We start from the raw sequence: 144,179 nt of genomic DNA, 5'->3' as shown, positions 1-144,179 counted from the left end.
TGAATTCAGCTGGTTAATTAATAACTTCACCTTGGGGCATGGCTGTCTTCCCACTTCAGGACTTGCTGTATGTTTCCAGGGTTAAAAACAGGATACTATGAACAACCTTGACTCTTGGAAGGAACTAGGGACTGCATACTCTACTCATGTGGCCAGGGGATGTAGCAGTAAACAGCAGAAAATAATTCCAGTTCTCAGATGCTTAGGTTCTCCAAGGTGGAAGGGGAACAGCTCTGCCTTGCTCCAGGACTCACGGGGACACAGACACAGGGAGGTGATCTCCATGACAAAAGGACCAGAGCAAGGAACTGGTACAGCTTGTGTTTGGTCTGTTCAGATAATTACTCTTGGGACCACCTGGTGGAACCTGCCTTGGTGGGAAGGGCTGGTAATGGCTTTGAGAGCAGCCCATACTAAGTGAGAGGAGTCTCTCACCATGGCTTTGTCTTTTTTCCCCATCTAGATGGAGCACAGTGCTCTTGTCCACAAGATAGAGGGGCCAGTTGGGTTTTCCAGCACTGGACAGAAGTCCTGAGCCATTCAGCTGCTCTTTCCAGGCGGGGAAGGGGTTGGATGTGCTGTTACTTGTGCTTGGCCTGTAATTGGAGAAAATCTATAACACTTACCTCTTCAACTCCTCCAGGGAAACATGGTCATATTCCACTGACATGGTGCTGACCACTCTCAGGCTGAGGCCTGTTGTTTCAAAAGAGGTTCCTATGGCAGGACTTTGGCAACTCCAGTCTGTAACTATTGCTGACAAACCCAGTAATTTATTAGAAATGACCTTCCTAAGACAAAACTTCTCAGTCCAGCAGCACCACCACTATCCCTTTCAGCAGATTAGAACCTGATCAGTCGGTCACTGAGGGGCATATTCAGTGATTGCCTTGGGGACAGGTACTTTTGTTGCCAAAAAATGGCCCAAGCGAAAATAGAATTTCCTCTTCTGCTGCAGAGGTGCATGTCTAATCCCTCATGGTGCTGCTTTCCAGGAGCATCTTTTCCTGACAAGTGACTGCAGCACAGAAACACAAACCAGGGTTTAAACTTGAACACTGCTGAATATGACTGTGAGACTTTTACTCTTGTCTTAAGCAGATCTGGCTCACCTGCCACATCAGAGCCCTGCTTTACCACCTGTATCATCTGCTGCATCCAGAACTTCAGCATTTTTCATCTCTGAGAGCAGGCAGAAGAGGCCCTGGATCCCAGCCACTTTCTTCAGGAGCTCTGAGTGGGAAACTGGGTCGAAGAATGTCATTGCTTGATGTGGCAGCTGTGGAGATGGGATTATGAAGAGGATCAGACATTCACAAAATTCACAAAACCCCTCTAACTCTGCTCCTTCATCCCATAAAAGCTGGATTGTCAGGTAGAGTAAGAGATTTGCAAAACTCTGTGGAGGTTGTATTAAGGACCTTTTAAGGATGATAAAGGTGAGGCACAAAAACAAGAACCCATGCAGATATGCTGTGAGATGGGGCTTTTTGCTCCACCAGTCGCTCCTCCTGCCATTATTGGCATCTCTGATGACAGGAAGATCGTGACGCATGAAAGGACCTCAGAATGTGGTTCCGTGGGGCTTCCAAAGACCACAGCACTCATCTCTCCTTGTTCCCACTTTGTTGCCTCTACCACTGGTCTGTGCTGCCTTTTGACATCTACATGTGTAAGGACAGGACCTCCCTGTCCCATGGAGAGCCACAGCCCCTGCTAGTGTCACTCCACCAAACATGTTTACTCCTCCACTGATCTTATCCCTTACTTCGAGTCTCTAAGTCTCCCTCCTAGGCTAGATGTATGGAAGCATGTCACCCACATGGTGGGTTGTTAGACCCGCAAGAGGCTAGACTTTTATTTAAATTTTGTGTTTAAAGTCTAGTTCTACCCACTAGCCTAAGACTTTCTTTCTTTGGCATTCCTGCATTTCTAGCTGTACATCTAGCACACATGAAAGATATTTTTCTTTTATGTCATTTGCAATGCTGAAGATTTTGCATAGGGATCAAAAATTTGGCACCACTGCTTCAGATTTTGTGAGATTCAGAAGTTTATTAACTAAACTCTGTTTTTACCGAAGGGCAGATGTGTTTGTTAGGGCTGTTATACTATTACCACAAAACTGTTTTGAAAACATTTTCAAAGGTTTCCTGTAGGGAGGAAGAAATATATTGTCTCCATTAGGGATTTCAGCCAGACCAGTTTCTTTAATCCTCTTACAGCGTAACTAGGATTTTGTGATTAGGAGCAACCAGAATCTTTAAATGATAGTGTTCCAAGGAGCAATATTTTAATTTGCCTTTCTTAAAAGAGCCAACTTCCATGTTTGAAAGAAGGCCTAAAGCTCCAGCTGGAGAGAATTTGCAGTGGATGCATAAAACAAAGCACCAGTTACTTCTATGATGATGACTTGGAATGATCCTTCCCTAGGCTGGGGCACATTTATGCCAGCCAAGGATCTGACAGAGGATTCACACAGCCCCAAATCCTCAGCCTCCTAGGTTAGACCTTGGAAAGCTCATATGTGGCTAATTGTTGCTGACTTCCACCTAGACTGCTCACTAAAAAAGCCCAAAGCATGGCTAATGTTTTTAATGGTTTATCTGCCAGGGTATCCAAGTGGAAAAAAGGTGGAAGGGATGGGGCTTCTCATGGATTTTTCACAACAATCAGCCATTTTTTCTGGGAAGACTGAAAAGGCATCACATACACCTGAACAGCTGAATGGCAGCAAGTCTCAGTGTAATGGATGGAGTGCATGAGGTTGAGCCCTCTGTCCAGGCTGCAGCCAAGCCTCCAAATCCTTTAGAGCGACTTTGGCTCACATGATGATTTTCTGGATAGCTTCAAATGCACCTCCCATCTGTCATGCTACTGGAAAAAAGGGGGAAAGATTTTCCTTTTCACCTGAAACAGAGGATTGGTCGGACGTACCATACCTTCACTGTCCACTTTTGCTTTTTATCATGAGCAAGATGTCAATGCCTGTTCAGATCCAGAGGAACTGTATGTAGCTCCAGTGTTAAGGCAGTAACTTGAGAATTGCAACATGAGAGATGGTTTCCAGGACTAGGGTTTTAGGGAAAATACTATAAGCTACATTAATGATAAATAATTTAGAAACTGCACTGGAGTCAAGAGGGCTGGATGCTGTGGAACTAAATGCATCAGGTTACTTCCTACCAACAAGGCATAAACTTTAGACACAGAAGTCAAATGCCAACAGGTGCTAAATGCCAGCTAACAGAACAAGAGAAAGAAAAATTCTCCTAAAGGGAGCAGCTGGAAAAAAATAACAGTAAATGTATCAAAATTGGAGTGGAGGCACATCTGAGAATCGGAGCAAATCCTTCCAAAGCTGTGCATGCTCCCCAGACTCTGCCTGTCACTCATTCAGGCTACCAATGGACATGGCTTAAGTTTAGAAGACTGACTGGGCCATGCATACAAGATACAGCTAGCTCAGTGATCGACTGGAGGATACAGAACTTGGCAGTTTTCTAGACAGTAGGAAACTCACTTGGGTGAACAAAAATACTGCTGAGATTTGCATGAGTTCACTGAAATTCGCTTGACCAGAAAACCTTTAGTATAGGTGACCAAACCTCCAAACTTCCTGCAAACAAAAGTACATTTTATTTTGGAGGAGAAACGGTTCTAGGTGTTCCAGTTTTTGGCCTTGAAAGGATGTGTCAACTGTAAATAAATTTCCACCTAGCTGAAACATTGCTTAAAGTTTCAGGAGGCAGCTCACTTTGCTTGACCAAAAATTCTTTGCCTATAATATGCCCAGAACACTCATCCGGTAATTTTGAATAGAAATTAGTGCTGATAGACTCAAAAATAATACGTTAAATATTTTTTCAGTACCTGGCAGATTTTGCCTCGCCTCTGCTCAGAGGGAGGCCAGCCATGCAAATTTATTTGAAAACTTACATTTTTTCTCCACCACTTCATAGTTCTGTGTATGCCATGGGTGAGGAAGTGCTGCCTCTCTTGATGTTTTTCCTGGAAACCTTATCCTCTACAGTCAAAGTAACCGCAGATGCTCTGTTAAAAGGGGATTAGGAATGCACCCTGAAATACAATAAGCACACAAAAATTCATGATTGTGAACCATTGCTTCTGTTGTTTTTGGAATTCCATTGGAATTGGCTTGGCTGGAGTTTGAGTGGGTTTGTTGTGGGTCCTTGCAAAGATTTTTGAACCCTCTTGAGTTCCAGTCATTGCTTAAATGATCACTGATGGCCCATCCAAGTATGTACTGAGAGAGGGTTTTTCTTTTTCTTTTTTCTTTTTTTTTTTTTTTGAGATAGTGTTATTGAAAAGCAAAATTTCCTAGAAAGATTCTGTTTTCCTCCAACAGTTTAGGTTTTTTCTTCAAATCAGAGAAGCAATTGACTTCTGTAATAAAATGTTAAAACATACCTGATCTAGCAAAGCACTTTCTAACAAATTTTAAAACTGTTTTTCCTAGGAAGGAAGTTTGGATTCTGCATGCTGTTAATTCTAGATACTCTTGAAAAAATAGCTCTTAATTTTTTTGTTGCCTTGGTTTTTTGATGCATACTGGAATGCATACTTCTTTGTATTGTTGGTTCAGTACTGTTCATTTATGTGCCAAGTCCTACTGGCTTGTCTCACTGAAGTCCAATGACAGACACTGTGCCCCTCTTCTTAAGTTTTTATTCCCCTGTTCCCAATTGCCTTGGTCAAATACAATTTTTCTTGAATGAAATAATTTGAACACAAAAACACTGATAAGAAAAACACATACACACACATACAAAATTTGCAGGTATTTTGTTTCCACTTTCTCAGCATTTTTCAGCAGTTTGAGAAAAAACAGTATTTTTTTCAAAAATAGAATTCTCCACAGATTTTGTTCATAGGTTTTTCTGATTCCTCTTCTTACCTGTGCAGCACTGCCAAACTTTGTTGGAAGCACTTAGGCTGTGAATTGGGGAAAGTCCCTGCCAAAGGTTCTACGCGGTGAAAGCTGTGGGCTTGGACAGGAGTTCAAAGTTCTGTTTTGTTGTGTTACTTACACACAGTGAGCTAGACATTCAGGTTTCAGCAGTTAATTCCCCTTTGGATCTAATTAAGGTTCACCATTTAATTTCTCAAAAACAAATAAGTTCTCCCAGGGGAAAAAAAAAACAATAATGGCATTCATTTACCTCTCCAGTCTCATGAGGGATTTTTCCTGTTAAGCGGGAGGCCTGCTGGATCTCAGTGTGAAATGCATACTAAGGTAGCTTATTTCACTGATAGGTATTGTGCCTATCGTGCTTGTATTTTTTCTATTATAAAAGGTTGAGGAAAGACTTAGAAATATCTTCACTTCTCACTGTTTTACAGGCAAGGCATTGTAGTGAAAATGCTCTGGTCTATGCATTGGTTTACAGCATCTCTAAGATCTCACAAGATGCTTGTGAGATGGAGCAGGTGACCCGCCACCACAGTCCACCTCGGTTTCTCTGGGACCAGTCTGCATAATTGCAGGGGGGTTTTATAGCAGCCGTAAGACTCAAGCCCCATCCGCTCTGAATGTCGTGAGTACCTGTGCATTTAAGACATGCAGCAGGTTATCGAAGAGATGCCCAATTTGGTGCAAAGGCATTTTATGGCTGTTGAACTGCCTACGAGATTTCAGCCTTTGGAGACCACTCTAACCATGCTAAGCAATCAGAGAAAGAGGATGTTACAAAGACTGATGCAACTTAGCAACAGGAAATCCATTATGTTACATTCATGTAAGTTAATGATTCCCTAGTGCTGTAGTCAGCACAAAATCTTCTGGAGCCTCAGCAAACATTCATGTCCATTTACAGACAGAGCTCCTCTGATTTTTTTTCCGTTCACAAGCAGAGCTCCTCTGTTTTTCTTTCCGTTCCCTTTTGCGAGAGGACTCACCATCCCACCTGACTCAAATCTTTGCTTCTTCAGGATAAATCGTCACATAGATTCTGGGCAGCTGTTGCCTGGATGCCTCAGCTGTCTGAAAGTTACAGTAGATGTGCAGCTCTGATGCAAGGGCCTGCTTCAACCATCTGAAATGCCCCAGAAGTCTTACTTCAATGAAGAGGCTCACAAATACATGGAAAGGAGGACTCTGGTTGGGAAGCTTTTATGTCAACCCAGCAGAAACCTGGCAGTTGCCTTCTGACCAGGACAAAAGCTGGCCAATAAGAGCTGAGGTTGGGCTTGTTTGCCTGGGATGACCCTTCCTCAGATAATGTTTCTCCATCTTTACTAATCCAAAAGTCCCAGTGCAGCAAGGTCTATTGCACAGAGCAGACCTCAGATCTGATTAATGGAATGCATATCCCGTTCATGCTCTTTTTTATTTATGGGAGAAAAACAGCCACAAATTAATTTCTGAAGCACAACTGCTTAAGTTTTGCTCCTCAATGAAAAACATTTTTCAGGCTCTATGTATGTTTGGAATTAGTTCTCAGAATGAATGGGAAGAGTTACTTCTCTGGGAAATAATAAAGATTATGGCTTACAGGTTACAAATCTTTAGGAGGCAGCAAGTGAAAAAAAGAAAGAATTTCTACTCATGCAAAAATATACTGATCTGGATTAACTCCTTCAGTTTCAAAAGGAAATTAATATGAAGTGGAAAACTGAATCTCATGCTATGGCTTGCAGGAGCAATTTATTTGAATTTGTGTGTAAAATTGTAGACGTGAATCTAGGAAGTGTCTTGCTAGACTCTTTCTGGAAGCATCTCTGTCACAGTGGCTCAGTCACTGCTTGGAAGCTGAGAAGCTTCATTCATCTTTGTTCGGGTGCGTGAACAGACTTAAGGTCTCCTGGAGGTTGTCTGAGTGAAGAAATGTGTGGCCTGACTTTCCCTACAAAGATTGTTCCTGCTTTTCTCTTCCTGTCTGATCCAGTTAGTCAAGCATTGACTGTATGAGGTAAGAACGAGTTGTTTCAGTTCAGTAAATTGTTTTTTTCTTTTTCTTTGTCCTGAAAATGTCACTTTTAATGGAGACTGGTTTTTGTTTTCCACATCAAAACTGGAAAACTTCAGTTAAAATGCAAATCCTCCAAGAGAGAAAAAATTACTTCCCAGCTCTTGTGTTTTTTTGACAGCAGAAATCTAGTATTCAGTGTTCTCTGTGCTAGCAGGGAAGTCACCAAACCTACTTGTGCTGCGATCAGTGGAGCTATGCTGCCAGATACGCTACAAATCCAGCCAGATAAGTTAACACGAGGTTCCCACTGATGCCAGGGGCTGCAGTAAACACATCAGGGCAAGATCTCAGAGGTCAGTATTTGATGGTGCCCTGCACAGAGATAATGTGAAGCAGGACTGTGACTGCCACCACAGCTGCTGTCCCAAGGTTCAGTAGTAGGACTGTTTTTCATGGAAAAAAAGCTGCAGAATGATTTCATTATGTGAGGTCTGAGGTCCCAAAGATGATGATGCAATTCCTTAATTCCAAAATTCCTCCTTGTGCAGGCTGCAGTGACGATGAAGGGAATCAGTGTATCTTCCCAATCATTTTGTTATAGATCTTATCTTGCCACAAGATGACCAGTCCTTTTGAGCTCAGTAGATGATTTTTCACCCTGGTCATCGTGACTGGATTTGTGTTACTGATTTAGTTTTCCAGGGATTTAATGGCTCCTGAATGAAATAGTCAGGGAGATCTTTAACATCTGGGTTTTTAAAATCATTATTATTATACACTAGTTTCACAATTAAATCTTTTGCTAACTTAAAATGGTATAAAACATGGAGAAATCAAAAATCCTATTCTGTTTTATCTTTCAGTTACAAGCAGTGTTTATCACTTTTGATGGCTGCCTTGTTCACCTCGTGACTTCAAAGGTCTGTCTAGGACCAGGACCTAAAATGACTCCTTGGGAAAAGATGCAGGATTAGTGAAGCGCCATCTTCACAGTTCCACTAAAGATACTAGGAAAAAATTTCCAGTCTGAGACCCTCTATAAACCGGCCCAAACTCTAACAGTTGAATGCCCCAACTCAGAAATCCACAAAGGAACACATGAAAGAATCCTTTAAATAGAAACAAAACAAATGAATCATGCCTGTATCTCGATGAAATGCTGTTTGCTATGTATCAATGACAACTACAAGCACAAGTCTTCCTCCTTTTGGTGCATTTTCAATAAAAATATAACAGTGTGCTCAGGGTAACTGCATGCTGTAGAGTGAGAGAAGAGAGGAATCAAACGCAGTAAAAGAAAAGAAGCTATGGTTAACAATGGAGCATTTAGAGAAAAAAGAAAGAAGGAAGGCAGATGGCATGAATATTAGTGCAAGAAAATGACTAATACTCTGAGAATTTCCCAGAGTACTTCTGACTGGTTTTGGCTTGCTTCTATAATTAATTTATGGAAAGCACCTAAATTGGGAATAAACACAATCTCACAAATCCCTTCTAATCTCTGCCTGTATTTTCAAAATGATACCCTGAAGGTATAGTTTCTTACGATGATTAAACTGTTTTCTCTTTAAGAATTAAAAAGGACTTTTTTTATACGATTGCACAGAGCATTAGTGGTCAGGACTGAATTCAGAACTATTTTAGATGCAATCTGTTGTTGTAAATGCCTGGATGGGGGCATTTACCCACTAGACTTCTGGATGCTAAATATGCCAATATTTTCGTCTTGGATTCTTGTATTTTGAAGTAAAACATGACCCAGTGTGCTCTCAGCCACCAATGGCTCAGCATAAATTTGGAAACTTAATTTAAAAGAAAAAATATACTTTTCATTAAATTGCTGCTTCTCCTTGACAACAAAAGCAAGCATGTTCTTGGGAGATTGCAGAACTTGCTCCCTCAGGTGGGACGTGCGGAAAGCACTCAGGGAAGTTGTGCAGCAGGAGCAATTGGAGATCTTGAATGTGCACTCAATTCCTGTTCTCTGGATATATGCTAAAGTTGTGCCAAGCTGTTCAGCAGAAGCCTGCAAAATAGTAAGTTTGACTCTGTATTTGGCCATTGCTGGCACATCTGGCTCCTTTTGGTCCTCACAGGGAGTTATCTGATTCCTTCAGCCGGCTGCCTGTGAAGATGCAGCCGCTGACAGAGCCATATGTTTCCCCGGGGAGGGGTGAAGCAGGGAAGGGGCAGATGAACACAGAAACTCCCTGGGATGCTTTCTATTGACTCTGGTGGGCTGAGGATCCCTTGGGACAGCTATGCACAGCTTGCCACATGGTCCACAGGGAGATTCACTACAGGTAGGCCTACAAAGAACAGTGAGGATCCGTAAGTCCTCCCTGAGAGAGAGACGCAGAGCTCGACTCAACACACAGGGCAGTGGAAAGGCTGGCAGAGGAGTGTAGGGGACCAGGTTTCAGGAGACAGATTTCCGCCTATCTCCTCAGTCCTTTTGCACCCACACAGCTGGCACCCACAAAAATTGATGACCTCGGTAGGGTTAGAGAAGCTGGAGGGGAAACACTGTGTGCTAGAAGAGATCTGTCTGGCAGAGACACCAGGGAGCATCAGCACAGCCTTTTGCACCGGTGACCACTGATAGTACATCCCTACTGCCCAGAGAAGCAGAAAAAGTAGAAGCAGCCACCAATTTCCTACGCTAATCTGTACGGCTGTCCCCAGCCTGTTCCTTTTTCCAGGGTGCAGTAGTGTCACAAGCTTTGCATCCGGCCACAACACTTCATGCTGAAAGCTGCTGTTGTGTCTCTAATGCTAGCCATAAGCCCCAAATGGGTGATATCTGCCTTTATGGGTACAGTCCATAAGTGATAGCATTGGCCAAATAAAAGAGGATGTGCCAGTGAAGTTCTTTTAATATTTATGGCTGCAGACCTGCGAGAACATGGGTGCTCAGAGAGGGAAACAGTCTTTTATTATATGGCTTATCAAGGTTCAATATGGAAATCAGAGTAAGAATTACCCAGGGCACAACTCATCCCTTCTTTGATTTAGCCTTTGCAGTTCAGTCATGCATAGGAGAAACTTTCTCCTTGTTTGTTCCAGCAGCATCTCCTGTAATGGCTAATGGGAAAATATTACAGCAGTGAAAAATTCTCTCACCCTCATAAACACAATGACAAAGCTAAGTGATCCATCTGCAGTGTTAGCAGGGCACTGGGCAGCATGTCTCAGATGAACGCTTCCCACTTTGCTGGCTGTTTGCATGTGCTTTATGAGGTTCAGCAGTAATTCAGCCAACTGCCAGACAGACGACAAGTGAACAAGATTGGTAAATGACACCATCACACTGACTGTCACTGATCTCCTCAAAGTGCTTGCGATGGGGCAGAGAGGGGTGGGACCTCTCCTTTCACAATGGAGTGGTCAAAAGCCTGGTCTGAACTGTGACTATTTTCGGGAATTCCCAGGAGCCGGTTGGGATGCAACACCTCTTTGTCCTGGCGTTGACGCTGGATATCCCATTGTGCATTGGGTTCTGGTGCCCACTGGTAAGCTTGACCTCCAGTTTTGAAAAAAAGTGAAAGCCTGCTATGAACATGTGAAAGCCAGGGTATTCCTTAAATGTTACAATTTGCGCCTGAAGATGCACTTGTTCTTAAAAAGTCCAAACCAGGCTATTTACTTCAAGCTGAGCAATTTCTTTGATTGTTGTACATATTTTGTTTTGCTTAATTATTTTCTAAACATAGAATCATTGGGTTCTAAGATACTTTTTCCATTGTTTGGGGGAAAACAAGAGAGAATGAAATCACTGCCATCTTTGTTTTCAGAATATTCCTGCAGTAACTAAAACGCTTTGAAAGGCATTCTGTTCCCACAATTAATAAATGGTTTTGAATGTTTTGCACCATTAATTACACTACTAGTTAAAGATATATTTTTATAATATGCATATTAATTCACCTGCTTACTCTAACAAACAGTTAAATGAATAGTTAGATATGTATTATAGACATTATTGCATAATACTTAACTTGGTAGAGAGAATTATTTGGTAGAGAGAGACTTTCTCAGAAATTCTCTTCTAGGGAATAGATGTTTGTGTATACAGTATTTTACTGACTTGAGGAACCACACTGTATCAGGTCTGTTAAGGTCATGGTGCACAACAAAGCTGTGTTTAATGATCTTGTCTTGTGAAGCTCTACAGCAACAATGGCACTTTCATAGTGTACTACAGCTAAAGAGACAGAACTTCTGCACTATCACATATTTCCCAGTAACCTTCTTCCTCTAGCTCCCACAGTGACTCTCCTGCCAAAAGCAGTCACAAATCAGATATCCAGGCTTATAAACAAGGCAAAAGTAAGAAGAATGACCTCATGATTTTTCCGTCTTTCTCATATATACCTAGATGCCATCTCCTGTGATATGACCTTGAGCTGGTTGCACCTGCTTTGGGGGAAAACATAACTAGCAGCTCCTTATTACTGAATTTGTACTTTAATAAACACAAAATAATGACTTGGAGAAAGCTACATATTTAACTGAAAGACATGTAGACCTTCTTGGTGAGCAGCTTAAACAGAGAAACTCGAAAGGCATATCTCCTGTGCAACCCTATGGTGCACTGTGTCTTTGCAGGCAGACTCCTTTCTGCCCATCTCCTTTTCTAGCAGGTCTCCTTCTAGCTGTTTCTTTTGCTGCACACACTGCAGACTTGGGAGCTTGAATGTAGCAGAATGCTCAAAACAAATTCTGTCTCCTCACCACAGCTTTCAATCAGACCAGAATATACAGACAGAGCAAACCATGAACCAACTGTTCTCATCACTGACCATGCCTTGCTCATCTTCTCAGGCCCCTGTGGCTGGAATAATCCTTCTCCTACAACATGGAAGGAGGTAGCTGGCATAAGGACTCCAGTCTTTCAAGATGCTGCTTGTTTTGTTAGACAACAAAATTTTAAGGAAGAGCCACATTCTTTATAGCATCTGCCAAGACATGACTCAGCTGGCTCTTGAACAATATAGGACAGCCCGTGGCTAGTCAGTCTGACCCGTTCCTGGTTTCCTGATGTCATGTGGCTAAGAGTTACTACAATCAGGAGCTGAAAATACTAGATTGTTACTTATTCCCGAAAGGACATCTGTTAAGCATAGGCCTTGACTGCCACCTTCTCTCAGGGAGCTTTGAGTTGTACAGGCTGGGTTATGGCTGAATTTTCAATTTAGATGTGGCTGTGCTTCTAACGGTGGATCTGACTGCAATCCTTTCAGAAACAATGCACTTTTTTACTGTATTGTACCAGATTGTACACCAAAACCATTGTTTCCAACATCTCTGGCTGAATTGTAAAACTATAATACAAATGACATTGAGGAGTTCCTGGAGTTAAATTTTAATATCAACTCAGTGCCCTTTCAATGACATTTCGTACATTTAAATTGGACATGATCCCTTTGGGAACAGTAACTTTATTCACGGAGATTATGTCTAATTAGAATATAAAAACACCACTAAAAATTTGCTGTTTTTCCCTTCCAGAAGCTCTGGAGTTCAATCTTCACAACTGATTGGGCTTTGGTGGATTAAATTAGGAAGAAGAAGAAGAAGAAACTTTCACTGAGCAATGCCAAAGTACACTGTAGAAATCTGTGTGCTTACAGCTACCCACCCCACACCTTCAATTTGGCTTCTCAGCATGCTGGGTATGACATGCAAATAAGAGCGCCACACAGACCCCATCACTGTGAAGATGTCTGCTGCATTCCTTGAGTGTGGCTCTGAATACTGAAAAATGAGGAGAACAAAGTTGAAGGACAGCAACTCAAAACAGGACCTGTTGACCTGCAGCAAGAGTTCTGTGACAATCCTGGACTTGCACAGGGCACGGTTACACTTGTATAAGTAGCTTGTTAAATTAGTTTATCTCAGCTCTGAATCCAGGCTCAATTTTGTATCTTGTTTTCCTGTAGCAGTCGCATTTTGTTTTTACTGGAGCTACTGAGAAAATGATGATTCTCTTATGGTAACTCTTAAGGTCTTGGAATTTGTTCTTGTTGTTTGTGGTAGGACCTTGGAAAAATTAAGTTGAGTCTGCATGTCTTTCAGGAAGTTTTATGGGATTGAACAGATCTCTGTTGGCTTCTGGGCAGCAATATTTTCTGAATTTAGTTCAGCTATTCAGTGAGTTTTCCCTCTTTTCTGTGCAGGATCTGACATAGATTTATTTCCCGATTTCTATTTTTGTGTTTCCTGTTGAAAAGATCATGGTGAGGTGGTTGAGGCTCTTTGATTGGACAGTGCAAATTCCTGTGCTGGGACGTAGTTTTCTTAGAGTTATCATCTAATCTGCAACTTGTCAAGGAGTGAAGCACCACTGGGCAGAACAACCTGCATACTGGAGAAGAGAATGCTCTGTGAATATTCGTCTGTGAAATGAGTGACAACAAGGACAGCTTTTTGTAGTCCTAATGACTTTTTTCTGACGGACATTCATTTGACTGTGGACCTCACGCTTTGCTGAAGAGAGTGGAGTTAGTCTCTTTCCCTAAGGAAAGTAGACTTATGAAGTCATGTTCTTCATCTGTAAATATCTCTGCTCATCTGTTACTCCCAATTAGCACTTATCAAGTCTGTTGTCTAGTTTTAACCAAATGGCCAAAGCCCCCAAATCTCAGAACTGAGTTCTTCTGATTTCTATGAAATTGGCAAATAGTTTGGACAGGATGGTTTTTCCTTACCTCTGAGGAAAAGGCAGAGAGCTGAATGTATTCTTTATTTTAATGGTAATAGTCGCTCTTTTCACAGTATTGCTGAGCTGAAGATTGAAAGACCATGTAAAAATATCCTCAGCTGGATTTTACTAAAATACTCTCACAGCCCACTGTGAATGACTAAATGTCAGTGCTTTAGTCATGCAGTTATCATGTAACAGGGACACTTGCAACACAACCAACACCAACAGGGTGATGGTGCACAAGTACACTTGGATGGCATAGGTGTTTGTGCTGAGGAGGATGCTGAGCAGAAAGCTGTGAATTTTGTAATAGAGTCTATAAGAAATACTCCTTTTTTTTTTCAGGGAATCTGTTCCAATAGGTCAGCAGCATGAAGGAATTTTGCCCCTTTAAGTACAAACCTCTATTCTTCTTGTAATTTCCTACGTCTTGCTAGACAGCGTACATACTACCTCCTGTTGGAGCTGCAATAGGTGCAAACAGCTGAAGATAGTTGGTTTGCGGGTGAGATCTGTAAACAAGAAAAAGTTCAGCTCCCATCTGGAGATGTGAATAAAATAGTCAGAGTTTTAAAACCCTCATTGAAGTGCCCAGGGAGCATAAAGGAACATCTCACACACTGGTTGAAGCTGCATGGAAAAAAAAAAGCAGGTCCTGGTGAAGACTTGGAGTAACTAGTTACTCAGGTAGGCCATTTTAAGAAGACTGTATTAGTACATGGGGGTTTTGCTTAACCCTCCCTGACCATGAGGTCATACCCTTCAGCTTAGCTCGGATGATAAAAAGCACTGAATCTGTTGTGTGCTTTCACAAAGCTGTAGCCTCATCTCTGAGACAGGATAAACTGTTTGGCCTTTGGACAAGATTATTTCTATTCAGAACAGGATTGTTATCACTTAATTGAAAATAATTATCCAATGCAAATTGGCTTCAAATTGGCAGGCTGAGTTGAAAAGACAGAACATTTCCAAGCTGTCCTAAAGAGAGCTGAGCGAAGCCGAAGACGTGTGTAATGGCTGACTGAAAGGCTAAGACTATCCATGGGGGTGAAGACACAAGGGAAGGGATCGGGGTGAGTATTTTGACGCAGCTAAGGCGACGGACAGCACGCTCCTTGAGAGAACGGAGCATCACGGCACCTCTTAATGCAGTGCCCGGATCGCTTTTCAGCAGCGAGCGTTAAGCTGAAGAGAGCAGCTTGACGGTGTATGCAGCAGCCATGGCACACCAAGGGGGAAGTTCTCCTAGGTGTTCTCCTGCTCCAGACCGACAAGAAGCAGCAGCAGCACGCAGCAGGGTCCCCTTCGTTTCAGCGCTCCATGAGACTTCAGCATCGGCTTGCCCTCAGCTCAGCCACTGATGCAGCCTAGCTGTGCCTCATGCCCCTGTGACCATTCACCTCACAGTGCTCAGAGGACAGTATTAGCACTTAGGGGCAGGGCCAGCCACGTGGAGCCAAGTGCCCCCGGGCCAGGTGATCTGTGCCCATCACAGTGTTTTGTGCCATTCCATTTTTTTTTTTTGGGGGGGGGGGGGGAGTGAAGATCCTTATGGGGCTGCTTTATCACGGGGGCCCATCTGGTTGCTCTGGGCAGTTGAAATGCTTGCACTCCCCACTGGGCACGCAAGGGTTGAGGGTGGTGGTGTTGAAGCAGCAGAATCTCAGTGCTCACTTGTGCCTGGCTTGGCCTTTTAATGCAGCTGTTCTCCCTGCCAGCCCATACATGGGGACAGCCTCTCCTTCCCCTGGGATATTCTACTATGAGGCAGTTAAAACAACAACAACCTCAAATCTCTCCTTCTTTTCAGGCACCTGGTCTCCAACAGTAAGAGACAGAAGTCTGAGACGGCAGCACTGAGATGTGAGCACTGTGAAACAGTGCTGCTGGGAGATAGAGAGAATGAAGACTCTCCTCTCCAGCTGCACCACCAGAAGGACAAAGAGAGCAAGTGTGGAGCATAACAGCTTTGATGCCTCACCTTAAATCCAGTGGACACTGTAAGTCTGGATCTACTACTTAGCTGTCAAGACCTAATAGATGTGCAACCCCCCCGTAGGAATAATGGCACTGGGAATTGCTTCTCTGAAGAGAAGTCTGTTTTGAAATGAAACACAGAAGCTATTAAACATCTAGTACTCAGTCCTGGAAAGTTTGCACCTCTGCGCCGCTTGTACCGGGGATTACTTCATGCAAAAGATGCAGCTCTGCTTGTGCAGTTGGTTGTCTTAGCTCCACTCGTGTCAAATGGAAGGAGATACCTGATGTCACAGAGACTGGTGGGCTGGGCCCAGTATGTGGAAATCCTTGCAGAACCGGGCAGGAGCGTGGTCTCTGATACTCTGAGACATTTAAGCATTGATTAGGCTTGTGCTTTTCATTGGACCTGTTTTCCTTGTTAGTCATAAGCAACTCATCATGCAAAACGTCATGTGTATCAGCATGTTCTTTCCAGAAAAAACTCTGAATGGAAAAGAAGATCCCTATCTGCATCTGTAAGATCTCCCCCTGCCACATCTGCCAGTCTTCCTGGGATGTCTGCTGCAACTCTACTCTTTTATGCATATAAATATACTGAGGAAGAGTTAAGTGGAAAACAGTGCAGTATGTACTGGAGCTGGAAGCTCACAACATATGGTCTTTCTGAACGAGGGAACGGTGGAAAGAGAGAAACTAGATTCTTTCTCGGTCCTGCTCACCAACATGAGCTTTCATCCCAGTTAAGAAAAGATGCCTTGAAAAATCCATGCAACAGATCCTGCAGTTGCCCTAGGGCAGACAAGGGTTTCAGAAGATGAAAAGAAAGGTCCTGAGTGGAACTCTGTGTCAACATAATACCGCGGGTATCAACGTGTCTGTGCTGCCTGCCTCCCAAGGACTTGGCCCCTAGATTCATTTGCCCCTCTGATCATTGTGTCTTTGGTGTTTTCTCCTTTCCCTTTCTCTTCTTCTTTTCTGCCTGACTGGATTTGGATTAAACAAGACCTTCCGGAATGTATACTCTGCCAATGCACAAATACTCTAGAGAATTCTGACTTTCCACAATATTTTAAAATGATTTTACTAGATTGGTACAAGGTTAATTAAAAAAAAAAAAAAAGAAGAAGTTTAAATGTAGTTTCATCAGAAGTGTAAAATGCTTCTGCAGGAGTCTCTGTCAGGACTTTTAAGAGATAGTGTACTTTACCTGGGAAAGCACAATTAGACACAGTCAAATATTGTCCTGGTTAAAGACTATTAATTTTCCTTACATTTGTCATGAATTAATTTTTTCTGGCTGTATCAACAGTGTTTCCTTTATAAATACAACTGGCTCCTCTACACTGAAAAATTAAATTTGCTTTGATAATGAACTGAGGTGCTAATAATCATTTTGCAATGCAAAAAAGTGCAATTACTGGCTATCATACCATGCAGTGTCACAGTCAGCTGTAACTGTCTGAAAGTCTGCTTCTATATCAGTGAACATATTCAAATGTTACTCAGTCATAAAAAAATAGCTGGAAGAGCTGTGCTGTGTCTTGGGCCTGCATGTGCTCAGCTGGTGCAGTCTGCTTCTTCCCCCACTCATGAACTATGGATGAAGTCTGGCTGGACTAGGCAACTGTGTTGCAGTTTAAATAAGTTGGATTGAGTGGGGTCTTATTTTTCCAAGCTTGCCAGGTTATGTGGCCACAGGGTTCTTCTGCACCACGGAAGGTGGAGGCTTACCTAATCACTTTTTTTTGTTGTTTTTTTTTTTTTTTTTTTTTTTTCATCTTTGCAGTGTGTTTGCTCTTACCACAAGCTGTCAATGAGTCACGGTTCCAGTAACACATTCTACCCAGCAAGCTGCTGTTCTCCTGATCAACATCTCAGTATAGCAACATCTTAGGAGCAGACTCCTTTGCAAGTGTTGGGCTTTCCTACCATCGCCCTTTTATGACTAGATGCCTTGACGAGCAGATGAACTGTTTGTTCTGTTATGCTCTATTAACAGGAGCTGAACAGCTGCTGATGCAGCTGTTGCTGTTGCTGTTGAATTCCTGTTCCTTCAAAAGGTTTGGAAAAACTATGCCAAAACTGTGAGGCTTTCTTTCCCTCTCCAGGGTATCTTCATCTGTGGCAGAGGCAATTAGCAGAAGGGACATGTTAACACCCAACATCTGTCTCCTTGGTTCAATCTTCAGAATAGACTGAGGGTGGAAACAGGATTGGCCTTATTTCGGAAGCTATGGCTCTTCTGGGACCCTCTGGTTCTACGATACCTTTAATTGTCACAACACGTGTTAGGCATTACTTTAAATACTTCTGTTTTTCTCTCAGATGTGCAGAAGATAGATAGAAAAGCAGAGGATCTCAGCATTTGAAGTGGGAGATCATGAGGAGGGATGCACAACATGAGGTTTAGGTGGTGCCTCCTAACTTCACCCGAGGCAGTTCTACTAATGTTAATCTCAAATTTTAAAAAAGCCCTGCATGTGTGTGTACATTTTAAAATATACTTTACTATTATTTTATAGCTTCGTGTTGGCTTTGTTCTTTTGTTGAAAATATATCACTAAAGGAAAAATTAAAAGACAAAATGAAAAACTATGGTGCATAGAAAATTCACTTCAGAGGTTTGAACAGAAACCTCTTAACACACAAGCTAGGAGGAGGAGGATAAAGCTTTGCTTAGCCTGAATTTTCCATGTAGCAGGGTTCTTGGAGCTTATGCTCTCTCTAGACCCTAAAGAATGGAATAAAAGTGTATCTCTGTGGGATCTAGTGATTAGGAAGGCATAATGATGGAGACTGGGTTTTATGTTGATGTTAGTCCTGCTTAAACATTGGTTTGGAAACTATAATCAATGAAAGCTTAGCTTGGAGCAATCCACAGAGCAGCCTCATCAATGCAGGTGGTTTTCTTCACTCATTCTTAGTTAGATAGAGGGGTGGGTTTTTTTTGCTCTTAAGAACTCTGTGGCCAAAAAAAAAAAAAAAAAAAAAAAAAGTGAAAAGGTGGAAAATGGTCCCAAAGCAACATAGCTTGTTGCTCTTCTGCTGTGCTCTGGAATGAAATGGTCATTTTAGCTCCAGAGGAAAAGATACAGTCCAACATCAGAAGACACGTACCACCTATGCTCTTAGAAGTATGGCTCTGATACCAACAGATAGCTTCCCTGAATAGATTTTGCCTCGATCTGCTTCTAGAGCACAGAGCAACTTTTTCTACACTCCTGCCAGTTTGCCACCCTAGTCACAAAGCAAGGAATGATTCCTCTTATCCTTTCTTCTGCAGACTATTTAGTGTTGAAAGCCAACAAGCCCATCCTTGTTAGCTCAGGCTGTCTAGCTGCCATAGCTTTTTCCCACTCAGTAACATCTGCCAAGACAGACAACCTGCAGCAATAAAAGTGTACTTGAGCCTAAACCACACTTTTATGTTTATAATAAACACAGTAGGAGTATCTAAACTTCCTTCTGCAAGTAAAGACTGAGCAGCTAACTTACTAATGGCTATTGGAAGAACATGAAGATAGGTGGTGGGTTCAGCAGAGACTAAAAGTTATACTTTTTTGCAAGTGAGAGAAGGAGTTGCTGCCATAAAATGAAGAGAACTGTTAATTGGAAAAACTGGTAGTAGGATTTCTACAGAGGGAAGCCAATGGCGTTCTGCTAGTCATGTTTAATGAAGAAGATCCAAGTCAGTAAGTTCCACTGCAAAGCGCAGCAAATCCCGGTAAAGCTATGCAAATTACTCACAGAAAGAGACTACTTTCTGGCAAATATCAAAAGCTTAAAGTTTCATTTGTTTGCTAAGCTTGGAGAGCCAGAGATGCAGCTGCAGCCACTTGCCAGAGAGCAGGGGGATTGTTTTAGGGATCACTGCTGTCACGTCTGCTTTCTCTTCCCAGCTCTGCAACACAGGTATGTCATTTAGTCTGTCCAAGTCTTGGCTCCACACCAATGAAACAGGATGATAATTCCTCCCTCCTCTGTCCACTGGATCGTAAATTCTCAGCGTCTCTCTGCACAGCATCTGGCCCACCAGAGCTCTAACACACTTCGGCGGCAGTCTCTGCCCTGGGTATGAGTGAGACACGTCTGGCTGCTGTGGTATCTAAGATTCTGCTGATGTTAAGGGGAGCTCAGGAGCCAAAGACTTACTAGAAGGGCTCCCTGGGACAAATGAGATGTCAGTTTGGAGAGCCATGACATGCATGACAGGGCCAGGACTACATAGCACCGCTCCATGGTAGTACAAGCACGGCCACCTCTGATGGACGCAGTACAGCCTATGTTAGACCAGCACGGAGCCCAGTACCTATAGAGCCCTCTAACAGGAGAGGCCTTGAATTCGGACTCTACTTTCAAAAAGCATACAGTTCATGCCTAGTCCTTCCCTGGTGACACAGCTTGAGGCCCGCATAGAAGGTATCACAGCATATCCCCTGCTCTGCCTTTTTGGTTTCAGACTTCTGCTGATGTGTTGTACATGGGAATCCCACGGAGGAAGGCAGCAACAACGGGACAGGCACAAGCAGCCTTTGTTAGGACACAGGAAGAGGCAACTGCAGTCATCTTAATCGGTGGTCAGTGCTCAGAGCAGCTCGGTACAGTATAGCATTATATATACAATATATATTCATTCCATCTCCAACCTTGCTGTGTAGTGGCTGCAGCAATGATAGACTGAATCACTGAATCCCCTCTTCTCCCCTCTTCACTCTTGGGATAACTGCCCCCATTACTAAACAAGTCTCTGACCTTTTGATCCACCCATCTTATCTCCTCCACATAGTCTGGGCTGTGCTACAGCCCTTTATTTATTCACGCAGTGTAGGTTCCCTCATGCTGCTTCACCAATGCACATCAACTGTGACCTTGAGACACTATCCTCTCCTGGGACAAGCATGTTTTTCAGTCCCAGGCATCTCTGGAGTAAAGACTGACAGCTCTTTGAAGGAAAAAAAATAGCAGGTGGGAGGAATGACAGGCTGAGGTACGTTTAATAGCATAAAACGGAGCTTAGTGAAACTGTCTTAGCCTGCAAGTAATCTGGTCTAGAACAGGATTTTATTGCAGGGCTTTCTTTTAATTAGTAGCTAATGTGATTATATTTTTGCTGGTAGAAAGTGTATCTATCTGCCCCATTTGACATTTTCCTATTCATCCAATGCAGAAACATGCTCAACTTTACTATTTTTGCAGTTATTTCTGCAATACTCATTTGTTGCTGGAGAGAAAATGTGTTTGCAGTTATAGGAGAAACTACCAGTGACACATTTCTGATGCTGAATGCAACCAGTTTTAGTCTCAGGTACCAGAAGCGTCTTCAGGTTTCTGTTGAGTAGAGCCCAACACTATTGTCAAGGAGGGCTAAGCACATCCACCAGAAATGCTTGATATCGGTTCTCCAGGAACTGAGCAGGTGACTTCCTGACTTGTCCATGTACAGTTTAAGATTTGGGGGGCACAGACTACTCATGTCTGTGTGTAGATAGCTTCCAACAGAGTGTGAGTCCTTCTCCTAGGCTAGGACTCTGGAAACATGGATTCTGCTACAGCTCTGCTGACAAAAGGCAAATCCTTTTTGTCTCACTGCACTGTTTTCCCCATGTGTCAGAAGGTTCAAGCACTCTGTGTGAGGGAAGGTTTTCAAGCTGCAATTCAATATCGTGGTTATCCTATGCAGGGCACCGAGTCATGGACACTCAAGCACCGTCCCACCATGGGAAATGATAGTCTAGTATCTCTGTGGGACCTAAGTAAGTGGCCTGGTTCTACTACTAATTGCAGCAGTGCCTGGCCATGTGACATACTCACCTATTTTCTGCACAACCGCAGAGCAGGACATTGCTGTTCACATAGAAGGGACAGCAGGACAAATATTCTCAGACAGACCACAGAAGAGAAGGACCTCAGTAGTCGATTCACCCCATCTGCTTGCTCAGCTATCTTCGTTGTCTTTGGCAGATGTTTGTTCAACTGTTTTCCTTTAAAACTGGCATAAACAGTTATCATGCCTTCTTCAGACAACTCACTGTAGTTCTCTGGCATCTTTATCATTTTAAAGACTTTTGTCTCAGTGTCTTATCTACACCTTTCTTACCACAATTTAAGCTTCTGCCTGCTTGTCCTACTTACCTCATATTAAAAACAGCCCTTTCTGTCACAGCTTATTTAGCATCTGCTTTTCCCTAGAAAAAAACCCTGGCTTATTCCTTTCAGTCTTTAATTGCTAGATGCATTGTTTGGACCCTCTGATTCTTCTCCAAATTCTCTTTTGGGCTCATATAGTAGATTTTCTCTGTCTTGAAGTGCAATGCCTGAGATAGGTCAGTATTTGAGCTGAGATCTTACCTGCAATGACCCAAGTGGATTCGTGCTTAGTACTCCTTTTCATCTGTTCATGTAGCATGTGCTTCTTTTACCATTGTAAATCTAACTCATATTCAGCTTGCAAACTTTACTGCAGAGCTATGTTCCAGCCAGGCCTTCACTTGATATTTTGCACAAAAAAGTTCTTTCATTCAGCTCCCATCTGTTTCCACATCTTGCTTTTTCCTATTTTTCTCTTCCCATGATTCCAAGTATCCTGCTTTCTCTCTGTGCTTTTACCCAGTCTTGCAAACAGAAGCAAAAGATATCCATCAGAGCAAAAGCCAGGTTAGGTATATTTGAGACAGGACAGCTGAAGCAGTCAGAGGGGAAAGCCAGAGATACTTCTTTCAGAAACACATAATCTGGTGCTTGCAATATTCACCACAAGTGACAGACAGGCCATATTCTACAGGCAGGCCTTTGGGTGTACACCCAAGCACTTGTACAAACTACCCACCTTGCTTTAACTTTCCACTATTACCTTCCAAAGAAAAATTCATATTACTTGTTTTTGTGCTTGCCAACATACACAGATTTGAAAAGATTCGTAGATGAGTTCAAGGTAAAGTGGAGTTGGCTGAAGTCACTGAACATCTAGGAAACAGCTCATTGTGGATGTCCAGCTAATGTAAAGCTGAAGTTTTGCAATATCTAGGCACCTTAAATTTAGATGTAAGCGTTAGGAAAAAATCTTAATCATTTCATATCAGATTTCAGAATGGTAATTCAACAATGCATACAGGCAATTTAAACGACACTTGCACCTATTCAGGCCAGTGGCTACTGTGTTGCTTCCTATAGCTCCCTCATTAGCCAGATAGTACTAATGTTGTTATACTTCCATTGGGTGATTCACTTCTGCATTACTGATGTTTCCTCTCACGTTGGCTAGGCTGCTAAATATAGCATCATCACATTAGAACCATCATGTAATGGCCACGTGAGGAACGCATTGTACTCTTCATTTCCTCGTGGGATCCTCTGAACACAACGAGCAGAATGCAGGAGCGAGGGCATTCAGAAATAGACCCCATGGGGTACCTCTCCAGAGCATGTTACTCAGGTAGTAAAATGAACAACCCCTTCTGACCTTCATTTCTAAGAGTGACTGTATTCTCCCTGTTCCTTCATGACACACCATGTGGCACACTTAAAACACATCAGAAACTGACTAAGGATGCAAATCTCTCTGCTAGACAAAATCGCAGTTTGCAGATTTCTCTTTGGTCCACCTGGACATTGTTGAAAATACCGCAATTCCCGTACTTACAGAAGAGGCAAAGAACTCCTTGTTCTTCAGTCAGAGAGAGACATAGAGCATCTGAAAACACTCCAGACCATGGACCAGTTCTTAACACTCTATCGTACAGTGCAGAGAATGATGAGGCCACAATTTTACCACATCTTTTTACATTACCCCCCAAACCGCCAACAAAAACAGAAAAAGCATGAACAACGTAAGAGCTGCTAAAAACAACAGAAAGAACAATTCTGGGAGGCAAGATTCCCTAGAATTCGGCTAACCACAGGTTAGAGGAGTTCTCCATTCCCCGTTTTTGTATTAACATGGTTCACAGTTATCACTGGAGGTAGCAAAGCCACTATGATAAAATTCTCTGAGACCACTCATATAGTCACCCTTTAGTCAGAAAGAGGATTTTCCATCTGTGGAGGGCAGTCAACCTGCAGTATATACAACCCTAGCACATACACTCAGGAGATGTTAATTACTGAAGTCTGACCTGTCCATTTCCTGCAGACAGATAATTAGTCCAGTGCGAAGCAAGTCCCTTCTTAACAGTTCTGTCCAAGGAAGTATCAGCAAACACAAGGTCAAGAATACAGTCTCCTAGGCTCTTAGTTGTTATTTAAAAGGTATAATGACAGAACTCCTAAAGATACTTGCTTATGTCATGATGTCTTGCGTTGGTCACATCACCAGATTGTTGTACCAGAAGAGTTGGAGTTGATCTCATACTTAACTCAAAACAACCCCCCCTCCCTTTCTCTCCCTCTCCTGGTCTATTGCTTAGTTGAGCTGTAGGCTCTGGAGACTTTTGTTCAAATAGAACCACGCATTGATAAACAGAAAGGGAAATAAAACACAGCAAATGAAAAAGGACAAACTCCTGTGTTAGGGGCAAGTCTTTAGTGGAATTAAAAAATTTAACTAGGGCTAGGGATTTACTTTTCCAATGTTGCTAGAGGCTTTCAATTAAGTATTCCATCAAGTTAAGCAAAAAACAGTTCAGATGCCAACAAGGACATACTTAAGCAAAAATGGGCATCAGGTTTCCAAGCATTACACTGGTTTAGCTCTGAAGTGATATGATCTGTAAAATCCTAGTGTTCACATGGGGGCCTTTTCAAACAAAAAATTGAATTTAGGGAGTATCAGTGTGAAATACTGCTGGCAGAACTTTGTCCTGAATTTTTGCTATTGTGGGTACTGCTGGTTTTCCCTCCTTAGATATACATACAGTTGCATAGGTTATGAACACTTTCCAATTTCAACACACAGCAGTAGCTAAAGCCACTTTCTGAGAAAGAATTAACAGAGGACATACATACGGCTTTATGCAAATGTGCTCTTAGTTAATATCTCTATTGTACTAAAAGCATTTATAGCATAGATCACATTCCATAAAAAGTGTTTATAGTATAGACCACATCCTATTCAGAAATGGAAAATCTCTTGTTAGAGTTGATGTAGTTTCAAAATATGACAGAGAAGCAGTGTTTTCTTTGATAGTTCTGCTTGATAATGCAAGAAAATTAGAATAAATCTGTAGTTTAGGATATCTCTAAAATGAAGTTTTATTTGGGCTGTTCCTCTGACCAAGCATTTATTCTTAGAAAGCTTCTAACAACATAATTGCTTAATCCTATATTACAAAAATAACCATCTTGAAAAAAATTAAATTATTAAATTTTAGCATGGTATGCCTGGAATCAAATACATTTTTCATGTTCTGCTATCTTGCTACGTAGTTCTCTTTTTCAAAAAGAAATTCCACACAAGGGAGAACACAGACATATTTAATTCAAGGTGTAAACTTGAGTGTCTTTCCGTTTTCTTAACTGATTTCTCCTGCTGTGTTTACTAGTCAAAAAAGACAAGGACTGGGCTCCTTTGCAGAGCTCATTTGCAGCTGAGACTGAAAAGTGTAGCAATAACCATGATGGACTGATACCACTGTATCAGACTGCAAGCTAAAAGACTATCACGCCCCAAAGTGCAAGATAACAAGTTCACAACACCCTCCAAGAGAGAAAGAAATGAAAAAGTGCTTCCTGGCACTCAGAGAGAGCTGAGCAACTACATTCCTTTTTAGGAGTACATTTTAGATCTACATTCTTTTCTCCCTACCTTGACTCCTCCTAATGTGAAAGCCCTCCTGTAATCTCAGCTGAAAAGGAATCACATTTACCAAACAGCAGTTCCCACTCCGAAAGGTAAAGGAACATTTCACAAGTTAAGGAATAAAATCCTACCAAATCCAACAAAGACCCCTCTCTCATTACAAGAAAATAAAATACTTACGGACTAACCCAGAACTGCCAAAAAAATGTAGTCACTCTACTGATGGACATTAAATACTTCCCATCAAGTGAACAATGTCATGTTTATGATTACTCCTTTGGAAATAAAAACAGACGTTCATTTAATGACTGGTAGTTAGACACACCAGTCTGGATTCAGGAATGGATTCAAAAGTGTATGTGTTAAAAGAGGGATAAAAATATACAATAGGTGGTGCTAGTAAATGACATGGCTTGCTGCCTACTTCCCCATTAGCAGTTAGATTTCTGTTTAGATTTCCTTTTTCTCTGTTTTATAAGGAATAAATTCTCATCAATATTGGGACTACTGTCTTTCTGCTTTTTCCTTTTCTTCTTTCTTTTAGCTGCTTCCAGAATCTCCTGTGCATATTCTGTCTTGCTGCCATGTGCCTGGAGAACTGACCTCTGCCATTTTTTGCCACCCTTCAATGCATGCTTTTTACACTCTCTAGGAAAGTCCTCCTCCATTCCATGGCCCCTTTCAGCATCATGTCTGTGCTTTTTTGCTTTGAGTTTGTCTGCCTGGGATTTCTTCTTAGTCTTTTTGAGATACTTGTCATCTTTATGATGTTTACCATACTCTTTCCAAGGCTTTTTCCTTTTTTTATGGCTGTGTTCCGTGTGTTTTTCTTTCTTCAATGGGCTCTCTAACTGTATCGGCAAAAGGCCAGCCTCTTGTAGTTCTGTAAAACAGGACAACTTACTTCAGTACTCACCCACAAACATGAAACCTAGTGTCTGAGCCATCACAGATTTCCTTATGGTAAAAGTAACTTGTTTATTCTGATTATAGACCCTTTCACAGTGCTTGTTTTCTGTCAATAGACCAGAATCCTAACAAATTACAGTTTAATCCTCCTCCTGCCTGTGTATAGCAATTTTAATATCAACGCATTTTTGATGAAAACATTTGACAGTGCCCATATAATGTCTTTGAAACAATAAATAGACAGGAATGGTTAAAGTCATAAATCTTTTACTAACCCTAGACTACATTTTCAAATCCCTACAGCTTTTCTCAACACAAGAAAATAATCCTACAATATTTCAAAAAGAAGTATAGAAGAAAGTATTTCGAAGAACTGAGACATACTGTACCTGCAACCTTTCTTTTTAGTCTGTTAGCTCTCCTCTTGATGTCATATTCATCATCATAGTAGTAGATGAATGGAGAAGTAGGGAAAATACTGCCATGCATCCGCCTCTCTGAGCACTCCTGAAAAATACATTTCATATTATTCGATGTAGCTGAATTACAACTTTAGAGCAAAGGAAATGTATCACATTCTGCAGGCTGAACCCTCACTATGTGTAAATCAGAGTTCCTCTACTGAAAGCGAGTGCTGATCCGTACTTAACGAGAACGCAGCCAACAATTCTTAAAACACTGATAATTTAATTAATAATTTTATTATTTATTATTTATTTTCATTTAATTCATTATTCATTTCCAATAATACTTCCTGCACACAGAGAAACACACAAACGTTAAATGAACTAAACTGCAAGGTACTTGCAGCAAAAGGAAGGAGTCCCATGTTTTCCCTCAATTATTACACATATGTAGCACTCTTAAAAGCAGAGGGCTACAATTAGGTGAACAGCAGGTAAATACAATGCAAATGCCAAACTGAATCTGAGCAGAAGTGCTGCTCTGTCTGCAGCTGAGCAAGGTTCTCCTGCTACCTGCTTTAGCGGCTTCATGATTCTATGATTCTTACTGCCCCCTTCAGTCTCCCAGCACAACTACTTGTACGGGCAGTAGCCCTGGCTTGTCAAAAGACTTCTTAATGCAAAGGAGCTTTTTTTAGCTCCTGGATCACCTGAGGGGACTCTATGTGCAGAAAGGTGGCAGGCTCAAAGGGCAAGAGGAAAAAATAAGAGAAGAAGTGAGTGAGTGACGAGTAGCTAGACATAGCAGCCTCCTCACACCGCTCATCGGAGGCCAGAGTTGTATATCTGACCACACAAAACTTTCCTCTTAAGACAGAAAACAAAAACAAATCCTGCAGAAGATTTTTCCATGCAAATGTATCAGATTTGCGGGGAAGAGGAAGAGGACCACAAACCACCAGCTGCTGGCAGAGAAACAGACGTTTCTGAATGGCTTACATGCTGAGTATGCAAGTTAGTTTCTCAAACACTTGATCCAGTAATGTGAATTTATTCAGCATTGTACATACTAATGCTCACAACACCTTGTGAGCCAGCCTAACTAAACCTGTGATGCTTGATAGGATTCTGCTCTTCTGTTCTTCTTTCTCAACTTGCATTTGGTCTTTGTTTGGCTGAAATTTAGTGAGGAATCAGGTAATTAGATGAGGTGACCTCCTAAAGGGAACTGTTAGTTACATGATAAAAAGCTTGTCTCCACACAAAGGAGCACAGAGGATCAATGCAACTTGCAGCTAGAATTTCCCTAAGTCTTGGCACTCCAGCCTTTTCTGACTGCAGTATCATGCTGAAAGAGACCTAGGAGGAGCCATTTAAGTTTAGTCCTCGCCTTATGCCATTCTCAGCAGACACTCCTCTAAGCTGAATATCCAGGAAAGCCGATTGGATTTTACAGCTAAATACCTTAACAGTCTAACATTTCCCCCCAAGACATCCCTCATACCTCCCTCAATTTCTTCATTTAACTCTCTCAAGTTTAAGAGGACAGAGAAGCACAACAGAAAAATGACATCTCAAATACGTAAGTTTCAGATGAGCAAAATCTAATAGTGCCCATTAGACAGCACAAAATAAGGCCTGACTATATTGAAAGAAAGAAAATGAAAGAAAATATTACCCTTAAACATTGCCAAATACATTACTGAAAGTAACAGGGATCTGCTTTACACAGGAGTATGCAAAGACACATTCATTATTGTTTGATACCTGTGAAACTTACACAGATGCTGCATAAAGTCTAGGTCTTGTTCTACAGACAAATGGACCTTTCACTATCTTTTGTTTTGTTAATACGCTAACAGAAAAGCCTTAGTGAATGAAATGCACCAAAATCAGCACTCCTCTTCCCTTCTTTTTAACTTTATTGCATTGAAAAAATTAATTCAACAGTGTCCAAAACACTCTTTTCTATATCCCTTCCTCTCAAGTAAACTGCCACTACTGCCACACACTTTGTACTGTTAAATACTCTTGGGACGTTCCTTAGTGCTAGAGGTAACACACAGAGGACGGAAAGCATAGCCTGCTATCAACCCACTGGAGAAATTTTCTGTTTGATTGGCATATTGGGATGTGAATGCGAGGCACATCTGCAGATACTGTCTACTTCCTTATCCCTGCTGCCCCAAACACTTGCTGTTGCAAGTCGCATAATGCAATGGGCTGTTCTTGATTAACTTTTCATTTCTAAACTTTCTTATCAGGATGTCCTTTAAAATGACCATGGTTTTGTTAGAATCCTGAGTGACAGTGTTATGAAAAGGAACGAGAGGTGAAGTCTGCTAAAGAAAATAAAATTCTTCTCTTCATGAACTCTCTAATGGACTTTAGATTTAAAAATACTCTTGTTTTAATTAATAATACACTAAATTCAAGAAGTGTAACTGTTAGGTGTTGGAACCTTTGCCAGCTTATGTATTAACTATTTCCTTTTCTGTAAACAACAGTGAGTGGTCCAGAACGGCTTTCTAACCAGAACTGATCCTGTTAAGACTTGGATTTATCAACTTTTTGCTGTTGCCTGAGTTTGTTGGAATGTTCTCCCTAGATCTCCAGCAAAAGGTATTCCTTGGCTAGATTTAATGGTACCATACAAGATATAGACTGCAACGAGATATACTGATTGAGATAAGTCTATGTAAAACCAGTCCCAGTCTTGTTCATCAATTTATAGGCTGCTTTAACTATTTAGTAGAAGCAATGGTTGCAGATCCTGAGGTATAGACAGGAAAGCTAAGATGTTGATATAAAGGTAATGTTAGAGATGTTTATTTTTACAGATTAACAATTTTTCTGAACTTTATTTTCTTTAAATTATAAGATCTTTCAAGCCCTGACAGGGCTGCCCATTGCATGAAGATGGATAGTGATTAGGACCACAGTTTTCTCAGTCAGTGAGAGTTGCAAATCTCAAATATAATTCCAGTCCAGCTGGATCATGATAAAGATGCACATGTATCTAGTCCAATTTGTTTCTAGTCCAATTTGTTCAACCATTTTTGAATAAAAAAGTGCTTCAAGTATTTCACATGTACATTCTTCCATTTGCTTTTCTCTGTTGACTTCTACCATTTTCATTCAGTCATTGTTCAGGTTATTTCTGCTCCTTGTACACTAGGAAAAGCACCATTTTACCTTCTTAAACTCTGACAGTCATGTAATATTGTCCCCGAATCATTTTAGTCCCTAACTGTCTTTATACCCTTTCTGCCTTTTTCATCTGAGTAAGTGCTATCAACTCCTCCTCCATTTTCATTAAATATTTTTAATGGAGCCTTAATTATAACTATGTGGGCTACCTCACTTGAATGTCATTTTTTGACAGTTTAGTAAAACGTTCCTTATGAACTGCCAACAATCATTCCCACTTTTTGTTCAAGCCTCTCAATTCAGTTTTATTTTATACGCTCACTGTAACAAATATATTACTCATACGGGCTTTATTCTGCTTGTCTATAGAAATGTAAGCAGCTTCAGTGCTTTCCTCACTGAAGGTTTTATTAACTACGTTCTCAAACACTGGATAGAACAAGTTATGACAGGACTGAAGTGTTGAGGTATCCCACTGTCACCACATGTATAGCTATCTTAAGCATATGTCTTGCACATGAAGTCTAAGATTCAGACTCTTGTAGCATTGCCATGGTACTGCCTGTAGTGCCTACAGGGCCTGCAGAAAACATTAGGCTGCTCATAGACTTTTTTCTCTTACGTACGTCACTTTCCTCCCATAGATCTGTAACAGCTGCTTATTTCCTGGGACTTCCAAACCACCTGTCAAGGTTCCACTGTGTCCAGAATGTAGTAGCAGGTATACCATAGCCAAAATGCACTATTCAGAAAAATTTTAATTTGACTGCAAGGAAAACCTAGTTTTAGAACTCCTCCCTTCAATTTTTAGCTTTGCCAAGAGAAACAAACTGCCATATCTGTCCTATTCATAGGATAAATATATTAATAGAGATTAATATATCATATTATAAATACATATATCAACAGGACAGATATATACTAGTAGAGATTAAGTATTTACGAGTGAATGTCCCCTTTTCTAACAGCAAGGTTAAAAACAGCAGCAAGCTTTAATGATATAACTTTACTAAGTTATAAGAACAGACATGCAGAGCAGGCAGGAGAGGAAGGCAGGCATTTATTGGGAATTTGCTCTAAGCTGTACAAAAACAACTGTAACCCATTCAGTGCATGAGTAACTCATTTTCTAGACTATTGGTTGTTCTTAAGACTTACTCCATAAAAAACAAACAGACAAACAAAAACCTAACACTTGCTTGTTTTACATTTTTGCAGGTACCGGGCTACAAAGTCATAGATGTTGTCATGACAGGAAACTAATAATCAAGAAAAACACCAATATTCAATACAGGGTGCAAGACACCTCCAAATTTTATTGAAACCACTTAAGGCTTACAGTGTTCATTACCACCAAGATTTGTACTATTAGGAAGGATGACGTTTAACTTAATTCAGGTGACGAATTAAAACACTAAGTTATAAACAATGATCCCCTAAAACAGGGAAACTGGCAAGTCCCAAACAGATTTCACCAGTCAAGAGTCTGAACAAACAGAAATTTCAAGCAGTCAGGCTGATTGTGGTGAAAGAATTTACAAAATGTTGAACTGGCAGCAATATTTCATGCCATATGCCACAGGAAAAATGGAGAAAAAAGAGGTCTGCTCAGCATCTACTTTCCAATAAATATTCTCTTTCAGAGACAATCTCATTTTTAACTTAGGTTTTAAAAAACAAATCACCAAATCTGCCACGCTGAGATAGTAATTTTTTTTCTTTGGCAATTTTTAAACTAGATAGGTGAAATCACTTTAAACTAGCCTCCAATGATTCTATCAATGCTGCAAACTCACAAACATTCCCTTAGAGTGGCTCTTTCTATAGCATTAGCCTGATTCTTTCAGCTCTTTTCTCCAGCCACAGGCCATGGCAGAGATAAGAATTTGTAAACCCCGGATATATTCAACACTGAAGCAGAGATTACTGAGACTTACGTATCCAAAATGTCCTTCCCGTGAACAGTTGTAGCAGTACACTAAAGCAGAGTGCTCGGAGTGAGAACTAGCCGTCTTTATTGGCCCTGGTTTTGTCTGAAAGATGGAAATTGGTGAGAATTAGGTCTAGCGGTTTTCTGAATGCTGAATTAAAAATAAATTAAAATTACATAAATAAAATTTTATTATGCTTACATCAATATATCTCCTCCTTGCTGCTGGAATATTACATTTGAAAAGGCAGAGACTTGCTCATATTACTGTAATCTTGCACAGCAAATTAAACCCTCAGTATCATAAATGAATTAGGAAGACACACCCTCAGTATCTATTCCACCTGCCTATTTTATTTCAATTCTGAATACGAGAAAATAGGCTGCCGATTTATCTCTCTTTCCTCCTCCTTTTCTCTCAGTCCCCTCCCCCCCTTCACAGATGCCCCACTATCCGCAGGGGACAGACCAGGCCATCAGATACTACATCCACCAGCTGGATAGGCACATTTGTGTATTGCTAAACTAGTTCCTCCCAGCAGTGTTCACTTAAAGCAATATGGCAAAGATCTGACAGAGAAGCAAGACCTTCACCTACTGCATTCCCAAACCTACGTCAACTTCCAAAAATAATCTCAGGAAAAATATTCACTAAAGAAGAACCTGCCAATCTTTTCAGGACAATTGGAGGATATGATTTTGCTTCAAACAGAAGATTGTAGTATGGTGTTTAGCTGTTCAAATTCAAAACATTCTTTAGGCTTATAATAATGTAAGGAAAGATTACATTCCACTGTTAAAGAAAGACTACATTATATTCTACCGAAATCAGTGCAACAGGCAATATTTTCCCCCATTTAAAGCTAATAGGTGGAATATGTGAGCATATGTGGACAGTTTTATTTTTCACATACACATAAACTTTCATTCACTGAAAAAGAAAAAACCTACAACGGAACCCATGTATAGTAAGAGTTGACACAACTTTGAACAAGGGATGTAGGAATTGTGTCTTAAAAACACCAGGACAAAAAAGCAACCTATTACGTTTAAGAGTTCCAAGCATTTCTGTCTCATTGACTCTAAAAAAGCTGTTGTAGATTTCAAATAAATTACTAATATTTTGTTAAACTCATTATAGAAATTGTTTTATTTTCTTTAAATCTTTCTCATCATGTTCATCTGCCACTAAACCCACTGTCTTTTCCTGCACAGTCTCCAGAAGAATGACCACAATGCCTGTAAAATATGCAGAAACCACAGAATTCTTCTACTTTTTTTTTTTTTTTTTTTTTTTTTTTTTTTTTTTTTTTATGAATCTGATCACACCTGTAGGGTCACCTTATTTTGAATGCCCTTCAGCTATGGATTTAAATGTGCTTCAGGTTCATTTTACTAAATTCACTTTCACTCACCGAAAGAGTGAAAGAAGACTAACAAGAGTCATAAACTCAGCAATAAATGGCATGAAAAAAAAGAATGATTTCTGACAAATGTGGGGGACACCGGGAAATAATTCAAAAAACCCAATAATTTGTGTATTTCTCATCCATGCCTTGGAATGAGAGCTCCTCATCTCCATCTAACAGTACTGTGTAAGTCACTCAGTAAGCTATCTTCGTTTTTCACTTATTCTTTTTATCATAAATATACAAAGCAGACAAGAAAAAAGAACCACAAAAACATTTGCATAATCTCTTCGGGCAAAAATCTGTGGGTTTAATTTACTGGAAGAATCATCTCTATTCTGATTAGTTTTGAACATGAGAGATGCATAGTCTTCAGACATAGAAATCACCTCCACTTTGGATATGACTCCTAAAAACAGAAATAAATTCTACAAATGATGCTTTCCTCTGCCTCCCATCATGTAAAATTTTATACATATTAAATCTTTTTTTTCAAAGCTGATGCCAATAGAAGTGTACACTGTGATACTGCTACAAAACCCAACAGGCCACTGTCTTCAGTCAGTTCTTATCTGCTAGAGAACTTTGCATCTAGCATGCTGGTATAACACAGCTATCAAGAGAATCAAGAGCATTATGTTACTATTCTGTTATCTGGCCAGCTAGCCCTTAAAATGAACCATAACTTCACTTCGAAAATGATATGATCGTATTATTTGGTCTTTGTATGGTGCAGTTTAATGAGAACATATAGTTACAAATAATGTGTCATGCCAGAGACACAATGATTTTAATTCCAAAACAGTCTGCTAAAATGCCTACTGAAGAGTTTTATACCTTCCTCTATTAAGTGATTCCAAGACACTTACTTTTTACAAAAGACGAACATATTCCACTATTTTCAATTGAGCTTTTGAAAATAAATGCCAGCTATATGGATGTTGACACAAAACTGAACACGTTCACCAGAGCACTGTAGTGATTTATATGGCTAAATTAGTAGGTAAACAGCATTTAAACACTCCTTCAATAGGTGTTTCATTCTAATCCGAAAGTTAAACATAGAGCAGAAGACAAGAATAACTCACCTAACTAATAAATTATGCTTGACATTCTATGGCTGGTATACTTTTCACTACTGAATACGTCAAGTTTTAAGCTGCTACAAGAAATCCATGTAGCAAGCCAAATATTTAATGGCATTATAAAGTGTTATCTGTATGTTATCTTTTAACTATAGTACCTAATCTCACTAGGAAGAGGAGCACAATCTGAAAACCTTTACCTCATCAGGAAACAATTTCACATAAGAACTCAGTTTGCTGAAACATAAAGATACTAAAGTTTTCCTATTGTAGTGTGCAAGAATCGCTAAAGAGTCTTATTAGGAATGTGACTCCACCTTCTCCTGCTCTGCATTCTCTCCCATGCCAGCTCCTCCACACTCAATCCCTACCATGACATTTCCTTTTCTTTATCTAATAGAAAAGGTCACATTTAAGGACAGAAATTAAACCGAATACTTACAGGTCAGATTACAACTCTACATAACTTTACTTCTTTCCAAAGCCAAACAAAAAATGAAACCTGTATTTTATAAACCCTCTGTTTTCTTATTATTTAAGGCTTAAAAAGCATCTAAAGACTCCAGCCATATGGGTACAAAATAAACTATTCATGAACGTAGCTTCTCTATGTTATAGGGTTTTTTTTGTTACAAATATTTAAATAATCTATATTTGTAGGGTGATATCTTGGAGATTACTTCACTATCAATATATAGAAGTAATAACCTGGTAGATAGCATTAACTATGAAAGGTCCATCCCATCTGCTATTCTTGCTGAAAGCTTTTCATGCACCAGTACACTCAGTAAATATCAGAAGATAAAGCATAAGCCTACCACGCCATGGATTTACTCCTAATGTCTCCTCAAAGTGCAGCCTGATGCAACGATTACAAATGATTTTTCTTCTAATGTCATTTTACATAACCCTTTTTTCTGCATGAGTAGTTAGTGTGGAATGAATGAATGAATGCCATTAAAACAGTTAATCATTATCTGGGACACTGGCCTTCCTCCCTTCTCAACTAGGAATCTCCATGACAAAGGCCAAGAGATCAAAATGCCAGGGCTGCCTCACTGGCCTATTTCTGTCAGTAATTTTTTATGCAAATGATCCTGCTGGGCAGCTCCCTCTGTGACCTTGAACTGCCCTTATCTAAACTGACTTTGATCCAATGAGGGCTTGCTTTTATGAAGCTCATTACTACTTACGATCTGCAATCTTTTACTAGTAAAAGAAAATCTTCTGATCTCTGTTTATTTTCTGCTCCTGCATAGTACACAATGTGTAGACCTCAATGGTGCAGAGAACCAGAAGAGGGATTCCTCTCTGCAAATCAAACTGCTCTTATCTGACAGACGTATTTCACAGCTGCGCATCTGAGTGGACTCATAAGGTAAAACATACTGCATGATTCAAACTTACCCAAAAACATAAATCCGACTTCAGTAACAATCAAATGTAGTTTGAACTTGACTTGTGCCAAGTGTCTTAATAAGTCACAAAGATGCATTTGAGCCGCCTTGACAGATGAAGTAGCTTCTGAAAAAAACCTTTCACCATACATAGGCAGTGAAACTATTCTGACAACCAAGAAAAATGGGAAAGCGCCTACCAGAGTTTCACAATCAGATGAAACCAAGGTCATGGCCTTTGCTCTGCTTGTATCATCTCTCATACAGCCTGTGATTAAGGCTTGCACTTTTTTTTTTTTTTTGGTTAAAAAAAGTAATATTTTATATAACTCCATTTCAGTGTGTGACATAGTAATTCGGCAAATTCTGTACTGAGTATGTCCTAGAATTGCCTAATGTAAGGCTACTCACACCACCTCAAAGCCATCCACTACTGTTCTCTGATGCTCAGAACAGACAGTTATCTCTTCTGATCCTGCTGTGTTCACACCTACTCTATCAATTCATTTTTACTGTTAGTCTTTGGTGCACTCTAGCACAAAATAATTAAATTATGGATTAAAGGAGAGGAGGAAAAAAAAAAAAACCCTACAGAAACCAAACAGAAGATCAGAGGTGCTTCTTGTTCTAACAAAATGCCCATCAAAATCAGCGGAAGGGTTTTGCATACAAGTTAGTCTTTTTTGCATAGCTCACTGTGGCACACAAGACAGAAGGCTAGGACCAAAAGTCATTAGCAGTGATGTTTTACCAGTTTCACGAGTCATTGAAAGACAATCATCAAGTAAATCGTTACACACTGCAGGTGTTACTAGAGCTGGACAGGGAAATTGTCAAAACAACTGTATCACTGAAAACACAAATATTTTTTCCCTTTACAAATTATCATAGTGTGCTTGCATTTTAGTTGACACAGTGGTAGGCAAGTATCATTCTCTTACATTCAAAATTGCCAGTATAAGATATCTTGTAATACTCTAATTTTACTGAGGGTTTTTGTTGTTGTTATTTTTTTTAACCATGTCATGCACCCGGAAGACTTGCACTCCATTGGGTAACTCCTTAATTAGGCAGATTTTTGAAACAAATATTATGTACACAACAGACCGTAACGTCTCCTTTTGAGTCTTCCCAGTCTATCAGGTGATTGCATCATTAAAGCCACACACGCTACGTAGTAAAAATCCTTATGAAAATTCACGAAAGAAATATACTGAGCTTGATGCATGCTAAAATATGAGAATTTCATATTTTGGCTTTTACCCCTAAAATTCTAATCAGTTTTGAATAGGATCATTTCTTCACTGGACTTTATTTCTCCATTTCTTCTTCCCTCTAAAATAAAAAGGTTTTCTAAAAGAAGTTGTGGATGTCTCCCAAACACTGAACTACTCTTTTTTAAATTGCATGTCAGTCTCTTCCACAAATTTCCCCTCCTGATTAATTTTACAAAATGCGTTTATATCATTCTTTCCCACTTCATGAACTAAAGACAGTGAATTAATCAAGAAAATAACCAAGTAAATAGTGAACTAAACAGACTTTTGGAGGGCTTTTTTAAAAGTGAATGATACAGATTAACTCATGAATCAGTGGACATGATTTTTCGATTGCATAGTCTGAAAGAGCAACACCCTTCCCAGAAGAAGGAATGTAAATTGTTCAGTTCACAGAACAAGCATTATGATGTCGTCATTTTCTACAGAAATAAGACATTCATAAACGCATTTTAAATAGATGCAAATAGATGACTGTGTGAAAAGGTTAGAGCAAGAAACAAAAAGTAAAAAATAAAATTCTTAAAAGAAATGAATGTAATCTTTTGATATTCTTCTAAGCAAAGATAAAATACTAAGATATTAATTCAGGAAGCCTTTTCTAAAAAATGAACAAAAAAATCTCTTGTTAGTATAGAAAATGAATATATGCAAGATAGTAAGGATAACAATACCACAGTCCCCGAATGCTTCAAAACCTTCATGGTTAAGAGGCATCCCAATTTTCTCCAAAGGTGGTGGCATCTATCCAGTCGTCCATGGCTAATTTTACAAGGAATGCAAAACGTTATTAAAATAGGATGGTGCATTAAACTTCAACTATTTCTGATGTAGCTCTCAAACTACAAAGATATCTTTCTTCTATTTTAATTTTAAAGTAAGTTAGCAAACACTTCCTTCTTAATCCCCAGAGACTATCTGTATAGTGACACAAATGCACAAATTTATGACAGTAACATAAATGGTCCTCCGAAGTAATGTGCAACATTAAGTGAAATCGTTTCCTGGAAAGATATTATAGGTATCTATATTTTATTTGCCATCTTAAACATATCTGGGTCTTTATGACCTTATTTTTAAAATGTATTTCCTTTTTACATTTCCTGGTGCAAATGGACTGCATAAATAAGCAATGTGCTATGAGGCTTCAGACTAGCCGATAAACCCTTTCAATTTTCATGCCAGCTTCTTCTTTTGTAATTCAAATCTAGCTGGAAACTGGCAGCTCTGAAAACTGAAACAAGCACTGCCACAAATACCTTGTAATGCTATCGACCTTGTCTGCCCATGCAGTGAGAAAGGGGGATGCATATGTGTCTGCAGTCATCCAGATAACACAACTCATTTTTTTGGGGGGATAACAGAAGCCAGCCCTGGACTTTGCACCAAAAGCAGTCATTACCAGGCAAGCTGGAGAATAAGTCTCTTCAAAATACACAGTGCATTTAAAAACCATATACAGGGCTCAGCCACTGCTTTCATTACCAATTTTAATTTAGCTTCTTCAGTTTGCCAGGCAGATAAACTCTTTAGTGCTGTTTTTTAATCTATTTGCCACATTTTATGTTTAAGATTATAGTAATATGGGGCAGAGAAGGAATCACTTTTAGAGGAAATAAAGAAATAGATCCGCTTATCAGCGCCCATCAGAAAGTTCATTAATCAGCCAGGCTTTGTGCCCCCTAAATTGAAAGGTTAAATAATCCTCTCAGGAATATTTCTCGGCACCACCACCAATTGTCCAGAGAGAAGCTGCCATTCACAGCACTCTGGATCGGTGACAGGGTATTTTACCACTGTTTGGACCCCAAACAATGATGGACAAATGGCCTGGCTTACAAAGAAACCTTTTAGTACAAGGATGGAGAAAGGACCACAAGCTTTGAAGTGGGGTGGGGGAGGTGGGAGCAGTGGAAAGGGAGGCAGAAGGAGGAGGAGGAAACCAGTGTATGGAGATCCACATATATTGTATTTGCATGTTTATTATCAGATTTGTATGTTTTTATATACACAACCATATGCACATATAGAACTCACGTAGGCATATATTATATACACACACTCATGACGCTAAGTACATGTATACTTAAACATTCATTTATACATTAATCTGAACACAAATATTTGCAAAGCCTGTAAAATCTGAAGATGAACAGAACTAAAGCAGGGTTTTATTTATTAGCTAATACGCTGGGGAGCCCAGCAAACCCCAAGGTTTTAATTTTTACTGTCATTCTAGATGATTTACAGCTTCCTTTCTCTCTCTCTCCCTCTTTCCCTTTAACCTGTATGTCATGTACTAATCACCTTTCATTATCAGATGCAAAAGGAGGAAGTACCACATTTGAAATAACTTTGTATTAAGCATTTTTAATAAATATTTCTTTTGAAATTATTTCTGTATATAGCTAAAATTAAAGTAAACATAAGCAAAACATAATGCTGCTGGAATATAAGAGATGCTGCAGGAGTGATGCATCACTCCATTAGAAATCTGATTTTTACTGGTATACATTCTAAATAAATAATAATTCAAGTTTTTTCTTCAAACTTCACAGCACCTAGTTTTGAATCTGTAGCACTGGATTTCCTTACATTACCAACATGTTATCTTTATGTGCTAATACTTGTTTATCTTTTATTTTTTCATGCATTTTCTATTTAAAAGCATCATATATATTCATTATTGCTGTAATTATTTTTACCTATTTGTAACAATGACATTCATCCAGAATATGTCCTAAGGAAAGTGTCTGATCACCTATATGCAACTATAAAAACACAAAAGCATTTCCAAGTCCATCTCTCACACTTATTTTTTTAAAGTAGTCTGAACACTGTAAACAATTTTCACTTTAATAAGACTCGGAGCACTGCATAGTCTACAGTTTATAAAAACAGATCAGAACATGCTTCAAATTCCTCTCTCTCATGTCACAGAGATACCTCAACAATCAAAATTGTTTTCTCCTAACCTATTTCGGAGAACCTCAGTGTAACCATTTTCCTTCTTTCTCCCTCACACCATCATCAGAAAAATAGATTTAATTTAACCAGGTTGTCACCTGCCATCAAAAGAAGCCAGATAGAGAATAAATATAATGTGCAAATCCAGTGTAATTAATTTTAAAGCAGAAAATGCTACAGAAATTCCGAAAAATTCTTCATGTGGAAGACGTGCATGTCCATTCACAGGCACTCACTAGTTATATTTTTAAGTGCCAAGGAACAATAGAAATATATTTTAGAAACAGAATTCATTGCAAGAAACAAAATAAATTAGTGAATATGTATGAAGTATTTTCTGCTAGCTACATGATAAGGAGTTACTATGGGCACATAAAGTGTAAGCCGGACAAAAAAAAAAAAAAAGACAAGCAGCTTTTGGACACAAAAAGTTGATTCTGTGGAACTCTGAACTTGAGCAGTAACTGTCCCTTTTTTCCAATTATATCAGCTGGTCTACTACCAAAATAGTATCTCTTGTAAATCTTGCCTCCCTTTGAGGGAAAAAACTTCAACCATGCCCTTATACGTAACACTGCTTTACAATAGGCAGTAGCAGTGCTATGGCACTATATTATTGCAAAAGCACAAGAAGAGGTGGTTATGAAAGATACCTTTTCTTCAAATCAGATACAGATCAATCTATACAGTAAATTAAGTTTCACAAAAGTTTATCAAATTCTGCTGGAGAAGAAAAAGAGGAATCAACAGTGGTACCATGGTTTGTTTCAATTTGAAGTGCTACCAAGGCAAGTATTTGAGTGTTATATTCATGATTTTTGGAATACATTTGTTAAGTATTATTTAAGACAAAATTAACATAAAAATGAGTTAATGCTGAAGCCCAGCTTTGATCCTCAGAAGTCAAAAAATTCTAAGTGAAGAACTGCTGCTTGCCATACATATTACAGCATATATAATCCCATAGATCACCGCTACTCCAAGACTTACCTAGTACTGAGCTAAAATAGTATCTAATTAAGCTAGATCTACACTCTTCACCACACTATATAGGCCTTTCACTTTTTTAATTCCTTTTACATTTGATATTTCTAAATATGAAACCAAAACTAGGATAATTTTATTCACATGACAGGACATAATAAAACATGTTAATATGACTAACATGATAGACTCTCTCAGTATTAAATCAGTGAATACTTTTTTGGAATCCTAATCCATAGATTATTAGCATGATCAAGCATAACTTTAGAAAGTTACGGTCTAATATGTTTGAGTGTTTAGCTGCACCTTAACACAAGGATCACTGAACTAATAGCTTTTAATAGTGAACATGGGCTATCACACATATTTCCACCATAGTATAGCCAAATATACTGTAATTGCTAAATGTCTGCTAGCTTTTAACATGCAAAGTATTTGCATGATACAATGCAATAGTTTCAATAATACTAAAGCATATAATTTAAAAACAACTATTGCGTGGGTATTTGACAGGCAAAACATTGTTTAAAGTTATGAATATACAAAGTTTGTAGATATTTATATTCTGCTGATATTTATATTTTATCTGCTTTGTAATGCAAATATTCAGCAAAATACTTATTAGCTATATGAAAATGTATGTCTTACATATTTAAAAAATCTGATAGATTGCAGATAATTTTTGCTTGCATATAGAAATTTTGAAATGATCTCCAAGATCAGCAAAATTGAGAAAAACCTTTATATCAAGCTCAGAAGAATAATTTTCAGGAATTTAGATACCTTAATATGAATATTTACACACAAAATTTACTGCAGAAAGGCCTCATAGAAATATCTTTTTTCCCTGCAAATAGAAGTCTATTTCAAAAATGTATCACAAATCAGATTCTAGTTCGAAAGTTATTTTCCTTATTTAAATAGTTAATACTTGAAATAATAGAATTATGTAAGTGATGATATAAATTCATTTATTCAAATTAAATAAAAGGAAAAAGAATTTAAAAAATCTAAGCCGTAGGAAGTAAGGAGAAGTTCCTGTTATTTCTTTTGATTAAATGATGAGCACTTACGTATATGATGGGCAGACATTTCTGCAACAAATCTTCCCATGATTATCATGTTTTCTGTTTAACTAACTACAGTTCTGGCATATCACACAAATAATATACGTTGGGCAAAGAAAGAATATCATATGTTGAGAACAGAACAATTCCTGCCAACAAATCTGTGTGGGTGTGAAATGGTTCTTATCACTCTTTCTCCAGTTGTGGGCACATTTTGCCACTAATAAGTGTCATAGCAGTTGAAAAATGCTACATGATACACAAATAATACACATTACACAAGCAATTTCCTAGGTACTCTGGAGTTAGCTAACTAACTAGAGATTTAAATATTCAGAATATTAAAACATGTAAGTTTTAATTTCCTTTCCCTTTTCTTCTCTTCCTTTTCCTATTAAAGGCAGGACGAAAACCTATTGTTTTTGTAGAGAATACAAAGTTCCTTAAATAACTGTAACGTAAATACGGAAGTAAGAGATTCTCTAAAGGATACTATTTATCGAAGATGAACGGTTTGAAGGGGCACTGTATTTGGAATCCTCAAATTAGAGAAATGGAAATGACTTGGTTCAATTGGCCAAGCTTTCTATTTCCTCCAATTCCTGGCTTTCCAATTTTATATCACAATACAATTTCTGGTCACAGTGTAACCACTCTTTAACTCTCAATATAAAACTAACATTCATTTTATCCTCTGGAGAGACAGATAGGGACGAGTAAGAGACAGAGAAAATACCAGGGAAATCAGGCAGGAAGAAACTACCATGTTTAAATGATTGAGGTAGGTGACAGTTGCTTATTTTATTGCTAGAAGACTATATAGTCTATTGGAACAGCTTCTGATGGTCCATGGTCCATGTAGGATCACAGAATTCTTAAGAGGCATTTTAACTTTGTTGTCTAATGTGGCAAGGGCCAGACGCTTAACTGGGGTAACTATTGCAACTCAGTGATATAATAATATATATCAATTAAGGATCTGTCCCTAGCGATAGAGAAGTACCACAAAACCTTAACTTTTTCTCATGAAAGCATGTGTAAGTGTGAAGGCATGGAGATATTTTATATGTAAGTAATCTGAACTTTCTATTTCAAATTTACCAGCAAATAAAAAAAAAAATATATGTTGCACGCATAGGTGTACAGATGTATTAGCTAAGACCCATTATTTTGCTTAAAAGACAAACTCTAGATAGTGTATTTTTGTACACATTATCTGTTTATGCAATGTTATTGAAGCTATCTGTTTTTCTTTTAATGTTTTAAATATAATTTCAAAGTAAAATTATGTTCTGGGAAAAAAAACCTCTAATTGTCTACCTTACTGAAAGATAAGTTACTAAAAATAAAGAGAAATAGCTCAAATGATGAAATCCAATAAAACTAACATAAATGTGACAATCTAGTGGTCTGGTAATCTTACTTCACGTAAGACTAGAAGAGCTGACATTGCAGTCATGTTCAAAGTCACGGTAACAATCCCATCCCTGACCCTAAAGTGAGGTTTAACCTCTTTAAAATACTTCTAAGCCTACACAAAACTTTAAAAGGTCTCTCTAGAAAACAAATTTTTCACATTTTTTGCAAGAGCTATACTTTAAATTTTCTGTAAGTCACCTCTTAAAGGCTTTAAATTGACTTTAAGCACAGTTGCTTACATTTTTATTTCAAAAAAAAAGTGGCAGGCCATGAGAAATTTTAATAATGGCATAAAAAGAAATCCGAGCGCAAAATTTAAACACAAAAGATGTATTGTCCCTTCATGTCTTTTACGTGTAGAGGTCAAAACAGCCAATTCTCGTTTCACCTTTTTTTATGTAAGTGGATTAAAAGTAAGATTAACAAACTGTCAAAAAGCATGTTAAATACTTCTGCTAGTTAAAAAATCTGATGGCTGTAAAACTCTGTTGGTGGCCATCTTGGCCCAGGAGTTTTAATATAAATGAGACTAGCGAAGACAGCAGATGGGGGAAGGGGTCCTTACTGCCAGAATAGTTAGTACAAGGGGATGGAGAGGCTACCGAAAATGAGCAACCCTTACCAAAGGAAACAACATAAAAACAGCATGATTTGTTTCTTAATATATGCACATATTTTGAGGACCATAAAAAAAAATGTCCAATATAGGAACGGAATTTCATTAATCTTTATATATTTATTGAAGAACACACTGATATTTGCAACACTAATTCCTATCTGGTAACTGTATTTACATTTCGCTCTTGACCTGGACCTGCTATATTCAATTCCACATACTCTTAATCTCTCTGAATTATGAAATAGTATAGCATAGATAGGAAGATAAACATGGAGCCAGTACATATCTTATTTTATATCAACATATTGAGGAGGCCATTTTGACTGTTGCTCGGTAGCCTTATCAACTAACAGAATACAGAAAAGACATAGAAGTTGCGCTTCAGCCAGATTCACATGAAACAATACCCATAGTGTACAGTTTTGCAACTTAAAGAAAACATAGATTACTATATACTGAAAATAAATTTCCTTTTTATTTTCCAGCGATGTCATCTGTTGGGCTGAAATGGGAGTGTTCACTTAAAACACCACAATACTTATCATCAATATTATCAGGCACCTAAAATGCTAAAGCCATGGAACTACCTACAAAACGAGACTTGGTCTGGACCTCAGGTCTCATTCACCGTGAACGTACAATATTTAAACAAACTTCCCTCCATTAAAAGATGCTCCCCCAAAATTTCAGTTCCAACTCCTTCTGTTTACCAAGATCCATGTGTTGTTGCTATTTAAGGCATTATCCAATTTAGTTACACATTTTCCAGAACTTCAGAAAGGCTTTGCTTTACATAAATCACAACCATACACTCCACAATGAACTTTTGAGAATGGTATATTTTTTTCCTCCAACATACAAAGATTTAATTAAAACAGGAGCTGTTACAAGAAAGACGGGCAATCAGATATCAAATCAAACACAGAAGGATGCTCTTTTTTTTTTAAACTGCAAAACTGATCAAATAAAAGCTGTGAACTAAGGTGCCTTAATCACAAAAGCCTATTCAGTGACTTTTTTTGTAAACAAAAGGGCTATAAACTGGATTGTATTGAGTACAGAAAAATTAATAATTGCACCTACATTTATAGTTGAAAATTGAAAAGAGAGAAAGAATTAAAGAGTCAAATATTCTGAGTATGAAAAAGCGCTACTGTAAGTATTTCTAAGATCCTTAATATGCAAGAAAAAGGGGTACAATAGCATGTTCTTTGGAGCACAGGCTATATTTTTCAGGGCTTGTGGAACATCTGATACTTAGAAAAGCAAAGTTATAAGCTAAGCTTTCCAATAACCTACAACAAAGAGCTTTATAATACCTTCAAATTCCTTATTCTTGAAAAAATTACAACTTATTATTATTTACATGTTATTAAGCTGTGATCAAAACTGTTTTTTCTAGATCTGCAAATAAAGTCCTTATGTTTTTTTTTTTTTTTGAATTGATAATAACCTTTTCAATTAACCTAAGTTGGTATAAGATCTGGTTTTTTTTTTTTTTTTTTTTTTTTTTTGAAAACAGACATTTATATGAAGGAAAACATAAAACAGATTTTCATACAAGGTTATTTTCCTTTTCTGATAAAGGAGAAATACAGAGAGAGCAGATACAATCCAAATAATTTGCAGAAGTTTTAAATCACCATCCTAAAGAGGTTATTAAATATTATTTTAACAGACAGTGGGAATTGGATTGTTCTGCTGACTTTGATTGGTTTTTGCAGAATAATTTTAGTTAACAGAGTTGAAAGAGCAAGTTTAAAGCAACTAACTTCATCCAGTTATAAAGCTTTGATTATCACAGAGCCTTTAAATTTAAGCTTCGCTGAATACAATATGATTATCTTTTTTCTATCAAAGAACAAATTAAAATAGTCTGCTTATAATCCTTTTTGCCATTTCAACTGCTCATAAAATATCTGGTACTGGCAGTCAATTTTGGTTAGAACAAGACATTTCTGCCCATATTATAAAGTCTTTGTAATGTGCCAAAATTTGTCACCATACTAGTGTAAACAAAAACCAACTACCATCCATAACAGCAGTTATTTAGTCATTGTTCCTAGTGAATCTATGTTTCAGTGCAGGGGCTGTAAGGAGTCAATAGATGGCAGTCCATCTCTTAGGAAAGAGCCAGATAATGAATAAAATCACCAAAAGCTTCACAAAGAGAAAGTATTATACCCTGTTGTTTTTAACAAGCATTCACAGTAATTAATCGTGAATTAATTTAAAGAATACTTCAAATAATGTACAAGCATTATACAGATTTTTAATGGCTGTTTTTAAATAATATGATAAAAGCATTCTTTTATTTCTGTGTTTACAAACCTGAATGCATTGTTTTATTTGTGCACATAGGTATCTGTATGTGTAATACTCATGATCAGTTTACCAAAATCAATTTAAATATAGTTGAGTCTACAGTTAAAGCACAGGAAAAATTCATTTTAGTCTTTGTCTGTATGCAATAGTAAGGTTATTCTACACAGCAAAGTAACAGCCCTAATAGTACTTTTTCAATTCTTTGATTTTTCATTAAATAGTTGCTCCATTTGTACAGAATTACTTGTTCTAAACTGGGGAAATTTTAAAACAACTTTTGTATTGGAACACTACTGTGCTGATATCACAGAAAACTACTTTCCAGTTACAATTCCATAAAAATATACAATCTTATATTCTATACAGAAATTTAGATTCCTGCAATGAACACTATTTACTTTTTTTCTGCTTTAGGTGTAAAACAGCATACTTAATGGAAAAATAAAAGCTAGGGCTCAAACTTTTAAACAACTCAGATAATATGGTTTCTTGTGATATTACATTTTGAATATCAAGCATGTCTTTTGCCAAATTTTGAAATTATAGTTTTAATCTGATCGTTACTCGAATTGAGTCAAAATTAGTTTTCCCAAGCCAAAAATGGGTAAATTTAAAGTATTTCACAAATATCAGAAATCAAGATTACTGGCAGATAATCTGGAGTTTACTGCAAACAAAAATTCCTTTAACATGGAATGAGAAACTAGATTTATCATGGTGTGTCTACAATTAACCACACTTCAAAATAGTCTCAGAAAAGCACTAAAACTCCAAATTGATACTTTTATAAATAAGCTTGTACTCATAACTATTCCATTTTCTAAGTAGAGCTTGTTTTGAAAAATGTTGTTAGTTTCACACTAACTAAAGTGTAAACTCAGAACACTTTCTACAGAATTCACTGCTAAAATTTTCTACCTCATACTAACTCCCTGGAAGAATCAGGTTTCAGCTCCTTTGCACTTAAAAAAAAATATTTTGAAGTATTGATTGTGACTCACCTTTTGAGGAATTTTTAATGGCAAGAAGACTAAAATTAAATCTTAGAGCCCAATAAAAAAATAGAATTCATTGTATTACTTCATCCAATATGCCTATCTAAGTATTAGATTCCAAATATCATAAACCTTTCAGAAATCATTTCTACGTACACTCTTGGGGATTATAATGAAAGAAAAGATTTACCTTTTTCCTTCACGTATTTTTTTTTTAAAAAGAACTGAAGTAGTGACTGCATGCATCTATTGCTCATATTCTTTTAATGAAGTTTATACCAATCCTGTTTAAGACAAAAGTAACTGCTCAGAGAGCAGAGGATTTCCAAAGCAGATCTTTGTTTTAAAATCATTAAATAAGAAACGACAACAAGAAGTTTTTAGCACAGAGTTTCCATTAAAATTAAATTCAGAAGCAAAAACAGAAAAAAAGAGCATTCCACTGTGATGAAGTGGTGTATTACAAAATACATCTAACATTTCTTACCTAATTGGAAAAATCCACATCAAGGAATACAAATGAAAAGTTGTGAACCAACTTTACTACTTTGCCTTGTATGTATAACATCTACTATTAATATTTAACAGTTAAACACCTATAACCCTTAGCTGGTGGTTCTGAGAGAAAATATTCAGCTGAACAACAAACTCTTCATCTTCAAGAAGATTTTTACGTATAATGGTTTCAAAAAAGAATACACTCAAGCTTTGTAATACAAATTCATGGTTGTTTTGAACTAGTTAAATATTGTTCTAGGTTTCAATATAAGCCTTTTGTTTTATTTTTATCTCTATTTTACAGATGAGAAAAAAGGTCTGATATTACACTGGAAGAGCTCAGTAAATTTAATTTTGTTGCTTAGATGACTAAAGATCATAAGAATAGAGGCCAACAAAGAAGTCAGAACTATCTTCTTCCCCATTAGAAATTATCTACAAAACTTTATGATGTGTATTTCTAAAATTTTCTAAATTTCTGAATTTCTAAAGCTTTGTCATATATAGTTATTAGTTAACAGAATCCGGGATATGTGAGATGGGACTATTACTTCTGCTATGTATCTAAAATTAAAATTTAACCTTCTTGTGTACAGTAAATGTAGTCCCTGAAAGGACAGTGTGCTGCAAGGCACTCATTTAATGTTACAGTATTAAAAACCAAATCAGAAGTTCTAAAGATGTTTAAAAAATAGTGACAGTGTTTTGTTGCATTTTTCAGTTCAAAAACTCTTCAGATGTTTATTATCTTCCTGCAGAAGATACTTGTCTATATTTTATGGTCAGCAGTTCACAGAAGAGTAAATAGACGGGGTGTAGAAGAAAATAAAAAAGGTGTTTCTACTTACTGTTAGGTGATACTGCCTCCATATTTCTGGGCAAGCCTGGAAAATAAAAATATTGATCAGCTAGGAGCATGAAACAAGGTGCTTTACAGCCTGTTGGTTTTGGCATAACACAGTATCCACCGGTGTCGGTCACAGGAAAATAAGAAGCTTAACTGAAAGGGTCTGCATTTCAGCTTCAAAAACCTGGCTAGACAGTTTAATTGAATTTTACACTGGTTTAACACACTCCCTGCCATTGTCAGAAAGCCAGTAACAGTTTTCTCTCTCCCTTTCTTCTCTAAAGATTATAAGTTGGGGAGAGTAACGTGCTCTTAACTGTAATAACTATTAATACTGTAAAATAAACACAAGCAAATTGAAATTCTATTTTTTTTAGCATTTGTAATTTACATAATGTTTTAGAAATTAAATCATAGGGTACCTTCCTTTCAGGTAGGAATAGGAACATTTTAGTATTTTTGTACATATCTCTATCCTAATCAAACTATAATTGTTACATGTAATAATCCTTAGTAGCCTCACGTCAAATGAATTGTAAACAAGGGGCATAACAGATTGCTATAATGTTTCTATTTTTACAATGGCTTCCTTGATTCTTTTTTTTTTCTTTTTTTATCTTTCCAATTGTGCACACAAACTTGTAAGTGCAGCCCCTTGTAAAAAATTTTACAGAGCAGATTTTGAGTCACAACTATTCCACAACATATCTGAAGAATACGTAAGAGACAGAAAGAGGAAAATGTAAATCATCTTTTACAAAATAAAAATGTGTTAATGATCAATGAGACAGGGGATATTTTCTCAATAGTTCTTAACATTTTTATAAAATTAATGATATTTCTGTCTATTCCTATCTTTCTCCTCCAAACTCAAAACAGCTACAGCTATACTGGTATTTTGTTTACTAGTCATTTTAGTATTTGAGAGAACATATACACAATTACTTCAGTGGAAGTCTTCTACCTTTGTTTAAAACATTCATACTTACTGTAAAATAACTTCTCAACCATTTGAACAATTACAAATATGGTTCGCCAATCTCAGTTTTTACTATGTTAAGAAGAAATATTAGTTATTCTATGACTTCCATTTAATATGTTATAATTCTAATTACAAACATTGAAGTCTCATGACTACTGCAAATTGACATTATTAACATTTCTTAAGATTTTGACTAATTTTTCTCTCATGCCTAAATACTTGCCTTCTTTTATACTGACAGAGCATACTAATTAAAACCCAGCAACAATAACCAATATTAGCAACAGAATCTCTCAAAAAATGATCTGAGTTTTTGACAGTCACCCTACGGCATATACTGTATGTTTTCCCCGGATATGATGGAAATTATATTATTTATTATTCATTCTGTCAGTAACACAATTTTCTGGAGAAAAATCTACAATCTGCTCTGTGTAATGGTTCTACATATCTCCTCTCACTCAAATATTGCATGTAAATATTTAAGTTTTATACTAATATTTCTATAAGGAAACTGTGAAGTACATCACATTTCTAACAGTGGAAAACACTACAACATTTGACAGTTTGAACACAGTCTGTCTTGGAATGCAAACAAAAGGATTTGCCAAAATGGATTCTAGTTTAGCACTTACACAGGCATCTCAAATGCAATATATATACATTCTCTATTCAATAACAAATATTCTGTGAAAGACATTGCCTTCTTCCTCAAAGCTATAAAGGGCTTCAACTGTGCACAATGCTTCTGCTGGTTTAGCATAGGGGTGGCAGGCAGTTATTTACACATTAGTTCTGGATAGTTTTTGATTACCACAGTGTCCCCAGACTAATATTGTTGAAAAATCGCAATCAATGAGTTGTCATACACTGGCAAAATGCCACTCTGCCATATGACCTTTACTTACACAGCAACTACTTAATAAAGAAAAATCTTAATTTTTGAATGGTATTTTTTTTGACTTGGACATACAGATATCAGTTATAGCAAAAATTTGTAACCAGAATAGGAAACTACAATTGGTAGAACTTTTAACAAAATACTCAAAGGGGAATAATCCCAAACACTAGTAATACTATGAAAAGTTAGTTTATATTATTATCATCTTTAAGCTTTTTCAAGGCTACGGCAATATGCTATTGCCTAAGCATATTTCTTATTCAGATAGTCATTCAATGTAATACTTTTCATGAACAGTGATCACTTAAAAAACTTCAAAAGTGCAGTACAATAGTCTGAAATGGTTGTCTGGCTAAACAACGGCCTTTTAAAATGATGCTTTTAACTTGCAGTCTTACTGCTTTGCATCACCTCAAAATTATTGTCTGTATCTCTTACCATAAAATGACAAAAGAATATAATTAACAATTACTACCAAATACTGGCTTCTCAAACGAGGTAAATGGTTTGTTACGGAAGAGAACATAACCAAATACAACAACAACTGAATCTGTGATTTTTGTTGTTTAGTTAGAAGTGCTTAACCATGAATTGCCCTTATTTAAAGAAAAGCTCGTGTGGTATATGTGTATGACGGCAGTGTGATGAACTACATTAAAATAAAATTGCATTTATTTCCTGCCCCAGTGGTCTGACCTTACCAGCATTTAGATGTATGAACACAAAAGCTGCCTACTATTAAAAGCAGTTCCACCACTTTGCAGCTTCACAAAACACACACAAGTATACTTTAACTACATCTCCGTGCCTTTTCTGAGTTCTGCACAATTCTTTTTTTTCAAAATTACTACTATTTTTATTGCAACCCATATCTGAGTAATTTGAAATGGTTATTATTCATACTATTCAAACGCAAACCAACTAAGTCTGCCACACCAGACGAATCAAGCCAGTATATTGTGCATTTCAACCCATATTGAATTTTATCAGGTGCTAATTATTGTTTTACGAGAACAACGGCTTAATGCATCTGTTGTTTAATTCCCACTTCCCTATTCTCAAATGTGAACATCAAAGAAAATAAAACACTCAATCTTAAACAGCCCCTGACAGCAGACCAAGACTCAAGTGTTCAATAGACAAGGCCCTTGCCACCAGTTCTCATATTTCCACAACAATGAACAAACACAAAAACAGCACTAAGCGGCCTTTCCTCCTTTTCAGCTCCCCTTGGCCAGTTGTCTGCCTTGTACTAGAGAGAACCCTCGAACACAACCCTGCTGGGAACACAACACAGGAGAAAGGATTAGCCTTACTAACACGCTAGCATTTGCAAAAGTGGAGGAAAAAAAAAAAAACCCTCGCTACTGTATTTGGTATATGAATAACCAAAATGTATGAGCTGACAAGAGACCAGGACGGGCCTATGGCTCCCCGGGAGAAAATGTAGCTGTGATGAGTGACAGGGCTTTCAGGAAATATGTTCACAATCACAGACAGTGAAGGCCATGACCTAGATCGTTTAAGAGCTTGTCTTGTCAAATTATCAAAAGCTTCTTCCTCTCTGAATAAAGAGTGACATAAGTGAGTGTCAGAAAGCTGCAGGCTGACAAGCCAAGCATACAATAACAGAATGCACGTCACATACTTGCCGAACACCGCCACGGCTAGCGGCAAATCTTAATGAGAGCGCGGCTGGCCCAAGAGACTTGGGTCCCTGCTGGCACAGCTACTCATCTCACAAAAATCCTTCATCTCCAAGTCAGTTATGGTCTGACACGACGACTACAATTACTAAACACAACTTTTTAACGGAATCCTCTGGTGCTTTGTCAAAGCGGCGGCTGTTGGAAGCTGCCCCGATGCAAGTCACCGCAGTAAAACAAAAGATTTAATAAAACAAACACTTTTCATCACCTTCGTATGAAAACAACTGCAAAAACAAAATGCACCACTTCAGTAACGTTCTCGCACAAAAAGATGTAAAGACCACACATGACCACACTCTCCTGGCACCTATCTCAGAATTAAAGCGTTTAGCCACAGGGATTTAAAAGGCTCTTCGTAATGTTTACATATGCTTATGATTAGACAAAAACTGACTTAGGAGCAGGCATGAGAAAAAAGAACACCACCGAGGGAACGAGATCACAAAGAAAATTGGCCAAAATCGTTGTTGTTTTTAACAAGAGACTCGACAAAAAGGTGGAGAGAGAAAAGAATGAGAGTATATAATGTAACTGAAGGAAAAGCATCCAATCACAGCACCCGTAGTGGAATCCTCATAGGCTTTTAGACACTTTACCTTTAGTATGTGTAGAGCCACATCCAATCCCTCAGATGCTGGCATATCATTAATGGTAAGCACTTGACAGTATAAATTTGGAAAATGACAAAGGCAAAAAAGAAATCTTCTGAGAGAAGTGACTCTAAAGGTGGTTTATACTGCCAAAAATGATGTCAAGATAAATGAAGAAGTTGCCTACTGAGATATACTTACAGTTTTTGTGAAGACGTACCAGCTAACAAGAGTATGCTAGAGCTGTGCAGTTATGCTTATGTCTTCATGTAAACAGTGCCAATAGACATAGAACGGTCAAATAACTCAGGAGATCGGGGATTTACCACCCTCTAACTCAGAAGATAATGTCAGGCAACCCACAGAATTTCTGAAAGTAGTTTATTCCTAATTGTAAAGGAAAATATTGCTCTGTCTACCATTTTTGCCTCCCCTGCCAAACAGTCCTACTTAAGAAGTTTTTCTTCTACTCCCACAGCAGTGGATGTTCCTAAGAGCTCTGGTAAGGATTGCTTCTGTGGATCTCTTCAGAACAATGGTATTGTCCAGTTCAGATACCAACTCCATAAATATTCCAAAGTATTAACCTGTTCATTCCATCTGAAACAGATCATACATAGTAATACATAAAGGAATATGTCCTTTCTCTTAAGCAAATTTTTAAAATTAGCTTAATATGGAAAGCTCTATAAGGAGATTTTGTAGATAGTTAAGAGTATCACTCCTGGGAAACATGCTCCTGGAAAACCAGAGGAAGACCTAATGAGAGAGAAGCTACTGACTGAGAACACTGATCATCAAACCTCATGAGACCTACCTGAACAGTAGATGAATCTCCAAAGACAGAACTTTCACATTATGGGGTTTTCAGTACACATGTATGTAAACACATATGCACACACACATATATATTCAAGTATACACACGTATACATATACACACATATGCACCCACAGACATATTCAAAGCTAGGTAGTGATGTTGCAGACTGCTGATGTGCTGTTTCCTATGGTGAGCAGTATATGGCCAAACAAAGCTGTACCTGAGATTTTGAACAACCTCGCTGCATACCTTTTTCATGTTCTACTTGATGACATCTGTACTTAACTGGTTCCAGTATGACTCAGAATCTAAGATGACTCCATGAATTCTCAGGGTTATTTCAGGAAAAATGACAGATCAAATGAATAATAGATTTATTACTCTGAAAACGGTTTAAAACAGTTATCTATGTCAATTTGCTCTATGAAGGCTAAACTAGAGTTTTCAGAGCGTTCTGGTGAACTTCTCCCTCAGGGTAATTTAAACATCAGGCTTGGAGTGAAAGCTATGGTCTGCCTCCTGCTCATATGAACAGCAGAAACACCACAAAGGGAAGACTGATATAGAACAGTCATAATTACCGGGCTTGGTAAAACACTTGCATATTTTGATAAAATGCCCTGTAAGGGACTCCTAATTCTTTACTGACTCTAACAGAGACACAGACATATAGATCTATTATTACGAAGAGTTAACGTAAGATGAAAACCTGTAATTATTTTACTAGGTTAGATCACTGTCTCTAACCGTGGCCGTAAGCCAATGCCTCATGGAGCTGAAGAGCAGACCAGGCATGCATACTTTGCCTAGTTCTCTTCCATATTCAACTGTTACCAGCGCAGCGACTTTCCAAGCTAGATGCAGTTTCTATGTATTTAATAAGCTTTAGTGAATTTATCTTTAATGAACTGGTCCACTCTCCCCTAGAACCTAGGTAGACTTTGTGCATCTACTATGTCCCTTGATAAGAAGTTTCACAGGTCTGCTGCCTACTGCATGAAGAATCACCTCCTCCTGTCTGTTCTGAATGTAGCGCCTACTACCTTTGTCACATGCCCCCTTATTTGTTTATGGGAAGAAAGAGTGAACAATTGATCCCCAACCACTGTGTCTAGCCTACACATGGATGATTTTGAACCTCTTAGTACATCATCCCATATGTCATCTCTCTTCCAGGCTGAACAGACCTAGCTGATTCGATCATTTCTTGTACTGAAGGATGAAAAAGACAGGGATCAAAAGTGCACCTACTTCTCTTTGCTTTCCTGATAATTCTTCACTTGACTATCTTTTTCATAATTTCTGAATATTAAACTGATATTTTTATGGAAACATCTCTCAAAATTCCCAAATTTTAGGCCCGGAGGGTAACAGTTAGCTCAAGGCCTATCATTGCTTATGCACAACTGGGATTATTTTTTCCCATGCAAAACATTTTGAATTTATCTACAACAAAATTTATCTGCCATTTTATTACACTTTCCCTCCATATATTACAATCTTTGAGCAGTTCTTCACAGTTGGCTCTCAACTTTGCCACCCTAAACAATTCAGTCTTTTCAGCAAATTTTGTCACCCTATTGCTCACCTTCATCTATGTAACACTTGATTATACCAAACGACACAGAGTTCCAGAGAGCCACTGCAAGCATGACTTTCCACTTTCTACCTTTTAACCAAACATTTATCCATCCAAACCTTGTACATTTATCCTCTTACTCCCTGCCTGTTTAGTTTGCTTAACAGCTTTCAGTCAGTAACTTTGTCAAATGCCTTTTGGAAACTGTAGATTATGTCAGCTGAATCATGTTTACACACATGCTTATTGACTTTCTCCTTTGAACAATTCCAAAGATTTGAGAAGTGGGGCTTTCACAAAAGTCATCTTGGATCCTCCCAACAATATCACATTTTACAGCCATTCCACTATTCTGTTTGTTGTTACTGTTCCTATCGATTTTCTTTTGCACAGGCATCAGGCTGCAGGACCTGATTACCCATTTAAAAATTTTTACTGCTTTTGCCTCTCATTTACTAATCAGCTGTAAAGAAAGACGTTACATACTATCCTCAGTAATCTAGTTATTTTACCCTTCAGTTCCTTTACAACTTTTGAATAACGGTTATCCAGTCCTGTTAACTGATTAGTGTTAATTTTGTCTTTTTAATTTCAGAGCACTTCTCTAATGATTCCCTCCATGTAGCAAGATTTCAAAGCAAGGTTTCAGCACAGGAACAACCCAGCTTCTTCTAAAATAAATACCAGATGCAAAAGAATATACTTTATCTGAATGACTTTTTAAAATATATCTTAGCATCCTTAGAATATGTGAACAATTTTAACACTTGCATATCTGTTTTCAAGACCAAGTTATTTATTCATTTACCCAAGGACAACTTTGAATGTGTAACACATGTTCACTTCACTACTGCTGCTACCATTGAAAAAATCAGAACGTGTTCAATAATTTCAGAAAAAATTTTAATGATAATAAAAAAGTAAACAAAATAGCAATAGCAAAATGCACATTTTTATGGGGCCTCCGCGCTTCTATAAAATAAATGGAAACCCTTCAGCCATTTTGCTTTTTAACCTGAAACAAGCAGCCGTGTGTCTGATAGGAAGTAAATTGCTCGGTCTATTTTTTACAGGTATCTTACAGATACATAAAGAAAGCACTTCCATATTCCCATTTGGCAGAACCACTTATATACTGTAAATACAGATGCAAACTTGCTAACACCTAGCAAATGTTGTTTTGTCAGGTAAGGTATGGAGGATCATTAGAACTTCAAGCTAATGTCTAAGTAGATTTGGAAGGTATTTATAACTGTACTGTATTTTATGTTACAAGTGTACTTTATTGCGGAAATGAAAATGGTACTTATTTGAGCTAAGTACTTTTCACTGTCTAATGCTCTGACAGAGCAAGGAAGCAGACTGACTGGCAACAGGGCCAATGTCCACCCCAATCTGTATGAGCTACACTGATCTTCTAAGTAGAAACAATCTGGTTTTGAATGGTAGTACTGAAGACAGAAAATATCAGTTTGGTTCGCATGGGATTAAGAAAAACATTAAATATGTCTATGTATATTAGTCTGTTACTGGTACAGTATACCATTCTGCAACTGTTCCACTACTTTATAAATTCTCCTACAGTGCATATGTGGTAGGCCAGTCCATGGGGACATGGAAGTGGACAACTACTTTCACCATTACCATTTTTCTTGTATGTTTATAAATAATACAAAAGCAGGCCAAAACTAAGCTAAGGCATATATATATGGTTATAAATCTGCTTCCTTATAAGATACTTCCAGATAAAATTTTCATTCAACTATACTGGCAGAAGAAATAAATCGCATCATTTTCATTTCCATCATGAAGTACACTTGTAACGTAAAATACAATACGGTTATAAATACCTTCCAAAGTTATTTAGACATTAGCTTAAAGTTTGAATGATATTTTCACAACCGGTCATGAACATGTAATCCTAGTTAAAAAAAAAATCATACTGATCTAGGATTATTGGAGCATCAGAACTATTCTTTACCTCTTGCTTGGCATGCTGGGGGCATACCATGTCTCCTTATTTTAATCTACCACCACCTCTGATTCAACAGAAATGAGAAAAATTCTCTAGTTTGTGTGTATCTATTATTTATAATGGTTCTTTACACACACAGAAAAGGCTAAAGCATTACATTTAAATTTTGCATTCATTAAATATTTTTCTGTATTTTTCTTCATTTTTAAACCAACACATTGAAACTATTTGAACTGCATTTGTTAGGCTTTTGAATTTTTTTATTATATGTGATGAGTAAGAAGGTAAAGGTTTTAAAATCTTTTTATAAAACATGATGAGTAGGACATGGCCACGGATATTTTTCACTACCCAAACTAAACTGGACAAAATTAAACTAATGACTGTACATTTACGAAGATAGTTTCTTTCCTTTGGATCATTCTTTATAAAAACTGTGATGCTGTTATGTAAGTACTAGCTACAACATTTTCATATGTTTATATATAAATGCACTATATTATATAAAATATAACAAATTTTGGTTGTTGCAGCTTCCAGTTTTGACAGATACAGAAAAAACAGTGAATGAGGTCTTTGCCATAGATGGTACTCACATCAGCATAATGCCCTTTCATATCACAGCGGTTACAGTGTTTATTCCAATAGGCTCTCTCAAGACACTCCTTAGAATAGTGTCCAGGCAAACAGCAGTTCAAACAAAATCGTGCTGGGCAAGTGTTTTGTAGATGACCTCTTTCTGCACACAAACAACAAGGGGGAATCTTCTATGAAAAAATACAAAAAAAAGTATGGTAAGTGAGTATGTTTCCAAGGACTAAGGAAAAGAAAAGAAACAGCAAAAGATGAAATAAAGAAGACACCACTACAATTAAATGTCTGTTCCTCACTAGGAACTGCATAGGTACTGTTTCATGAAGAAATTGTAGTGAAGGAAGACTAAACAGAGTAAAACTTGATGTTCTAACTCTAAAAATGCCCTGTTCTTCTTAGTTTCTAACCTTGTGCCAGAAGCACTGAAAATGTTGTATGCACTTATATTACTCGCTCAGGGAATACAGCAAAAAGTAGCATAAAATAGGATGGCATATTTTACACAGAGGCTGTGTGCTGGACACTGTATTGATGATTTTTCTTGAAAGCTTAAATATATAACCACATCATAGCAACAAGCCATATATTATGTAACAGTGTACTGGGATGATCTGTAAATATGGGCTGTGCTATAGACCACTAAGCCACTTGCCTTGTGGTTTATACTAACAAGCATAAGAGCCTGCATGAAGCAATAGATGTAAAATGTTGAAACAACTCTTGGGCCATAACTGCATCTGTTTAGAGCCAATTTCCTCAGTGACTGAGTGTGTCATCATTTTAAGGCCTTGCATTTCTACAGGGTGAGGTGTAATCACAGAGAAATCTGCTTTGTATTGAAATCCAAAATGTCAGTGTGGGGAACAGCCTCAGAAATTGAGAAACGTAGATTCTTGAAGTCTTTACTCTGGGAACCAGTAAATCCAGACTCTCATGCAACTGCCACCATTTCCTCACAAGATAATGATGATGTTTTTAAACCTCTAACTTCCGGGCAAACTTTCAAAATATCTGGCATTTATTAGGCTGCTTGAAATTAAATTTAATTTCATCCTGCATAAAACTTTTAACATTACTCATATCCATGTTTATTATATAGACATTCTTCTTTAAATCATTTGCTAAGTGTGTTTTTGGATTCCATAGGCTCTCTTTGGGGAAAATAAATTTAAAAAAAATTTGTATCTTACAACATAAAATCATGTCCTTATTTTGTACTTATTGCTCCAACTATACTTACAGGTTTTTTGTCTTTATAAAAAGGACCAGAGCAATTACTTTCACAAGACAGCTAATTTTATGAAGTAAACTGATCTTGGGCAAGATAAGATATTCTTCAGCCAGGATCAACCTTTCAATGAAATAACAAACCACTGAAGCAAAAATTCTAATGGCAAATACAAAAGAGCTTTAGAAACAAAAGTTACATGTATAAGTAATTAAAACATTGCATTTACCCTTGGAATAGGACAGTTTTTGGACAAATGACCCGGTCTGCTGCAATTTCTACAAGTAACATTTTTATCAGCTGTGTAATATCGGACACTTGTACGCTTCACCGTTGAATAGTTACAGATCTGTGCCTGAGGAGACAAAAGAAGAAAAATGCATTTATCATTTTTGATTGTGTGCTTTAGCACTTCATAGACTTGGAAATCTGAATGGGTCACTGCTGATAGTGTTCAGTTAGAAATCTAATCTTTTACAAGTACAATTTACATATCCAGGTTTGAGTTGGATAATTCTGTTCTAGAGAAACTTGTATTGCCTAGAAGAAAATTACTATCTTGTTCAAATTTCCACTTTGGGAGATTCCTCTTTGCTTTTTAAAATTACAGCTATGAAGTTTTGCTTTCCCTTGATGGGTTCAGATACTTTTACTTACCATGATATTTCATGATGAACTGAGTATTTCCCACAATGCAAATATAACTAATATTAACTGCAAGTTCGTGTTACAAGTTCCCTGAACAAATTAAGGGAAACTTTTTGGCAAAATACAATGTTTTAGAAGTTTAGACCAAATCTGCAATTGTAAAGAAAAATTAAAAAAAAAGGGGGGGGGGAGAGAGACAGAATAAGCTAGAAACCAGTCTCTTCCAATGACTTCACACATAGCTTCTTAAGAGGCAGAAAACTGAAAATCCCCTCTTGAACCTTTTTTTGGCCTAGTAAACATCATAGCATTTAAAAACGGAAATAACATTCCAGATACAAGTTGAGGTACACAACAGCATTTGTCTTAAGCAAAAGAGATTAATGTCACCTGATTATGTAAGCTTTATTAGACCTTGGCAACAGAAATGAGAAGGGGTTGGGACAATTCATCTGAAGCATACTGATCTTGGATACTCAAGTAATTTACACAAATACTTCAGGATACAGCCTAATGGTACCAACTACCAAGTTGAGTCCAACTTCTGGAACTGCAAAAAAGCTATTAATCGCAGTAGATCTGTTGTGCAGCCTGTGCTGTGTAAGGAATAGAGGGAGTTCGGATTCAGCTTCCACAACGTAATTATTAGTCTCTGAAGAGACTAGGAAAGAAGAATTAAGTTCGTCATTACGAATGATGAATTCCTCTTTGGAGGAGCTCCTATTCCCCTCATCTGCTACCAAAACAAAGTTTTGGAGGAAGTCTCTACCCCAGTGAATGAACCTCTTCCTTCTTTATCAGAATTTCACTTTCAACAGCTGCTGTACATTCAGGGAAGGGCATTCCTAAGAATTCCCCAAAAATATTACAGCTGGATTTTTCATTGTTATAGTTTATCTTGTTTGGCTTGTTCCTTGCTTTTGGAAAGGAAAGGAAAGGAAAGGAAAGGAAAGGAAAGGAAAGGAAAGGAAAGGAAAGGAAAGGAAAGGAAAGGAAAGGAAAGGAAAGGAAAGGAAAGGAAAGGAAAGGAAAGGAAAGGAAAGGAAAGGAAAGGAAGGGGAAAGGGAGGGGAAGGGCAAGGGGAAGGGGAAGGGGAAGGGCAAGGGGAAGGGGAAGGGGAAGGGGAAAGGGGAAAGGGGAAAGGGAAGGGGAAGGGGAAGGGGAAGGGGAAGGGGAAGGGGAAGGGAAAGGGGAAAGGGAAGGGGAAGGGGAAGAGGAAGGGGAAGGGGAAGGGGAAGGGGAAAGGGGAAGGGGAAGGGGAAGGGGAAGGGGGAAAGGGGAAGGGGAAGGGGAAGGGAAAGGGAAGGGGGAAAGGGGAAGGGGAAGGGAAAGGGGAAGGGGAAAGGGAAGGGGAAGGGGAAGGGGAAGGGGAAGGGGAAGGGGAAAGGGGAAAGGGAAGGGGAAGGGGAAGAGGAAGGGGAAGGGGAAGGGGAAGGGGAAAGGGGAAGGGGAAGGGGAAGGGGAAGGGGGAAAGGGGAAGGGGAAGGGGAAGGGAAAGGGGAAGGGGAAAAGGGGAAGGGGAAGGGAAAGGGGAAGGGGAAAGGGAAGGGGAAGGGGAAGGGGAAGGGGAAGGGGGAGGGGAAGGGGAAGGGGAAAGGGAAGGGGAAGGGGAAGGGGAAGGGGAAGACGAAGGGGAAGGGGAAGGGGAAGGGGAAAGGGGAAGGGAAGGGGAAGGGGAAAGGGGAAGGGGAAGGGGAAGGGGAAGGGGGAAAGGGTAAGGGGAAGGGGAAGGGAAAGGGGAAGGGGAAAGGGGAAGGGGAAGGGAAAGGGGAAGGGGAAAGGGAAGGGGAAGGGGAAGGGGAAGGGGAAGGGGAAGGGGAAAGGGGAAAGGGAAGGGAAGGGAAGAGGAAGGGGAAGGGGAAGGGAAGGGAAAGGGGAAGGGGAAGGGGAAGGGAAGGGGGAAAGGGGAAGGGAAGGGGAAGGGAAAGGGGAAGGGGGAAAGGGGAAGGGGAAGGGAAAGGGGAAGGGGAAAGGGAAGGGGAAGGGAAGGGGAAGGGGAAGGGGAAAGGGAAGGGGAAGGGGAAGGGGAAGGAGGAAGGGGAAGGGAAGGGAAGGGAAGGGAAGGGAAGGGAAGGGAAGGGAAGGGGAAGGGAGGGAAGGAAGGGAAGGGGAAGGGAAGGGAAGGGAAGGGAAGGGAAGGGAAGGGAAGGGAAGGGAAGGGAAGGGAAGGGAAGGGAAGGGAAGGGAAGGGAAGGGAAGGGAAGGAAGGGAAGGGAAGGGAGGAAGGGAAGGGAAGGGAAGGGAAGGGAAGGGAAGGGAAGGGGAAGGGAAGGAGGGGAAGGGAAGGGGAAGGGGAAGGGGAAGGGAAGGGGAAGGGGAAGGGGAAGGGAAGGGAAGGGAAGGGAAGGAAGGGAAGGGAAGGAAGGGAAGGGAAGGGAAGGGAGGAAGGAAAGGAGAGGGAGAGGGAGAGGGAGAGGGAGAGGAGAGGAGAGGAGAGGAGAGGAGAGGAACACGGCTATGGATACCGCTGTCCTACATATTGCTCTGAATGGAGGGACCCAAATTGAGAAACAGAAGTGAAGATACAGGAAAGCATGAAAAATCTGGTCACAAGAAAAGAGCTTGCAAAAATTAGAGTAAACACATGTTATCCAGTGTTGGGTTAATGCTCAGGAACTTAGGAATTCCAAACACTTTTTGCTTTAAAGGAAAGAAATACAGAAGAATACAAAAAATACTGCTATCAATTGTATAAATCGATCACACACATTTGTTTGAATACTACATAAAGTTCCCAACCTTCCTCTTAAAAATGGTACTGCAGAACTAGAAAAGGAATACAGAAGGACAGTTAGATGATCAAAGGTATAGAATGGCTTCCGAAATGAGGATCAAATATGCAAAGTAGCAGTTTTCAGCCTAAAAAACATTTTTTAACTGTTCTAATAAAAGAACCAGAGGTTAAATAAAATGAAATCATAAGGAAAAAAGCTCCAAAAAAACAGAAGTCAGGATTACTCTTACAAGTGGTATCTATTCTTTTGAAATATTAACCAATCACCAAATAAAGTCTGTCTAAATCATAACTTCCAGATCTCACTCCTAGTGAGACCATATTCCAGTAGTTCATTAGGTCAGACGGCTGCTTGTGTATCACAGACATTTTTAAAGAAATGAGAACAAAATCCTTTCTCCATTTTCCTCTTCATCCTGCTGTTAACACCTACACTAACTATTACTATTTTTAGTTCAACTATTCTTTCTGCCTGCTCCATATCTGAAAATCCACTTCTGGCACCATGGTCAGCTGCTGTGAAAAATGGCCTTGCTATTAAGAAAAAAGATATTATGCTTGTTTGAAAATAAGGAGCATTGACAGTTGTCTCAAGATAATTCTTCGTCATGTAACTTTTCCTCAAATACAGAACAGAGAAATGCAGAGTAATGTACAAAGATGTCTTCTACATCTATATTTCAGTGTTTTGCTATGTATGATCACTGGAACTAAAAAAACAAGGAACAATGTAGTTTTCTGTGTTACCTCCAAGTCTTTATTACTGATGGACCAGTCCACATCAACTTCTCCTGAAAAACAGAAATACAATGAATTATATTAAAATTATATTGATACTTTTTACAGTATATTCAACTATAATGATTACTGCAGTTATTAAAACTGATACTAGACGCTGCAAGTACCACATGAGAGAAACTATTTCTATTTTCAGTAAAGGAAAGCTTATCAACCTTCTGGGCACTGAATCTGATTCACCTTAAAATCAACACATGTCCGACTATCAGCTGAATCTTGACACCTTCCTTTACTGGTCCCTCATCCTTGCCACCCCAAGAAAAGTTATAAATTCACAAAAGGATTGAATTTATTGAAATGCAGGGACCTGAAAGCTGATTACAACTATTTGAATTCTCTCTGCCTTTGCTTATAAGGACCTGCAACTCAGTTCACAGTTTGCCTCACTAAATGGGAGCAAATGCTAAATACATAGCATAAAATATAACCTTCTTCCTCGTGAATTCAAAATAAATCTATGCCTCCACCACTATCTGACTGCGGCATGCCAAAATGAGTTTATGCATCAATTACAGCAACTAAGACTGTATGCTAAGTAACACTATTTTCAAAACAGGATTTGCTAATGTGCAATAAATACGGACTACACACTAAATTACCAACTGTCATATCATAACTATCTCATACATAGATTTTTTTACTGGTAGAAGTATAAGAAAAAAAAAGGGGGGGAAGGGCAATAAGCTGAAAGATTCCCTACAATGGATGCTGCTACAGCTACTTAATTTCTTTTTTCAATCTCAACACTATTTATTTCTCTCATTGTGCAAAGACAATAGTATAATTACAGCATCTTTCTCATCATTAAAAGAAGAACTGGATCAGCAGAGGTGTTCACCCTGCTTATACAATAAGTATTACAACTGGTGTATAAATAAATTTTGTGTGTTTGAAGACTGTTTAATGCAATGTGTCCCACCCTGTTTCCACAGTCCAAATCTGAAACATCTATATGTGTTACTAATACAAGTTCCAAACAACATCAAGAATTATAAACACTAAGAAAAAACAAGGAAGAATTTAACCAACTGCTTTTGATCATACTATTCATTTCCAGTAAAAGGCAGATGCCTAGAAATTTAAATTAGTGTCACCTATAGTGTCATGTGTAACCCTCTCCTTCTGAAAAAGTCAATAAATTCAACTCAAGTGAACAAATAAGTAATATCTAGATATAAGTTTTCAGTGGGAGTTTTCAAGCATAATACTTGTTTGCTGCTATTCCTCATCCAAAATGTGGGGCTAGTAATATATGCTCTGCTCTCCAGAACATTCTGTAAAATATTTTTATTTGAAACACTCACTAATGCCATAGCAATAAGCATCATAGAGATGTTAAAAATAATTTAATTGGTCTATTTGCAGAGTGCTTTTGAGTGTTGTGTAGTACCTAAACCATGAGTTGCAGAGCAACTGGGAAGGCAAAAATCCAAATGGAAGTATCCATATGGATACTTCATCCAAACACCATATAGAATAACATGGGATCACTCAATAAAAGATGGTGTTACAGAAGCTGGAAACAGCTTCTTCAAGACTGCTTGATTGCCAACAGAGAGGATAGAAGGGACAGTATCCTGCCCATTTTCATTAGTGGAAATTAATTGTGACCACCTCAAAATAAGGCCTTTTGGTGTCTAGTTATAAAAAGTAAAGACATACACCTACTGCAGTTTTGAATACATCATTTTTTACTTGGAAGTCTGTTTAGGAAATTCCTTCAAAAAGAAAAAGATATTGTACTTTAAAGTCGTAGTCTGGCGATCAATACTGTGAATGTGTTGTTTCACAACAAGACATACTTAAAATGGTTTACAAGCTACAGACCAAAATTTCCAGTGAATTAACTTCTGTTAATTATTGCACATGTCCACATCTTTTTTAGTACAAAGTTTGTCTTCTGTATCATCAAAATTCCCAGTTTCACAAGGGAAAGACAGGATACAGTGATTCAAAAGTTTCTAATGTTAGAAAGCAGAACTGCCTAGATCAGAAAATAAATACAAAAGCTGTTTTGCTGAATGAAACGTTAAAGTAAAATCTCTCTTTATTAAATCTGTTTAGTGACCTGAAAATTAGGTCCAATTGACACAGAATGAGTAAAGCTTTTGTTTCACTTACAAGAAAAGCTTATGACTGAAATATGTAGAAAGAGCTGTGCTTCAGCAACAAAAATGTTGGCGTAGACACTGTACAGATGATTTTGCACTATTTTTACTCACTGACTACAGCATTTAATCTGGCTGTCTACATGCTGCAATTTAGTTTGATTAACTTGCTCAAAACACACTTCAAACCTTTTGCTGGCTCTGAGTATCTCTGATCTGTCTTTCTGGCCACTTCATCTCCTGTCAGTCATTCTGCTACCCCCTGCTTGCCTTCCAGATGCAACACCAACCAACATGTTGAAGACTTCCTTGTACTATACTCTTCTTTCTGGTCTGTAGCATCCATAATCTTTGTTTTAATTTCTTAATATTCAGAAGCAGAGCACCAATGAGAGAGTCACCTAGGTGACAGGTTTGAGACCACAGATTTTAAACACTTCTCCCTCTGAAAATTGAATTTGCATTGGTCTGCATGCCTATCTGCCTCCAGAGCTGGCAATTTTTCCCACCTCTGCGAAGTTCCCAAAGAAGTCTCCTGTTCCTATTCCACACACTCTGACAGCAGCCAAAGATTCTCCTCCAAGTCTAAAACAGTGATTTTTAGAAATCTACTAGATTTCTCAGTTTCTTTTCTATTTTCTTGCCTCCCACCCAAACAACCATGTTCCATCTCTGAAGAGCCTCAGAGCTGATTTAGATTCATCAGAGACACTTGCAGGAACAAGACAAAATGAGACGGCCACGAGCATTTTGTCTGGACACCTGTGGGAGTCAGCAAGAAATGAAAAGGAGATGCTTGGCAGGAACGAGTAGTAGAGATGAGGTGACAGACTCAGTGCTGCTCTGCAACTCATGAATTAGTGATCCCTCTGACCTGATGATGGGGGCAAAGATATTTGTGGGCATCAGGAAGGAAGAAGAAAATTGTTGACCATTTGAAGACCAGACGGAGATCTGCAAGGTGGAAGAAATAGCCAGGGCAGCTGGAAAAGGCTAGCTAGAGAATAGATGTGTATTCTTTAGTAGATTAAGCTACATGGGAAAGCCATCTTACTTCACTGAAATTTTTCAAAGTACAAACATAAAGTACATGAAAGTATAAATATGTGCTAATTACCAAAGTTAGCTAATCAAAAGTTAGTTTATTTAGTCAACATTGGTACAATGAAACTTCCTTATCGTGGTGCCAAAATGTGATGTTCTCCAAGGCAAAGTCAGTACAATGTTGACGTAAATACAGTGTTGAAGTGCATTCCCTTCATAGAATCATAGAACGGTAAGGTTGGAAGGGACCTCTGGAGATCAACTAGTCCAACCCTCAGTATAGCCCATATGGGGATTCGGCCCACAACCTTGGCATTAGCAGCACCACGCTCTAACCAACTGAGCTAAACCTTCATCAGATTTTGTGAAGCAGAGGAACTAAGTTTTCCATAAGTTAGTACTTCTCTTCTAGGAAGATGCATTCAAGTTCCCATACAAATACGTACACACATATCTACGTATGCACACACATATATACATACACACACACACACATATAGAACCACACCAATATTTTTGAAGTACACTACCTGTACTACAGCCACAGAGGTCTAAGTGTGAGCCGAGAATAGAACTAACCTTAACACTCCTATCCAAAGATCGTATCACCAAAGTGCAGTTCAACTCCCTAACACCCTAAAATACTGCCTGTTGAAAGAAGAGTACCCCGAGGTCTAGGTAACTCTTTGCACAATCAGCAGATTTTAAAAAGTGTCTCACTTGAAAGACCATCCACAGATCTACATCACAAATGTCTCGTTCCTCCCAGTTCTAATGGTGAAAGGTAACTTCACTTGAACACAGAGAATTCTTGCAGTATACCACAGCTAAGCAATGCTGAGAAGCCACAGTGCACGAAGCCTTATACGTATCATTCAGTTACCTGAATTAGAACGATTCATGGAGATGAAATGCAATGAACTGCTCTATTTTTCTTAAGACATCTCACGGATTTCCCAACTTTGCTTTGATTAGAAAAGGTGATTTATGTAAAAAGAAGACACCTGCTGTTGCAATGGATTATATGTCATATCTCAGTACCTCTTTAGTACAAAATACTAAAAGACACCTATAAATTCCCACAGAGAAATGAGCTGTTCACAGAACTCCAGTCTGAGAATTTTCTCACAGCAAGGAAAAACACTCTGGCCTCTTCATTTGACATATAACATACAAGAACAATGACAAATCTATTTTTTTTTCAGTGGGAAAAAACCCTGCAATATTATATTTTTAGTAATTTTTATTTGATCCAGCAAGGTGCTTTTTAAAAGCATTATAAAATGCCAAAGGAAAAAGTGAACAAATAACAGAACTGAGAAAAAATCCATTTTGAAACTAATTAAAAATTAGAAGTGGATTCGAACAATATCAATATTGGCCAAGAGCATATCTGAATAAAAGAAGAAAAAAATAGACCTCTGAATAGTCCCCCATAAGTGAAAGAAAAATCAAGATCTATTAACGCAACTTTAAACAAACTTAAGCAGCGATTGTCCATCAGAGCAGACTTAACTGTCATTGCCAAAAAGGAAAAGTCTTGACAGACAGGGGCTGTGACATGATACTTATAAACTCTAAGAAGTATGTACTGTTAGGGCCTACTGTAAAGATAAAGCTGGCAGTTTCAACAGGTCTTGAAGTTTAATATACATGAATTAAAAGTAAGTAATCCAAGAACAGAGGCTGGCCTTTGATATTTAAATCAGTCATTCAAAAATACAAAAAATCACCCAAGTGTTAGTAGTACCAGCTTTTTTATCGGATGTTAGGCATCTAGTACACACATGCATTTCAACTATGTGTTTCTTTTATGCGTAGTGTAACTGTCATACAATTTTTCTAACGATAAACCACGTACCTTCTTCCATATTTACACCCTTTCCCACCTTTCCTCAACTCCATATGTTCTTATGACTACGCATGGGTAAGATATTTCACATAGTAAATGGAATATGTATGCAGTGAAAGAAACAAAAAATAAATCTGTAATTCGTACTCTTGAGGAATATACATACTATGTGTATATGCACATGCTGAAATACAAATATATGGTGTGTATTTCTATTACGTAAATAAGCATAATTTTTAATCTGTTTTTTGTGTCCTGTGGTAAATACTACTTCCTTTAGACTTAACCACTGCTAGCAATGTTAATTCACAAAACTCAGTGGCTCATGATTTTAAAAGCTTAGCAAAACATTTGCAGAACAAAGTAGTTTTTTCTCTCTTTTTGGTGAGTACAAGTATGAGGACCACAGGAACAGTTACATTCATGGCATGGTTGGTCTACCACACAGTCGGGGGAATTCTTTAAATAGAGCCTGTCACTCTCTTTGCCCATCAATGGGATTTCCTTCTCAAACTGCTGATTCGTTCAGGTACACAACAGAGAAAATTTCAGTTAACCTTTGTTTCACCCCGGGGAAAAATCTGTCTGGAAAGTGTAAAATGAATAGATTAAAAAAAATAAGTAGCTCAGCTGCTGGACCATTCTTCCTAGTGTTTTATAGCAGTCAAAGTTAAACACAGAAAAGGACACAAACACGAACATTTTATTCCCACTGGAGAATAAGGTATAATATATAATTTAGAAATTCAGTTGCCTTTACTTTGATTTCTGATTTAGAAAGCAGAAGACTGAATACAAATCTATTGTTCTAACAGACTATGTCAAGAATTCATTTTTTGACTTTCCCACATGACTGGAAAAAGAATAACAGTTTTTTTGGAAAAGAAAGCCTTTTAAAGTATGTGATTAAGTTTCCTTAAATACTTTTGGGATGCCAACAATTCTTGATGAAGAGAATAATGATAAATGCTAATTCAAAATTATATATGAAAAAATGCATAAACAGACAAAATAAAAAAAAAGTCATGAAATAAAGGAAAGTTTAGGATAGCTTAATGGCAGCGATGGCCTTAGACTGCTCTCTGTAAGTTATTAATAAAAAACTTTCTTCAAGTAAAACTATAACTTCAAAATAGGGATAATGATTTTCATTTTCTAGTCTCATTCATTTGGCAACAAGCCTGTAATATTCACTTTGGTATCAAAGTGAATGTTACTTTAAAAAGAATAAATAAAACTTCATATGGTTGATTACATCCAGAGCTTGGGCAATACAGGTCAAGGTCCCAGCAGGTAAGACTAGAAAGCATCCATCACTTTAGCTTCAATCAAAGTGATATTTAAATTTCTAATGAGATAAACAGAATCCCAAGAGCGGATTGCCTATGATCTACTTTAGCATTATCAAAGCTATTTGCATATTTTAAGTGATTGTCATTGTGTAAGAGTTTTTTTTTTAATGATGATATATAAATTCATCAAAGAAGCAGTCATGGAGGACATGCAAAGTTTTGGCAGCTGGATAAGCAGGCAGTTGGACTTTCTGTTGTTGTGGGAAGTGTAAGAGAGAGTTTGTGGTTGAGAGCTGAGTACTTTCATCCGATAATTCAGCTAAAATGACCATAGGGAATACAGTTTAATTCTCAACACTGTCAACCATAATCTTTAGGTTACAGAGACAAAGGAAATTGATGGATAGTTGAAGGGAATCAATTATTATTTTCAAAGGAATCTATTAGATTAGTCATACATCTAAGAAGACAATAGTTAATTTCTGAAGTCTACAGTTTGGAAATTGTCTCTATAACTACGATTTTTTAAAAAAATTACAATGCTCTATAGCACAGGATTTTACCACCAGGTGGTTGATGATTAGATTTCTAAAAATATCAATACCACAGAACGATGCACATGGCAGAAGATTCTGAAATGATTAAAATTCCTTTAAAATTATGACCACATACTCTCATTTTATTTTTCCTCTCCAAACTCGGTAAGTGTGTGTGGTTTGGGGACGAGTACTTCTGCTGAACTGTAGATAAAAGGAAAAAAATATATTCTGTAATATTTTCCAGCAAGATCCCTTTTTCTCCAGTGAAATTGGACTAATTCCCTATGTAATGGTAAAGGCATCATTAATGCATCACTATTCAGTATCCCATCTAAAAAAAGTAGCTGACAAATGTTGAATATACATCCACTCATGCTCCTTGGGACATAAGACTGAATGAATGGCTTATGCAGATGGTTGAATGGAAGGACCTTCAGCTACAAGTGCCTAGAAACAAATGAGATTTATTGACTATAGCTTGTGTGAAGCAGTATTTTCACTGGATTCCTTCTTGTATAAAATATTTTGATTTTTATTTCTAACTAGCATGTGCAATGATCATTCTTACACTCAAAGAGCTATTATCTGAAGTCATTCTATTTCTGGAGTAAAGTATTTGTGCCAATTAAAAAGTCTGTTACTGATTCTTTGAGACATTTTCACTAGAATTAGATTTTTTTCTTCCTGAAATAACTCTAACCTATTCCATGGACAAACTCCAGTCTTAGAATCAAGATGGAATTGAATTTCTGGATGTCATCCCAGCCATATGGAGGAAAAGAAGGTGATCAGGAGTAGTCAGCATGGATTTACCAAAGGGAAATCATGTTTAACAACTCTGGGAGCCTTCTATGATAGAACGACTAGTTGGGGAGATGAGGGGAGAGCAGTGGACGATGTGTACCTCGACTGCAGCAAGGCTTTCAACACTGTCTGCCTGAACATCCTCCTACATAGGCTGAGGAAGTGTGGGCTAGACGAGTGGACAGTGAGGTGGATTGAGAACTGGCTGAAAGGCAGAGCTCAGAGGGTTGTCAACAGTGGCGTGGAGTCTAGCTGGTGGCCTGTGGCTACTGGTGTCCCCCAAGGCTTAGTACTGGGTCCCATTCTGTTCAACTGGACAAGGGGACAGAGTGCCTCCTCAGTAAGTTTGCTGATGCTACCAAGCTGGGAGGAGTGGCTGATACACCACAGGGCTGTGCTGCCATTCAGAGAGACCTGCACAGGCTGGAGAGCTGGGCGGAGAGGAACCTCCTGAGGTTCAACAGAGTTCTGCACCTAGGGAGAAATCACCCTAGGCACCAGTACAAGCTGGGGACTGACCTGGAGAGCAGCTCTGCAGAGAAGGACATGGGAGTGCTGGTGGACAACAAGTTGACCATGAGTCAGCAAGGTGCCCTTGTGGCCAGGAAGGCCAACGGTCTCCTGGGGTGCTTTGGGAAGAGTGTTGCCAGCAGGTCGAGGGAGGTGATCCTGCCCCTCTACTCAGCCCTGGGGAGGCCTCATCTCGAGTACTGTGTCCAGTTCTGGGCTCCCCAGGACAAGAGAGACATGGAGCTACTGGAGAGAGTCCAGAACAGGGCTGTGAAGCTGATCATAGGGCTGGAGCATCTGCCCTACGAGGAACGGCCGCGAGAGCTGGGCCTGTTCAGCCTGGGAAAGAGAAGACTCAAGGGGGATCTTATCAATGTGTACAAGTACCTGAAGGGAGGGTGTCAAGGGGATGGGGACAAACTCTTCTCAGTTGTCCCATGTGACAGGACAAGAGGCAATGGGCAGAAATTGAACCACAGGAAGTTCTGCCTGAACATGAGGGGGAATTTCTTCACTGTGAGAGCGACGGAGCACTGGAAGAGGTTGCCCAGAGAGGTTGTGGATTCTTCTTCTCTGGAAATATTCAAGGCCCACCAGGATGCAACCCTGTCTGACATGCTCTAGGTGAGCCTGCTGAGCAGGGAGGTTGGACTAGATGATCTCCAGAGGTCCCTTCCAACCTTATTGATTCTATGATTCTTTTTTGTTGATTATTAAATGAAAAGACCACAGATACTTTATTGCTGGCCTCTGTAGAGCAGCACTGAATGCCTGTCAGATTCTGAGCTTAGAAGACTTTTTTATCCTGTGGAGAAGTTACATGTACTGTTGGAATAATCACATTAGAATCAAAGAACTGTCATAATCAGCGTTGGTATAATTTATTATCCAGTCCTTGAAAATAAAGTGGTATCTCCTGTAGTTTCCATTATCTATCACAATCCATACTTAACCAATACCCACACATCATTTTGACGATTTGTGCAGATTCTTTCTTACGGTTAGCTAAAATGGTATGCAATTAATGGTTAAGACTGAAGTCTGAAGTGCAGTACTGGTTCCTTTCTCCAATATATATAATTTTAATAGGAAAATTACAATTGCAGCCTAGGAGTTTATTTCAGCAACATACCTCATCTTTTTGCCTCAATACAGAATAATGGGGATACAAATACTGAAGGGGGGGGGGGCGCAAAGACCCTCTGGCAAAGATGAGTTCAATCATTCCAGATGTGATGATCCTCCAATTCCTTCGCACACTTAACATCAGAGTAGTTTCCAACATACTTAAGTGGAGGAAGACTCACTCTAAGAAGACAGAAAGAATAATCAGAGGGGTCTCCACAGGACAACTGTAGATCCAGTGTGGTCAAGATACTTCAACCTGGAATAACTCTTTAAGGTACTTCTCGTTGCTTTCAAATTCTTTTCCTCGGAGCATTCAAACAAACTCTGCTGTGACTAACATATCTCCAGAGAAAAAAAATTAACAAGTGCTACGCATAGTGGCTTGATTCTGGCTTGGAACTTCTACTATTGGTAAGAAGCAACTTACAGATTGTTAACCTAAGCAGAGTTTTACTGTGGCTATAACTTCTCATATTTTTGAAATATTATGGTTACACCACATCAAACATTAGTTTCACAAATATGTATAAGGAAAACTTTCAACAACACTTAAAGAGGCACAGCTGGAAGGATGAATCCTAGAAGACCTGTGCTTAAATGTAACACTACCAAAAAGGTTTACAAGTATCAAAGTTAGTTCAGTGCTCAAACGCAATTAAGAGCAGTTCAAAATTAAACTGGAAGAGAAAACAACAAAGACATATTTACACTGTCTTTTATTCGGAGCTTAAAAGAGCCCTGAAGAATCTGGATGGATGCAAAAACCACATTATTCTTAGTGCAGAACTGAAGTCTGGAATAATGCTAATACACAGACTTGGAACAGGTGATAACCAGTTTCCTCTTTTTGATCTTCCTATAAGGACAATAATAAAGACGGAACAGGAAATATCTGCAGGAGCTCTTGAAAAATATTCATACTGAGAATCAATATTCTGCAATTTAGAAGCAATAATTAAAGTCACTTCAATGGATTTCTTACAGACCAAAAGGGATATCTGAAGAACTCTTCCCATTTGCCATGACAGAGGATTATATGCATCCTAGGCAGACACATTTGCCTTTGAAGAGCTGAGAAATGATCTAGTAATATAGCATTCTTAAAATTGAGTAGTAACAAAGCGCTTACGCATTTGATGATGCATAAAATCATACAGTTAGTTTTCGAGAAGAAAACTTTTTTTATGACCTCATTAAGGTCCAAGCAGATCTTGAGTCCACTTCTGAAGGAATCTATAACAAACACGGAAGAGACTGAAAGGTCTTCTCACCATCTTCTTTATGTTTCCTACAGCATGCATCAAGATTGAATTGGCTCTCCTGAATGTCACACTCATGAAAGATCTTCATCATGCAGGCATCAGGAATACAGCAAGCAGCTCACAAGAACACAGTATTCTTCTTTAAATGCAGTCTTATTTTTTTCAGTATATTTTGTTCAGTATGACACAAAGGCGTCTTTTTCTTGATGAAAGAACTATGATGGTCGTCTTCTCAATATCATTATTCTGTTATTTTGTTTGTAATAGGAAACATGGAGTTCTGCAGAAACATGTACTATCCATACTAAAACGTACAATTGTAAGGCAACAAAAAATGAGGTTGCCTTGCTAAAGAACTACTAATTCCCATTTGTCTGGAGCAGTTCCACTCTTGTCACAAAGACCAAAGCATAAAGACCCTCATTCTCTTTCCTTCCCTCACCCCTAGAAAAAAGCGTGTGTGTTGGGGGGCGGGGGCGGGGAAGGAAGGGTATAGGAATGCAACAGAATTATCAAAAAAGTTCTAAATGAGATATTTCAATTTTTGCTTATCTAGTTCCAGATAGTACAAGAAAATCTGATAAATTTGAGACCTCTGATTTCACCTCTTTTTTCCCCTGTACCCCAGAGTATGCTTTTACTGGTGGCCAAAGACTTGTGCATCCAAAGACTGGCAGTCTGAAATTTGTATACTGCATATTCTGCATTTTTTCAAGAACTGCACATTTAAAATATTCAGTGGCATATTTTCATTCTTTCAGAAAACACACAGGGGTCCTTCGATTATGGAGAAGGTTCCACTGTAACAGCAATTGACACTTAAATGGCTGTGTCGAAAGTATATCATATAATACCTAAAAGGTATTTATTTACATCATGACTGTTTGTCTCAGTGGCCTAGGCTTCTTTTTTTTCTCCTTAAGTAGATAAACCAGCAATGAGAAAAGCCTGTAAACTTTTACAATGACTATCTTAACTACCATGCTGAAGTACAAGTTTCTTCTTGATCTACCAAACGTATGTTCTCTAACAAGAAGAGTTTTTTAAAAAATTAAAGATCCTTGATAACTGCACATTTTCTCAAAGAACTGCCATACCAGATGTAAGGAAAGCATGTTAGAAATGATTTGATCAACACCTTCAATCCCAAAATGCAAAGCCTAACTGTTCTTTTCTTACTACATTGCCCTTTCGCCTATCATTTCAGTAGGACTTTGGCCAGCATAGCTTAAATTTTCACAGTGCTATCTAAGCAATTCATTTGTGTTCACACACTCAGCAGTTGCCAAGCGTAAATAGGAAAGCTGCTGTGCATTTTTCAGGATCAAGGTAAAAGCTTGTGTTTTAGACTAGTCCAGGAACATTATAAACAGAATGGTATAGATAAATTTGCTCAAGATCCCAAATTTTGGTAAAAAAGCATTTTATTGAGAGCTACTCCAAAACACTGACGTCGAAACTAACAGCATTTGATTTTGAATTTGTGCCACTGATGACGCTATGATGTGTAAAAGAAGATAGAGGAAAAAGTCAGCCCTGTTTCACTGAACTGCAACTAGAGAATAGCAATACGTACTCCTTGAATGCACTACTAGTCAAGTTTCTATAACCAGTAGGCATTAAACTAGAACCATACTGCTTTTAGGCATATATCCTGTGATCTCCTTTCTACTTAAGAGAGAAATCAAGTATGAATACAATTTGTGTGGAATATGGTTACTGCCCCAGTAACTGTACTGCAAGCAATTTTACTGAAATTCAAAAGTCCTGTTCTGCAAAAAAAATTATTAAAAAAAATTCAAAAGTAGTCCACTCGAATACTAAGGTCAAATAAACATGAGGGCAAGAAAGAAGTGCTTGAATGGTTAAGCACTATATTATCTTCTGTGGATGCTGCTCAAGTATTTCCACAGCCTCTTTTGATGAATTCAAGCTATAAAACACTTAGATGGGGACAAGCATAGCTCACAAGTTTATATTTGGTTTTAAACATTTAAATTCTGAAAGCTTAAAAAGCCTTTGGTGAAAATGAATCAGACAACAGCGCTATAGTGTGATACAGTTGGATACAACCATATTTAAAACAGTACTTTTAGAGATATTTAATAGGACTTTTTTCCTGGTATTAATTTAATTGGAATGTAGTTTATATACAAAAGAATCCTTTCCTAACTGCAGTTCAAGTACTGCAACTCTCATCATCTTATTGCTGCTGTAGTGATATGCACTTCATACTGATAGACATTTTTAAAGAATTTTTCTCTTACAACATTGTTAAAGAAATTTTGTTTGAAGTTTCAATGCTTTTTTTTTTATATTAGTATTCTTTAAAATACATATTTATATAATTCATCTTAGGATCAGTTATAAGAAATATTTATATGTTTCCGCATTCTCATGTTAATATTTAAAGTTTTGATTTAAGTCATTCTTTTCTGATAAAGACTGAATAATCTCATCAGTTTAGCCTACATAAATCACGTAAAAATCCCTTACATTGGTCACTGGAGTAGAGTTATGATTCTACTGCACAAAACTATCAAATATACTTTCCATATTGCAAATCAGGGCAACAGTTTCTGAAATCTTTTCAGGATTTCCCCCATCATCTGGAGAAGGGCAATGGATGTCTGAATCAATGACTAAAGAGCTGACAGCAAAATGGATTCTACTACTACCTAGCAACACTCAGAAAAGAACAACTAGTCCTACCACTGAAGAAAGTTATCAATGCCTCATTTAAAATGTGCAACCAACCAGATTTCCTGAGTACTGCAGCAGCTCATTGCTCTATTAAAAAAAAAAAAAAAAAAAGGAAATACTTACTTTCTAACTCCCATCTTCTATCCACAGGCACTACAGAAGAACGAGACAAGAAAAGCAATGAAATGTCAGGTCTAATACTCTGAACTCTTTACTGGAGCACACACATTGAACCACGAAATAGAATTACCACAAATCTCATGAGGATCACTACAATTTCTTATACAATCCTGAAGAGCTGAGAAATAAGGCAAATATTCTATGAGATACGTATGAATTGGCATGGCAGAATTTAACAAACAACTTTAAAAAAAGGCAAGCTAGACTGTGGAGGAGAAAACAGAAGAAGACTCTTATCTACCTGTTTTTCTTCAGCTGGCCACAAAATGTATTGCACAGGATCAGCAAATAGTGGAATACTGTATTAGTGACAGTATTTATGTTTACAGAAGCTTTCCTAAGAGACAAAATAGTGAAAATCCTGCTTTGCATTCACTGTCTTTGTAATGAAATAATATCCACACCTAGCAGGTTATATTTGGCATGCTTTTCTCTTTTAAAGTAAGTTATACTACCAAATGCTACTAACGTAGAAGTAGTTTGTTGACGATATTGTTTTTGTTATCCTATCTAGCTCTAATTCTGCTCACCTTTGCCTAAAAGAAATTACTTCTGCAGAAGGCATTTTTGCTGGAATAACTGTTCACACTAGGGCCTGTTATCAGCACAGATTATCTTAGTGAGGAATAGCACTTCATTACAGTGCTACCTGAATGGTACTGGAAAAAAGTATATTAAAGAGTCCAGAGTGACTAATCCACATAATCAATATGCAACCTAACACTAAAATTGTTCTACAAATATGCCTATTTCCAATGGCAAAGAATTATCAGCAGACTTGGCTTTGATATTGAGTGCACTGGGTCTTGAAAAAAAAAAAAAAAAACACATCTATACTACCAATTAAAAATCAGACTTAAAATATTCTTCCTAAATACTGAATTCCTGAAAGGAAGGCCAAATCCAAAATATTGAAATTTGAATCCAAAAGAGTGAAATGTTACCATGTCTGGGTGGCAGTTATGATCTCTGCTAAGAACAACTTCAAATAATCTTATTTCAATTCTTTGACATGTTAGGAACAAATAAGTTTCTGGATGCTAGAACTTTGTCTCCCTCTTTACTATCTGTTATTTATTCTGAAGATGCAATGACTGAATTTAGAAATATATTTTCACTTAAAGAATCCAATTTAAAAACCATATATTTATCAAGGAAGTATAAGTATTGTACATTTCAAACATGTTATTCCTACATTCGTTTTAGTTTTCTCATATGCTCAATTTAAACTGTCTTGTACTGATCAGTAAAGAAAACGCACTAGACCTACAGTGCAATGATTAAGTAAGTGAAAAGCTGACAAACTATCTTAAAAATATTTTTTAAAAGTGCAAAGGGAGGTATAACAGAAATGATAATCTGGAGCATGTCTCCCGGTAAGACTCCTTTTATGATTTGAGAAACTGAAAATACAGTACAAAAGTAGAAAGCCACCCACTCAACATACCTACATACAAGTAAACAAACAGATTGTATCACTCACCACCAACATTCAAAATCTGTGAATACAAGACAGTCTATGGTTACTATTAACCTGAGAAGGGAATATAGCCTCCCTCCCTTGGAACTATAAAGAATAATACCTTAACTGGTTGCTTGAAAAGAATGCAGCTAAGGGGACTTGTAGAAACACTGTTTTCCTTTTCTACCATTCATGACACACTCTCTGAACTACGTACCTGCCTCCGGCATTCATTATTTTCTAAGTTTCATTATAATGACTATACTTTGGCTTCCATGCCTGTTCATCATGAAATTCTGCAAAACCTTCCTTTCCATTGCAGTCTTACAGTAACATGATAAAAATAACATGTCATTTTTCTACTGATTTTTTTACGTGTAACCTCCCCCTCCCCCATCCCCAAAGCCAAAGCCATCATACAGATCATATAGGAAGGTATTTTTTATTCAAATAGTGTATAGAACTGGAAAGTGCCTGAAATCCACAACAGACTTCACTGTTATCAGTTTCAAAGGGAATACTTAGATTTAAATATACTAGTGATCTGCAGCAGTATAAAAAAAACAAGTAAGCAACAGGAAAACATCAACTGCTTTATCATACACTATACTTTCAGTGTTAAAAATCTAATGAAGTGCTAAAATATCCAGAATGACCGATATTTTTAATCAAATCTCCAGTTATTTAATCTTCCGGCAATTTTGCATCACATCATAAGTTATGGCAGCATTGCCTGTGCAAGTTATGTGGGTTTATGACACTTCCACTGCAGAGGACTATACCCTAATAAGGACTGTGAAAAAAACATAAATAATAAAGCAATGGCTGGGTCATGATCTCTTACTTCTGCTCCTCTCATTTCTCTGGCAGAACAGAGCCAGCCTCATCAGACAACTGAAGATCCTCTTGACATGGAGGAATTCGTGGTGGCACAGCTGGCTCTGTGCCACATCCTTCCCGAGCACTTTGGGCACCATGCTCTGTCTAAGCTGTACCAAGCGCTGAACCGGCCAGCATCACGACTATGAAGTATGAAGGTGAGCCAAATGCCTTTGACCTTCCCATTTTAAGCACACCCCGCAGAGCTTAGCTACAACTGAAAATCGTGCCTGACAGCCTGAATTTGGGCATCCAAGAATGCCAGTTATTTACGTACCGCTGGTACATGTGTTTGGCTGTTTAGCCTCCACTCGATTTTCTGTGCTAACCTCTCCCTGGGTAGCATGCACTTATGCTCAAGGTTCACACATTTATTTGCACTTTCAATTGACACTTAATGCAGGACTTACGGCACAATTAACCTCTTGAACATCTGTGGCTTCAACAACAAAATCAGTAGGGTTTTTGTTTAAAAAATGCATTGAACTGTTTTGTCAGGGACATGTTTTACTTGCTGCAATATGTTATTTGTTTAAACCAAAAAGGATATGATAGTAATTGCCTGGGGTTATTTTGGGGCACTGTTTCCAAAAGCTACTCCGCAGGCTTTCTATGTGCTGAATAATACCTCTTTTTTTTTTTCTTTTTAATTCAGCTATTTTGCATTCAGTCAAATTTTTAAAAATTAAGTTTCCACAAACACAGTGTTATCTTAATAAGTTCAGATATTATTAGACCATTCCCTAGGGAGAGAAAAGCCGTATGTTCTAAAACAAGTAGCTGTACATTTTTCAGGAGGTAGCTGTTCTGAAATTAAGAAATGCAAATGATTTTACAGTTTGTGCACCTCAAAGAAAAAATAATGATATTAAAATTTAAAAAGCTAGCAATGGATATTACTGTTTACACATGAAGATCAAGAAGCCAAGGGACCCAAAGCAATCCTCGGTCTAACATTTTCAATGGTACAGACTAGTGATCACACGATACTGGTGATACTCTCCAGTTACCCTTGGCAACCCTCCTCAAGTGTAACGATGCTGCCCTACAATAGCTTTCACTGGGCAGCTTTCTCTTCTCTTAGCTGAATGCTTTGGGACCATCTGCGTCGGAACGCATAAAAGGCCAGCCTGCCTGTGGGCCCGTCACTCTGAACAACACCTCTCTGACCCCGATTAAATACAACTTTCAATCCTTTTTGTCCTCCCTGTTGACTTCTCCTATTAAGGGAGCCCTTTGACAAAGAAAGCGGAAGAGCGGACTAAGTGCCCCCAAGAAAGGTGATGTCTGATACTGCTCAACACAAGGATTAGCAAGCCAATACATGACAAAAGCAAGTTTGGGGGAGGGGTAAAGAGGAAAAGAAAAAAATGGTTTCACCCAGGTCTTTGCCTAATTCAGTAGGTACACAATTCAACAAACAGCTATACAAGAGCCCCGTTCTGAAAGAAACAACTGCTGAAGAACAAGAATCTGCGGAGATACCTTTTAGCATCAGGACACAAGGCCATGACGTTGACAATAATGGTAGATATATCATTCGCTACATGCTATTTCTAGATAAAGTGAATTTTGTGGATGGGGAAAGACACTGGGAAGAGTAATTGAAAAGTTATTTTTGAAGAAAGATTGCTTCTTACAGAAGTATCTTGTAAAATACCTTAGCTTCTGCCATTAAGCTACCTTTAAAAGTAGGAGGATATAAGAACATGAATGACAAAAACAACACTGCTTAAGAAAATCTAAGTTATTTGCCATATTTCCACCGGTATATTAAAAACCATCTGCTTTTCAGAATGTATAAAGCATACTTGTCAAAAAGAAGAAACAAGTTCTAACAGGCACTTTCCTATATTTCTAGCTAAAAGCGACTTTCAACAGGGTATCCTGATTTAACACGCACTCTGAGTTGGAGATCTGTATGAGAGTCAGTACATGGCAGTCTCCAAGTGGCTCCAAGTGCACAGAAGCTTTTGAGAGCATGAACCTTGAGAGAAGCTGAGTGCCAACTACTTCCAGCATCTGTCTCAGCAGAAATAACCAGCCAACTGACCAACACTCTGAACTGGCACAATAGTACTGGCTTACGATAAAGATGTAACAGTTGGAGAGAGTTAGAATTCTGCTGTTTCCCCATTTTAAGATACAAAATAATGCAGCTCCGAGAATATCTGCCCAAGCTACTGGGCAATAATTACTATGTGATTGTCAGAAGGTAAAGTCAGGAACCTCCTCTGTACAGAGTATTTCTCCGCTGAACCTGAACTCAAACACAAGGAACTCTGGAAGAGTGAAATGGCAAAAGGGATGTTCAGGGATTTTATTTCTAGAGAAGAGGGATAAGAAACAGTAGAGGTGACAAGGAAGGAGAAACAACAGCGGGAAATCCAAATCCAAAACAAACCTTTAGAAAACAATGAATTGTAGAGTTTTTTTTTTTTATTCAATAAACTGTCAATGAGTAAACCAGAAGAGCAAGCAGATAAAGTTGGCCCTATGAAAATTTCAAAATTTGGCAAATCTACCCTCAAGCATATTATGAATGATTACAGCAGAACTGCAACATTATTTCTCATGCTACAGTTTAATAACATTTTTTCTTTCTTTAAAACACTTCTACCTCCCAAAGCTCCAAAGTTATATCCATTATCAATTCTGTTGAAGACCAGAAAAGACCTCCTTCAGAGCATGTCAGAAATACTTAATCTGGTGGTGTTTCTACAAACGTTCACAGGATAAGCTTCGTTTTTCTTAGTCCTCTGGGCAGGATAAATCCTTACAGGAAGTAAAACTTTTCAGGGACAAGAAAATAAAACATCAATGTCATCAAAGCTGGGCTCCCTTGCTAGCAGTCAGGAAAGCCTCTTATTTCACTATTTAAAACATCAACTGTTCTCAAAATTAGTTGCTAAATAAGCACTTTAAATATCATTATTGAAGACTGATTAACATATGTATCAGCACTACTGATTGATTCTATCTGATTCTGCTTATACAACCTATTTCTATCAGATCGACTGATATCCAACCAGATTTTTGTATCTCCTTAAACAAATGACTAATCTGCATTTTTCATTACAATACATTCTTAGATTGACTTTAACACTGTCTCTCTGCATTGCATCTTCGCACATACACTGCTTTTATAAATGTAAGACATAACACTGGTCCTGACCCAAAGGATTTGGACTGTATTAGAATAGGCACAACTAAGATGAAAGGATATGAAGAAAGGAGCAAATAGCTCCCAGCTGTTACGGAATAGCAACAGTAAAAGATATTTTAATAAGTAGTTCTTAAAATGTAACAGTGAGAGAAGCCTTGCTGCTTAGCTTGGGCAAGGCATACAAAACAACGTGGCTATGATGAAGCTAGATTTTCTCACCCCTCTAGCAAAGAGTACCTTCAAGGCCATTGCAACAGAAATTCTACTAGGAAGAAGTTACACCTTACCCACTCAAGTGGGGAAGCAGAATAAGAACTGGAGATTGTACCTGCACGACAGCTAACAAAACCAATACATTTAGTCAAGAACTGTGTGTTTCAACCACAGGTAAGTCGCATGCTGACAGTAAGCACAACCAAACTGAAAATTACAGAGATTTCCATGCAGTCAGTCCTGACTAAAGCACGTGAACCTCTACAGCAAGCCCTACTGCAGTTAGTGGTTGGCCTATGCTTGGACTTTGCAAGAAGATGAAAAGGCAGAATAGGGTATACTGTAGCAGTTATGGAAGGAAAACAAGAACTATTAAAACAGAGTAAGTTAACTATACCACCATAGGATGGAAATCGGTCTTCAAAATAAAAGGGCTAAAATTATGGCCGCGTCCGTGAAAAATGTGTGGGTCAGACTTCCAACTGTCATTTGGTATTGACAAGATTAGCACTGCAACATCATCCAGCAAACTTCTGCGTTTTCCAAACATATGCCTGGCTACACCAAGTTCTTTTAAAAATAACTCCTGTAAGAGCTAATTTTGACTCCCAATTTGTACAGCAAAACACAAGATTATGAATAACTGGCATGTCTTTAACTGTACGAAATACAAAGCAAGAGACAACCTTATTAACTGTTAACCCATACCTAAAGTTTGTGACTCAAGAGACATCGTTTTCAGACACGAGTCGTGCACGGATTTTTGTAAAGATTACAGCAATAGCTCAGACACAGTTGTTTAGGAACAGGGTTTTTACTGACAGCTTTATTAACATTCACTATATTCCTTTTACATTTTCTATGGAAATATAACGTTTTATTTGGCATAGTCAATTTAGACTACATACGTATTTTCTTCTTCCTCTTTTTGTCTTGTCTAAAAGGTAAAGAAAATAATCAGTAGAAGTCTCCGAATGGGCACCACTGGAAATTAGTATTTCTCTATGCACTCAGGAAAGTAATAGATGAGAACCTGTTTCTGATAGTTTTACTTTCTGTGTTATCTGGAGAAAAACAGATTCATACATACAAAGTGGACTGTTTCAGAAGATACTGCTGCTAAAAATGAAAGACCATTCCAAAGTAAAAAGTGATTATTTCAGATGAAATGAGAAGCTCCAGTGTCAACCCTACTGCCTGAATCAGCAAAAAATCAAAGCTTTGCATAGAACAGGAAATTGGAGATTTCTTTAAATTTACATTTCTTTTTGCTGAGCACATTTTAGCTTAAACATGAAAGAACTTCTCAGAGACCCTCGTAGTTTCAGACATTGCTTATTGCTGTGGTGTTGTAAAATGCTGCTGACTGAGAGTAGGATTTCATTAGCAGAATGGAAGAATATATTTATCAATATTAGATAGGCGTCCCAATGCTAACGATGGAGCTATTTTTAAAAGATTTGTGTCTTGGATAACACAATCAAAATAAAATATTAGTATTTTAAAAAATAAGATCTATTTGGCTGTATTATTAATTCTCCAATAAAAACCTGAAAGTCATAAAACCTAAAAACGGAATTTGTAGTTTCTGGAACCAGACTGCATCAGAGATCTAGATAAAATATAGATACATACACCTCTGATAGTATGCATGCTACTACAATTAATACCAAGAAAAACTAACACTAAGAACTGCAAAATAAAGCATTGTACTATTTCTTAAAACACAAGTGATACCTATCACTCGCATTCCATACAAATAGTAGAATAATTACACATCTAAAAGTCATATATTTTGATATTATAACCTAAATTCCAAAGACTAATCCTATCATTCTAAATTTTTTTGAGATTTATATTGGAAAAAGTAAAAAAAGGAAATCCTGATCAGTCAGAAAATAGTTCTGCTTCACTTCCTAAGCACAAAATCTTCCCCCTCTCAAATCTTACTGAACAAATGCTGAGTATCCTCGCTTATGCACTTATAATGGTCACATCTCTTACTACCTGCAAACTTACAAATGGGAACTTGTAAGCAATAAGTAGTAGCAATGTCATTATTCTCTGCACAGAAATTTGATGAAATGATACATATCTACTACATAAATAGTGACAATTCCCAAAGACAAATTGGGTTCTATAAAATATACTGCATTTTCAAAAACTGAAGCAGCTGCAATCAGCACTACAACCTTCTGAGAATCAAAACTTTTCGTATGGCAGCTGCTGTTTCAGTGACCACCAGTGTCCATTTCTGAGGTATTTTCTGAACTCCAATTCAATTTTGAAAACCTGAGTGGAGTTACCATTCAAGCTAAGCCTAAAAACAGCAGGAATACACAGAGAAGCAAAGTCTTTTGTTGTGAAGAAAACCCATAATTTGTGACAGGAAATGAAAAGTGAGCTCTCCAGCCTATGGTCACTGTATATGCTGTTATTACACCTTGTAATACATCCACACTGAAGAGTACCACATGACGATAAAGTCCAAAATCTTTGGATGCATAGTCAAGAGTAACTGCATGTTCTAATGAACACTTTATTTTTAAAAAGTCCTGCAAAAGTATCTGTCAATATCTGGCAGATGCTCTAAGTTCAAACACTTCCAAGATTGAACTCACCAGAGTTTGACTGATTTCTGAACCATCTGAAATTGGTTTGGCATGTAAGCCACTGCTCCCTTGCATAACTAAACTCCTGTAATCCTTCAGGACAGAAATTATGCTCATATTACACTTTCTGGAATAGATTAATAATTTATAGAAAATACTATTGTATGAATTGCTGATTTTTCCACAGCAATAAGCAGTCGAATTTTATACTACAGGCACTAGTCCTGGCTTAAAATATTTTTTAAAAATAGCTGAAATAAAACTGCTTTGTATTTGTTGCTTTACTAGGGCATTTTGTATTAATTGCTTATGACCTACCTCCTTGGTTTTTTGTCTCTCTCGTTGGTAACCACATATTATTTTTGTTCTGAGTAGGAAAAAAAAAAGACAACTAGAGGATACTTTGCCAGGATCTAAAAAGTAGAATAATCAAAAAAGCAAAGCCACAGGCAAAGACATTACAATAATAGACAAGCAAAAGAAATATGCAGAGTACTCAGAACTATGAAAATACAGTAAAAACACTGAAGATGCTAGAAGTGTTTTTTCTTATTGTTGCCAACAAAATTATTGCATTTCAAGAGTAACTTTTCTAATGGGGACTTAAACTCTGATTATTCAGTGCTTAACCTCAAACGCAAGCCATTTTTTTCTAGCAATACTGAGGCAGTAATACTAAACAGAACAAACATTTATCTGTTGCCATCAAGATTTATGTACTTTTTTCTTGAAACAGCATATCCTTCTTCATTTCAGAGTTCACATACAAATATTTTAGCAAAAATTTGTATTTAAAGCCAAAATTTAGATTAGTATTACCTTTAGATAATTATTTTAAATATATTTGATAAAACAGAGTGGCGAAATAGTATTTTCACATTGGAAAAGCTATTTAAATATAGACTTTGTAAGATAAAACCCCAAAGGAGCAGAAAAGGTAAATTGTATGCCCTTATATTTCCTCAGTGTTTTCTCATTTTCTTTAGAGAAAATTAGATTGTCTTCATTTTGCACTACAATTATCATGTAGACAATACCGTATTGTATACTTCTCTCTGGCAATCAAAAATATTAAATACAAATATAGGTGCTTGGCTAAACAATAAATGAGGAATCAGGTCATGTGAAAGAGAACAGAACACACTAACTTGGATCTGTTATCAGTTTGTTCAGTGCTAACTCATTAATGATGTGGGCCATTTAGCAGCCAGTACGTACAGTCTACAGTGGTTAAGGAAGGGCTTGGCAGCTTTTGGACGCTGTGTACATAGCAAGCCTATACTTGTACAAGTACTACATCAGATAGCAGAATAGATAGCACACATGTATTTTAAAGTGTGAAGCCACTGATATAGGGTGATGGTACAGCATATGAGCTGTTCTTTCTGGAGAAAGTCCTAAGATGATACATTTGAGTAAGAGGAAGGAAAAAGCAGTAGATAAAAACAGAAGCAGAGAGAACAGGGGGAGAATTAGGAAAGCTTTAGCATGCTTTAGCATAGCTTTAGCATATGATCATATCATATGATAGACAATTTTTCATATTTAGTCCATTTAGCTCTCAGTGCTCCTTGGACCTCATTATTAATACACTGTCAGTGTAGCAGTCATATCCTCCTTTAAGGAATTCTTTGCTTTGTACATACAACAATATTCTTCGTCTTTCCACCTAACTGACCAAAAAAGAAAAGTCTAACAAAGTTATGTGATGTAGAAATACAACGGTAAATTACATCGACAAAAAATGAAGAATGCTAATTATTCATACATTTTATATATTTCTAGAACAAATATTGTAACTATGAAGAAAAGGGTAAGTAGTCTTATATGTGCAGTTCCCATTCAGAAGGTGCTTAGTATAAAAGTATTCAGCAACATGTGATGAAACTGTGAAAGCTTTCATGAGAAGAGTTTGAGACCTGAATATGGTAACACTAGAACATAAGTAAGCTGTAGAAATGAATGAGGCTCTTACCTAAATTAGCAGAGGTAAAATGAAATGAAACTGAAAGATTGCAAACTTACAGCTAGTAAAAGAATTGGCTATGCCAATAGCCAATATGCAACTGTGAAATGAACAAAGATTACGTTTGGAAATGAACAAGAGACCTGAGCCTGAGTTTAGTCTGAGGCTAAAAACAAAAACTATCCTCCTTCTCCCCTCAAACGTGTCGTCTCTATATTCTTCTTGATTTTCACAACTAAGCCAGGGTAAACTTGTCAGAAAACAAGACAGAAAGAGGCTGTGCTCCAATCTTTTTATCAAGCATTTTTTTTAAGGAGGATACAGGCAAGTGTACCGAATACCATGCCCCTGAAGAAACTTTAGTATTAACTAAGAAAACTACTGGGACAGGCGCACACACGCAGCAAGTACGCAGCTGCATGCACAGCAGACAGGGCGTCCTATCAGTGACTCCTAGAAGGAAAGCGCCATGCTTAGATGCTAGAGATAAAACTCAGGGAACTGCTGCAGCAAGCAGGGAGGTTTCCCTCCTTTTACAATAACTTGCCCAGAGACTTTGTAGCGTGGCACCGACCCTGGCAGAGAAGCAAAATGACGCCATTAGTTCTAAGGTAGTCCTACCACCGTCTCAGGAAGTGACTACCAACAAAAAGGAAGCGTATTTATAATCCCCCCCAAAAAAAACAGAATGAAAACTGCTTGCTGGTACTACCTGTAGTGGTCTACAGTCTGCTGCAACACCAAACGGCGGTCTGTTATACACACCATCGACCGCAGCACTGATCAAGGCATGTGATTAGGCTTGAAGGGCTTGAAAACACGTAAGCTACTGCAAACGAATGGAACCCCTCTGAAATCCAGTCTATGCTTAATACCAAATAATTTTTCCTGTCCAAATACAGACGAGGACGAGCAACTCAAGGAAAAGAGGACAAACGCTAGTGCTCTGCATAAATTTGCTAGCACAACAGGAGTAAATAAAAAGGGAAATGTTCAACCATGCTTTCTTCAGAAATGAATGATGCAGTAGTAAAATCCACTCCTTTTTCCAGGGAGGGTGATAGAAGGCAAAATAGCATCAAATTAGTGAGAGGGTTTGGTTGAGACAAACCTATGATCAACCCTCTTCCTTTCAACGAAATAAAAAGAAAGGAAAAAAATATGACTTCTGTCCACAATCTAGTGAAGGGGTTCTTGTTTTACGTTTTTTTGAAAACTGTAAGAAATCTTTTCTGAATTGTGCCAGCTGAGGACACCAGTATCGCCTTCCTGTACAACAGTAAGCTCTTCAAAAGTCAAGCAAAGCTTATTTGGCAGAATTGCAATGGTCCTGGAAAAATTATACAGGAATAGTATTGGAAGGAATATTTCATGTTATACAATATTTCCTAGTAACTTGATTGTCAACAAATAAATAAGAGTTCAGTTTTTCATGATTAGGTAGTAATTCTAAATGAAGGATATTTTCACAGATGAGAATTTCTTTTTTCAATTACAGTTTTCACAGTTCAAAATACAGTTAGCTGCAGAAGAAGAGTGTCTGACAGGAATTGGCTTTTATGACACAACTGTAACTTTAGCATGGAGTGCAACAAAAGGTGTATTATCAGTTAGATAGTTGGGGATAACAATAAACTGAGTAAGACAATCCTATTAATGCAGGTTAAACTCACACTCAGAATGTTCTGCTACCCGTGATTTTGAACATGAAACTAAACTGCTGAGCTTCTCTCAGTATGTACTAAGCCTATCATCCCACCCAGGAAACTACAAAATCTTTGTTTCTAATGCTACATAACAAACATCATCTACTGACACATCTCCAAGGCAAATTTGCATTAATGTTTTTTATTTGTATTTACTCTTCTAATAAAATATGCTGAAAAGAAAAGATACAAGTGTTATAGAATTCAGAAATTTTGAACTTTTCTCCAAACTATGTCTGAAACATATCTGTTTCATTCAGGTTAAAAAGAAAGCAGATTTAGAATGGGGTTAAGTACATCTTTTGTCAATAACCTATCTTCTCCCCGTGGTCTCGTAAACAAGCTGCTTCCTTCAGAAATATAGCAGACCTTCAATTTAAATTTATGGAAAAGCTGAACCAGAGGAGCCCACATTCAAATAATTTTAATAACCTATTAAGTTGCGACTTCAGATTCATTTTATAACCATGTTCCTCAGGGAACAGCACTATCTGGATAAAGATAGATTTTTTTTTTCTTTTAAAGATAAATAGCATCATTAATCTGCAACATTTCTTTTCTATTATCTTTCAAAATGAGGAGTTATTTTGTTCTGATCTTGAGGTAATTAGCCTTCATTCACTAGCCAGAAAATGTCTGTGTTCTGAAAATTAAAAATGTGTCATTAAGTGGAATTTACCATAATGTCATTTATCTTTATATAGTTCATCAGTGACAGCAATGGGCCTGGGAATCCATCAGCTTTTACCAAGGAAGCATTAAAACAAATTGAAAAACAGAATAATCCCAGGCACTCTTTAACACAGTCAAAGCCATTTGGGTAATTAAATAGTGGTATTTAAAGTTTTAATTTAGATTTTCTCCTCTGTTCATCAGCAGTCAAATGAGATGTTCATATTCATAACTGTTTGTAATAAAGGGTTTCATAAAGCAAGCAGAATATCAATGGTCTTAAAATTAAAGAGAACACAGAGAAATCTTTCAAGTGCAAATAGGGAAGTTCATTCTTACTGCACCCCATTTTTAATGATTATATCGGGAATAAATCCCTGTTATACCTGGCTCCCTTTCCATACTAAAATGTAAGAATTCTATGATGTTTTTGCTCCCAGCAATTAAAACAAATTTAATTCACAATTGTAGTCTTTGAATGTTTTATTACACAGAAAAGGAAACTTCAAGAAGAGGTATCGTTTGCCTTCTGTTCCCATTGTTTTTCAATTATTTGCATATTAATCTCAAACATCTTTTATCTTGTATGTTCAGCTCTTGAGAGGTTATCATTCTGTTATGCTCTTACGGTTACTGTGATGCAACAATGTGCATCAAGGAAAACTAGTATGTATTATAAATAATGCTAACAATAATTATTATTTAGGAACTCAGAATCACAAATGAACAAAACATAAAACTGTGATCAATTTCTGAATTTTTTTCTATGTGCACAGACAAAATATTAAGAAAATGATACATAAAAGCTTGCCTAAGAGCCTGGAATAGCTTATATGAACACACACAGCCCACTCAGCAGCTCAAGGTTAGTGAGTATGTACTTCTGTAAACAGCCCCAACATATTCACAGGTGGCTAACCTTGGCAACGTAGCATCCAGTAGAAAGATGATAGTTCCTAGCAAGGCCATCAGTCGTGCTACCTAATGAGTTAAAACGCAATTGAATTTTAACTTAAGGACACCATTTTAAATTGGCTGATTACTGCTAAATTACATTTAATTAGAGCTTACATGGCAGGAAGTCCAAAGTATAAAAGCTTGGTAGAACCACTAGCAAGTTCCACAAGTAGCATCTTGTTAGATGCTATTAAAGTGTACTGTCAGTTTTTGCTGAAATCAAACTTGAGAGGTAGAACTAAATCATTGTTCATGAAATAGTTTCAGCTGAAAGAAGTTTGACTAATGAAACTTATGTTCCATTCTCACAAGCATGCTATTGACTGGGACACAGTTGTTCCAATTATGAAAATAAAGTACATATTTGCTTTACTGGGTCCAGTTGGACCTAAATTAGAACAAAACTGTCCCGAATTTATTTCACGATTTTGTGCTGATATTTCACATAAAAGATGTTAAAAGATTTTCTTTTCTTAATGTAAGTCTAATAACTATATAAATGTAAATGAATGCAAAGTCTAAAAATCTCTATTAAAGAGACTGAATTAAAAATTACTACTTCATTTGCAATATTTAGAGTCTTGGAGAGATGTATGTTTTTGCAAAATCACCTGAGATGTCTACACTGAGATGTTCCAGAGCAGCAGGCAAAAGTCACTATATTATAGCAGGGAAAGATACTCTCCTATAGCACTAGAAGGAAACGTGACTGCCTCCAGAATTTTACAAATATGACATAGAAAAATACAACACACTACGCTGAGTGGGGAGGTTGGACCAGATGATCTCCAGAGGTCCCTTCCAACCTTACTGCTTCTATGATTCTATGAAATAAATACAATTTAAAATCAGTAAAGTTACAGCAACTGTATAAATATCAATATGTCCACGATAAAGCAGACTACAGTATTTTTCTATTATATACCTATTTATGCTTTACTGAAAAGTGTTACAATTTATACCACACTTACACTACAGAAAAGTTCTGCAAAAAACTACCATAGTAACTAAGGCTAGTTTATTTATTTATTTATTCTCTCTTCTGACATTAATAAAGCGAACTCCTAGGTTATCCTTTCAAAATTTCTTTTCAGTCTTACCTCTGATAATTTTTCCGATGATATCATTCCTGCAACTTCTTTCGTTTTTTAAATTTAATTAGACATTTAATTGATTTGACTCGATACTATGCCTTAACTAGCTTTGAAGGGCAACCATACTGGTATATTTGGTCTTTAAGCTCTACAACTCTGCTGGATTTCAATCCTTTTTAGGCATCCTTTTTGTTCACAAGCATACATTGTTATTAAACTAGATGGGGAACAATTTTCAACATATGAAGTTAGTGCATATTGTGAAATAATTCCATTTTTTATACCTCCTTATTAGGCAGTGAATAAATAAACTGTTACCACTGAAGAACCCTAAAGTAGAGGAAATAAAGGTAAGTCATATACAAATACAACATATATTCCTGTAGTGTCTGCTAGAATTTACTGATTATCACTGCTCTTTTAAAATAAAGTTTAGTCAATTAAAAGATAACACAGACTATTTTTATATGTATGCATGCAAGGAAATAGTAAAGAAGTTGCAAAACTACCACAGGTATGCATCAGCATGGTCACTTAATAAAGAAATGACAGAAGGTATTTTATATCAGTAAGTAGAAACTCCTCTGTTTGCTGAAAGTGGTACTGACAGGCTCTGGAAAGGAACGGTCCCTTTGTCCTCTACTTGTTAAAACGGCCAAATAGATGTATGAACACAGGAGAACAGAGAGAAAGGTTGAAAAGAAAGGAATTCTTCCATAAGAAAAATTGGTAACATGGACACTCCTACCAATTTGCATGTACCAGCAAGAAAGTGGTACTCTGAAGAAAAACGGCCTCTTTAAATGGATAAGCTAATTATAAATAACAGTAAATAAAAAAGAAATCCAAGCAAGTTCTTTTAAACATAGTATATACCACAACTCTGAACAACAAACTACAATCAATATGATGTTTGGAGTATCCACCCTACCCCCAAAACCACTAGCTACCTATTAGTGTAATATAAATAACTACACTTTCGGTAATGCAAACTCTATTCTTGTAACATTTAGCTTAACTTCCTGTGTCTTTGTGTTATTCAAGGAAGTGAAACTCATGCATAGCATGTTTATATTATTCCCCGTTATAGTAGACTTGCAGACAATGTCAGGTCTGGAGAGATAAGAGCTGCCTCTAGGACATGAATTCTCATGAGGATTAGACAGCCACCATCTGGGGCCTCAGAGTTTATCTGTAGCAGCTGCACTCTAAATATCAATGCTGGATAAAAACAGGTTCTGATTCTGAAGTGTTTAACAAGTTGTAACTTGGTCTCAATTACAGTTTGCTGTCTTTGGTAAAAATAGAAGAATAAATAACTGAATGACCTCCCTTCTTAACAGAAAAGCCATCAATAAATGCTAACTACAGTACTGCAAAACTTAGATACTGTTCAGGCAAAAATAAAGCCCAAAATGACAAGGTAAGGTAAACTGGATAGCTTGATGAAAAACAGAACATGGAGAAACAAATCAGTATTTTCATTATACTCTCTTATTGGCATTCATTTATAAGCAAAATTTACAAATATCTAAAATAAGTAAAATGAATTGTAGGAGTGAATGTAAGTTAGGTATTGTAAAAATCTGAAGCTTTCCTGAAAATAAGGCATGACAGGTAATTTTGAATTATTTACCCTTGAACATATTAAAATCATATTAAACATTCTTTTCTTGGCAGTGAGAATGAGTGACCTGATAAATCAGTTTTCTGCAGACAGAGATCAAACAAACATGTAGATTGCCCTCTCTCGTGTTGGCCTAGAAACAGAACTATTGCTAATGAAAAAGGTATTAAAAAGATATGCAAGCAAACTAGCAGAAGGGAGGGAAAATTTTGGTATGATCTCTGGACAGATCTTTCTGAATTAGCACCCTAACATGCAGATGTCTCACCAACGTCTTAGAGAAATTTTTAAAGCTTGTCTTTTTAAAAATTCTTAGGTTTTGTGGCAAGGTCTGCCTCATTGCATTGCTACAATGGAAGGAAGGATTTCTCCATCCTTGAATTCCTTTATCTTGTGTTAGCTCTGTTTTGACACAGATGTATAACCTATTTTTTCATCATCATCACTTAAAGTAAGACCTAATTTTAAAAGACATCTGTTTCGGGTAGGTCAAGAAAAAAATGTGGCTGTTACACCCATACTCCCTCCGCAACAGGTGCACAGCCCTTAGACTAGATGTTTGAACCATCAGAACCCCATCTAATCTATGAGCAAAGAATCAATTCCAGTTTGATATATTTGTCTTTTGTGATTCTCAAACAAGTTAGAATTCCGGTTAGAAGGTTCGTATGTTTGTACCCCGGGCTGTTTTCTTGAAGACTGCTGGAACTGGCTAGAATTTTATTTGTAGGGAGCATCAGAAAAAAGACAGAACAGTTGAAAAGGATTAAATATCCAGTCTAATGTTTGCATAAATCTTGCAAGCACTGTATACATTTCTTAAGTAGGAGCCAAATATTTCCAGTCACAAAGCCATTTTTTGTTTTAGTGGACAGCACTGAACAGAGTGACCCTTCAGTAACGGAGAGGTCTAAATAATACTCAGCCTTATCCAGCCAGATTTAATGATCAGGTTTTCAAAAACAAGTTTTGCTTTGAAATCCATATTAAATTTTTAAATCAAGCCAAATAATTGGGAGTCTAATTTTAGTGCTTCCTCCCCACACTCCCCCCTACTTCTTCAAACAAGCTTCAAATTTTGGACTTTCCAGATACACATCAGAGTACCTTGTCAACTTTTTCTTATGCAAGGCACACACACCACAGGCTGACAAGAGAGTATGACTGTATTTGGTGTGTTTCACAAACTCTTATTTTCATCCTGATTCTACCACAGACAATTCTGTTACAGAATCCAGGATTCACTAGATTGCTAAAACAAAACAACAGGCCTTCCACTCACCACTATGGAAATCCCATACAAATCATTTCACTGGGAAGCATGCAAAAGAAACATTAAGCAAACTCTTAGGAAGAAGGGAGAGAAAATCTAACGTAGCTAGTAGACAACCAGATCTCAGTAGGACAATAAAACCATGTTTATCAGTTCAGTCTATGCTCCAAAAGCTCTTAATTATTGAGATATGACCTAATACTGCTTCCAGAACGAAGAATCTGACAGGCTGGCAGCAGCATAAACTTTTCTCCCCTTTAGAAAACATTTTGGAGGTAAAGTAAATAACCAGTCTCTTGCCCTTTTGGCTTTAGAAATAGGGAGGTATTTTAAGACAAATAGCAAACATTATGCTTGCATACAATCATCAGGTGTGGAAAACCTCCCAGACGAACTAACAGAAATGTCCAGTTTGGTGACAAACTTCATAGGACAAACTGTTTTTGGAAGAGTTCCTTTTCATCACAGAAACTTCGTGATAGAAGAGCCCAAGACCTATGAAAGAAACAACCTAGTTTCTTTCAAGCAAACCTCTGAAACCCTGGACCAGCCATAACATACTTTTGTGTCCTCATATGAAATAGGAATGTAAGGCTGGGTTATGCAGTCCTTTTAATCCAATCTTAATTTGTACTGCCACTGAGGGCTGTTCTTCCACGATGCACCTCACCACACACTGCCAGCTCACCTTCTAGTCTGGTCTGCATCTACGCAGTCACACGACGAACCATATCACGCAGCTACTGGAACTGATCTTCCCTCCAGTCATCAGGTTAGCTTTCAGCTCTATCAACTTCTTTGATCTGGCTAACTACACGGTTGCATGAAAACTGGTGTCAGCCCAAGGAACGGGGCAAGAATGAGTAGCTAAGACACTGGGAAAAGGTCTTTACTTACTTTTTTTAGTGCAAACATCTCATGAAATCAGGTGGCCACTGGTGTAGAGGTATGGCCTCAGAAACACCAATTTACAAATATGCCCATCTCCTTTCACAATGCAAAGATGACAAATCACGGAGTAACAGTGAGAAGCTGCTGATCCCACTCCTTACTTCTCTATAGCTAACAGCTTCTTCTACTTCCAGAGTGCCAGGGATACTCACTTCCTCTGAGACATCTTGTATCTCACTTAGATACAAAGACAGTTTCAGAAGCTCAAATAAAATGCTCATTTGGCTACCTCTTGTCTCCAATGATGGCCAAAAGCTGGTATTTAGAGAAAAGTCTTCTCATTGCTCATACTGCCCTCAGCTACTTGCAGCTGAAACACTTCTTTAGTAGGGCTGACGTTGTTAATTCCCTTCAATTTGTACACTTTCATCCACGAATTATTCCAGATAAATTTTTGAACACATGAGACAGCAAGGTCAAAAGTATGTTGTGGCATTACATGGCTTAATGACATGTGTTTGAAGCAGCACTTTTGTTTTGAATACCAGCTACACTTGAGGCTTCCTACGTTCTTGTACTGAAGAGACAGCGATCAATTTTTTAAATAGTCATCTTCTCCATATACACATTATTTTATAGACTCCTATCATCACCCTTCCATTGTCTCTAATGGAGGCCTCAATAACAACAGCAATAAATACATACTTGAGTTTACCATAAAGTATCACCTATATCTTGTTTGAATATATTTGCAAATTTATATCTGGTATGGTGGTAATATTTAAAAGTATAAATGCATACACAACTTTAAGTGCCTAAAATATTAGTAATTCGCACCTACTTCAATTCAGATTCTCATTACAACAAATAGTGATGAAATATTTACAACCATCTTACAACTCTCAAGAGGATGAAACTGTTAACTAAGAGTACAGAAAGATTATCAGGCAAGAACATGACAGAAAATAAAAAATAATCCATACAGGACTGTTTGTTATAGAATTGCAATTAATTTATTTTTATCAGCAATAAAGATGGTAGGGGGAGGTGTCATACTTAGAAGATGAAACTATGTTAATTGAATTGCCCTCCCCCCAAAAAAAGTAAAATTTTTGTTTAATTTTGGGGAAGACAAAACATTTGACAAGCAGATACAAAAATTGAGTTCAACTTCTTGCATGTCAACAATGCACACGGTATAGGAAAAGAAAAATTTGAGAGTTCTTAAGCAGCTGGTGCAGACAATTGTCAGTTGAGAGTTCCTCATTTCTTACATTGCTCTGGTCTAGTTGTAACTTAGACAAAATTTAAAAGCATTTTAATTAACTCTTTCAGAGGGACTGGAACACTGTGGGCAAACTGATGACTCCACCAGCTTTATCCTAGCTGATAAATATATTCATTAATATATTTTCAATAATTTCCTATTACTTTTGTAGCATTTTAGAACTGCAAAAGGAAAACAGCTAACATTGAGAAACAGTTTTCAGCATCAAATACTTCAGCATTCAAAAACTGATACAATTTGATCGTCTTAAAACACTTCTGATGCTACAATTTCTAACATACATTTTGTAATTTTTAATATTTTCCTAAAATCAAGCAAGATAAAATTGTAAATAAACTGAAATGATAACACAGGTACATATCAGTAAAGGAATCATGGCTGACTGCAATCTCCCCTTTTAATTTCACAACTTGTGCTAAAAATTATCATTAGAAGTCTTTTCTGTTACCTAGAATGAAGAGATGCATTAAAGAAATGAGCAAAAAGTGCAGATAGATATTGCATATTTCACAAAGAACGCACATCATACATTCTGTCAAGCATGCCAAGATAAACAAGTCTCATGTAACTCCACTGCAAAAATTTGAGAAATATCTTCCAAGATGGAGAATGAATAGTGTATATTTTAATAAAATACAGAAGACAGACAGACTGCAGAGCCTATAAATAAAAGATAGCCTTGGCCAGGCCCTGCTGGATCTGGTAGATGCATTCTACTGTGATGCATGCTCACCACAGTTGTACATTTAGGAACACCTTATTGAACAAGCTCAAGGAATGCTGGCCCTAAAATCTGTATGATTTTTTATTCCAGGGATGGGCAATGGATAGATTCACAGTTGTTATCATTTTTAACAGAAGATAGTTATGAAAATGAGCAAAATCTCCTCTCAGAAAAATTAATATACTAACTTCTCTGAATAAGACTCAATCATTACAAGTATCAGTAGTTTTAAATCCAGTTATTCATCAGATTTTTCCATGAAATTTGAAATATCACACATTGATTTCCTTTTACTATACTACTCTGTTGCCAAAGAAACACTTCTAAGCTACTGCTTGTCCACTAAACATATATAAGATTTAAATTTGCATTTCAGTATTTGATTACTGACAGTCTCCACTGAGAGCAAGTGGCCTAGAGCACCTCACTGGCTCTCACAGACAAGCTCCAGGCAGAGTCTGGCAGTTTCAAAGACTCATTCTGGTCAATTAAACCCATTTACTATCTGCAGTTTCTAAAACTACTCACTTGGAAACCCTGAGACCAATGAAGGCATATTAGTATCATTTTTCAAATTTCACTGGAAACAGTTTTAACAAACAGTAAACAAATGGTTTCATGCTGTATTTTTAACCTCAGACAGTAAAAAATACTGAAGGAGAGTAAAAAAGAAAAAATTAAGCATGATTAGTTTACAACTCAAGTGAAAGGCAAAATAAAAGTGGTATAGCAAGATACGTGTGTGGGTGTGTGTGTATACACACACATATATATGTATGTCTTCTGAAAGTAAGTATATAGCAGGCTTTTTCCCCCCCAACAGAAGCACATAAACATGTTTATCAATATTGTTATTAAAATTATATTTCTCTTCTAAATTTAAGTTCAAATTCCTTAAAATGGTAAGTTACACTGAAAAAAATGCAGTGCTTCCCATGACTAAATGGATTAATTCTGTAATACAGCACAATTACTGTTCTCTGCTCAGTTTCACTGAACACATACACAAGCATCCAAAGTTTATTTTGTGCAAACAAAAATGCATCCTAAGGAACAACCCAAAAGTTAAAAGCTTACATTTTGTAAGATAATCTAGATAGAGAATAAGGAAAAGAAAAGGATGTTTAGGCAGACTTATTTGGTGACATCTATTGACAAATGGCTATCTTTCCTGAAGGTGTGCTGCTCACATGCCTGTTTTATTTCTGGTTATCGATCTCCAAATAGTTTTCTTCTGATATGGGGAGCCTAACCTCAACGTTCCTTTTAGCAACGAAAAGAGCTGGTTGAGAAACATACGGTTCAGAGAAGGGAGAGGAAAAGTTATTGTGTAAGTCAATGTGAAACTAACATTTCTGATAGAAACATGGAACTGTCATTCCAGAGGTTCAGCTACGCTGGCAGACTCTGACAATTGTCTGTACCAGCTGCTTAAGAAAATGAAAGACATTTATTTTTTAAATGTCCTGCAAACTTAAAATAGGCTTGAGACCTGGCTTCCATTTCAAATCAGTTATTGGAATGCTACTGTTAAACATACAGGGCAAGCAGAAAAACTACTGACACAGAGTGGTCTTCTCAGAGAGCCAACTTGCAGACAGTATTCTCTTATGCTGTTTATGCATTTTCTTAATACGTAAATGTTTTTGACTTTTACTTTGCAAAATAGGTATCTACATTTCTAGATCATTAAATAATATTGTATATTAAAAATCAAAAGCTCATGGAGTGTAGATCATTCTGGGTAGAAGATCAGGAAAAGGTATTCTCTTCCTTATTGCCACAATTTCTATCAGTTCTTTAAAAAGCCTAAGTCTAGGTGAACAAACAGGGCTTTTCATACACATTAAAAAAATATATTGTACTACTGTACACATTCGGGTCAAAAGACTTTCTGAAATTTTTGTTGCTTTCATTTTACCTGTATCTTAGACTGCTAATGAGAACTGATCTGTTCCCAGAGCATGTAGTATAGCATACTGCAATATTGTGAAGAACTTCTGTTTCTCCCGTTCAAGAGAAACAGTCTTTTCTTTTCCCAATAGAATACTTTTAAAGTCACTTTTAAAAATACATCCTTAAGTATGAAACATACAACAATAGAGAAATGCCAAAATGAAAATACAAATATACTCAGCATCTGACATAAATCTCCCCTAAACTGGTACGAAATTATCTTTTAAAGTAAGATGCTGAATCCATTGGGTTACATTCTATATAGTTTCCAGAGAATGCTTTGTATCTATTAATATCAATTTAAAGAAAAGGTTAAAATTTGTTGCTTGTTTCCATAGGTTGCAGAACCCTCACACTGAAGGCAAATGCTAGTTTCTGCCAACTGTACTTGATGTGTTTGTAAAACCATAAAGATTAAACAGTATAATGTTATAAATCCTATTACAGTATATAATCTCTATATTACATTCAAGTGGATAAAAAAATACAGAGCTTGTTAATGAACTTTACATTTTCATAACATCATTTACACTGCATAGACGAATCCAGTTGCTCTGGATAAAAAGTTTATGAAAATTCATTTCTCATAGCTATTAAGTGCAATGCCTTCTGATTATCCTGGGAATCAGTTACTCTGCAAACATTGTCAGCCTTAGAAATGGGTAATTTTCTGATCCGCTTCTGTTTTTCCTTTTATGGATTTTCACGTGGTACCTTGTATGTGAGCAAGAAATGAAAAAAAAAAAAAAAAAAAAAAAGATTTGCATATTTGGAAGAACAAAGAGTGAAGATGAATATTTAGAACAATCCTGCTACTCCTGCTCCTGAAAATCTGGACAGAGTTATCTGAAAAGGTCAGGCCTAAGAACAATAGCAATTTATAGGAATAGGAAAATGCTGGTACAGCATGCCTACAGAGGCTTTCCAGTGCCACATATGTGTTAACTGTTGAACTTCTTACAGAAAGCTGTGAGACACTGAAGATGTATTTTTGATAATTTCAGTTTGTAGTTTTCCTGACTGAAAACTTATTTTCTGTTTGTGCCAAGACATTAGGGAAACAGAAAAGGTGAAATCTTATATTAAAATACTGCTATGTAAAAAGTGTCTTTGTTTGATGTGATGGTTCTAAACTGAGCAAGCTGGAATTTTAGAAACAGCTTTTGGTAATGGACGAATGAGTTTTCCTGATCCCCCTCTAAGTAATACAGAAACTAATGTAAATCTGTGAAGCCAAGAAGCAATACCCGTGCCTCCTGGGAAAGGTTTTTAAGTCTTGAAGTTGGAAAGCTGCAACTTTCTGACAAACACCAGAAGTAATTTAATTTCATCCAAAGAATCTTATTTAGACCAAAAAAAAAAAAAAATAGAGTAGTATTGAAGAAACAAGCCTTAAATAATATAAACAGGCAATATAAAATATAACATACAAGAGAAAGAGATCACGCAGCTTCATGAGCTAAGGGTTGTAAAACCCTAGTCTTAAGGTAGTCATTTTTTATTACCAGTAGAACTATTTGAAGAAATAAGTAATATTACTTTCTAAAAATATTCAAGACTACAGCCATTCTTCTAATCTCCATAATTTCCTAGAATTACTAAAAACAGGAGCCTATAAGGAAAACAGCAAGAGAAATAAGTCTCCTCAGATGTCAGATACAATCTGTAAAATAAGAAAGGATACACACAATAATCTATAGATGTGTATTATTTAAGTATAAACTTTCTTACTTTACAATCCTAGAAAAGTATGCTGAACAACAGAAATTCAAACCATGTAAACATTTATTGTATCTTATTCATGTACTTTAAAAAACAACTGTATCACAGAAATAAATCCCCAGAAAAATGCTTCATCAATGACATTTAACAAGGCCTACCACAACTGAGATATGCAGCCATGAATTATGCTATATATGGTGTTCACCTCCCCTTCAACACTTTAATTCAATTTAAAAAATTAGGAATGTCAGTAGTCATAACTTTGAAAATACAATTTGAAGTCTGCAGAATGTGAAATAAAAAGCTCTGAACATGTGAATTATCAAATTCATCTCAAATTCCTTAACCCCCCAAGTCTGAAGCGTTTTAATTTTTTTCCAAAATAGCATGGAATTAATCATTTCCTAAAAGAATGTATAATTCTGCTACTGCAACACATCTGTCACTTTTGTCCCCAGGCAGCTGCCTCTTGCTCTCCATCTTCCTCCACATGGGGGTCTTAACTGGCACACAGAGAACACCCCTTGCAGCAACACACAGAGCTGTAAGGACATAAGGGATTAGAGCTGCAAATCCCAGCCTTGACTTCCAGCGTGCAGAAGATACTGCACAGACTAGAAAGACTAGCGCCCAGCTTCCAGGAACTGCAATACAGCGACGTAATGTGCTGCAAAGACTTTTGCCCTGTCAGCCTGTGCAGGACAAACAAGACTCAGAACAAAATACAGAGTTATCACTACAGAAGGCAAGACTAGATTGCTTGCGAGGTGTCTGAAAGCAGTTGAATTGTGTCTTGACAGACTTCAGCTGCTATTTCTGGTACAGTATCTGGCACTTTCGCTGCTACGGAAGGATAGACAGTTTACAAATGCCAGGAACACTGTACCATTTAAGTTTTTAAGACATCATTTTCATCTGCATTTCTTGTTCAGAGGAGCTCAGTGCAATACTGCAATGTCATCACCTTGGCAAGCTGAATCTGATTCTCTGACTGAAATCAAAAGAGGGATAAGAAAGAGATGAAAAAGGGCTGGGAGGGAAAAGGAGGTGAGAAAAACAGATGCCAGCAAGAATGCAAGTCTCAGACTTTATAAGGTATTCGGGATGTAGCTAAACCTGGTGAAAGGCATACCAATATGGATTCCTCCTTTGCTTCAAACTAGTTGTTTATTACAATCACTAACTAACCAACATAGTTTGACTGCAACTCTAACAGCTTTATAAGTTGATGGCATGACAAATAAGTAAAGCATTTGGCTCTAATCAATGTCACTTTTCTGCTTTTTAACCTCCAAATCCTATTTAATGGCTCCATGACTGGTCAAATAACTTCAAACCCAACACATCTTTTTTTCAGCTACCTTGATAGTGCTTTGAGTAGTACCATAAAATATTTTTGCTGGTCTGATTTTTTTTTTCTATCTCTGCAATTAATTTCTGCAGGTAGTTCAATGTAGCAAGTGGCTACCGTTTACTGTTTACTTAAAAAAATAAATAAGCGAAGATTTTGTGCATCATTATCTCCTCTCTGTGCCATGAACAGAATAAAGCTTTCAATTAGCAAAGGTGGTGACATGATATTCTTCTAATAACCGTTAAAGAGGGTTGCAATTTGTACCCAGAGACAAATGCTTCTTCAAGTCTGTTACTCAGTTTTCCATCACTGGCACATGAAAAACAACTTAAAATTCCTTGTGACAAAGTATCGTATATGCTCATTTCCTGCTGCTAAATTATGTAAATATAGCCTGTTGAGCAACTGCAGGTCTATCCAGCACATTTAAAACTCCCTCGTGCTGAAGCTGTACCACTGTGTATTTTTGCTAACTAGCGGACACGAACTTTGCAGATTTTGTTTCTGGGAGGAATTTGTCCTCTGTGGGCTAGTCCAGTGGCAGAAGCCAGTGCAGTATGTGTGCTCAAAGGGTGCTGAAATGCTAAGGTATTATTAGTTGGAAACAGCCCCTGCATTATTACCAGAAGCTCGGAGACCTACATGCCTTGTGTGCAATAAAAGAAGAGGGCTTCCTTAAATCGCAGTGACAAGACTCAACACTGAAAGAACGACTGGTCCTGCTTTTCACTTCTGCCCAACTACAATCACAACTTATGTCAGGTGGTCTTTCACTTGAGAAATATATGCAAAGATTTCAAAGTATTATGAGACTCTGCTGCAAAGAAGCTACATCTGGGGCATTTTGTTGCATCGCTGAATGCAACATCTGTGCATTCATGAATGCGCATCTGTGGTTAACAGAGACTGATCGTACAGCAACGCTTTTTTTCACCCCTCTGGCTGGAGAAAGACACTGGGACAACAGATAGGCCTGAAAAGAAACATTGTAGATATTATCTTCTTGGTAGTCTGCAACTGGCTCTATTTGCTTCCAAAACGTGTAAATTTTCTTGAAAATATGAGAGTATACTTCCCCGGATTGCCCTGGAGAGCAGATTTCCCTGGATTTCCTTCATAGAATTAATGGCAATACTGTAAAACAGCAGTTGCAAGTCCGTACAGCAAAGAGTTTGCTCAACCAACACCTACTGCAATGAAAGAACAGAAGCGTTACAAGAGCAGTATTTACGTACCGCTAACCCGGCCGCCAATCAGGCATTGGGACCTGACTTAAAGTGGGACCTGGTTTAACAACTTACCTACCTCAGCAAACAAAAAATTACCATGTTACAAGCGTGCTCTACAGGTTTAAAATGAAAGAGCAAGGACATATGGAAAGATTCTGTGAACCGCTTGTCTAGTATTGACCGAAAAAGGAAGTCAGCACATTTCAAAAAAAATGACAGTCGAATCACAAATATTAAGAGTACTGGTTATAGGCTGTATGAGGCTGCTTTAAATTTTAACATCACTGCATAAATTTAAAACATTATAAAAATTCATTCAAAAAGCAAATTTGTAATGTTTTCTTCACCATTAAGTATACAAAATGCAACTTGGACATATTTATTTAACTCTTGACTTTATGACTTATGTAAAGCATTGACCATCATCGCTCTGCAAGTTTCCTTAAATAAACTCTTCTAAGACATTATGAAAATAGAGGCTGTGGATTAGTGAGCGGGGAAAGATGAGGTCATCTAGATCTATTGAAACAGCATTCTAAAACCTCACAGACTAACAATAGTACAACTTCAGCAAATCCTCTGAAGCACCCTCCCTTGTTTTCCATATAGCCAGCATTAGTCTCAAGTTTCCAGATCTAAAAATACAATAACTTTTTTATTCATATATAATAAAGAGAAATACACTATACTAAAGAAAATAATCTAATAGATTTATTTCCATGCCTTCGGCATAAGAACTCTTTTGTATTTTTAATGCACTTACCACACAACATTCAATATTTGCAATATTGGCAAATGAAAAACAAATTAAAATTTTTTTAAATTACATTTTTTTCCAATCTTTCAGATTTGATTTTGCTGTTTTCACGGTAGTATAAAATAAATGGCATTCATGTCTGAATTTGATAAATAAACAGGTCTCTAACTATATCAAGGCTAGATCTGAAAAAGCTTACTTCACACAAACTTGTATAAGAGAGCAGATTTGTATAAGAATAAACAAATTTACATGTTCAGTTAGGTCTACCAGAAATTCCTGAACATATTTAGAAGAAAAAGTTGCATAACAATGGCCGCTCTCCTAATTTACAATTACTTTTTGTCAGAGAATAAGGTAAAGTTATGGGACAGATCCAGCAGCAGTGAGGCAAGAATTTTGCTACCAATTTCAATTACATGAAGGTCAAGCAATATACAGCAGAGCTTAATTTTTATTGAAATAAGTATTTGACCACTCAAATCTACTGAAAAAAAACCCAGGAAGTTATGACTCTACTATAATTTTTCAAGATGTCCCGATAGCTGGAAAAAAAAGAAAACAAATTTACAGATAAGCTATATTTAACTTTTGATTTCAAGAAGTTGTTTGAAGAAGGACAAGGGACCCCACTTAACACAGGATTAGGACCTAGACGATGTGAGGACAGGGTATTTTCACACCTCATCCAGAACTTTTATACTGGAAATTTAGCAGTTGATTATTTTATAGAGCTGTGATGGCTTTATGCTGTGACAACAATGCAATCTGATCTTGAAAAGTTGGAGATATCCAGCCTTGCTCACAGAAAGTGGGGAAAAATACTTTGCTTTGTGAGCTAGCTACCTTGAGCCTTGAACTTAAGAGAGGCGAAAAGTATACAGAAAGGAGTTGATCATCAGTATACTTATTTCTTCCAGTGGTAAAAAGTAATTTCTAGATTTTATGGAAAATTCACCAGCATTAAATTCAACCATGGCTAAACAGAAGCCATAACCACTATCCTCTGGCTAACACTTAGATATATTAAGAGGATGGTGCCCTCAGTATGTGTACTGTAAAGCATGACACAGTTTTAGCTAAAGAAAAGACAAAAACTTTTCAGTATTTGCTCTGCTACCTTAATACCAAATTAATTTAAATATGTCCAGATCTGTATTTCTTAAATAAATCTTCTTTTCCATACTTTCAGGACCACAGCAAGATTAAATCATGGTAGACCTTTCCATGATCTCTAGTTTCTGTGCCTTTTCAGAAAAAAATCTGAGGAAATCACGTCTTCAACTAATAGAAAAAAAAACCAATGAGATAGTCATAAAATACAAATGCTTCAAAAAGCTCGGCAACTATTTTTATATATGTGTTACAGGTTGGGAAATTAAGAGAGAAATGAGGTAATCTGTCCAGGCTCACTCAGTCAGATGAGACAACCAGTCTCATAAACTAGGGGTAAAAAAATCAGTTCTCTTGATTCTCTCTACTATCACTGAGATACAGTCTTGGAGGCAGAATGTATATGTTGCTTATTTTGCTTTTATTTTTTTAAAAAAAGGATATGTTATGCTTGTTGTGAAATAGGCATCAGAGCCTAAAGAAACCTGGAATGCTCCTTGTAATTACAGTCATAATTCTGATTTCTGCATATAGTCCTGCTAATTTATTACATTTACTCAAAATCATGAAATTATGATTTTTTGAATCTTTTGGACATGCAAAATTCAGGTTTTAACTAGTCACCTAGTAGGTGAGCATAAGACAACTAAAAATAACTTGAAACAATGAAGAAAAAGCATGTTCAGATAGGAAGAGTACATATCTCTGCAGTGTGTCAGCATAGTGATAACTCTCTGGCAGATCTTACTTTACAGCACTTACTTTTACCAGAGAGGTTAGCTGCAGAACAAACATATACTACTGGAGATGAATTACAGTTGGCAACTGAAATCTGCAGTTTTATGTTCCTCTGGCTACTCCCTCCTATATGACGATGTCAAAGAAGGTCTTATGAATGAGTGCAATTTTTGCTATCATGTGCCAGGATGGACTGCTCTTCACAGAGAGAAAGAGAAGTGCCTTTGTGTGTGAAGTAGGTAGAAAAAAATAAGCTCTAGCACCCCTCTATTTCCATCTGTAAATCAGTCTGCTCAAACAACCCTGAGAACAAACAGGATCAGCTTAGGCTCAAATACCTCCAACACCTTGACAATTGCTTTAACATTGCTTCAATTTCTTGCTGCAATTATTAATATCATCATGCCTCAAAAATCTCTTTCCTCACTGAATTGATACTTTCACAGATTTAATCTTTCATGTTAATACTGTTCATGCCTTTCATGTTTGCAAGCACTTTCCGATTTTTGCTTTGAAGCTTAAACAAGTCATCACTTCATGAAAAACAGCTGCGCAATTGCCCTATTATTTGTCAGAAATCCACCTCCCACTATGTCCCACTGAATTCATGCCAACCTTAAGCCTCCCTTCAACACAACTAAAACAAATGCTGGAAGTGAAAAGTCTTGGAAATCTGTTTTCTTCTATAAGGCACTTAGAAGTAAATTTCTCTTGCATGTGCCAAGAAGGAAAACCTTTTTCTTTGTTGCTGGCAAAACTGCCAATCATCTTGATGAGCAGCAAATAAATGAATGCCCAATGATGGGATTCTGTATTATCCTTAAAAGAGAAATCCATCAAATAAACATCAACAGGTAAATGTTTATACTCGACAGCCATCAATTTCAGCTATCCATGCAAAGAGACAGGTGAGCTGGACTGGTAAACCTCGAAATTAGAGAGGTATTAATCATCTGCTCCCAGCCAATATAAACAGATGTTATTTTTAAACAGGCAAAATCATCTCTTCCTCTGAAATTTATTTGCAACAGATAATGTTCTGTTACATTTTTAATCAAGCAGATGAAGTTACATTTAAATTGAAAATCTGCTGCACTCAACTAATCAGGCAAGTAAAATTCTGAGATGATTGAATGGCAGTACAGAGCACACTATTACGGCAGGTAAATTGTGAAATTTACCTGTCACACCATACAGTTTATTGTTCAGCGACTGCACCTGCAAGTTAGAAGTAAAGAACTAAGACAAAAAAGGAAAGACATGTTAAACATATTTATAAATCCATCGTATTTTATGAAAACACCATTAACACTGACAGAAAAAGAAAAAAAATCCTCCACCTCTTTCTCACAACAAGTCAATAAAGATTTACATAGCTTAGTTTCTCCTATGTGCTTCATGCTAATATAAGGTAGTATGTCCGGATATGCTGAGATCACGATATAATGTGAAAAACGTTAGTAATTTTACCACAATAGAATTAAAAAAGACAAAAAATGTAAAATATCATTGTGGGATAAAAAGGGATTTTTTTTTTGTTAAATCATTTCCTGGCTCTGCTAGCAACCACTTTTGTAAACTCCAGCAGACTACTTGATTTTGCCAGGCCTTAGTCTACCCACTTTTAAAAACTGAAGTATTAACGTACTGACTCGGAGTTTTCTCATGATCATTTATTTATATAAACACTGCTGTGACAGAAAAAGCACATACCTAAAAAGATGAATTACAGAGTTCAACTACTGACTGTCTAAGGAAGCATCCCAAAACATTTTGTTAAAAGCAGAATTCCAGAAGTGAATCTTTCATCTTAGTTTTAAAACGAGATCCATATAGTCTTACGCATGACATTTATAAATTATGCATAACTGATTTTTTTTATTTATGTTAAGATGAATGGAAGCTGACAGCACACATCTGGAAAACCGTCAATTTTCTAGTTTTAAAGCATTTAAAGCTCTTGGTTAGCTACAGATGCGGAAGTACTGACACTGAAGGAAGTGCACAGATCAAAAACAGCGTATGTTACAAATTCTGACTCTTCTGTTGCAAACTTCAGAGGACCACTTCGAACTGTCTTAACACTGTTAATCCAGAATATTAAAGAGTATTATTCTGAGTAGCAGCACTATTCATAAAAATAAACCTACTTTTTTATGGTGCAAACTGTGCTGCAAACTCTTAAACAACTGTGTTGGTTTGTCCTTAAGAATATCTTTAATTATTGCACAGTGCTGGAGCATGTACACACTGCATACTCTACAGCACACAGCTCTGTAGAGCATTTCGGTCTCCTCAGCCAGACAATGCCAGCACTCTTTAAGAATGCTGCTAAAACTTGACATTCTCTTTAATAAGCTTATAACCTGAAAAGAGACAGAGACCTTAATGTGCCAGTTAACATGGGCTACATGTGAAAGGCTGTCAAAATTTTGGTTTTAAAGCAGAATGTTTGTACAGTTGCTTCATCTATCCTGTAATGATTTGCAAAATAATAATTAAGATTCATTTCTGCTTTTTTTTTCCTTCTGGGTATTTAATAGAACTGAGTTATTTTCATACATCACCTTTTTTTTTTCTTTTTTTTTTTTAGAAATGTTCCTGGGACAACAAAAGATTAACTGTGTAGTTGTAGTTCAATATAGTGTCTTCTGGAAGGGATTTCACCACAGGAACCTAGTCTAGATAATTAAAATAAATTCTATTAAAAAAACAAACAAATAATAATTTACCATAGCATATTTTAAACACTACATTAGCTTAGTTTAGACAGTGTGGCATCTCCCAGACTAAAAAATTAAAATCTTTACTATAAAATTTATACTCACAAACTCTTAAAAGTTCTGTGGTGAAAACAGGGTTTGTTAAGATCAACTCATATGTCATATTCTATGCTGCATTTATCTACACAGTCTTCACACCACAATTTACTTCCTTACTTCAGCCGGGGTTTAAACAGCCTGCTTGGATTAGGTCCACCTGCAAATATCTGGTGCCTATCCGTAATCTAGCTGGAGTTTTACAAAGATAAGGCTCAAATAGTGACCACTTAGTCTTTGAACTGAACTAGTATCAAGCATTTACAGAAATACACTACATGAAAAATGCAGCCTATAAGGTAGGAAGCCACAGGAGAAATACCCTGTCGTTGCTGCTGCTACTGGCTGCATTTACAAAGCAAAGTGCCTTTTTATTTATTGAAGGGGAAATTAAATGCTGTTTCACCAAATACAGTATTTTCCAGAAGAAAAAACTTCACTCTAATGTCACAGGATCCTAGACTTAGGTTTATACCTATCTTCTGGTGAAAAGGCTTCTTATGCTAAAGCAAAATGTATTATAAAGGCTATTAATGATGTTCATAATCTCTTGCGCAATCGTTGGTAGTAGCTAAAAAGATTCTCTCCAAATACGACCTAACTCATGCTGTAAGGGCTCAGGCAGGCAACCTGATACAATCAAAGTACTAAACTATTTAGATTTCCTTTAACTGTTGCTGAAAAGCTGACAAAAATATGAGTATTTTTTAAGTGAGAAAAGTAACTCTTCAGCAGCTGAGGAAGTTCTTGTCCAAACTCTGTTTATCTGTCTTAAAGAAACAGGACCATATATATCAACCTGGGACAGGAATGGTTTAGAAAAAAAAACATCATTACAATATTCCTTCTGATTTCAGTAATATCTCTCTGTATCAAATACACCAAACTGTGTAAGAAAAACAAGCATTATCCAAAGTGTATTATATATTTTAGGTGCTATTAATACAACTCAGCAAATGTAAATAATCTTGACAAAGCAGCTGTTCTGGAACAAGGTCATGTGCTATGTGGACCAATATTTGATAGCAACAGCTAAAAAAAATAGGGTGCCTCTGTTCTATATGCTGAATTTTTAAAAATAATTTACTAGGTCAAAAAAAAGCAGCATAAATGAACGTTAGTATTTAAAACAGAGCAATCAAAAATCTCTCAAAATTTAAGACTATGTGGCCTTTACATTGCCTGATGTGGATTATAAGGAAGTAAATTTTTCGTTATATGACTACCCATGATTATGCCAGGACCACTCCATGGTGGTCCTGTAGCATGTAGTATGCAGTATATGAATGTGGTGAATGAAGTAAATATTCTGTTTTTTAAGAATTACTGCCCAATGAGTGCACATCTCTTTCAGTCATTCAGAATAACTATGAATTGAAGTATTTCTCATTGCATTGTTAGATACCCTCTAATAATCCAAAGTTACACTACAGAAATTCCAAATAGTATATGCCCACAAATAAGGCTAAAATGCCCTGTCTACAATTAAGTGAACATTTAAGCTTGTGCTTAACTTTAAACTAGAATAATCCTAAAGCTAGAGGACATAAGCATACACTCAAAGTTAAACACATTTGACTGTTTTGCTGAATCAAAGCCTTTCTGGTATTTCTGTCTCATTCACTGCACACTATTAAAATTATTAATTAAATGCCTGGGCAATCTTAACACTGATTTTCATTGTTCCAAGTATTTCAATTTTTTCTTTAGCCTTAGTTATTTCTATGATTGTCCTAGCATTAAAAATAAATTTAAAAAATCTACCATGTTCAAACTACAGAGCAAAATCAGAAACCTACAGCTCAAGGAAAATGCATACACTAGATGGGTCACACACAAACATCCCTTTTCCTACCTGCACTGTGATACATCTAGTCTGTATGTCCAGATTACAGCATATCAATGTTAAAATTTTAAATGTACATAGTAGAAACTAAATTTTTGAACAGCATTATATTCTTGAATGAATGTAAAGTCTGTAAATTGTCCAATAAACATTTGAATATCACAAGTTATATTCAGAAAAACAAATATTTAATCCCTCTATAAAGCTAGAATTGCCTATTAGTCGACTAAGTGTGCCTGCAGACCTAGCTGTAGCCAGGAGGAAATAGCAGACATTGAGAATTCAACCTTTCTGAATATGAACTCATTTCTAGTCCACCTGACTTCAAATTTCAGCATATCGGTTAATATGTTAGAACAACTAAAAATCTCACATCACCAAATTTGTTTCCTTCATACTCAGATTGTTTTTAGAACCGGAACTTGGAATATAATCCAAATTTGAGGTAAGATATATTATGTAATAACATAGTTTTTGTATAGTTTTTCTAAAAAACATAGATTGGTTATTACTGAATAACTTGCAAGAAAACACTGCAATAAATTTTATAAAACAAATATAAGATACTACTAAGGATGAGCATTCATTTTTAAAAATGCTTTTCTTAACTTGATTCTTCAACATTATACCCACATTAGACATTGATTATTTTTGTACAAAATTTCCTTTTTATAGTAGTTAGAATAGCTGATGAAGCTTTTACGTATTACAGATGTAAAAGCCCAGGTGATGTAACCCCACATACAAAAGAAAAGGAATAATTAATTTTAAAATTCAAAGCAATTAGTTTTTAAACTTTAATACATCTGCATACTTTGCAATATTGCACAAGGCAAATTTTGCATATATTCTAATTTCTTTGGTATTTACTGCATTGTGACATTGGTTCCATTCCAAAATCAGGAAGTACCTTTTGAAAATACATTTTACACAGCATGATACTGACGTACTCATGACAAAATTAACTACAACTTTGATTAACAGCAACTGGAAAAATCTGCTAGTAAATTCTATGATTTATTTATTTAAAGAATTCTTATGTTAGAGTTGCTTCACTAATTCTGATTGGTTTATATTTCCAAGCAATAAACAGCAATGTTGTGCTGTTTTTTTTTTTTTTTTTTTTTTTTTTTTTTTTTTAATTAGGAAAATCAGGGAAGATGCCTTTGAGATGTACACACTAAGAAGCCATGCCCAAATTGCAAAAAAGCTAAAGCAGCCTACTGAAATCTGAGCAGGAGAAGATTCGATATTGATGATCGAAAAGTAGTGGTAAACATATTATATGCTTTGCATGGCTTTCATATTTATGCTTCATTTTCAGAATTGCAGCATTTGTTTTCAAAACTGTTAAAAACACACACACACACACACACTGTGTGTATCAGTATTTTAGTTGCACTTACTCTACTATGACAACAAATGGCCTAACTCCAGCTGACAATGTAAACCTAAATCCTGCTGGATAGGAAAGGTTGTTTCCCCAGAGGAGCTTTTTTTTTTTTTTCTTTTTTTAATAAAGGAAGAACGCTAATGACCAGAAACTTACCGTAATTAAGTCCTTTAGCTTCTAGAACCTGTGTCTGACCATCCTAAATCAGCAATAAGGTACTCCTAAGATTTTAGAGAAAAGTTCTGCATGGTATACGACTGTTCCCCCTTTACAGTTATGGCTGAGCCTGAAAGTACATCACTTCATAAAAGCCATTCATTAAAACCCGTACACTGTCCACTGCACAGGCCCCCTCTGAGCTCCTCCCATCCTTTTCCTCCCAGTTCCATTTTTATAGATTGGATTTTATCTAAAAATCCAGTGGTATTGGGTTTAAGGGGAACTCTGCAATGTAGAATGAAACAATAAGAACTTCATCCAATTGGCCAAATTAATAGTTCATGCTGTCCTTGGACCATTCCTGAAGGAAACTATCAGATTTTTATTTATGGTGCATTTGTCATTTACCTGTATTGGCTCACATCAATTATGGTAGGCAGAATTGCTGAAATAATAGGGTATATATGAGGAAAAAAAAAAAATACAAACTTTCTTTCTGTTGCACCAGAGGTTTTTTTTTCTGACAGTATTAGCAGAGGCAAAGTGGAGAGTTAAAAGAACTGTTACAATGAAAACCTGAACCTAAATCTGCTCAAATTACTATTTTAATTGTTTTAAGGAAAAGTCTGTGTTCAGTGTATTTAATAAAGCTTTTAAGATTACAAAGTCAAACTGCATGTTGAGTAGAGTGGCATAACTTTAGCAGGACTCAACTTACGTAGCTATTGTGCCTACATGAACAATAGAATTACACTTGCCATTTACACTAATAAAAATAGTGCATTTCATGAGTGACATTTTCGAATTTTTTCCCACTTCTGTAAGCAGTGGTTGATCATTCTTTTCTAACGTTTAGCTACCAAAACTTCAGTGCCTCATCTCATATATGCTTGGAGAAGAAATAAAATTGACAAAAAACGTTAATCACAGTTTTCAGAATACTCAGCTACTACAGTATAACTAAGAGTGCATCATCTGTTTTCATAAATGACTGAAGGGATCAAGACAGCATAAAAAATCAAATGGCAAATGAGTATTTCCTAGAATTACATGGTAAATTGAGTTTATTGTTACATAGATGTTGCATGAACTCTAAGAGATGAGTGAAGCTGTAGAAATAATTGTAATTTCTACAGTTAAATTTAATTCTATAGTTTCTATAGTTAAATTTAGTTTTTTACAAAAGACCAGCACACTATTAAAAATCTTTTCCAAAGTATATTAAAACAAACAAACAAACACACACAGAATCAGAGGTATATTTAGGTCCATGTGTTCTGCATCTTTGCTTGAATTAAGGAAACCTTGCTGTTAAAAATGCAAAATTTTTTTTGAAGTGTCAGATGAACAAGCAAGAGCACAAGCATCAGCCTGAGAAATATCTCAATCCAAGCTCACTACAAACTGAAAAGATAAACTTTTAGCCCCATAAATTAGAAAGCAAACAGAACTGCAACAGCTACTTTAGCTGGCTTCCAGGGAGGATTTCCTGTGATACTATGACTTGAGGCAATGATATAGGATGTCAGGATAAATCTGAGTTTCCCCAGCACAGGTATCTGACTCACATCCTTTGAGACCCTATTCTGTGACCCTCAAGACTGACTTGTGCTCAGAAGAAATTGTATAAATTATGGTAACTAAAGTATATCCTCTGTGCAAGGCCTTGACAAAATTTGAAGTGAAACATCTGAGAATCAGATGCCAGAAAGTGGAGCTAAACGAGGAAGTGGGCTATGGCTCACCTTTTCTCTTCTGCTTCTCAGTTCCCCGCAGCAGCTTTAGTTGCATGTCATGAAAGTGGGAGACACGGCACTTTCTGTGCTCAGCAGCTTTGCTGGCCAGATACCTTTGCAGGGTGTGGAGTTCCCTGAGAAAAAAGAGTTTAGGAGTCTGACAGACTCTACCTGAGGGGGGTCTGCAAGATACATTTCAGGCCAAGGGCAGAAGATGAACACTCACAACCAGTTATATGTCTTGTTTCTCTCCCCCAGATCATGTTATCACTATAAAATCCTTCTAGGGGCTATCTAGCCATCAGCTCACAGCTAATACACAGGTATTCTCTTTCTTCCCACCCCAAAGCTTTTTCCCTCCACCACCTTTCACTCCGAAGTCATTTACTTTCTTAATTGCTTGTGCACAGTACTGCTGTCCTGGTAGTAGGCTGGATGTCATTCTGAGCTCTGGGTGTCCAGATATCCAAGCTATGCCTAATTGTTACCGGTGGTTTCCAGGTACTACTTACACAATATGCTTTCCCCTCTATCCACAAAGATAGACTTGCTGTCCAGATGCTCAGCATCTACCATCTTGATGACGGCAACACATTCTTTTCCGACCTTGACAAACACAGTGTGCTCTATCTCCATCTTTTATTCTGCTGCCCAGCTAATCTTCCCTGGCCACGATTTTGAACCTTTCACCCGTCTGTTTGCATCACTGGGATTAGAGGCATAGATTCCCTAAGAAGCTTTCTATGTCCTCCTCCTACCTACATTTTGAAAAGTTCATTTTTTAGCAGAGCATAATTGGTTCGGAGAAAAGAGAAACAGTTATTTACAGGAGGAAACAATACAGGAAGAACTACTTATGACTGAAGCAAGAACAAATTACAGTCAATTGTTCAGGAGATGGTGAAGACTACTCAAGCCATGAGCAGGAAGGCTGGGAGAACTGGATTCCACTAAAAATCATCACAGTACCAAGGAGTAGGCAGCATGCAAACAGGATTTTGTCAAGTTAGTACAAAAACAGTTGTCATAGTTATAGACAAATGAGAAGTTGTTCAGTTTCACCTAATATTCTCACTCTGCTTCTTTTACAACAATGCATAAATACTACCTATTGCATTGGTTCTTGAAATATTTCTTACCACAACGATCCACAGAAGGGCTGTGAGAAAGTCTGTGGTGCATAACATACTTTCACCTAAAATGTAACATTTTTAGACAGAATGCAATGTCTCAATTTGTACTCAAAATCCATCCTGTAAAAGAATTTCAATAAAATAACTCACATCAATTATTTCTGACCTTCCTGTAGAACATGTCTTCTAGGCAGTGCATGTCTTCTTTTAAAGTCTTAAATACCACCATAATGTCTGCATGAGTTTCCAAGCTGCTTCTGTGATGCCCGCTACAAATGCATTGAGAAGTTTTGCATTGTAGGATGTTAACTATTGAGGTAATATAATCCTTAAGTTTCCTTGAATTACTGTCCTGGAACCCTAAAACTACACCTATTCTGCAGGGATATTCTGCACTGCAGGGTCATTTCTATTTAACAACACTAGGTCCCTGCAAAAGAGATGCTCTTCCTCAAGAAAAACAGATTTTTAAGACATCAGATAATAATTCATTTGGATTTTTGCTTTTCAAAGGTAAACAAAAGTAAGAAATCTCCATTTGTAACACTAAAGTCTCCTTTTTTTTCCCCAAGTCTGAGTCTAATAGCAGGACTCCTTGAGTTGCCTTCATTTATTTGGCCAAATGATAGAATGGCTGTTAGCAGGACATTCTTCCATTTACAATTTTACAGAGGTATGAAATTTAGATGTTTACATATTTATCCATCTCTTCGTTTTAGGGATGAGATATTAGCAATACACACATGCATACTTTAAACATCCAAAGGAAACAGACTAAATTCCCTAACACTGAAAATCTTTAAGATTCAAGTTCAAATCGTATTTTCATCTATCACTCAGAGATTAAGGGATAACCAGTCTGGCACTTCATGGATACCTGAGAACCAGATAGACCAAACAAAGCTTCCAAAGGCATGTGATTGAAAATGACTACACATTTCTTAACCAAGCCCGAATAAAAGAAGAATTCCATGTAGAATGAGACAGTATAGGTGACAGAACTGGGAGATGATGGGCTTGATACAGTGTTGCATCTTCAGCCTAATAACAGAATTAACTTCCAGTTACCACTGAACATCTTACCAAGATCACAAATTAACCACACGAGAAGTGCAGATACCCATGGTCAGTAGTCAAAGCCCTGGACTGCCAGGATGTATTCAGAGAAGGCACAGAAATAGGTGAACATCCGAGAGCCAGTTAGGCAGTACAGCCATTTCAGGTCATCATCAAGCTAAAGAACCCTGATAGCACAATGGAGCTTGATGTAGAGTCACTTGGATATTTCTGCTGTGCTCCATGTTTCAGGAGGACTTATTAACCCCCTGTAGTATTGCAGTCTACAAGTAGAGTCTATGCATTTGCATTCTGTGCCCAATTAACCATCCTAAAACTACAGCTCTGGATAGCATGGTGCAGACAGATTCAAGTTGTCCAAAGCAAGCTTGGTTCTAGCAAATCTGGTAAATTTCTGGCCAAATCTGATAAATCCTGCTGGGATTGAGCTCATATTTCCACAGGCAGTGAATGTGCACTTTGTTTCCACATCATCTTGCAATATCTGACCATCAGGCTTTTTCATTGGCTAGGTCACCTCATGTGCTGCTATTTTAGCTAATGCAAAATAGATATAATCACTTCAAACATTGATCCACTGCTCAGATGGCTAAGAAAAGATACTGCTTGTGAAAAATCTTCAGACTTTATAGACCGGCTACTCCCTCCTTTCTTCAGTATTTTGCCATTCCACTCACCTACGCAAATCCTTGCCTTCCAGGTACTTACAGCTGAGGCAGTCCTTGCCTAGTCTACGCTATTCACTACTTCCATATCCTGCCTCCAGCAGGGGTTGCTCATATGCCTAGCTAGAATACCCCAGAGCCCTGAAGTAAAGGGCTAGACTAAAAAGCATTTAGTTTCCACCCATCACACATCAGGAATCAAGTCTAAATGCAGTGCTAATGTCAGCAGTAAGATACGCAACACTACTTCAAAAATTCAACAGCAGAAGATTCCTGAGCCAAGAAAATAACCTGTATCTACAAAATGATATTTAATAGAGTAGGGTTTTGAGGGGGTTTTGAGGGGGGTTTTGTGTGATAACTAATATACAGTATAAGACTACTGAGTTCATAAAACAGCTGGTTGCTTTCTAGCCCTTATCATAGTTTTCAAAATATCAGAATCTCTAAATGAATACTATTTTAACTGATTCCAATTAAATAAAAATTGTATTGTATCTTTCCAGTTATTCCATTTGTAGCCAAAATAGACACTGATTCCAAAGATAAGTTTCTTATTGTTTTAAATTATGCCATGTGATTACTGGCGGGGCGGGGGGGGGGGGGGGACAGTAAAAAAGCCAAGCAGAGTAATTTGAACTCTGAAAAGGACAGAAATGAAAAGCTTTTGACAGGATTACTATAGGCTATTTTCTGTCCTTTCAATGATGTCAGAACTTGCTTGTTGGACTTGGAATAAGTTAATGTTTTTTTAATCACACACAAAAAAAGAGCATACTAGAGGAACTGGAAATAACATTTTGTCTCTTTTAGAATTCTATCGCAAAAATAAGTATAGTATACTTGGGAAGCAACTGACTACAGTATCCTGCTATGTCAGCCAGCCATCACTTCCTATATCTGCTATGTTCAATTTCTAGTTTTGCCAACCTCTAATACACAATGAAAGAAGCAGAACTTGTTATAATCAGACAGTTCAATGTAAGATTACAAGCATACCTAGGAAAACGTAATTAAAATATGTTAGCTGTGTAAAGCACTGGCTAGGAAGCAGTATTCAGGAAGAATCTACTACATAAATTTTGGTAACCAAGGGCATGCTTTTTAAATGATTCAAGACTGAGAGAAAAGCAGCATGAGAAAAGTTGGACAACTTTCAATATGGTGACTTGCCAGTCCACAGAATACTTCAAGAAAACAGTGAAAAGCAAGTAAAATAAACCTAATTCCAATATGTTTACATTTATTATTCAGATGCCTGAAACGCCTCAGAAGGTTATATATATATATATATATCTGCAAATCAGAAACCACGGAAAATCAGTAGCCTAGATGTCATTTTGCACCTCTTAAAACACTTACCAGAATTTACCATGGGTTCTCATTAAAGCAGTCTTCATTTTTCTTAATGAAAATTATCAGTAGTTTAAAGGACAGGAATCTAACCAACAAACTAGGGTAAAATGCTACAATGCTGAAATACATAAAAGCAATAACAATCTTGTTTTAAAGAAATTCAAAAAGAGGACTGAACATTTGCAAGAGAATGTAAACTATGGCAAGAATTTAATCAAATAGGGCAGCGGGTTTACAAATTCCCCTATGGTCCTGAGGGATGAGAGAATACTTGAAGTGACTGTTCCTGCATGTTAGTCCTTTTCTGTTTGATAACTAAAGCTGGATCCTTCTTATCTCATCAAATATGTCCCTACTTCAAAATCTCTAACACAGAAGTGAAATTATGCCTTAAATATTCAGATTTAAGACTCTGAACAGAAACCTTCAAGAAAAGTTAAGCAGCCTACACAATCCAACAATAACTTTTATTATTTTTTCCATTCCTCAGACTGTTGATTTATCTTCAATCACAGAGGGTAAAAACTGTACTATACAGATGAATAAAACAGTCAACCTGATACCACATGTTAACATATCTTTCCAAATCTAAAACCTGTTTCTCAAAAAAGATATCCAATTTAAATTTCTCAAAAATGCCATAGATATCTTTGAAATCCAGTGATTTTTCAAAATAACTTGTGCCAAAATTTATAAGGATTACTCATGAATTTATTACTTGTTACTTAAAAGAAAAGGAATTCTGCTCTATTAAACACAGTAGTCATCAGTACTGTAAATGTTCTTAATAGCTAGCAGTCACTCAAGAATTTTATCTCTTTCTTGTTTTTCTTATTCAAAGATCTTGATATATATTAAAGAATTTCCCTCTCTCTCAAAAAAAAAAGATGAGTTAAAATGGAGAAGAAATAACAGACGTAACTTATGCTTTAAATGTTATGCTCTGATAGATCCTATTTGACATGCACAGCCACAACAGTCACAATGTAATTTCTGCAAAGTTTTCACACGATAACTACCTCATACAGTAATAAAACTACCTTTGAAAGAGTAGATTTTGATATGCAAGTGCTAATAATGAAAAATCCCCAAAAGCTGGTATTCCAGCTATAAATCGTCCCCTAACTACAGTTGTATTGCAATACACATCCTGTAACATCATTTCCTGCTTAAACTCATCTCATCTTTCTGCATCAGAAAATGAGAACAAAATAAATTAGCAATTACATTTCTCCATTTTTGCTGGTTTAAGAAGATTATTTAAATGCAAGAAGCTAATTCTTTTGCAAATTCATTTCACCTGGTTTTCAGTGCATTACAACTATTGATACTTTGGTCTAGGACAGAATACAGCTGGACTTACCAGTATAAGCAATCTCTGGGTTAACAACATAATACAACTGGGTTTTTTGTATTTTTTTTAAAATTACCTGCTTTATGTCTGAATTTGAAAATAACTAGTGTGTACCTCTTAACAAGCACACCACCTAAAATGCTTTTTTATTTAATGTTTGTATAATTAGAGGTACCACAGATGCATAAATACAAGGATTTTCCTGAAAATAGAAATATTTCATAATATAAAAGCAGGGGTGAATTTCATTAAATAAAATCTGTGACAATATATATTAGCAAGCATCACATCTCTCTGGCTTATCTAAGAAAAGCCCTTTTCTCCTTTTCCTGATGACTCTTTCAGACCTTTCCATTCCCAATTTCTAAAAGGAAAATACCCTTAACTTCTGAATCATGTACATATTCCTAAATCATTAATGATTTCATAGGTTTCATACTTATCTCCAAACTATCTTGCACCATTCTTCTTGCCTCTGTGATGTGAGTTGTCTAGGACATAAAGCATTCCCCGTGAATCACTGAAGGAGGAATGGTATTAGTGATTTTAATTACTGTGATAACATATCAAATACCACTGGTTTTAGATGCAGTGGAACAAGTGAAGCAATATTATATTATTATAATTCTATTATATTGCTTTACTTGTTCTACTACATATAAACAATGCTACAAAATAAAGAACTGTATTTTTTAAAAAACATAAAAAATTGTATTTTACTGCTTAGTGCAAAACGCTGCAAAAATCAAGGTTTTAATGCTAAGTACATTTAGAGTTAAGGTGCCTGAACCATGCAGTTGAGTATGGAGGTTCAAAACTTTCATCTGCGTACTCAATTCCATTAACTGATTGATCTGTCCATTATTTTCAATCCTAAGCAATGGTAATATTTATGCTCTTGTCCTAATGGTCATTTGTCTTATTTTTCTGTTCACTGAAATACAATGCCATAGCTTGATAATGAAAACTAAAGATTTTGTGTGAGGAAGCAGGCTAAAAGAATATGATACCTATGTCACAGTATGATTCCTACATGTCACTTTGTTTTTTCTTCTTATCCTTCTTTTTCCTTTGATAAGAATTGTTTGAACTGGCTCTGATTTTTCATATATATATATTTCACATATATAATGGTGTCCTACAAGATATTTCATTCTAGAAACTGAAAAATTACAATAATAAACTTGCATCTTGGAGAACAAACTCTAAAGACTTTATTGACTACTGTCTCAGTTTCACATTCAGAATGGATAAATATTTTTTCCTCTTCTCTTCATCCTTGAATTAGATACCCTTAACAGGAATTTCTGTATTTCCTGATTGATGGCAAACAAGCATACCATTTAAAAATATAACACATAAACAGAAATATTGAAATTACTATCCAGGTCCTTTAAAAAAGGAAACAGCCATTTAAACTTCAGTTGTTTCACAGTTCGATTCATCCTAGCAAGTCCTTGTGAGCAAGTTCTCATGAGCTTGTTTTGGTCAGTCACGTAGATACAATGGCAGAAAGCCATTTCAAATCAGAATGCATATAACATCCAGTGCTACCACAAAGTCACTGATTCTATCCTGCTTCTCTTTTCTTATTCCAATTGGCAAACCCAAAGTTAAAAGTATGATAATTACATATGAAAAGATGAATTACAAATAATGGCTTCATATATTGGTCACTCTTAAAAACATAAGCAAAATCCCACAACTACAACAAACTTCCCACTGTTCTGCTTTGCAATTAGTAAGAATACCCTTTTTTAAACAGTTGGGTCATGTTCATACTGCTATGTACAATAAAGTTTTACATAGTAATATCCACTTTGACATTATTTATCCAATTTTGACAGTAAGGTCATTTAGGTTTTTGCTATTAGATTCTAAAGCATCTAAGCAGATGTGTAATAGGACAAAAGTATAGTTGAGCATATAATCCACCTACACACGAAGTTACTGCTTACAAAGATTATTGCTTACAGGAATACAGAAATTGTAGTAGTGATAAAGGAACACAATTGAGAAAAAAAAATCAAGATACTTGTCAGATAAGGAAAAAAAGGTTCAGTAAAGTTATTCTTAGTAATCAGTAAATTTTAAGCTTTTTTGCAACAGTATAAAAAAAAGTAATACAACAAATTTTCTTTTTGGAATAATTAATTTTCAGAATTGTCTGATTTATCCTTAAAGTATTTTAACTTATACAAAACAACTCAATTTTAACCAAGCTTTGAAGTAAAAGTGAGTGAATGAGTGAACGAATAAATAAAAAGAAAAATAATTAAATAAATAAAAAGGAAGGCGGAAGATGACTGTTCCAGTGCATTCTCTGTGATGATAAATGGTAAATACTAAACAAGCCAATTGAGCAAGCTTTAAATTAACTAAATGCATTAGAAATAAGTAACTCTCAGAACTAAAAAGTTATCAATTTATGTATCAATATTCCATTCACCAAAGAAGTCACTCTACTTCCTAGAGCAGTCTTAACTATTTATAAATACGCGTATGATCTCAGTCTCCGGGCCAGCATGCACTGTTTTTCACAGTGTGACAAAGTGGATGGTTTACTGCTAACTGCCATGCTTTCTCAGCCTACACTTACTTCCCTTTTCAGTGCCTAAACAACACGTGTTGAAAAGAAGTTAAGCTTCCTTTTTTTTATATTGATATGATTGTGTTTCATGACATCAAAAATCCTTTGAACATTTTCATTTGCTCTTCTGAATTATTTGAATCCATTAGATCATGATTTCCAAACACGTATTTTCATGTAAAGGGAGATATTTTTTAGCTCTTGTCCTTAAAAGACTGTAGATACTTTCATGTAAAGGGAGATATTTTTTAGCTCTTGTCCTTAAAAGACTGTAGATACGTATGCTATAAAAAAATTACATCACTGACACACGTCACAGAAGTGTCATTTCTATTTAAAAACATACTGCACTTTAAGAACATAAAGGCTAGAATTAATGAACTAACATGACATTTAAGACCTTAATGAAACTGAGAATAAATAAAACTCACCAAACTTGATTTTTGCTGCGTTTTACTATTTTCTTAAGTTCATTCACTTTTAAGTATGTTATTTTTCCCAAGTTGGTACGTTTATAAGTTTTTTTTTTAACAGAGCAATATTTAAGGTATATTGTAACTATTTAGATTCAGAAGTCTTTATTAGCAATGCTGCTTCTACCTTAGAAATGCTAAAATTAGAATTGCTGGAGACAATAATATAGATAGGACACAGTTCTAGATATGTTTCCTTTGAATCTTTCACAAATCTCATCAAACAGTGAAAAAATATTACAAATGGAAGAACAGAAAAAAATCATAATGAACCTCTCGGATGAAAAACTAATTGGTACTAAGTACACAATGGCTTACATTTAATCCTGTTAATAATCACATACAAAAAGAAATAAAAGACTCACTTTTCAGCCATCTCTCTGGACGACTGGGCTAAAATAACAGCATGACTAAATCTGACATTGACCCTTTGGCCCTGCTAGGAGTTTAAAGAATTCCTTCTGGTCTTCAGAGACCTATTTTTCCTCAACTGCTCCACAAGGGGTGGGCGAGCTTTGCACATTTGACAGTCTCCTATGCATAACAGGTATAGCAAGAGCATTCATGTATAAATTATGTCCCAGTTTTAGTAACAGCGCAAGTCAATACTTGGCTGAATAAAACTCAGGAAGTTGGCACCATAATAGTTGAAATCGTGTAACAAGTTGCCTTGAAAAACTTCCAATTTCAGACAGAAAAGGGTGAGAAGGTTAGTGACTAGGAAAGCCTAACGGCAAGATTACAGCAGCGAAAAAGAACTTGCTCAATCACAGTAACAGACAAATAAAAACACGAATATAATATGTGAACAAATCAGCAGCCCACACTACACTAAACTTTGAGAACTACCGTACACCCATGAGAGTTTTTAGGATCTTCTGACAGTCAACATTCAAAGAGGTCTATTGAATAAGAATACTCTACTTATTTCGGATTCCTTTCACAGACATATTTACAGGGCTACATCCTTCCTGCCTTTGTGACATGAGCACACTAGAAAAACAGCTCACTGGCAAACTCAACCTTGGAAGCAAATTGCTGTGAAAAGAAAATGAGACATTACTGCTACTAGCAGCTAATTTAGTTTTGTAGGCTGGTGCAAAAAAAAAAAAAAAAAAAAAAAAGTGCATACACACAAGTGCACGCTTGTTTCTTGGGCTTCATTTTTGAATAAAGGATACAGCACCACCACTAGAACATTTAAACATGTAATCTTACTTTCTGTAAGTTTAAAAGTTTCCAAAAAATTTTTGAAAAGAATGGTACACCAAGGATTATATAAAATACAAGTATGTAGTAATTAACAAAAAAAAAAAAAAAACCATCTTAAAATCACAGGCCAGCACAAAAGTATTTCACATAAACACAAAGAATAAATTTTCTTCACTATTAACCCACCAAAATAAAATAGAACATCTCATGTGGGATTATGTATAATGTTCGTCATATATAACAAATATAAACTGAATTGTCTCTCTGCTCTAATTGGTGATATTCTTTATCTATTCATTCAATTTCTTCAATGGCTAATCTTCCTGGCTATTTTAAATTTTCTGTTAAAACAATAATTAGAAATCTAATGAGAAAAATCCTCCCTAGGGCCAAATTTATAGTATATGCTCACTCATTTTTATTTCTGTAAGTGTCAGAAGTATAGTTAAATTAACGAAGAAATTGTGTATGTCAAGAAAGGGCAAGCATTAGGAAAGAATTCATCCTGTGTTAGGCTATCACATTTTTGAAGCCTATCACACAGTTTACAGATATCTTGATAAAGACTGGAAATACTATTTCTCATCTTAAAGAGATTATTTTCAAATATTAGAGGAATCTGTATTCAAAGTTGGCAACATTTTTTTCATTGTAGTTCTTTGTGAGGTTACGCAGCAAATAATCCATATGAACACAATTCAAATGGTAAAATGAAAGTTTAACAAACACATACATATATATAGCTATACGCATACGTTTGTAAATATTTGTGTGTACATGCTTTTGTATGTATACATATACACACATAAATATACAATCACAAAACAGAGTTACATAAAATTGAGCAAACAGCCACATTGCAAGACACGTTCTGAGCCCACCACTGTTACGAAGGGGCGGGGGGGAAATCCCCACATCTCTGAAGCAGAAGTTTTCAATGTACGAGATATAAGGTTATCTTCCCCAGCTTATCTTCCCAGCAGCATCTACACTGGGAAGTAAGTACAATGTTAAAGCAATTACTGTCACTGCAATGGCTGTAAACCCTAAGTATTTCACAGCCTCTGCTTTAAAAGGGAAAGAAAATTCTGGTGTTTCACCATGCACGCAGAGTTTTAAAAAGAAACTGAAAAAAGCATCTGGCAGTCTCTATCTCCCTCTGCTTTGTTTGTTTCTTTCTTTCTTTTTCTTTTTTTTAAGGAGTTGATGGAGGAAGATTTATAAAGTATTTAGAATGCCTGATGAGAACTTTGCTGTTTCATACGTTTCAGGGCTTTAAAGAAAGCAGAACGTACTACAATAGCCCATGCAACAAAATCAACAACAAAAAAAAGTGTTTACAGCTAAATCTACCTACACTGAGTAAAGAACAGTTTTGTGATCATCTGGCACCAATATGTGCTATATCCAATAAGACCTTTTTAGTGCATATGAGTATATTCCGATCGCCTACAATTTGCTAGAAAAAGTGGTCAAAAAGAAAAAAAAAAAACTAAGTATCAAACTTCACAATGTACAAAGACAACAAAGGAGTACACAGAAATAGCAGGAAACTGGTGACAAAACAATCTTTGCAACTTATGTACATACTATTTTCTATATGTTGCATACGTTGCCTTCAGTGTTTCTGTAACATAAGCCACATAATGATCATATTCAGTATACAAGTCCATTTGAATATTTAGATCTTTTACTTTGTTATTTTCAATCTTCTAACGATGTCATTACCACCCAATATATATTCAAGACACTTACTACTGTTGCATAAAATGTTAAATCAGAGACATTAGAAAGGATATTAAACAAAAAACTGACACACTTGATCACCGTCATACAAAGTGAGAAAAGGTTTAGCCTTGCAGATTTGAAACATTCCTGGTGCTAAAACTTTTCATATATACATAGAAAAGAAGAGTTAAAAATTAAATTCAACAAGACCAAAAATTTTATATTGATTAGGAACACCACTATTAACTGGAACTGCTAGAATAAAAATTGAACAATGGATTGTTTACATGAAACTCCTAAAACATCCGCTAACTAACTTTCCTCTACTTATATAGATATGTGGCAGATAATATTGCCTCTCCTACCTTCTCTAGAATGGACAGAATTATTAATGTAATGATGCATCAGAAGAGCAGAAATTAGTCAATGTTGAGAGTTTCCCGGGAAAGACAGAATTTTTTGAACAAATTAAGAACCAGAAAACTGGACGGATTCTGGTTAAAGTTAAAACCTTACTAATACAGAGTTTCTCTAGAGATCCGGAGAGTTATTTTGGATTTACATCTGGAGATAGAAACTGTCTCTACACTAAAGAAGCCAATTAACAAGATGAAACAGAGTTTAGTACTTCATTCATTTTAAGATGCACTAGATTGTTGGCTTTTTGGTGATGAATAAAATGATATGTGCATCTAGATATACTAACTAACTGCCTGTAGATGTCACAATTCTTGCCTAGTAAAAGACGTTGAAGAAAATCTTTAGATATTAAATGAATTAATAAAAAGCACGATATTTATAAGTAATATTAGACATATCAATTATGTACATTAGCAAAGTAAAAGACAATTATTATAATTATACTAGAACTTAATATTTTCTATTTTATAGATGATTACTAAATACCACCTATAAATACACTCACACGATTAACAGTCACTGTGACATTACCACTGTGCAGTACTTTTCTCATTTTTTAGTTAGACATGTACGAAAGTATCTAAAATGCCGTGTGTGGCCTGTTTTGACAATACAGTACTTTGAGTTTTCAAGCCTTCAGTGGACATTCCTATCAGAAAAAAACTTGAGTGAATTCTTTACTCTAAAAAGGTCTAAATTTCTCCAGAAATATGCCAATATAGCCAAAGAGCTCACACACACACACACACAAAAAAAATCTTCTGACATCTTTGTAAATTCCTATCAATCTCAACTGCCCACAGCTTCAAAATATAAGATCAGTTCCACTAAGTATTTCTACATAGAAGAATAAATATAGTAAATTATTACAATAAATATATTTTATTCCTCTTATTAGTCCTTCTATAGTGTATTACTTTTATCTTTGTTCATTAATATAAACCTTTCTCTGTGCTTGTTCCATGCATATGCCCACACGAACACTGTCCTTTTGTAGGTGACCTCAGTTTTCACTTTTTACTTTCCTAACCCAGGGTCATTGTCTTTGGTATATTCTTTTTGTTATGTCTAAGTTATTTACATTTTTTTAATTACTTAAAAATCTTAAACTTTTCCTTTAAAAGGACTAAATCAGTTTCCTGTCACTCTTCAAAAATTCTACTGCAATGTGAGACTTCTTCCCCACCTGTAAGAAACTCAAACAGATAGGGACAAGGAAGAAAGATCAAACTGATGAGCAAAGTGGAAAAAAAATTCCCCTTTTAACAATCAACAGAACAGCAAAAAAGAAAAAAGAAAAAGTGAAAAAGTCACACGGAATATATGACCATGTAAGCATGGGCACTCTTGCAGAAAACCTAGTCAGCAACCTAAAGCCATGGGAAATTTAAATTAGAGCTATGGTCCACAATAGGCAGAGAAATCTGAACAGATAAAAGGGCCTGCGTGAGGTTGCAGGTATACTTTATCTAGATCTTTTCAGACTTCCAAAGGAACTCTATTAGTTTTATTTTTTTTTTAATAATCAAGAGATTCAAGTGTATCCATTTTACACCGTAAAGAAGATTAACTTTTTTTTTCCTTTAATCAAAATATCCATATGCATGCATCTTCTAAAAGGTAGGTGTATTCCCACTGCTTATTACAGCTTGAGGGTGCATTCTGTTAAAATAATTCATGCACAAAAACCTCCTATTACATTTAAGTAATGTTAATATTCTAGCAAACAAAAGGAAGAACTCCTCCTCCTCAAACTCACACCAAGAGACTCAGCTTGTAGCTTTTCCACTTTTGGGAAAGAAAGCTGATAAAGAACCACAATAATATATAAACAATCAAATAAAAATCAAAGTTTGTGACATAAACCTTAATTTTAAATTTTACTGGTGTGATCTAGCATAATTCTGATAACTTATTTGTGGAAATAAGTATAAAGTTGCAAAATCTATGTCACTATGCATGAATATTATATAAATGGAAATCCAAGACTTAAAAATAATGACAGAATTACTAATTAACTACAATGCATCTTTATAAAGATGAACATACTACTACATGCACAGAAACTTTGAAAGCAAGAGTACTCACTTCCACGGTTTCTATTTTAATTTTAGAAGCTTCTCCATATAAATAATCAAACAGTTGAGCCCCAGTCTTACCAACTGGTCTTTACAGGCAGCTCTCTGAATTCTGCATGTCTCAGCAAGTCATGTTTGATTCCAGGCCTCAAATCTTTACTGCATTGACTCCTTCAAGAGATATGGAACTCTCTGATAGCAGTAAGAACAAAATCCAACTGAAACTTCAGAACACATTAAGGAAAGCACTATCCTACTTATGTAGAATATCTCAACTGATTTTTATTATACTGAAATGTAAGAGCGATAATAGCCTAATTTCACACGAAAATTCATTTTAAATCAAAGCATCTTCTCTTCATTTCACCGATCCCTTCCAACTGTCCAATCTTAAATGGTTAGATCTCTCTACCAAGAAGAGAATATTTTTAGGTGGCATTCAAATTTTATTTGAGGCTGAAGTGGCTCATTTAAATTCTAAAAACATAAAAATGGACAGCTGAGAAGACATTAATATAGCATGGCCTACAGCGACTAAATTACAATATTTAACAAGCTTCCAAGGTTAGGGTTTCTATGCAATATCTGAAGAAAAGAAAGCAACAGTAAGTATGCTGTTTGCAAATCTTCTGTGTGCAGTAACATGCTATAAAAAAACCACTCAATTACCACAAAGTAAATCCTTGCTTTTTTTCTGTGTTGTTGTCATAATAATTTGTACAGGGACTACATTAGTAAGTCTTACTGACATTATGAAATGCAGCACATACAAAAAAAATATATCATTTATCAATAAAAATATTTAATTCCCTAATTTTCACCAAAAATCATTTTGAAATTTGAAAACAACTTTTGATGAAATTTAATTCAGCAATTCTGCAAACTCAGGCATCCAAAAGCACAGGAAAAAACAGCCCTTTAAATTTTTTTTTCTATGCTATAACTGAATGAAAAAAATCTTGTACACTTTTTTGTAGAAAAAATAACTTGTTGCTACAAATACCAAGGCTCTAAAACACAAACATGCTACCCTTCAAAGGTCAAGTGTTCAAAGTTAGTTGCCAATGAAAAAGGTAAATTAAAGGTGAAAAACAGTAGCGTAATTTTTCCTTTTTTTTTTTTTTTAAGAAAGCAGCTTGTTTTTTTTTTTCTCTCTTTATTGTTTAAAATACATTAAGGGATTGAATAACAGCATAGAGAAAAGTACAGATGTGGTCAGATTTCTTAATAGCCTCTGTAGTATCACAAAGAGTTAAAAGAAAATTGCCGTTTATATATCTAGAAGAATCCATTTTAAACACTGATAGTTAACACAGAACTTTTCCTTTTTTTGAGCACAGCTGAAAGAGATTCAACAATAAGTTAAATTTCTCAGAGGCTGCTATTTCCATTTTGACTCTATAGTAAGTTCCACAAGCTGCAGTTATTGCTGCTAAATAAAAACTCCATCCTACACTGAAGATACTGTTTCGAGGGGAGATACAAAAATAAAATGCTTTCAAATTCCTTTTTTCAATTTAGACAATATTTTTACAGTTTCATTGACTACATGAGAGGTGTAGTTACTATGGATAAAGGTCAGCGCACAAAAAGATCTTGAAACCCAGCATATAACATGGAAGTGGATGCCAAAATATAAAGATGGAAAAAACACTTTGGAAATACTATCTTACACTCTATTCGATGGTCACTACTTTTTTCTGTACAAAGCAGTTTTACAAGTCTGTAAGAGCAAAAGCTGGCCTGAGGTGAAATAATTTATCCCTTTTAAGTTAGCTTTCTTTCAGAACCTTAAACATATATAATACATACATATATATATATATATATATATATATAAGCCAATGTCAGAGGTCGATCTGTTACAAAATATGAAAATTACTTCACATATTCATAAAGTTATGATAACCTGATGAATTGATTTCAAAATATCTTAGAACAACCCATAAACTTCAGCTGACTTTTGTATACTTTGTTGAGTCTTCTGTTCTTCGTTTGTCTGAATTCATCATCAACACTAAAGCTATCAGTAGTAAAGCATTCACGCAATCATAAAAAAAACAATTATAAAAGCATAGACATTTCCTTGGTCACAGACTTTTTGCTAGAATTAAACCGACATTATATATAAATAAACATTATTTATTTATATATAATGGAACTATCATGTGCTAGGATTCCAAACAGTATCAACTCCATGCAGAACACATGTAAATTAGTCAAACCAGCTCATGTTGCGTCAACATCTCAAAATGTTATTAAAATGCAGCCAAAGCTGCTAGGAAGGTTCCAGAGCTTCTAATGAGGTTTTCAGTCTGCTGAGCAATGACCACAAAGGGCATTTGAATGTAATGCTGTTTACTAGGAAAAACTGATAACCAGTATTTGTTACTTTTAATAGCAATTTCTAGTGCCAGAAGTAGTATCTCCAATTACACCCCTTTAAAAGTCTCACTATTGTGTTAATAAAAAAAAAAATCAGGAGAAGAAAACAAACACTCCCTTTTTAATATCCCAGCAGAGAACAGTATACACTGTTTTATAGAAACTCTGGATTCAAAAAAAAACATATGAATTGCGTGCCCCAAACCTTCCAGGCACGGAGTGCTGCAGGATTAACCTGCTTTCTCTGAGGAAGGTATTGGGTGTGCAAAGGATAAAACAGTAAGAAGATAAATTTTCTGTACCCCTTAGTGGCTGGACATCAATGCTGCAGCTTTGAAAACTGTCTTCCCAAAAGCCGAGAGGGAAATAAATGCAGAGATTAGGATTGCTGCTATACGTGGGAGAGAAATATGTTAAAAGAAAGCTTTTAATGAAGGAATGGATGAAAGACTTCCAACTACAGGAGATTAACATTCTTATCATATATACTTTCATTGCAAAGAAAAGGAAAGAGGTGGGAGGGGAGAACCCTCCTTCAAAGACCTGGAACCTTTTCTACACTAAAAATCAATTCAATACATTTAATAAATAGTACAATTTGTAATGATTCACTTTTTAGGCTTTATTCTGGGCACCAAAAACTTAAAAGCTCAGGAAAATTGTACTAAAGACTTAGATTTACTGGATTTTAAAATGACAAATTGAGGGGAAGCTCTTTTTTGAATTAAAAAGAAAAAGCTAGGTGTACTTTTCTAAATGTCATATAAGGAAATCTAAAAAGATGACAAGCTGGGTATAAGTGATATACATAGGAAACAGTATAGAGGTATAGTAAGTATACTCAATCTGTCTTTGAACTTGGCTTACTGCATTTCATTTTAAGAGTCTTGTTCAGGTCCAAACTATGTGTAATCTCATCAAAGAAAATTAAGTCAGAGTAAGGTGCGTCAAAGCCGCTACAGACACAGCAACTACTTTCCCCGTGCTCCTGAAATCTCCCTGTATAAAACAAGAAAGCCAGAACCCATCTTCATATCACAAATTAAGAATGCTTGTAAATCTATTAGATTTGCTGAAAAAATAGTAAATGTATGACTAAAAGTTGCATTTATAGAAATACAGGGACAAATAATTTTATTTAATGTGGTATTAGACAAAAATAAAAAGTGAAAGATAAAAAAGGAATTTGGAAGAAGGTCTGAAAATAGAGAAGATGTTTTCATTTGTATTATTTGACCAGCCGTATTTTCAAAATAGTGACTGAAGAAAGGTTTAGGTGAATCCTGGTCTATGATCAAGAAACCAATGCTTAGTTTTCCAAGGCAAAGGAACACCTCTTTCTTTTACAATAAAAGAAGGTCACTGAAATGTGGAGAAGGAGTCTCTTTTTATTGGAGGAGTCTAGAAAGTGTGTTTATAAAGAATATTAAAAATTACAAGGTCATTAGTTTACAGCAGGGTAGGCAAATATGATGTAGAAAAATTAACACACTGAGCAGATAAGTTTAATTCCTTTCCTTGAGCAATTGTTTCGGATTCCAGTGGAACCTCAGTACCTCAATGGCTCAAACACAAAAAAAGACTTATCAAATGACTGACAAAACAGGCTTCTCTGATAGTCAAGAGTATTGTTCGCATTTCAGTTGCCTTTTTAATGTGATGCAAACAGGACACTATACCATGAAACTGTCATGGGAGGTCTATCCCATTTACACAGCCATAAGCACTTTCTGGAGAGAAGGGAACAAGCAAGGTTTCACCGTGCATTAGATTTTACATTATATCCTTACTCATATTTTTAAAGCCTTAAAACACTAATTTACAAAGTGTGTAATCTGCTAAATATTTGATCTTGTTCTTTAGAAACTCTGAAAACATAACTACACATGCCTCAAAATAATTTATATGAATTAACAGAAAATATCTTTAAAAGGATAATTTTCCAAACAAGTAATTTTTTGAAATTCCTTTCCTTCTTTGAATTTAAACTTTTTATATTTAAGTTTCACTTTTTGTAGTCTATGTAACTTGAGAGCTAATGCTGTGTAAGCTCAATAAACAAATTATGGCTACTTTACCTAATTAAGATCTGTGGCTTCTGTTTCCTAAAACAAGCAACTAGGTTTAAATTTAACAGTATTTTTATGCTGTTTTGGCTTTTGATTATTTAAACACAATAGAATAATTTTATTTTCAAACTGTGTCTCTGCATCACCATCATCATATGTGTTAGAAATGAAACAAGAATTGAACTATACTTTCTAAACAGGAGCTACCTGAATAACATTCACTGAAATTTTAGACAAGGTAGAAAATTATAAGTTTAACCTACAATTCAATTATGCTGTACATTTTACATCTCTGAATATATTCTTACATTAGGGGTTAGCCTTAGAGCATGCTATTCTATTTAACCATCACATATAGTAGATTGAAATACATCATCAATTTGTTTCTTTATACTCTGAAGAAAATATGCAAAAATTAAGACTTTCTGCAAAGTAATACATATGTAAAAAGGAAAAAGCTTAAATGAAAACAAAGATGGGTATACAAATCCAGAACTTGGTACAAAACTGCTCTGTATGACTGATGACTGTTCGGCATGTCTTAAATCTCCAAGCATGAGATTACTGTTGGTAACACCATTACTAATGCTATGCAAAACATATGAAGGGGTTTCAGTGCTGAAGTAGTTCTGGAACAGCTTGGAGAATAAAAATCACAGAATAAAAGTAGAAAGTTATATTTATGAGCCTGTTGCATGAACATCTATGACTTTCAATTCAAGCATCTCAAAATAGATGTACATCTCTTACATTAAATGAGACGATTCAAGTTCTGTTCATTTTGACAAGTTTATAAAGAATAGGAAAATTCTCCCTCCCTTATCTGTTTTGAATGCAACTTGGTTATTGTCCAAACCTAGGCCAAAATAAGAAACACATCACTAAATTTGTTATGGAAACGCACCGTAACTAAAGCAGAACTATCTACTGACACTAGCCTAGAATATTAAAGTTGCATTCATTTTTAAAAGCTGCTCTCTGTTAGCATTTCCACACCTTTATTAGGACAGCACAAAGACAGACATGAAGTCTCATATTCATTATACACCCTACAATACCTGACATAATCTTTCTGATAAACTAATTACAAAATATTTCCAAAAACACATATATGTAATTTTCTCAAGCAAATGTTTAAATATTTTTGGGGTAATCTGTAGAGCTATCATCAGCAATTTCAGCACACAAACCCAAGGATTTACACAGAGTAACCTGAAAAAAGAAACCTAATTCAACTGTTGCCTGTCCACAGAAACTAATCTGAAAATGTATTAAATTGGCAATGCACAAATTGTATCCCCATTACAGCAGTCACCATATGGCCTGAAGGCCTTCTAAAATACTCAGGGAGAATATTTTAGGGGGAAAAAAATGATTTGTTCTAGCTTTGAAGAAAATGTTAAAATAAGAAAAAATAAGAAAATAAAATTTAGCAACTTTGAGTTAAATCCTAATTCTTACAGTTACTTCTTAATAACTGCATTTTACAATCATTAAAAATATTTATAAGGAGAAAAATAGATATATAAATTCTAAATATAATATGGCTAGCTGGGATTGTACAATGGCACCTATATTCTTAGCTAAACCTCTGATATTGCACTGGGAACATGGAGAGTATTTTTTTTAATTATCTGAAGTTTGGGTAATCGCACCGAAGTCTTTAATCAAGTGTCTGAGATGAGTGCATGCTCCAGTCTATTTAGCAAAGGACTACGGATAATTAAACAAAAACATACACAAGAAACACCCTAGACAAAAAGTTACTGAGTTTGCAAGAAAGAGGTATTCAATTAGAAAAGAAGGAAAGAAAATCTTTCAGTTGTCTCTTCTCAAAGAATCCGTCAACACGTGAACAATATCATTGTTTACACAGTTACCCTGAGAAAAAACTTCACTAGTGTCAATATACAGTTTAGAACTACAGAACAGTCCATTTCTTTCTATTCTTCTCTGTCCCCTTCCTCAGTTGTTACTTTCCTTCTCTAGCATGCACTAAAGCTTTAAAAAGAATTTGTGCCTCCACAACAGAGGGGCAATGAGCCAAGCTACACAGGAGGCAGAGGTGCAGAAATTTCAGTCTGGTTTCATCTCACAAAAAGAAGGATGGCAAGGCTCCCTAGGTTAAGAAAACTGGTTATGTTTTTACCCTGCTGCATTTTTCAGAAAACTTGTTATTGTTATGTAATTCCTACTTCTGAATTTCTTTGGTCTTTAGTCCCAAAGCTCTTTTCTTTGCTACTTACTTCGATTACAGTAATAAGCCACTGTAGGCCTTCTTTATCCCCCACACTCCTTATGATAAAAAAAATACAAAAGAAGGTCAGAAAGTTCACAGTGCACATCACACTGATACTATCGCTAAATTTCTAGCAAGAGCACTTTTTACAGCCTATTACAAAGTACACTTACATATATGACACTATTGAAATAACAATGCTATAAAACGTTATTTGCTTCATCACAGTTTGCACTCAACACAATACATTCCAATTACTATTTATGTTCCATTTAAAGCATTGGCATCAATGTCACCGCAGCCAAACTCTTCCTCATACGAAATGATGAAGGGTGATAAAAAAAAGTACTAACCTTCACTGACAGAAGTTCCACACCCTTCAAGGTTCAAAATGATATCTTCATCTTTGTCATCTGCACTGCATCCCAAAAGCATCCAACTTTCCACATTATCACTTTCAGAGATCAAGCTCTCCTCCTCAGCATTTGAGCTATCATCTATTATCATCACATCTTGTATTGCATGAGTTCCAGTAGAAGTAACTGAGTTAAACTTCCTACTAACCCTTTTCCTTTGACTTGAAACTTTTGTGACGGATTCAGCAGGATCCAGGATATTAAACTCAGAAGCTTTGGCATGATTTGGTGTGGAAACTCCTGGACTGACATATTTCTTCTCTGGAACTACAGAGCTTGTTGACTTCTTTGCTTTGCTTTTGTAAACACTGTCTTCATCTGGTGTATCAGATAAGATGATGATCTCATGGTCATCAGAAATCTGAATGCCATCACGATCAGTCAATTCAACAATGTTCCTGTCTTCATGCAATTCCTCAGTTAAAAATGAACTCTGACCCCTGATTCCTGCAACATCAGCTTCTTCACTTATTTCCAGTTTGCTGATTTCTCCAAGATTTTGGGAATAGTGGATCTGGCTGTAAAGATGAAATTCTACTTCACTAGTGACACTCTGCTCACTGGACGATTCCTCATGATAAAGTTCATCTTCATACACTTCAATATCCTCTGTGTCTTCATATCCATCAAACATTCTGGGAATAAAATAGACTGTATCTGCAAAAAAAAAACCCAAAAGATTGTTATCAACATTATCAAAAATGTACATCCAAAAGTATCTTTCAAGTGACAGATTTGACCTTTTTGAAATTAGCAGGAATTACTAAAATTCTATCTAGATACAGACGATAGGTCTAAGAAGATTTACAGCTACAAAAATGAATTCTCACAACAATACAAAAGCTACAGAGTTCTACATACAGAAGATAGGGCTGTGTAGATTTTAGCTGCAAAAATAAATTCTCATAACAACAATAGAAAAAGCTACTTAAGGCAGCATCTTGTTTAATTTTAGCCACTACTTTAACCAGAACTACTTTGACCTCTCAAAGTTGTGTTTAATTTGCTCTCAGTTTCCTCAGCTTTTCTCCATTGGTTCAAATTCAGAGTTCCTGTATGAACTAGGAACCAAATGAAGTGTCTAAATTCCAGTTTTGATCAATTCCATCAGTTCTGATTATTTTGCAACTTGTGCTACTATGTCTTATACAGATGCCTGAAATAACACAAGAGCAACACTCATCAGGATTTTTACAGAAGTAGCTTGGAGCATATCTACATCTGGGTCACAGAGTCACCTAATTAGGCACTTCATAATTTAACCGTAGAACTGAAGTTCAACAGATACGATACAGAAGCACCCAGAAACTTTCTAGCCAAGCACAGGTCTGAAGGTAGTATAAAAAGGTATAGTAAAGATAGCATACAGACCTGCAACCTTCACGTGTATTAATGTATTGAACTGTCCTAGCAGGATACATGATCTGAGTTACCATGCCATGAATACAGCAACAATCCTCTTAGATCTTTACAAAGCACATCTACAGACAACATCAGAACTCACCAGCCCAACTCAACACTGGCTATGTGATCTCTGTACTGCTACCAGTTATACGTAATTATGTACAGTCTTTAATGGTCTTTTTGGTAGATCTAGGATTAAAGTCCAAATTTCTCTTCTCATCCACTTTGCAACACTGCTTATTAAGCAAACGTGTTGTAAGACCTTAGTGATAGGATAGAGTACATCCTTGGCAAGTTTATAGATGATATAAAATTGGGAGGAGTGGGTGATACACCAGAGGGCTGTGCTGTCAGAAGGACCTCAACAGACTGGCAAAATGGACCAACAGGAACCTCATGAAGTTCAACAAAGGAAAACACAAAGTCCTGTACCATAGTCCCCTACATCAATACATGGTGGAGGCCAACGGCCTGGAAAGCAGCTCTGCAGAAAAGGATCTGGGGGTTGGACCATGAGCCAGCAATGCACCTTTGCAACAGATAAGGCCAACGGCATCCTGGGCTGCATTTAGAAGACTGTTGCTAGCAGATCAAAGGAAGTGATCCCTTCCCTTGACTCAACACTGGTGAAGCTATATCTGGGATTTTGTGTCCATTTCTGAGCTCTCCAGTACAGGAAATATATGGACATACTGGAGCATGGACACTGAAGGGCCACAAAAATGATTAAGGGACTGGAGTTTCTATCATATGAAAAGAAGCTGAGAGAGCTGGGACTGCTCAGGCTGCAGAAGAGAAAGTTCAGACAGGATCTTATCAGTGCATACAAATACGTGACGGGAGAGGGAGTAAATAAGATGGAGCCAGACTCCTCTCAGTGAAACCCAATAACCAGAAAAGAGGCAACAGACATAAACTGAAATACTGGAAATTCAACTTAAAAGTAAGAAAGGGTTTATTTTTGTTGTGAGCATGGTAAAACACTGGAACAGCTTGCTCAGAGAGGCTATGGACTCTCCATCCTTGGAGATTTTCAAACCCTGACTGGACAAGGTCCTGAGCAACCTGTTCTAGCTTACGTTGCCTTGAACCAAGGGAGTTTGACTAGATAATCTCCAGAGGTTCCTTTTAACTTCAACTACTCCATGATCCCATGATCCCAAAGAGACAGTGTTTATAAAAAGTTCACTAAATATTCCCTAATAAAACAGAAAATTAAAAGATAGACAAAGTAACTTTGGTTTATTTCATAGGCCACATATTATGGATGGAGAAGAATAAAAGGAGTACTTTCTCTTTATTTCTTTGCTACTCTCAATCCTGGGGAAGCCAGTAAGTTTTTCTGGACATGAAATAAATGTCAGACTGAACTTACTTATTTGCTTGTGGAAGAAAGTGGGTAAGGTATTGTTTAAGCCCACATATAGATATGCAAGTACAAAAATTCAGATTCAGGAGCCTTATATATTAGTAATTTGTGTAATGACAGTATTTAAAGACCCTAAAAACTCTCCTTATGACAGCATCTGTGAGCAGCTCAGGAGAGTCTCTGATCATGACAGAATTGACCTCGTATATTCCTTTATATCAGAAGTCAAACTGAAAATACCTTTTTTCCACAGAAATAAACAAATAATAACAAATAAGAGTGCATGTGCAGGAAAACAGTGTACTTATTAGCAATCTATATAGTGTACTCTTGTTCTGTTTAGGCTTCAAGCAGATCAGTATACACCACTCAATCCTCCTTGTACATAAAGCTATGAAGTCACTTTGGTAATAACCTGCTGAGATCAAATTCAAACAGCACCAGAATCATGCTCATTCAACTTTTTTCTCAGCTTTGCTATCTCATCACAGACAATAAAGGTTGATTTCTAATGTGATAAAAAAGCCCTCAAAATTAAACAATGGAGATTTTAGTATCTTCTTTAAAAAATGCTATCCACATGATGACCAAGGAATTAGATGTTTAACTTCATGGGAACGCCTCAATACATTAAATTTCTTGAACTCCTGATTAAGATCTCTACTTAGCAAAATAATACATGCAATGGTAATCTGATACATGGATGTATCTACTAATTCCTAGATTCTACCGCTCTCACTGTGTGGGTATTTAGACGTATGCCACATATACTATGAACAACAATAAACCTATTTTATACTAGTAGTTAGATATGTTTATATGCTCTATATATGACGAAAAAGTAAAAACTAGGCCACCTAAACTGTTTTAGGTAGTAAAAATAATAATAATAATAAAAAAAAAGACAGAAAGACATCTGACAGACCAAATAGGCACCTACACTTAAAAATTTCTCTCATCTTTGTATGACATGAGCCTTTCAAATAGATCATAATCCGTTCCAGTCCACAGATTGAGAAAAGAAACAGAGCTAGCTCCAATCAAGCAAATTTACATTATGAATGTCTTGGGACATGGGAAGCAAAAATGAAAGACTCCCCCTGAAGCAGGTGGTAATTTTAGTGATACTCAGAAAGCAAACTTCTTAATTCAAACACTCTTTCCTTCTACTCCTGTCAAACCTTGGGCAAAGTTAGGTAAAGCAAGCAAATGAGCTATTCCTGAAAACATGTATCTAAACACGACTGCTGGATCTCAATTGTCAGAAAATGCCAAAGTAGTTGACTCACAGACACTTCATAAACAAGACAGCAATAAGAAGAGGCAGCCTTGCACTACAGTTGCTTTGATCTATCCTCTTAAGGCTCCAGAAGCTCAAGCTAGATAATGGCGCTCTCTTCTCTCCAATCTACTCAATAACAGAACAGTCAAGGGCTCTTTTTCTCCAATTCAGCATGTATTTCAGGCCACTGTTAAACATCACACCAAATATTATTCTGCAGACATCTAGTTCCACCTTTCATCATCATCAAATAACTACATCCTACATACCTCCTAATCCTAAAGTGAGAAAAATCTGGTTGAAGTGCTAACAGACAAAAACACTGCCCATAGGAAAGGCAAAAAGAGCTTGACAAAGTTTTGCTTGTTTTCCAATTGTTAAAGTGAAGGAATCTCTTACTCAAAAAGAAAAAGACATTTCTGGCTGCCAGGTTTCCTTTCAGAAGTGGAAAGTTTAGACTATGCACAATAGTACAAATCGTTTTGCTACCAGCTAGACTACAACAAAGTAATTCCTCAGTAAAACCATGTAAAAAAATAAGCTGATCCTACACAGAATAGCTGATTTTGTAGTAATATAGACCACAGAGAGCATAACACACAGATATTTGACACTTTGAAACTGGCCTCCCTTACTTTAAAAAAAAAAAGAAAAGAAAAAAACTTCAAAGCCTAGTGTGTGGGAGAACCCTATCCCTTCATCAACAAGAATCCTACTGCTATCTGAACCCACAGCACAGCCTTCCATGCAAGCAAAACTTTCCTTAGAAATACATAACTATATCTCTGAAAGGTCCTAAATAAGAACCTCTTAATTAAAGGGCTGCTGTTGTTAAATTAAAAAAAAGGGGGGAGGGGCAGACAAAAAACCCAAACCTCATTCATCTAAGCATTTTTCAACAGAACTCCTGATGGCTACACCTAGAAACTGTTGGGGAAAGAGAGAGGAGTAAAGTTTCTCAGATCATGTACAAAGTGTGCTTGACAAAATATTTTGTCTAGTCTATTAAAAATAAAATCATCACCACTTGATAAAAAAACAAAAATTGGCAGCAATACTGTCACAATCAGAAGCAAGATGCTAATGCTGACCTCAAGGTCACGGAAAAGAGCACTTAAGTTACTCAAAACATCCAAAACAATTTTCAAATTGCATGTAGGAAAATGCTTCCTTAGCCAAAATTTCAAAGTAGTTTGGGACATTCAAACATAACATGAATGTAGATGGTGTGCTGAATAACTGCCAGCCTAGGCCAATGTTTCCCATGCCATTACTGCTTCATGCACCTTATTTCCTCCTTTCCTCTGCTTAACTTCCTTCCACTGTTCGTTCTTCTTCAACTCTTAAAAACTTTCAGAGCCCGCATAGTAACTTTTCTCTCTTTTCCTCTTGCCATATGAAATATACATTCTGCTTAACTTCAGAATCTTTCAAAAACCTCTGGAATTCCCTTTCAAAAAACCCAATATTGAGGACTTAAAAGAAAAATAAACCTTAATTGCAATGAAGAAACCTGTTTATCCTTTACTGATGCAAAAATAACTTTTCAGAATACTAGTGCAGTATTGCTGCGACACCTAAGGTAAGACAGCCAGCCTTGGGATATCTAGAGTAATGCCCTGAATGGACATGCTCAACCTAGAATAGAAATGTTCTCACAGAGAAACATTTCAAAACAGCTATCATGAGATAAATATCATGATAGCTATTCCTGACAATTTCCATGGATCAAGTCCTAAAAGGTAGTAATTGTTCTGATTTCAAGTAGTCAAGAAAAAGGAAGATAGCACCATAAAGCTGATGATTACACTATCTATTAGCTTACTTTAATTACTTCTGGCTAAACTTTGATACCAGTTTCTTCCAAGGATAACTTGTATTGCGCAGTGCCAAGAGATCTCAAACTCATTCTGTGATATTGATTTACAGTGTGTTTCAAAAAATGGTTCTCTTCTCTAAATTTCTTCCATACAGTGCAAATGAGTCTGAAGGAACAAAAAAAAAAAAAAAAAAAAAAAAAAAAAAAAAAAAAAAAACTTTGGAGATAAACATAATACCTTCAAGAGATCACAGGAAAATGTCTTCCACCCCCAAAATCCTGAAGGAAAAAAAAAAGTTATAAAAAACTAAGTTTATTTAAAACTTTGGGGAAGATTGTTTTCCTTCTGACAAACAATTTTCAGAATCATGTTTAATGATTAGTGTACAATCATCTTCAAATGAATAGATTTAGATCAAGGATGAATTAGATCGGAGGACCTTAGCACAGCTATACCAATCAGAATGTTTCCAATGTAAAAGAAATACAGAACTTGAGTTCCTGGGATAGCCAACAGGAGAAAAAAATGATGACTCAACTGGTACGTATGCTGCTGATGGCTGCGTTTTATGTAGCAGCAAAACACAACTTTTAAGTGAGACCTTCATGAAACCGTATCCATTCCTTTCCAAAGCAACTTCCTCCTTAGGATCTCTAACAGGGTACTGTGTTCAAGATTGGAGACGCCAAAGTTTTAATGTGCCTTTGTTCCTTGAGCTCATTTAAAAGTTAGGACAAGCTACAGTCAGAGACAGACACTAACATAAATGACGAGTGCATTTGTTTAATGGCAAGCAGGTGTAAATTTAAGACATTTAGCTCTACTAAAACCTGTACTAATACAGCTGGCAGAGTCCAAGCTACCTCCACACAGTCTTCCTTTCCGGTAAATAAATTAAAGTAGGTATGGGAACTACAGGCTTCAGGGGCAGCTCCCAGGGCTTCCTTCCAGCTGGAAAGGGAGCGGCTGGAAGAGCCTGCGACAGGCCTGGACATAAGAGACAGGCGAGACAAGCACAGAGGGACCAAGCTCGGTGCTCGGCACGGCGTCTGCGCGAAAGCAAGGCAGCGGCAGAAACAGCGGAGCTGGCGGGGGGCTCCGCAGGCACCGCTGCTGCCGACGCATCAGCGGGCTGTGGCGAGGCTCCGCCGGGCGCGGGCAGCGCCGCGGCCCGCCTGGCAGCGCCGCAACGACGGCTTAGGCCCGCGCGGGCCGGCAAGCGCCCGGGAGGAGAACAGAGCGGCGCTGGGGAGGGCGGGCGAGGGGCGCCGCGGCCCAGGCGGCCACCGGCCCGGGGGGGGGGGGGGGGGGGAAGGCCCGAGGCGGCGGCGAGGGGCGCCGCGCGGGAGGGGCGGCCGAGGAGCCGAGCGGGGAGCGCCCCGGGCCCGGAGGGCGGCGACGAGCTGCGGGGGACGGGGCGGGCAGGGGAGGCCTCGGAGAGGCGAGAGAGGGGCCCGGAGCAGGCGGCGCCAGCGCCGCTCGCGTACTCACTGCCGGCCGCACCGGGAAGCGCCAACCAGGAAGCCGCGCGCCGGAACACGCGCTGCGCGCCCCGCCCCCGGGCCGCCGCGTGCTTCCGGCCGCGCCCCCGCGGGCGAGCGGAGGCGGCGCGCTGGTGATGTCACGTGGGCACGTGACGCGGCGGCGGCGGCGGGCGGGGGGGGCGGAAGGAGGAGGGAGGGGGAGGGGGAGGGGGAGGGGGAGGGGGAGGGGTGCGCGCGCCGCCGCCATGTCGGGAGCGGAGCCGCGGCCGCCGCCGCCGCTGCCGCTGCCCCGCTGCCTGCGCGCCGCGCTTGGCGGCCGGTGTGGCGTCTCCCTCTGCGGGCCGCGTGTCTCTGCCTTTCGCTCTCCGCGTTTGGCAGTCGCCTCTGGTGGGTTGGTTCTTTTTCGGTTCTTTTTTTGCCCGTTCTTCCCAGCTCCAATATGTGGAGTAAGTCTTGATGCACGAATTAATCATCAGTTGGGGGGTCACGCAGACAGGGACAGGGTGAGCCCTGTCAGTTCATTTTTTTGTGAAGAGATGCTCTTAATCTGCAAAGCATTGGAGTTACTCAGCGTGGAGGACTCGGTGATCAGTATAACCTCAGCATTGAGTCATGGGGTGGTTGTGTACCCTGATAGGATTAAGACAATAAACCATTACGGAACTAACCATTTCTTCTGAAAGTCATCTAATACAAGCCTTTTTCCCTTCCTATTATCTGCTACCCTTTAATATCAGAATATTAATCACTGATTTCTGTATTCTCTTGCTGGCCAGTGGGGAGATATCTCGCCTTCACCGGTACCTTTTAACTGCTACATTTGGGCCATTAAAGAAATGGGGTTTTCATTGCAAAGATTTCTGTAACCAAGAGAGACCTAAGAAGATTAATTATGAGGACAAGAGCAGCTGGAAGACAAATTCACATCAGGCCAGTGCAATGCGGGAGTGGTTTGTAGATGTTGATTTGCAGATTGCTGGGGGGACTATGGGCTACGTGGAGGGTGTGAAGGCAAACTAATGGTCTGTAGCTTCATCCTGCTGTGTGGAGACATAACCTTCTGTTAAACATCAAAAGGTGCCTACTAATTGTCCTGGTAGAAAAAACATTTACTGGAAGTATATGCCAGGAATGTGGCTGTTTCTAAAGAACCATTTCTTAGATGTGTATTGACAAGACATATATGCCTGTACAGAACTGATTCAGTTGACTGTATCTGACATACTGAAAGAAGCAAGATGTAAACTTGCAACTTTTCTTCTGAAGCAGTGGATGTTAACACAGTCGTAGCATGTATTGGTGTGGGAGAGCTCTGAGATATGTACTGCTTGCTTCTCACCAGAAATTCAGAGGTTTCTTCCAAAGCTCAGCACCTGCAGTTATATGTTGCACATAGTCTGCTGGAAAGAGGCGTGCTTGGCTCCTGGCTTCTCCAGAAATGCCAGCTGGCATTGACTACATACACTTCTTTATCTGCATTCACCGTATCCCTGGATATAAGCAAGCTGAGCTCACTTGGAGTGTGTGGATTTGCTTCTAGGTCTAACTAGGCTTATGGATGAAACTAAGATGGAATTAATTCTGCCAAGGACATTCTTGACAGAAACATTATAAGCAGGGATCCATGGAGAAAAAAAAACATAGCAAAATGCAGATCT

The 144,179-nt window shown here is 37.1% G+C and overlaps 1 protein-coding gene across 5 annotated transcripts; it reads right to left on the bottom strand.

Moving 5' to 3' along the window:
* Window positions 1-24,576: 24,576 nt before the first annotated feature.
* On the bottom strand, window positions 24,577-142,599 carry ZCCHC7 (zinc finger CCHC-type containing 7). Of its 5 annotated transcripts, none has more exons than XM_062599547.1 (11): window positions 142,529-142,599; window positions 141,275-141,315; window positions 135,100-135,819; window positions 76,559-76,588; window positions 63,143-63,186; window positions 59,243-59,368; window positions 57,788-57,958; window positions 48,635-48,670; window positions 31,752-31,847; window positions 26,650-26,767; window positions 24,577-26,234 (listed from the first exon to the last, which is right to left on the bottom strand). In XM_062599547.1, exons 3-11 carry the CDS (start codon window positions 135,794-135,796, stop codon window positions 25,783-25,785), a joined length of 1,770 nt encoding a protein of 589 aa, XP_062455531.1. In that variant the 5' UTR covers window positions 135,797-135,819; window positions 141,275-141,315; window positions 142,529-142,599; the 3' UTR covers window positions 24,577-25,782. The 5 variants fall into 5 exon arrangements, with proteins under 5 accessions (XP_062455531.1, XP_062455532.1, XP_062455536.1 ...); XM_062599548.1 differs by lacking the exon at window positions 142,529-142,599 and adding an exon at window positions 141,576-141,608; XM_062599552.1 differs by lacking the exon at window positions 76,559-76,588.
* Window positions 142,600-144,179: the final 1,580 nt, after the last annotated feature.

This window comes from Rhea pennata, chromosome Z (genome assembly GCF_028389875.1).
Source record: "Rhea pennata isolate bPtePen1 chromosome Z, bPtePen1.pri, whole genome shotgun sequence".
Lineage (NCBI taxonomy): Eukaryota > Metazoa > Chordata > Aves > Rheiformes > Rheidae > Rhea > Rhea pennata.
This window is presented reverse-complemented; position numbering and strand designations above follow the sequence as displayed.

Excerpts from the sequence above, each read along its gene's own strand:
- ZCCHC7 (XM_062599547.1), bottom strand. The coding sequence starts at position 135,796 with ATGTTTGATGGATATGAAGACACAGAGGATATTGAAGTGTATGAAGAT. Across the intron at positions 63,187-76,558 it reads TAGAAGATGGGAGTTAGAAA|GAGAAGTTGATGTGGACTGG; the intron begins GTAAGTATTTCC and ends TCTGTTTTTCAG. Across the intron at positions 31,848-48,634 it reads GGAGGCAGTATCACCTAACA|ACAAAACCAGGGCCAATAAA; the intron begins GTAAGTAGAAAC and ends TCCATCTTTCAG.